The following is a 144,179-nucleotide window of genomic DNA, read 5'->3' as shown; positions in this document are numbered from 1 at the left end:
GCTGTCACTTAACTTCTCTGAGCCACTTTCCTATCTGTGAATATGAGGATAGCACCACCTACCCTGCTGGGGTTTGGTGAACCTTGTTCGGGATAAAGCATGTGTGGTGCTGAGCTCGGTGCCCGGCGCACCACCTCGGCCACTGGTAGTTCCTCCCTCTGGACCCAGACTCTTCAGCCAGAAAGAAGCATGCCCAGCAGGGGCCCATTCCACTCAGAGGCCACACAGCACTACGGGGCAGGAACAGAAGTCCCTCATTAGCCCCTGACCCCTGGTAGCCCTGTGCCCGAAGAAGCCCAGGTTCTGTGGGAACCTGCCACTGACCGGGAGGAGGCCCCCAACGTCCCTCCCTCGGTGACATCTTTCAGCATCTGTCAGTTTTTCCTGGCCCAGAATTACTCCTAACCTCTGACTCACTTCTCTCCAGCCAGAACTGAAACTTTTTCTCTTCCTGCCCTCCCACAGATTTAATCCTTCACCAAGCCTGTAGATTTCATCTCCTGAAAGCACAGGGTTCTGGAATGAGACAGAGGTGAATCCTGATCCTGCTGCTTATCACTGGGGTGACTTGGGACAAGTATTGTAATCGCTCAAAAACTGGCTCAGCCGTTTATGAATTGTGTTACCTTGAGCAGATTCCTTAATCTTTCTGAGCCTCAGTTTCCTCATCCATGCTAGTACTTATAATTTAGGATTGTTGTAAGGATTAAATGAGATAATACATGTAAAGTGGCTGGCACTTAGAAAGTGCTGTGGATTACCAGTGGTGTGATATGGGGCAAGTTTTTTTTTTTAAACCACTCAAAGGCTCAGTTTTCCTAACTGTACCCATCCCTCGGGGTTGTTATATGAAATGAGTTAATCCCTGTAAGGTTCCTAGCCATATGCCCAGTCCATAATAAGAATTCAATAATTATCAGCTGTGTGACTCTTATCCTCCTAGCCACCCCATTGCCTTGTCCCTTCTGGACAAGGCTAGCTTAGTGGTGGAAGAAAGCACTTTCCCTATCCAGAGGGGAAACCTACCCCTAACCCACCTACCCACCTACCCCCGACTATGCCTGCATGGTTATCTAATAGGTAGTTTGTCTCCTTTCCTCCCTAACTGCCTGGTGTAAAATGGTGGCCTGAGTTCCCTATTCTGCCCTGTCAGGAACCTGGTGTTGCCTACTGTGTTTTTGGCTTACTTCCTGCTGGCAAGTCTCAACCTCCATGCAAGCACACGAACCCAGGTACAAAAACCTTGCTCTTAGTTTTTCTCATGCATAAATGGGCATAATAACTATGCCTATCTCCCAGGATTATTGTGATTATAGTGCCATAGGAGATCTTGGGTGTAATAATACAAATAGCAAGTACCTGGCAAAGAGTGTGGTGACTACCACTTACTGAGTACTCACTCTTTCCCAGGGTTTTTCTTTTTTGTTAATGTTTATTTATTATTTTGAGAAGGAGACAGAGAGAGGGAGAGTGAACAGGGGAGGGTCAGAGAGAGAGAGAGAGAGAGAGAGAGAGAGAGAGAGAGAAAATTCCAAGCAGGCTCCACACAGCCAGTGCAGAGTCCAATATAGGGCTCAAACTCACAAACTGTGAGATCATGACCTGAGCCAAGACCAAGAATCTGATGCTTAACCAACAGAGCCACCCAGGCACCTGACCTCTTTGCCACGGTTTTGTACCTGGGTTTCTGTGCTTGCATGGAGGTTGCTACAAGCCTTCCCACCTGGGAGTGAACAAAAACACAGTAACAGACACCAGGCTCCTGACAGGCCAAAACAGGGAACTCAGCCACCTAACAACCTTGTTTGGGATTATGACTGGCAACAATTTTGAAACAAGGGCCTGAAGCAGAAAGGAGACAAACTGCCCACTATTGCCACACAGGTTCAATTGTGGGGGGAGGGGAGAGATGGGGGTTGGTAGTACCCACCCGGGTAGAGAAGAGGGCTTTCTTTGCCTAGAGACAGAGGAAAATAAGCAGAGAGCTGACAGCTGAGTTGACACATGAGTGGAGTGGGCCTATGGATACAGCCAGCATTTGGCAGATATGGGAACCTGAACACAGGTACACTGCCTCCAGATATGGGATTTGAACACAGGTACACCGGCCTCCAAAGCCCATGCCCTTAGTCATTATAATATTAATGTATGGCACAGAGTAGGTGCTCAATATTTATTTAATGAAGGAAGTCATAAAGCTGCCTCTTTCTGGAAAGTGTTCGTCCTCCTTGTTTACCTGGGCCCATCCTTCAAAGCCCAGCTCAGATGTAGCCTCACACTCAACTGACGTGCCCTCTCTCAGTTGCTCTTGAGTGGGGGAAATGGGAGGCATTAGTGCTGGAGTGAGGAGGTATAGGGCACTAGGATGGGCCAGCTGAGAGAGCTGGAGGAAAGACTCTGAGTTTTGCACAGAGAGCTGTCTCCTGAGTTTGTGTACCAGATTTGAAGTTGCCACAAGTACTGGATACACCCATGACAAAGTAATTCACACTGGGCTCTCATTAGTCATAACAGTGAATTCCAATCACTTAGCAACCATGTGTGGGGAGGGAGGTTGGGAGCTATTTCAGGGGCAGGGGACTGGGAGGAAAGGTAGATAAAATGTCTGCCACTGACAAATAGCACGTGTGCAGTAAAGAGGAGGAGGGGAGAAAAAGTGAGAGGAGCTCATTCTGAGTTAAGAATTAGTGCTCCAAGGGCTTTAGGGTCTTTAAGCCCCTGGGGATTTAGGGATTTGTAATTCTATGCTATATAATACCCTAAAACCAAGGATATTGGGATTCCAAGGATTTTAAATGCCTACAACCTATGGCACAAGGACTCAAGCAATTTTTGAGCTATGAAATGCTGGGAGCTTAGGACCCAAAACAAGGGTTTTAAATGGAACACTGGACATGTTAAAATACTAATCCGCCTTCGGCTTCAAATCAATCTTGTTTTAACCCTTGGGACACCAGTCTCCAAACCATCTTCCCAACAGTCTAGGGATTCCCGAAGGTGCCTCACAGAGGGGTGGAGAAAGTTAGTTTACTGGAGAGAGGACAGCAGGGTAGGAATTTTGCATCAGCCATTGTGCCTTCTACCAGGGCAACTCCCTCTTCATTTGGTTTGTATATTGGGCTTCTGCATTCCATTCAAAAGAAGGGTGTTCCTGCTAAAGCACAAAAAATAAGTTTTGAAACCTCTATCCTATGAAAAAGGGGCCAGGAACCTGTAGAGAGTGGCCCAGGAAGCCACATTTGACCTCTTTTTTAAAAAAAAAAATCACAAAGATTCTTCTGGTAAACCAAATGGTGCCAGAGAGATCACATGGATCAGGATAAATTATCCATTAGTTGAGTAAAGCAGTCATTAGCTGACTCTACAGATAAGCTCATGTCTGTTATAAAATTAATAGTAATCACTACTACAGCTATGATTGTGATGACTACCATCATTTACTGAGTGCTGTTACTATGTGCCAGGGCTGTGCTAAATACTTTACATCTATTGTCTCTTTGAATCCTCACAACAACCCCTAAGAGGAAGTATTACTTTCTCCATTTGACAGATGAGGATACTGAGGCTGTGAGTGGATAAGTCACTTGACCAAAGTCACACAGCTAGCACATGGTAGTTTCTGCTTTACTTATAAGTAAATGGACTAAATGAACTACTTTAGATGGACTAAAAGAACTACAGTGGTCAAAGGTCAACTGTCTGGTGGCCTTCATTAAGGAAATAGGTTAAATCTTGACCAATAGATGGCACCGATGTGTATTTGGTGGCCTGCTCAAAGTGTGTCCAAGGTCAGGCACTTCCCAGCTAGGGCTCAGAAATGAAGCAGCCTTTCTTAAGTGGAAGGAGGAGGAGATATGGCCAGCATTTTGTTCTGGAGTCAAATGACATTACCTTGCCCTGTTTGTAGCTAAACAAAGATATGGGAAGCTAGCAAGTGGAGGGACAGAGGCAGTTCTTTAAGAAGACCTGAGAATCTTTTTCCTTCAACATTTCCTGGGTATGTATGTCCTTTGTGCCAGGCAGCATGCTGTGTGATAAAGTCAAAAGGGGCTATCAAACACAACCCCATCTTACTGCGTAGGAAGAGAGGCAGATGCTATGGCAGAGGAGGTACTGAATATATGGGGACGTCCAACCTGGACTGGAAGGTGTAGGGAGGCTCCTCACAGGAACGTGTCTGAGCTAGTCCTATTGGATGAATGGGAGCTTACAGACATACAAAAGTGTTGAGGCATTCCAGACAGTGGCTTAAAGTCATAAACGGTGTTAGAAAGCATGACATGTTCAAGGACAGACAGCATAGGCTTCAACTGTCAAGAGATGAGTCTGAAGAGACAGGCAAGAACCAGGCTGTTGAACAGCCTAGAATATCAAATTAAGGACTTGGTTTGTGAATATATGAATAGAGAAGCCCTAGATTCTCAAGAGCGTCTGTGATCAAAATAAAAAAAAAAAGAAAGGATAAATCCAACTGTTGGGGAGTCAGGGAAGAGCCATGGTAAGGTTTTACACAGGGGCACAACATGGTGTGACCTGGTGGCCAGTGAGGAGGGTAAATTGCAAAGGGACCCGCCAGAGGCAAGAACATTAGTTGGTGTAATTGAGGCAGGAGAGGCATGAAGACCTGAGCTGTGGTAGATACAAAGGGAATCAAGGAGATAAAGTTGACAGGGGGTTACTAACCCTCTGATCCTCCCCCAAAACAGGCATATGCTTATCTCCAAATCTCAACTGAGGCTGTACCTCTCACTCTTCCCCTCAGCCATCCTCCCAACTTTCAAGCTGCTTTTTGGGGGACCTTTTTGCTACTTTCCTAAGCTGCCTTTGAAGTTTAATCAAGCCTAACTGATTTCACAAGTTGACAGAGAGAGCCTGGCCCCATGCTGGGTCCCTGGCCCTATATTCCCATGGAGTAAAATCTGTCAACTGACCTCAGGTAAGGCAATGAATTGGCCTTGAGCTGGTCTCTGACCCTCTGCCTGTGGCTTCACAACATGGGCATAGTTCAGTTAAGAAATCAGCACAGTTCCAGGAAAAGAACACACATAATCTAGTTTATTTTTCTCCTGATTCGTTTCATACCAACACACAGACCCCAATCGATAGCAGGCAAAATGGAGGGAGGCCCCCAAAAGCAAGCTGATTTTCTAGATGCCCCTTTCCTTTCCTACAAGGCCCATCAGAGAGGTGCCTCAACTTTACTTGTATCTGATGGTTGTATCCCTGGAGGTGAAGCCAGATGTCAGGCTTTCTGTGGGGAGACAGGACTCTGTGGCCAGCTAGAATGCTGGAGAGTCAAAGATTCCCCCCACCACCAACAAAGAGTAACTGTTCCTCTCCACATGGGCATGCGTTGTCTTGATCTGCTTCCAGGGGACTTCGGAAAGCAAGTCTTGCCCTAGAGTTCCTTGGACCTTCTCACTCAACACAACAGCAACACAGACAATGAGGTGCCCGAGGTCTAGGTTCATAGGCCAGTTGAATATAGCCAGAGTTACCTGGTGACTCAAGAGCCCAACTTTCAATACAGAGGGCTATATCCGGAGATTCCTGTCAAACTGATGCTCTAGAGGCTTGCCAAGCATACTAAACCCCAATCAGACTCTGACTGGTTCAGTTTGGGCACATCAAGAGTGGGAAAGGAGGATGAGCTGTGGCTATGTGTGGTGCCCTCACACACTCTTCCAGCCCCTTTTCATCTGCCTTCTCTTTTTTCTCCTCTTCTTTGTCCTTTTCCTCCTCCTCTTCCTCCTCCTCCTCCTCTTCCTCTTCCTCTTCCTCTTCCTCTTCCTCTTCCTCCTCCTCTTCACTGTTTGAGTCCTCATATAGATTGATGGTGGCCTGGACAGGGAAGTTCTGCAGCAGAATCTCCCCATCACTGTACAGGTAGTCAAAAGAGTGGGATTTAGGCCAGAAGAACCTGTGGACAGAGAAGAAATATGGTCCCTAACTTCCACAGGTCTCATATATACAGGCCAAGAAGGAATCCAACCCCTATACTCCTTCCCTTACCTGCATTAATGAGGTGAAAGGGAAAAGAAGAAAGCAAGCATTGTAACAGAACCTTCTAGATTGTTACAAATTGACCCCAAGCAGGAAGGTAATGTCTGGTGGGCCTATAGCTGTGGGGAGCCCCTGCCCCAGCACATGACAACTCTGACACAGATCCTACCCACACCCGCCACTTCAGAAGGTCTTCTAGCCAAGAATTACTTAGCCCTGTGTCCTCCATGTCCTACTAAGTCTTTCTTCACTGACGCTGTCCATAGGGGCTCATTCTTAGGGGTCATTGACGGTGCCTGCAGGGAAGGCAACTTTGGCCAATTCCCTTAACCACTCTGGGCTTCAGTTTCCTGGTCTATGAAAGAGATAGTGGCATTGCCTCCCCACTCCTGCTTCACAGGGATGTTGTGAGGATTTAAAGAGCTAATGGATCTACATCAAGTTCCGAGCTTGGCGCCAGAAGCTTACCTGACAGGGTGATGGAACTCGGAGTTAGCCTTGGTGACTTTGGCACCTGTTGCCCCACCAGTAGCCTGTCCAAAGCAAAAGCTAGCATGTGGGTCAAAGTACGTGGCCAGACAACTGCCTCCTCTGTATCAGAGGTCACAAACCTACAGGTAAGATAATCTAGAAGAAACCTTAGACATCCCTGGGAGCAGCCCTTTCCTGCCCCACAGCAAGAGTTGTGTCCTGGTGTTGGTTGTAAAACAAGGGCACAGAATCCTGGGGGTTGTTTGCTTTTCTGCCCCTATTCTAATACCTGTGTTGTTTGGAGACTGTCCAGGAGACAGAGTTCTAAGCAGCAAAGATTTGGAGATGGGTTTGGGGGAAGAGCACTAGGGTTAGGTGCCAGGAGACCAGGATTCTAGCACCAGCTCTACCACAGACTATCTGTGGGGTCTGCCCAAGTCCCTCCCCTCTCTGGGCACTGTCTCTTCATCTTTCAAACTGCCATGGAAACCTTGGGTCTGCCTTCCTCCCAGAGCCAGAATCAAATGTGCACAAGTCTGTGGAGATGCTATCCCACATCCACAGCCCTGGACCAAGGTCAAGGGCTCTCTGGAAAGGGATCTGGTCAATGTGAATACATGTGGCCGCATATGCATGTGACCGTGTGTAACGGGGGCTCAAACTCACTGAGTCTATAAGTTTCCTCACCTCCATTGGTGGGTCATTTGTAGAGGACAGCCAGGGCCTCCAAAGGCAAGCTCCTCTAGGACAAAGAAGGAGGAGCTCAATCAGTGGAGGAAGGAAACTGGAGCCTGGAAATCCCTGAGATAACAAAAGAGGCTTCCCGAAAACTTGGTTCAGATGCCATCTACTCCAGGAAACCTTTCCTGAGGACCTCAAGCCCAGGTCAGGGGGCCTCCTCCCTGCTTGAACAATGTGATCATTGCTTTTGTCATGTTGTTTTGTAATTATTTTTACTCACCTTTGAGCTTCTTAGGGGCAGATTTATGTTTGATGATGTCTGAATCCCCAACACCCAGTACAATGCCTGGTACACAGTAGGCATGTCACTAAATGTTTCTTGGAATGTTAAAAGTTTGGAGGAATGTGGAAAATATCTTGCCTCCACCTCCTGTTCCAAGAAGTAGAGCTCAGAGTCCTACCATCTTCCTGGGCTGGGGAAAGGGGTCTGAAATATTCTTGGGCCCACTGCTTCCCTACTGGACTTCCAGAGGTCAGAAAAAAAGCAAATGGAGATCTTATGGTGTGGTCGGAAGGAGACGGTCCCCCTGTCAAAGGCTTCTTGGGACTCTGGTCCTCTTTTACCCCCTCTTCAGCCTGGGTCAGATTAAACTCAGGCTTCATGGCAGTCTCCCCTGTGCTCATCAGTGGACTGAGGAACTTGGCCCATGAGGCCCTGGCTGCTTGGCTTTCAGCTTTGGCAATGTCCACTGTCCCCAAGTCCCTTCTTGCCACCAAGAGGGATGAGTGAGGTGGGAAGCCAGTTGAGGTATTTCAGCCTGGGATCTGGAAGGGGCAGTCTCTGAGGGCTGTGAGGCTTTGCCTTACTCCTCCATGGAGAGCAGGGGCATCCTGGACATTTCATTTTTTTCCTCCCCCATGACCCCATTAAACCTGAATTCAGGTTGCCAAAGGCCAAGTTCCACTTACCTTTCACTGCCACCTACATGCTGTCTGGAAGCAAGTGGTGATGGACTTAATAGGCCAGGGAGTGCCTCGGGGGCCTGCGGGAGGGCTGGAGCTAGGGCCAGGGCCAGGGCTGGGACAGGGGCAGCAGCAGGAACAGAAGAGTCCATCCTTAGGGGATTGGAAGCCAGGCAGGCTGTAGGGGCTCCTTTTTCTCAGAACCTCTTGCATTCTTCTGGCCTTTCCTTGGAGACCCTTTTATAAGGCCTTCTTGGACTCATAAATTATTCAGGGCAGTGCAGGGCTGGGGGACCTGGGAGGAGGGATGACGATTTAGAATGGGAGCTCAGGGAGGGGGAGCTGGGTCCCTGGGTGTGAAAGCTCTCCCAGTTGAATAAACAGAGAGTCAGTGGGGGGTGAGGGATTTTCTTTACCTCCAAGTCAGAAAGGAAAACACAAAAGGGGCAAATCACACACCATTTGTGCAAATTCCCCATGCAGTAGCAAGGCCAGAGGGGGGAAAGGAGGGAAGCTCATTAGCACCCCAAACCACAGAAAGTTGTCAGGCACAGAGGGCTGGATAGACAGGCCTTTGTCAAAGCCGGTTCCCAACAAGAAAGGCCAGCTGACCTGGCTAAGGAGAGTGAGGGACTCACACGTCACTTCGGCTCAAACCCCAAAGAGATTTGCCAAGTGGACCTGACATGGGGTGCCTGCCATTAAGCATACCACCTGGGTTAGGAAAAAAGGAGGTTCTGGATGAAGCAGGTCCAGTTGCCTGTGGAGTGAGCCTCAAATCTTCCTTCCATGCCCTTTGCTTTATGGGTCAGTTCATTTGCAAAAGTGCCTGAGTCTCCTCTCCAGCCTCAGCAGTAAGTGGTCCGGTAAAGGTGTGTGGGCATTTCAGGGCTTCCACGTCAGATTCCAAATTTCAGAACTCAGCACCAGGAGCCAGCATGCTAGAGGGAGGAGGGCTGGGAGGCAGGGTTCTGCCTGGCCATTAAGCTGCTGAAGAACCATCCCTGGCCCAGGGGCCTCAGTTCCCTCACGTGTGAGAGGAAGGTGCAGGGTGTGGGTCCAGTGGCCTCAAAGGGCCCTGCCAGCCTGAACACTCTGTGACAGGGCCTGGGTAAATGGGTACTGATCCAGAGGCAAGCTTGGCGGTTCCAGCACAGTCCTTGGCCTTAGCCAGTCTTCTGGGCCTTTGCCAGAAAGCTTCCAGTTACAACTACTGGCGGGCTCCTCGTGCTGTAGAAGTCCCGAAAATATTCCTCCAGAGCTCAGTGTCCAGCACCGGCATGGATTCAGCCTCTTGGATATTCGTCACAGTCAGGTTTGTAATCATCCAAAAACTTTGAAACAACCTCTATGTCCCATAACAGGAAACCAGTTAGATTAATTAGGGTAAGTCTTTGCAACCGAATACTAAGCAGGCACTCACAATCATGTTCTAGAAGTATAATTATCAACACGGAAAGTTGGGGGGAGAGAAATCAGATACCAAAATAGTATGAATAGTTTTATTCAAGGGCCCCTCTTTGCTCCCCTGCCTCCTACCCCCACCCCATTTCAAACCCCAGGGCCACTCTGTGCTTTGTAGCAAAGGAAAATTAGAAACAAATGCCTCACTTTAGAAAGCTGAGAGAAGTTTACTGGGGTTGCTTCTGCAAGTAAGACTATGGGGGATTTTTACTTCTTTCTTTATGCTTTCCTGAACTTCCTAAAAAGTTTCACAGGATCTGATGCTCTTTGGGTAGTAAAAAATCAAGACACATGAGAATAAAAAAGAAAGTAGTGCTTCTCTGCAGGAGAGAACACACTTGGGCAAATAACACTTGTTCTGTGTGACTTCAGAGGGCAAGGCTGAAGCTCATGGTTGAAGCTACAGGCAGACACATTTTGGCTCCATCAAAGGAAAAACATTCTAATAGCACAGCCACCACCTAACCCAAGGGCCTGGCACTGTCCCAGCCCTCAATAAACAGAGGTTTATTATAAGCTCTGTGTCCCCGAATTGTGTAAGTGCAAGCTGGATCCTGGATCCTGGAGAGGGGAAAAGGAGGGCTGCTGGGAGCCCAAGTTTCTATCAGTCTGTCACAGTTCTCGCTATATGTGCCTCTGGAAGATGAAAGTTTGCTTGGACTGCTTCGCTGGCTCAACTGAGGGGTGAAGTTAAGTGGAGGAGCCAGGTGGAAGAAAGGGCTGGAAGGACATGGCATGTGAAGGAGAAAGAAGCAGACCTGTTGTCACTCTTTGAAATCTTTTTGACCTCTAGGTGGCCATGGTCTGTGAAAATAGGCAGGAGGGAAGAGGTCAAGGGAGAAGAGGTGGACATTTCTCAGCCATGCCACCTATCATGCTACCTCTGACCTTGAACCTGTGTTTATTCCCTCACGGTCCTTCACCACTGGCTGTCTAGCCCCTTCACTCCTGTGAGCAGGCCTCAGGGTTCCCCTCATACCAACTCCCAGCATGCTCTCCTGGAGTCCTATTAGCCTTTAGGTGTGTCTGTGTGGCCTTTTGTTCTCCACACACAATGGTTGTCCTGCTACCTCCTAAGAATGGCCACCACCTACCCCATTCAGCTCATGGGAGATGAAGCCACTCGCCCCCTTGTTGGGCTCTCCCCAGCCTGAAGGATTTAAGACCTGCAAGTGTTGCTGGGCAAAAGTGGGAGCCTGGCTGTTTCCCTCTGTGGTCAGCACAGAACAGGAGTGAGATGGCCAGCAGGGTGGCAAGGAAAGGGGTGGGAACAACCAAAATGAATAACTTCTTGTCAGGGTGATTATGATCCTACCACTGTTTCCCTAACAGCCCTGTCATATTTCTGGGTTTTGTCAGTGACTGCTTTGCCAGGCTCTGCTGAGAGGGCTGGGTGCTTTCTCTGGGCTACATGGCACTGGGCATTGCCTGGCAAAGGAATGGTCTAGAAAGAGGAAAGTGCTGAGGAAACTGCCTCAAAGTGCTTACAGCTTAGGTAGGGAGACAAAGGCTGCACAGGGGAAGACGGACTCAACTAACCTCAGCTGGGCCCTGGTACTGCTCAGCCACCCTCCAGCATGGTCCCCTGTCAAGCCCCAGCTCCAGCCTCCACATTTCCCTGGGCTACATTCCAAACTTCCTTCAACTCCCAACCATGTTCCTGCCCCACCCCTCTCCTCCTACTTCCCTGAGAAAACAGAAGCCTTCAAGCATGAATTAACTCAGTGCCCTGCCCAACCCCCCCAAAATTGGCCTGCCTCTCCAACTTCCTTCCCCTCCAGCCCTCCCTTCTCGGGGGCAAGGTGCCCCTCTCGTTAAAGGCTAATCCCTTTACCTGGGCCTTGGCCTCATCCACCTTCCTTCTTTGGGCCCTTCCTCTACACGTTGTGCCCTTCTCTTCAGGAAAATTCAGCTTCTTTATACCAGCTCGTTCCCTTCTGATTACAAAATGGAGGTCTTTTTTATCCCCCCAAAATAAGGCCCCTCCCTCCCCAGACGTGTTCCCTTGTTTCTCTAACATGTTCTCTCTCTCTCTGTTTTTCTCTCCTGCCTCCCTCCCTCCTTCTCTCCTCTATTTCCATCACTGTCAAATGTGTTGAAAGGAGAGCCTGTAGACTGCCACTTTCCCCGACTTCTCATATGTACCTCAACCTACTGCAATTGGGCCCTCACCCCATCTTCCTAGTGAATGGGCACTACTAAAGGTCACCAATAACCTCCTAATTGTCAAATCCAGTGATCTTTTTGAACATTGGGTGGCAAAAGACATTGTTGGCCAAGTCCTCATTTCTTCAACCCTCCTTCCTCTGTTGGCCTCCATGATTACTGCCTTGTTTTCCGCCTACTTCTGGAACCACTCTTCTTGATCTCAGTTGCTGACCTCCTTTCCTCTGCCCATTCCCAAATCTGTGGTTGTCAGTTACAGTCCCCAAATTAGGGTGATACACAGTGATATTTCCAATGGGTCACAGCAAAATGGGAAAAACATCCAAAGTAGAGTTTTTCAATAATCTAAACATACTCAGTTATAAAAGACTTTATTCTGAGATTAGGCCTTTCCTATTCTTGGAGGGAGCAAAATATTTTTTTTTGAAATTATAACAATGGTGGATATTAGCTTTTTCTTTAATGTTCCAACGTGGCAAAATAAAATGTTAGTTTCTCTATGTCAGTCCCATTGTTTGTTGAATGAATCAAAACTTGAGAATGATATTTTCTCCCCCCAAAACCTCCTCTGTACCTACCTCAGTAACCAGCATCATATTGCCCACGTAATTGAAGCTAAAACCTCAGCCATTTTCTCACATCTGCCCCCCTTGTGCTCCCCACGCTCTTCATTGTTTCTTTGATTATGGCCTCATCCGTGCTTTCTCACCTGGATGCCTGGAACAGCTTCCAAGTTGGTTCCCCTGTCCTTGACTTGGCCCTTCCAATCCATCCTCCCCACAGCCACCCCAGTGATCTTTCTAAACCACAGACCTGAGTATACTCCTCTTGCCCTGGAAAACTTCTAGTTATTCCCAGCTACCTAAAGGAAATGTCCAGAACTCTTTGTGTGGCAGTTGAAGACCTTTGCTTCCTAAGCCCAGCCTGCTTCTCCAGGCTTCTTCCCCCAGTGCCTTCCATGCACCCTCCACTGTGGCTCCCCTTGACTTGACCTCCTCTCTGTAAACACGCCATAGTCCTTCCCTCCTAAGCTTTTCAGAGTTCAGGGCCTCTGAAGGTCTTAATCTGACCCTGTGTAGAGCTTATCATGGAGAACACTGTGGGTCACAACCAATGTCAGGACTTAAAATCAGTGTAGTGGGTTGCAAACAGCATTTAACCAAATGAATGAACAGCAAGTAGAAGAGTGGGTCACATGTAGTAAGGATGTATATTGTTCTGTAAAACTTTTTGCTTTAGCCATATATAGATGGAGATCAAGATTTAAAGATACACAAACGCAAGTACTATGCCATGCTGCAAAATGTATTTCTTGCTGTGGGTCATAGTCACAAAACTGGCACTGAAGGGACAACAGTTATTCTGTGATTCATTTAGTGCTGTTCATATCACAGTCCTTGCTCTCAGAATGGGTCTAGTCTCACTGGGGAGTAACAGAGGTCAGGAGAATGGGTAATGCCAGGGAGATCTCACAAAGGAGGGGGCAGGATTGAGCTGGGCTAGGCTTAAGTCGGCAGAGAGAGGGGGAAATGTAATCCTGGCAGGGAAAGCTGGCACAGAGCGGATAGTAAGATGAGAGAACATTTGTTAAACATTTATGTACCAGGCACTGTTCTAAGCATTTTGCATGGATTAATTTGTCCCACAAACAACCCTATGAGGAAGACACTCTTACAAGCCTCATTTTATAGATGAGATTAAGATACTTGCCCAAGGTCACAGAGCCAAAAGTGACAAGGCTGGGATTTGAACTCAGGTAGTCTCTGTGCTCTTGGTCACTGCTCTACACTGCACTGGGGAACAGTGAGAGCCTAGGCTGTCAGGAAACTGACGAAGAGGGCCTGGAAGGGCAGGTGGAAAGACCTGGAACAGGTTCTGCTCTCACCTGGGGAAAGAAAAGCTTACTCTTTCCCTCCAGCCTCTGCCTCTGGAGCCAGGGACCCTGATGTTAGGGGCAGGAAGCCTGAAAGGCCAGCATGGGGGCCAGGTGGAGGCAAGAAACGAGGCAAGGTCTGCTCTGAGAGAGGAGAAAAGAGGAAGGTTCTTTCCCCCACCCCAGCCTATCCCCAAAGCAAAAATAGCAAATGGTCCCTGGGACCTCTGCCCTCAAGTCCAAATGTCCCAAATGTGCCAAGTCCTGGACCCAGCCCCTTGGGTCCCTGGGACAGGGGGTCCCCTCTGGAGAACAGTTTGTTGCTGGGTCAGCCTTCCACCTGCACCCTCTGCCTCTTGGCCCGCCATTGGAGCCAGGCCGTGGCCCATGTGGTGCAGGGCTCTTTTGGCAGAGCCCCCTCGCAGCTCCCCATTTGCTCATTTGGACCATAGGGGCCTAGAAAAACAGAGCTCCAAGGAAGCAGGAGGGGTGGGAGGGAGGGTGCCCTGGAAAGTCCCTCCCAGCCAGGCTCCTTCCCTCTGCCATTCGATCCATCCAGCCCCATCCCTGGCTCCTTTGGCCAACCTGGCCAAACTCTCTCCTTTGGTACAGCCTCTTTCCCAGCTTGGCCCTAAGCCTCTGGAAGTCTCTGAATCCTTAGGAGTGCATTCTCTCTTTCCCTTTTGGTCCCAGAGTCCTGCTGATCCTGCCTAAGTAACAACAGATACTGGTAACTAGTGGCAGGTATCTTCCTGGGTGGTGGGTCCTGACAAGCTAATAAGAATAGCCACTGCCACAACAAAAATGGTAACATGTATTGAGTGCTTACCATGTGTTGGGGCATTGTGCTAAGCACTTTCTTTCTTCTATGATTTACTCCTTATGGAGATCCTATGAGGTAGGCACTATTATTGCTTCCATTTATTTTTTTTAAGACTTTTGAAATTATTTTTTATTTATTTTGCGAGAGAGTGCACTTGTGAGTGGGGGAGAGGCAGAGAGAGAGAGAGAGAGAGAGAGAGAGAGAGAATCCCAAGCAGGCTCCTCACTGTCAGTGTCAAGCCTGACCCAGAGCTCGATACCATGAACCATGAGATCATGACCTGAGGCGAAGTTGGATGCTTAACTGACGGAGCCGCCCAGGTGGCCCTATTACTGCTCCCATTTAAAAATGGGCAGGAAACAGGCACAGAGGGATGAAATGACTTACCAAATAGCTAGTGAGTGACAGATCTGAGATTGGGATGCAGATGTGTTTGGTTTCAACCCTCTATGAGATTTTAGAATACAGTTGTGTGGAGGGTTTGGTCCCTTTGGCAATTGCCCCAGGTGCCTCACTTAGGGGCCCCAGTGCTGCTGGGGAGTTAGGGTGATGGCAGAAGAGGCCAGTGGAAGTGGGTGACTGGTGTCACAACCTGAGCAACTCTCTACCATTACCAGTGTTCTGGGGCTGGGCCTCAGCCGTCAGTGGCCTCACCTCCCAACTACAAAATGGGTGCAGCTGAAAGTGCTGTCAATTCTTCCTTCATGACAGCTCTTTGCTCAGCCCTCACCAGCCATTGCTGCAGAGGGGCTTGGCTACCACTCCAGCTCAGGTCCCTATCTTCTAGTGTCTGTATTTCTGCAGTGGATCTTAAAGTGGAAAAGCTTGGGCTCTAGAGTCAGATACATTTGGGTGAGTCCCAGCTCCAGCACTTAGCTCTATGGCCTGGGGCAAATGACTTAACCTCTCATTTTCCAGTTTCCCCATAGGTAAAATGAGATAATAAGGGTCTCCTCCCCACAGGGTGGTAGTGAAGATTAAATTAAAGAGTATAAAGGTTGTTCAGGGATGCCTGGGTGGCTCAGTCGTTAGGCTTCTGACTTCAACTCGGGTCATGTTCTCACGGTTCCTAAGTTTGCTCTGCTGTCAGCTCAGAACCCACTTTGGATCCTCTGTCCAGGCCTCCCTCCTGCACCTCCCCTGCTTGCATTCTCTCTCAAAAATGAATAAACATTTTAAAAAAGAATGTATAGGTTGTTCAGTCTGACACATATTTAGCTTCAACACATGTTGCCTGTTATCATTATTATAATTAGTCCTCTTTCCCCCTCCATCACCATGGCTGTTCAGAGCTTAGGCTTTGGAAGCATGCTTGAGTTGGAATCCCTCCTCAGTAGTTTACTATCCAGGTAACCTTAGGTAAATTAACCAATCTCTCTGAGCCTCAATTTCCTGGGGATGGAAAGAGTAGTGTTTCCTGGGGATGGAAAGAGTAGTGCCCATATCACAGGGCTAGAGTTGAGGATGAAATGAAATACTGCAGGTAAATTGGTATTAGCTCTTTTTGTTCTGCATATTTTCAGGTGTTTTCTGCATACATGGCCAGATTTGGTTTCCTAAAACACAGCTTCCAACCTGCTCACACACCTACACCGGCAACCCATCACTGGCAGCATATGGCAGGCGGTCACGATTTTCCCTATATTTTCAGCCACACCTCCAACTCCACCCAGCATTCCCTCTGGCTTCCAGCAGGCCTTGCTGCTACACTGGCCCTGCACATGATCATCTGCAGCTTCCTGCCTGGGTCTAGAATGTCTCCTCTCTCCCCCACGACTCAAATTCTACCTCTCCCTTCCAGGTCCACTTTGAACGCACACTTACTCCAGGAAGACTCCGAGACATGCCAATATCCACAGCCATTTCATGTGAGCTCCCTTTTCAGATATGACGGGAACCTCCCTATCAACATGATCAGGGAAGGGGCTTTGTCGTCCCTCCTCCCTCCCATCAGCACCTGGCAGAGGACTGGGTACACAGCAGGTGCTCATTCCATAGGAATGTCATTTGATGGTAGGGAAGTCCGCGTAAGACTAATAGATTCAGTCTAGCAGAGCCTTGAGGCTCTAAGTTTGGGTAGCAAATAGCCATGACAGGTGTAGGGGCCAGGGTGGGATTCTCTGTATTTTGGCCTTGCAAGACGAAGCATCCAAAATCCCAGGATGGGGCCGGGGGGTGTTTAGAGGGTACCTTTTGCCTTGGCTGGGACAGCTCAGGAGCAAGGCCGGTCAGGAGTAGAAGGCGGAACAGCAGAGGTCCTTGGGGGAAGAAATCCAGAAATGCTTTCCTCCTTTTTATTCCCAGCTGCCTCCTCTGTTGACAGGACCTTTCTAAGCCTGACTAAAGTTTCATCTCCACCCTCCCTCTTACCTCACCTTCCAGCTTTGGTCTCAACCAGCAGCCCTAAAAGTGTGATCCAAAGCCACTGGGGGGCCCCTAATGTTCATTCAAGGGGTTCAGTTAAAACCACTTCCATGACAATACTAAGATGTTATTTGCCATTTCACTGCATTGACATTCACCCTGATGGAGCAAAAGCAATAGTGGGTAAAAATGTTGGCACCTTAGCATCGGCCAAGGCGGTAGCACCAAACTAATATTCATGTTATTCTTCATCAGTGTAGTCCTGGTGGAAGAAATGTCAGTTTCACTTAAGACTGTCTTGATGAAACAGGAAAGATTATTAATTTTTCTTCAATTTCAACCCTTTGAGTACATGTCTTTTCAAATTGTATGACAAAATAGAAAGGATGTATAAAACATTTCTACTGAAATATGATGAGTGTCATGAGGAAAAGCTCTTGTTCAGTTGAATTGCAAGCTAAACTAGCCAGTTTTTCATAGAACACTCTTTATTATTATCAATTTTTTTTTTACTTAAAAGAATGGTTGACCAACTATTCAGACTTGGGCCAGTGTTATGTTGAAAATGAATAGGGATTCTGTCATCTTAAGGAAAACAACTTCTAGTATTTTGTTGTCCATGATAACGTTTAAGCTTTCAAGTGAAAAACAGAATTTTGGAAAACTTGATCTGCCACCATGAGCTTGAGAGTTTCTCAATACCCTAAAGACATTTATGATAAGATTAGTAGTGATATTGATGAATGTAGTTTTTACTATTGTACAATAATAAAACGAGTCAATAATTGGAAGATCTGTATAACTGGGTAGGCCAATAGTTTCCAAATGACTAATACATAATGTTACAAAACCATGCATGGATAATAGACCCAAAGTGCAAGTCAGACCAATTAATTGTAATGTAGCAAAGTAAAAAAGTTTTTCTGATATGATTTCAGATTCAACATTGCAAATAAACATGAAGAAGCTACCACTCGTGAAGTTTAGGTGTGGTATCAAAGAAGAATAACCACAAGGTATTAGTTTCCTGTTGCTGCCATAACAAATTACCACAAACTTAATACAGCACCTACTTATTATTTCACAGTTCTGTAGCTCAGAAGTCCAGGTGGGTTCACCCAACTTCTCCACTTAGGGTCTCACAAGACCGAAGTCAAGTTGTCTTGTTGACTGTGCTGGGCCCTTATCTGGAGGCTCTGGGGAAAGAAAGTCTGTTTCCAAACTCAGAATGTTAGAAAAATCCAGTTCTTTCAGGATGTAAGTCTGAGGTTCCCATTGCCTTGCTGGCTATCATCCAAAGGCCACCCTGTGCTCCTAGAGGCTACCCACATTCCTTCTCATGTAGCGCCTTCCAGTTTTGAACCAGCAGTGGCAGGCACTTCTCCTACTACTGAATGTCTCTGACTTCCTTTTCTGCCACTAGCCAGAGAAAGCACTCTGCTTTGAAAGGACTCATGTGATTAGATTAGGCCCACCTGGATAATTTCTCTTTGCCAAATAACTAACATAATCATGGGAGTAATAACATTGTAAACACCCACTCTCAAAAAGGAGGAAATTTATACACAGGTGAGTGCCATTTGAGAGTCATTCTTAGAATTATGTCAAAAAATCTATTAACATCCCTCTCTACATACATATTTTTTGTGAGGTTGGATTTGCTTCATCTACCTTAACCAAAACAATGCATTGCAACAGATTGAATGCAAGTGCAGATATGAGAATCTGGCTGCCTGTTTATTGAGTCAGAAATGAAACAGATTTGTAAAAAATGTAATACAGTGCTACTTTTCTTGTTAATTTGCTTAGTTTGGAAAATACTTATTTTTTGTAAATATGTGTCACTTATTTTAATGTGCAATGGGTTTATTGTTTTAAGTTTTAAAAGAAATAGTTTTGGGGTTCCTGGCTGGCTCAGTTGGTAGAGCATGTGACTCATGATCCTGGGGTTGTAACTTTGAGCCTTACATCAGGTGTAGAGATTACTTAAAAATAAAATCTTTTAAAAAATTGAAAAATTAAAAATAGTTCAACACAAAGAAAACAAAAGCATGAATTCAAAAAAGATACATGCACACCTATGTTTGTTGCAGTATTATTTACAGTAGCCAAGATATGGAAACAACCTAAATGTCCATCCAGAGATGAACAGATAAAGATGTGTTGTATAAATGTGCAATGGAATATTAGCCACAAAAAGGATGAAACCTTGACATTTGTGACAGAAGGTTATTATGCTAAATGAAATAAGTCAGACAAAGAAAAACCAACATATGATTTCACTTACATGTGAAATCTAACAAAAGAAAAGAAAAGAAACAAAGGGGCACCTGGCTGGCTGTCGGTAGAGCATACCACTCTTGACCTCAGGGTTATAAGTTCAAGCCCCACGTTGAATGTAGAGATTACTTAAAAATAAAATCTTTTTTTAAAGAAGATATCCAGATAGCCAACAGGCACATGAAAAAATGCTCAACATCATTCCTCATCAGGGAAATACAAATCAAACCACACTGAGATATCACCTCACAGAGTGGCTAAAATGAACAAGTCAGGAGACTATGGATGCTGGAGAGGATGTGTAGAAACGGGGACACTCTTGCACTGTTGGTGGGAATGCAAACTTGTGCAGCCACTCTGGAAAACAGTGTGGAGGTTCCGAAAAAAAATAAAAATAGATCTACCCTATGACCCAGCAATAGCACTGCTAGGAATTTACCCAAGGGATACAGGAGTGCTGATGCACTTGTACCCCAATGTTTATAGCAGCATTTTCAACAATAGCCAAATTATGGAAAGAGCCTAAATGTCCATCAACTGATGAATGGATAAAGAAGTTGTGGTTTATATATACAATGGAATACTACTTGGCAATGAGAAAGAATGAAATCTGGCCTTTTGTAGCAACGTGAATGGAACTGGAGAGTGTTATGCTAAGTGAAATAAGTCAGGCAGAGAAAGAAAGATATCATATGTTTTCACTCTTATGTGGATCCTGAGAAACTTAACAGAAGACCATGGGGGAGGCCAAGGGAAAAAAAGTTACACAGAGGGAAGGAGGCAAACCATAAGAGACTCTTAAAAACTGAGAATAAACTGAGAATTGATGGGGGGTGGGAGGGAGGGGAAAGTGGGTGATGGGCATTGAGGAGGGGACCTGTTGGCATGATCACTGGGTATTGTATGGAAACCAATTTGCCAATAAATATCATATTTAAAAAAAACCAAATCAAACAAAAAAGCAGAAAAAGACCTATAAATGCAGAGAACAAACTGATGGTTGCCAGATGGAAGGGGGTGGGGGTTGGGCAAAATGGGTGAAGGGGAGCAGGAGGTACAGGCTTCCAGTTATGGAATAAGTCATGAGAATGAAAGGTACAGCATAGGGCATTTAGTTAGTGGTGCTGTAATAGCATTGTATGGTGACAGATGGCAACTCCCTGCTTCTGGTGAGCACAGTGTCATGTATAAAGAAGTTGAATCACTGTGTTGTTCACTGAAACTAATGTAACATTTTAGGTCAGCTATACTACAGTAAATAAATAGTTTTAAAATTGATCAGTTGTAATTTCTAATGTGTTAACTACCGATAGATATAACCCATAAAAAGGAAAGCCCTTGGAGTTTTCAAGAATTTTTTAAACTAATACCTTTTATTTATTTCTTTTTTAAACTAATACATTTTATTTATTTCTTTTTAAATATACATGCATTTTAATAATCTGTGTGACAGAATGTGGAAGGAAGGACACATAAAATTCGTGCTTTGGGGTGTGTGGTTCCATGAATTTTGACAAATGGGTAAAGTTATACAACAACCATTCTGTAATGCTTCCAACACTCAAAGGGATTCCCTGTAACACAGCATTGTGTTCAACCCCCTCCCCCACCCCTAACCTCTGGCAACCACTAATTTGGTTTTGTCATTTCAAAAATGTCATATAGTTTTGTCATTTCAAGAATGTCATATAGGGGTGCCTGGGTGGCTCAATCAGTTAATCATCTGGCTCTTGATTTCAGTTCAGGTCCTGGTTTTGCATTTTGTGGGATAGAGGCTCGTGTTGGCACAGAGCCTGCTTGGGATTCTCTTTCTCCCTCTCTCTCTCTGCCCCTGCCCCATTCTTTCTCACTCTCTCAAAATGAATAAATGAACAATTTAAAAAAGTCATATAAGTGGAATTATTCCATAAACAGCCTTTTGAATCTGGCTTCTTTCAGTCAGCACAATACATTTGAGCTTCATCCATGCAGTTGCTTATATCAATAGTACATTCCTTTTTATTGCTCAGTAGTAAACCATTGTACAGTTGTGCCACACTTTTTATCCACTCACTAGTTGAAGGACATTGGGTTTTTTCTTATATAATTTTAAGGGTGTAAATCATCCTGAAACCACAGATTTTGAGAGATGATTATAAGAAATGGTAACGGAGGTACCATTTTTACATGGGAAACCAGTACATGGATAAAAGAGCCATATAGTGGAAATAGAATTAAAAGGATTTACAGATCGGATGAGATGGGGTGTGAAGGGTCAGAGAAAAAAAGGAGTGAAATCAAGTCTAACTCTGAGGTTGCTGGCTTAAACAACTGGCCTTCCCAAATGGAGAAGACTTGATGGAGGATTGGTTTTAGTTCAAAGGGAATCAAGGATATAATTTTGGAGGCGTTGAGTTTGAGATGATTTTCAGTTATCCAAATGGAGATGTCAGTATATAGGGGTCTGGATTTCAGAGGAAAATGACAATTTGGGAGTCATCTAAGTACATGAGAGATAAATGGGCCCTCCAAGAGTGGGAATGCAGAGTGAGAAGGGAGGAAGAACTAGGTCAGGCTCCTGAGAAATACCTCTATCTCGGGATCTAGCAGAGGAGGAGGACTCAATAAGAAGTAGCCAGAGAGATAGGAGGAACATCATGAGAGAGTTGTATCACAGAGGCCAAGAGAAGAAAGGGCAAAGTTATCTGGGAGCATTGAATGTCTCGTAGAGGTCAAGGAAGTTAAGGACTGAAAAGGGCCCATTAAATTTGGTGACTTGGGGTGGGGGGGAAGGTGTGGTCATTCGTGACCTTGATGTGAATCTCTTGGTTTGGTGGAATGATAGGGATGGAATGTCTCTAATTTTCTCTCTGCCTGAGGTTCTAACTCCTTCTCCCATAGACTTTTCATCCCTGCCCCTTTTGCCCCGAGAATCTCTCTCATTTCTCCTTCTAGGCTCCTCTTTTCATAGCACCATGTCCTCCCTCTCCTTCAAGACCTTGCTTTATATAGGACTCTCTTAGGTTTTGTTCCTCAAAGACCCCTCTTCTACCTCTTCTTCTTCCACTTTCTTTCCTAACCCACCTCTTCCCAGATCCTCACTTTCTTCCCTTTATTATCTCACTGCTTACTCCTCTCAAGCAGATACTGCTTTTCTCAGACTGTTATTTTCCCCTCTCTTTTTTAGGTCCCTCTCCATCCGCCCCCCACCCAACCTATCTAAGCTCTCTGAATCTTAGCAGGGGTCTTAGCTGATTACTAAGGAGCCTCGCAGTCTCAACACTGAGGAGTCATAGTCTCTGGCATGAATCCACCAGGATGTGACAGTGCTGACCTGTAGGAAACACAGTGTTAAAACCTAGTCCTTGAATGATTGCCAATCTGGTAACCACATCCTGCCAACATGGCCTGCCCTCATCCGCCCTGGCACCTGCCACTGCGATTCTGCCTTTTCCTACCTTCAAATGCACAGAGTGACTATGAGCTGATAAGGTGCCCCTCTCCTACAAATTCTATCTTGCACGCAACTGACATTTTCTACTTGCCAGAATGCTTTCATATTCATGAGTCCAGCCTTGGAAAGTGAGCTGGGTGAAACCTGGAGAAAGAAGATGTGAAGACTTGCCCCAGGTCACACAGCCGGTTAGGGGATTAGCCTGCTATCCCTCCCACCCCCTCAGTCTTGCTTGCTTTCATTCCCCCAAACTCCATTTGGGGTTTTGTCTTCCCTTTTAGCCTGTTCCAGCCTGCCAAGGGGTAGCACCCTGGAGAGACCCTGCTCAGGAGCACTGCTGGCAGGGAGCGGGTAGTACCCCAGATGTACCTGCAATCCAGTTCCGGGCCACCTTGGGAAGGATGATGATTTCTGATTTGCTTCACTGAATTCACACTGGACAACAAATCTGTTTGCTTTGATATTACTTCAAAAATGGAGTACAGCATAATAATTAAGAGTCAAGTGCCAGAGCTGGCTGGATTTGGTGCCCAGGCCTGCCTCAGCTCTGCAGTAGCTCAGTGAGACAACATGTATGAAAACCCTCAGCAGAAGGCCTGACACTCAGAAAGTGTTCAATGAATAGTGACAACTAGCCTTATCATGTTTACATAGGAATCTTTGGGAGAGAGTCAGTGCAGTTTACTGAACAGACATCTAGGGACCTAGATTCCAGGTCTAATTATTACTGCTCAACTTGGGATGCTGGGTGATTCATTCATTCATTTCATCTCATTGGGCCTAGACTTTCTCATCTGCAAATAGTAATGGCTGCCCTGCTTTTGAAATATGTTGTATGAACCTTTAAAGCCTTCAGTAGCGTGTGCAAAGATGTTAGGTTATAGTAAAAACCTGGAAATAACCAAAATGTCACTAGAGAATGGTTACATAAATTGTATTTCCATATAGCAGAATAAGATGGGGCCATGATGAATGATGTAGGTCTGTTGTTTAACTGACATGGAAATAAGGCCAGGCCATATCATTACATTCATTAAAAATGATACAAGGTTACAGAATTGTAGGGTATGACGTGATTCAACTTTGTATGAATGTTTCTATTCATCTCTTCTACAGTACATCAAAATGTTAAAGTGATTAACAGTATGTCCTTTGCCGGTGGTATTATGAGGACCTCTATTTTCTTCTTTATACTTTATTTTCTGAATTATTTGCAATAACATCTAGTATGTTTCTTATTTATTATTATTATTTTTGAGTGAGAGAGAGAGAGACAGTGTGAGAAGGGGAGGGTCAGAGAGAGAGGAAGACACAGAATCTGAAGCAGCCTCGAGGATCTGAGCTGTCAGCACAGAGTCCGACACGGGGCTCGAACTCATAAACTGTGAGATCATGACCTGAGCTGAAGTCGGATGCTTAACTGACTTGAGCCACCCAGGTGCTGCACATCTAGTATGTTTCTAATCAGAAAAACAAAACAAAACAAAACAAAACAAAACATAAAAGCCTTTTTGTGAGTGTTTCATTTGGAGAGGAAACCCAATCACAGCACTTCACTCCACAGAACTTTTGACATACTCAAATGGTATGGAGTTTGGTACTGCTGTGTATAGTACAAAGCGGAGGCCCGTGGTAACTGCTTCGGTTCCACCTCGTGGGACACCACTCTTTTGAACCCACTAAAGCCTAAACCTACAGTCCATGTGTTTGTCTTTGCACACTGGGGTCAACCTCAGGGATGGGGCAGGGCTGGGAGTTTGCTAGAGAATAAAGCTGGGTGGAAGAGTCCACAAGGCTGGACGCAGTGCAGGGCTTCATGGGCACTAGCTCACCAGACCTGTGTTTATGACGCTTACTTCCTGCTGGGTCTCAGGGCCCATAGCCAGGGACAACTGATGGGCCTAGCAGAGCCCCCTCTTTTCCCCACCCCCAAAGCTGGAATGTTCCAAATTCCTCCTTAGGCCAAACCCCTCTCCCCGCAAGGCCTCTCCTGGGCTCACAAGAGGTCACCACACAAAAGCCCAGCTGGAGTTTTTGACAGGAAAAACACAAAACTCACTAAACTTTTTTTTAAGCACCTCAATCTTCCACAGACTGCAGGGGTTTAATTCTGATCTGTAATAAGTCTCTGACCCAAAGCTGAGATTTGCAGATTGATTTTGCAAAGCTGTGGCTAACAATTAGAAATCCTTTATCACCTCAGCCTGGGGCCCTTTGCACCTTGCTCCCCTCCATCAGGACCCTTTCCTCCCTCTCCAGGATCATTACAGCTCCTTCGAGGCTCTGCAAAAGAACTGCTTTGTAAGTGTCTCAATTCTGATTTATTTGCTGCCTTTTAAATTCACCCATGGGCTCTTGCTACCTAGTTGCTACCATCTTGGCCCATGGTATTGCCAGGCTGGGCCACCTTGGGTTTCCGAGGGAAGGGCACAGGAGGGATAAGTCAGGTGCACACCTGGGTTGGTAGTATTTATTTCCTCAAAGTTTCCAGTGTTTGAAATTACAGGGCCAGAGGAAGCACTCTCCAAATCAGATACTAATTTCTGAATGGAGTATTCAAGGGCACAAGGACTGAGATACCAATATGGGAGGAAAGGAGCTACAGCTTACCCTTGTGCCCAACCATAGAGGGCAGAGGAGGACTGGGAGGAGCACAGTCTCACATCCAGCTTCAGTGCCTTCTTCTGCCTGAAGCTTTGGGGAGTCAGCAGAAGGTGGATTTCTGAGTGAAGTCATAAAGTCTCCCCATCAGTCTCTTAAATAACTCTCCCCCACTGGTCTGTAAAGTCTGTCAGAAACTCCTTTGGAGGAAATCCTGCCATTTGTAACAAAATGGATGGGCCATGAGAGCAGGATGCTAAATGAGGTAAGTCAGAGACACCAAATACTGGATGAGCTCACCTATATGTGGAATCCGAAAAAACAAAACAAAACAAAACCCCGAGCTCATCGGTACAGAGAACAGACTGGTGGTTGTCAGAGGTGGGGTGGGCGAAATGGGTGAAGGGAGTCAAAAGGTGCAAACTTCCAGCTAGAAGATACAGAAATCCTGGGGATGTAATGCACAGTGCGGTGACAGTAGCCAACAATACTGTGTGGTATATTTGAAGGTTGCTAAGAGAGTGGATCCTAAAAGTTCTCACTGAAAGAAAATCAATTGGTAGCTATGTGTGGTGACGGATATTAACTAAACTTATTGTCGTGATCATTTTGCAATATATGCATATATATTAAATCATTATGTTGTACACATGAAATCAACACAATATTATATGCCTGTTTGATCTCAATAAAAAAAGAAATTTCTTCTTTGGACTTAGGCATTATTCTCTCTTCCTCTTTGAAAATGGAGGTGGAAACAAAACACTAACTGCGTTTATAGCTAGAGAGATTGTAGATGATGTCGGTTTTCTAAGTCCTGCCTTTCTGTGTTTTCTAGCACTGCAGAGTGAGAGTGTTTTCCTTTGGTGGTCAGGACAAAAATGAACTTCTTTTTAAAGCAATTAGAAAATCTCTCAATCCAGTTGTAGTTCCCTGAGCTGTCACCCAAAACTGATGCAGAAGGAAAGGTGAACTGCTCTGAGGACACACTTTGCAGAAAGAAGGCTTCAGAATAATGGCTTTGCCTCTTACTAGAGCCCTCAGCAGCTGGGGATGAGGTGCAGAGAGGAGAGCAAGGGTCTCAGATTCCTGAGAGGGGCTGTCAGATCAAGGGATGTAGAAAGGAGGCTGACTGGCCTAAGAGGGCTGTGGTGGCCTTCATCACCACCACCACCACCCCCAGGACACTACTTCAGCTTCTTCCTTGAGCCTGAGAACCCCACCTGTCTTATTTTGCTCAATCTTATGGGAGCCCAAAGAAGAGGTGCCATACACAAGGCTCTTGGGTCAAGGACTGTTGAAAGGCAGGGCAAGTACCCAGGCAAGAAGGGGTTAATTCAGGAGCTGCTGTCAGTCTTGACCCTCCTAATCCTCTCCAGCAGTTCCAATCCCTCCCTTAAGCAAGATTAGGTAACGATCCTAAATGAAGCTTTCTTTCCCAGCCTTTGGGCCATGGAGTGTGTTGGCCTCATGCCCAGAAGACAAATTCACCTGGCAAGGCCTAGAGTTTTCTGTTTCTCCAAAGCAGCCAGGGCTTGACTTCAAGGAGGATCCCTCAGAGAGAGGAGTTTCCTTTAAAGATGTCTGCTTCTAATAACAGCTGTTCAGTCTTCTATATTTGTCCAAGTGGTTTCCTGTCCCCATTACCTTAATTGGGACTCAAAACCTTGGAGATGAGCAAACTTGCGCCTGGAGAAGTTAGGGGACTTCTTCAACAGGTTCCAGGCAGAACTGAGACTAGAAGTTAGTCTTTTGATTCTCAGGTAAAGACTCTTCCTCTAAATCATCGACTGCTCATCACATAAACACAGGTGACTGGCGCACTATCCAACCACCTGCTGTTTTGTCCATCCCTGCTTTCCTGACCCTGACTGAAAGCTGACCTCCTTTGGGCCATTTCTCCCAATTGAATAAGCCCCAACCACTGGTTCTTCCTCTTGCCCAGCCATGCCAAATCAGACTCTAGAGATTCCAAACCTCAGGGGTGGCATTATTAAAAAATCTGTCTTCCCCCACCCCAATCTACTTCTACTTATGCTTACCAGGTCAGGACTGACTCTGGGGAGAAGCTCTCCTCTTGGGGACACTCCTGACTTTCATGGGAAACCAAAGCTTGTCTCCTCTGCCACCATCCCAGGAAAGCTAAAGCAGGAGAGCTTCCCAGAACAGCAGGGGGTCTGCTCCCTAAAAACCTAAAGGTAGCTCACCAACACTCACTGAAAACCCGCATATAGCTAGGAGATACAAAGGAAAAGTATTTAAGCTAGCTTGGGTTGGAAGAGGGAGTGCAAGGAAGGTTTCAAAGAGAGGATGAGTACTGAAACATGACCAGAGATTAGCCAAGCAAATGTTGGATGGTAGAATAGCATACTTCAGGGCTTAGAAACAGACAGAAAGGCAAATTCAGAGAAGTCACATGTTCAGGTATGGCTGGATTAGGTGTGTGTGTGTAAGCATAAAACATGAGGTTGGAGGTAACTGATGGGAAATGAGATTGAAAAAACCAGAAGCCAGACAATGGAGAGCTTTCCTGGTTTCCTGTGCTAGAGAGTTTGAACTTAATCTTCAAAGCAATTAAGAGGCCCTGAAGTTTTTAAAGCATGGCAAAGGGGTGGAGTGGCACTTAGGATTAGATTTCCATTTTAGAAAGATCGTTGGCTACTGGATGATAATTGATTGCAGAAGTGGAATTAGAGAAACCAGTCTGAGGTGCCTATGAGATTTCCAGATGGACAAGAGATAACAGCTGCATGGTTTGAACTAAAGTTTAGGTAGTGGAGATGGAGACAAGTGGATGCATTCAGAACATATTTTGAAGGTAAATCTTATAGGACTTTATAACTGATTACATGTCAAGAAGAGGGGAGGAATCAAGGATGACTGGCTTGTGTTGCTGGACGAGGGATGCTCCTAGTGAGATAGGGAACACTGTGTGAGGAATAGTTTGAAGGTGGAGGAAGAAGAGAGCAGATGATTTTAGATTTGCAAATGTTGAGTTTGAGGTGCCATTAAAACATTCAGATGGGGTCAATCAAAATGCAGTTGATTATACAAATCTTGAGTTCAGGAGAGAGATCTGTGCCAGAGGTATGGATTCAGGAGTCACTGGCATAGAGACGGAATGATGAGACCACCCTTAGAGAATGTGAAGAATAAGAAAGAGAAGTCTAGAAGTCCAGATGAAACCCTGGAGGGAATAGTCAGATTTATACAGTGGGAACAAGAAAAAAAAACTTATGAAGAAGACTTAGAAGAATCATTTTGAGGGGCAAGGAAAACTGGGAGGGGTATTACAGAAGACAAGGGAGAGGACAGTTCTATGAAGGAGAGGGACAAAGTGAGATGATGGAAAGATGACTGTTGGGTCTGGGAACAATATGATTGTTGGTAACCTTAGTTTCAGCAGGGGGCTAATGGCAGAAGCCAGGCTGCAGAGGGTTGGGCATTTGGTGGGATGGGGAAGAAGAGAGACATCAACATTAAATGGCTTGTTTAGGAATCTTGATGGCAAGAAAATGATGAGGATAGGGTAAGAGCTGCAGAGGGAGGAGGTCAGATAGGGAGCTCAAAGAAAGTGCTAAATATTTGAAGTAGTCACCAGGAGATGCTCAGCAGGGAGAAGTAAAAGGACTTCCAGAGAACACTGAAAGCCCCACTGAGATGCACAGTCATGATCAGGATAGGGTAGAGTTGTGCCAGCTTAGTAGTAACAACACCAATGCGTGGAAAGGACCTGTGCAGGTGGTAAGTGCCAGAGCTGAGATTCAAACTAGATTTCCCTCTCCATCCCATCAACTGTGTAGTGCCCCCTCCTCCACTCCACGCTGCTTTGCATCAACATTGGCCTTGTCATACTCATCACTGATGAAGAGTATTGACTGTCATCTCTGCACCCAATGCTGCAGAGGCACAACAGACTTTTAATATATGTTTAAAATATTCAATAATTAATAAGTATAATATATTTCCTCCCTCAGGTGGTTTAGAATTTGAAGAGACAAGATATTTGGCAAATGCATATACATAGAAAATGATGAAATTCTGTCTCTGTTTCTCTTTCTTTATCTGTCTCTCTCTCTGGCTCTCTTTCTCTATGTGTCTCTGTCTCTGTTTTTTTCTCTCTCTCCCTTTCTGGCTCTCTTCTGTGTTTCTCTCTCTGTCTCTCTGTCTCTCTGTCTCTCCATTTCCCTCCTTCCTCTGATTCCCTCTCTCAACCTTTTTTCCCAACAGCAGGCAGCTCTAGTCCCTTACACTGGCTCATTTAGAAAGTCCATATCTTATAGTCCCTCAAACCTCTTTATCACTTTCATCCACTCATTAAGAAGAGATTTGTTAACATCTGTTCTGAGTAATGTACTATGCAAGTCACCTGAGATACACAGATGAATAAGATACAGTTCTTGCCCTCAAGTAGCTCACATAATAGTGGGGAAGAACACAGATTTAAGAAGGAAACTGAAATACAGTGTAATAACTACTATTTGTAGCTGTTTTCTCATCTATACAATAGGATTATTAGCACCTACCACAAAAAGTTGTTGTGATGATTGAGTTAACTGTATAAAGTGCTTATAATGGTCACATCAGAAACACTATGTAAGTGTTGCTATCATTATTATTACTGTTACTACTACTACTACGTTGGAGGTAAGTAAACACAAAATGCTGCAAGAACATGGAGAAGTGGCACTTGTTCCAAGCTAGAGGAAGAGGTATATGAGTTGAACCCTAAACAGAGAGAAGTCACTACACAGAGAGAGAAGAATGCCAGGCATCCTGCATAGAAGGAACAGCCTGCAGTCAGGTTTGGAAGCAAAAGACAACATGACATGATGGAGGAACTGAAAGTAATTTAGTTCAGCAAGAATATGAGGAGGGAAATGACAAGAGATGAAACTTGAGAGGTCATAGAGTACAAACAAGTCTGGACTTTATCCTTTAGCCAATGGGGAGCCACTAGAACGCTTTATGTAGACACTTGATCAGATTAATGTGTTGAAAGATCACCTTAGCAACGTGGAAAGTGAATTGTATGAGACAAGATTAGAAATAAGACAAGTTAGGAAGTCATTGCTATATTCTGGGGGAGAGAGGATGATGAAGCACTGATTTGGGCAAGTAGCAGTAGCGATAGGGAGAAGGGTACCATGGATTTGAGGTATTGCAAGAGGTAGAGTTGGTGACACATTGACCATGGAAGGTGATGAATAAGCATGAAAGGCATCAAGAATAACTCCCAAGATTTTAGTCTGGTGCAAGGGGATGAATAGATGTATCATTCAGTGATCACGGGGACCCAGGGAAGAACTGTTTGGGGAAGAGTGAGATAGGAGAGGTGATGAGTTCTCTTTTGAACATGTCAAATTTGAGGTGCGTATAGCATTTCCAAATGGACATTAAAATTTTTTTTTAACATTTATTTATTTTTGAGACAGAGAGAGACAGAGCATGAATGGGGGAGGGTCAGAGAGAGAGGGAGGCACAGAATCCAAAACAGGCTCCAGGCTCTGAGCTGTCAGCACAGAGCCGGATACGGGGCTTGAACTCACGGACTGCGAGATCATGACCTGAGCTGAAGTTGGACGCTTAAGCGACTGAGCCACCCAGGCGCCCCCCAAGTGGATATTTAAATACGTGATTGCTCTGCCAGTCTTGAAGCCCAGGAGGAAGATCTATGATGGAAATTCAGATTTGGAAGTGCCAATTGCTAGGTTGGAGATCAAGTCATGGGGTGGATTAAGTCCATTTAAGATGAAGTCATGGGACACTTGCTCAGGGATGGAGTGCTGTTTGAGAAAGGAATGGACTTCTGAGGAATACTTGAATTTAAGAGATGATTAGGAAAAGAGAAATCTTGAAGAAGGTTAAAATGGAATAGCCAGATTAGGGGGGCTGAAAAGTGAGTGGGCTGGAAGGTCTTGTAGAGAATGGGGAAAAGGATGTGCCCTTGACCCTCAGGGTCTTGAACCTTGGCAAGAGTGTGGGGGCTTGCACCTTGAGCACTGAAAAATCCTAGACAGCTCTGAGATTCTAAAGGACTGGCTCAGATGCTTTCTTCCTTCAAAGCCCTCCATTGTAGAATAGTTCCCCTTTCCTCTGTTTATCCTAGTGCCCCTAGAAGATAGCCTAGGGAATTTTAGGGCTCCTCTTAGGCCTTGGCACAACCTTTGCTCCAGAATCTTTCCCCATTTTCTGAGAGGCCAGACCTGGTAAGGGGATCTATTAAGAGAGCATGTAGGAAATGTCTGAGTGTGTTATGCATGCAGGAGGCCTTACTTAGGCTGGCTTGCAGAGGGAATTTGGGCAGGGTTGGGAGGACCTAAACTCTCAGAGTGTGGACAGAAGTGTTTTTTGCTTACCCCAACCTGCCCTGGAGTAGATTTTCTCCTTGGGAAGGATGACTCAGGGTTAGACCACTGCCCTCTAGGCCCCTGGATATCTAAGAGGCCTCTAATAACCTGAAGTCCAAAGCTATATCTTAGGACCTGTTCCTCCTGTTCCAGTCTCCTGGAATTTGGCCTCAGTCTGCAACTGAGGGGCCCTGTGGCACTGTTGCTGGGCAATGCATTAAACAGCAGCTTTGGATACAGAACTGTGCCAGCGAACAGCCTGACCTGGAGCTAACGCGTCCAGCACAACCGCCACTTCCACCACTACCTTCTCAGAAAAGAGTCACCCGTCTGGCTCTTGGCTTTGTCTGGCTGCCAACCTAAGGCATGTGCCTACGCAGGAGGCGATGACATTTTGGCTCCACTTTCAAAGTTTTTTTTTTTTCTTTCTCATGTGTTATTTCTAAAGATAACAAAGGTCAAAAGGCACCCAGCATTTTCTGGTTTCTCATAAGCTTCTGGTCAATATTTAATCTGGTTTATGGATTTTTTTAGGTCTTCTAGATGCCTTCTTGAGCCTGCTTGTGGCCACCCACAGACACTTGTAAGGAGGAGAGAAATCAGCCTGGTAGAGACACTCTGAAATGAGGGATTAAAGGCCAAGATCCAAGGAGTGAGAGCTGCAGCCAGAAGGCAAGGGAGCAGGTACTGAAGACACTTCTGCTGAGAGGTCTGCCATGGCCTCTGTTGGTTTCCAGCTTGTAGGCTACATCCTGGGCCTCCTGGGGTTGCTGGGCACTCTGGTAGCCATGCTGCTTCCCAGCTGGCGAACCAGCTCCTACGTTGGCACCAGCATCGTGACGGCAGTCGGCTTCTCCAAGGGCCTCTGGATGGAGTGTGCCACACACAGCACAGGCATCACCCAGTGTGACATCTATAGCACGCTTCTAGGCTTGCCGGCTGACATCCAGGCTGCCCAGGCCATGATGGTAACATCCAGTGCAGTCTCTTCATTGGCCTGCATCGTCTCTGTGGTGGGCATGAGATGCACAGTCTTCTGCCAGGACTCCAGAGTCAAAGACAGATTGGCGGTGGTGGGCGGAGTCTTCTTCATCCTTGGAGGCCTCCTGGGCTTCATCCCTGTTGCCTGGAATCTTCACGGGATCCTGCGGGACTTCTACTCCCCACTGGTACCTGACAGCATGAAATTTGAGATCGGAGAGGCTCTTTACCTGGGCATTATTTCCTCCCTGTTCTCCTTGGTAGCTGGAATCATCCTCTGCTTTTCCTGCCCACTCCAGGGAAATCGCTCCAACTACTATGATGCCTATCAGGCCCAGCCCCTTGCAACTCGGGGCTCTCCAAGACCTGGTCAACCACCCAAGGTCAAGAGTGAGTTTAACTCCTACAGCCTGACAGGGTATGTGTGAAGAACCAGGGGCCAGAGCTGGGGATAGGGGTGGCTGGGTCTGTGAAAAACAGTGGACAGCACCCCCCCCCAAGGGCCATAAGTAAGGGACATTGCCACTGGACCATGTCAGAAGGTGCTGCTGAGGATAGACTGACTTTGGCCACTGGATCAGGCAAAGGCAGAAATGGGAACTGGTGTGACAGCATGCAGGTTGAATTGTCAAGATGCTTGCCAAGCCAGCCTTTCTGTTTTCTTCACCTTGCCCACCACCCACTCCCCACCTGGAGTCCTCAACCCTCAACTCCAAACTCCACCTTCTACCCTAGGCCATGCCACAGAAGCTCCCCTCTGCCCTTTGATTTACCTGGGAATCCATCCCCAAACCTACTAATTATATCCCACTGGCTAATCCTCTCTGTGATCAGAGACCCTCCCTCTGGCTGAGGTCGGCTGTTGGCTCTTAGCTCATTGCTGGGGGATGTGGGGGGAGGAAGAGTGGTGGCTTTTATGGGCATGGCTCTCACCAACTTTCCAAGCTTCTCTCCAAAGAAACTGACTGGCCAGTAATGGGGTCTGGAGCCTCCATCCCACTGTTGTTACGACTCCGCAGTGTTCAGACTGGTTTGTGCATTAACTGAAATAAAACCATCCCATTGTACCAAGGGAACAAAGAATGACTGGGTGCAGGATGAGAGGGAGGGAAGGCAGCCAAGGACCAAAAAAATCACTGCCCAGGACATTTCCTGGAATTCTCTCCTGTGGTGGGTTGGGGATCTGGCTCCCCCACTAGAGGAAAGCACAAAGAAAAAAGATATGGTGGAAAGCTCAAGGCAGCATCAGACTCTGACTCCACTTGAGGAACTGCCCCAGAAGCTGCAGCCCCAACTTTCACTGACGCCCCTGCCTCCCTCTGACCTGGCCTCCTGCTAAGAAACAAGGCTATAGGTCCTACACAGTGATCTCCTTAGGAAGGGGAAACTAGTTTTTCTGGAGATGGCTCTTGGCTGGGGGATGACAGCATGGGTGTCATGAGGGACTGAAGAGACCACTCCTTGATGCTGCCCAAGAAAGAATAAGAACTTTGGTCTCAGAAGCTGGGTGGGCACGTGTGGTGGCTCCAGTGGGTGTTTCTATCAGGCCAGAGAGAGGCACCTTCCCTAATGGACAATCAACCTGAAGTCTGCAATCAGTGCCCCGGGGTCTCCTCACAGAACAGTACAGAGCCTCTGAGTGACCACAGCATCAGGTGCCTGCCCCCCACCCGCCACCCTTCAGGCTGGCCCCACCATCCTTCACCAGACATCTCAGAGTTGCTAAAAGGTGTCTGAGGGCTTCTGCATGGAACAATAATGCTCAATGAGCTGTAGCCCTGATCTAAGCCATAGCTGAGCTGCCCCTTGGGATTTCAGTTGAGGCGGGACAGTAGAGGATGGTTCCCAGGCACACAGTTTCAGCTCGGAGGTGTGAGAATGTTCCATTTCCCCTGGGGAGGGAGTGGGGGACAGGAGTCACAGCTAGACCAAAGGCATTTTCCCTCACCAGCCAAAGCATGCTCACCCAGCTTTTGACAAACTCCAGTCCACCTCCCCAAACCTCAGTGCCAGCAGAAGGGGCTCACTCGTCTCTAACATGCCTTTCACCTTTCTACCTTCTTGCTTGTGATTAAGCACTTCTCCAAAGCTGGAAGGCCCTCTCTACTTAGCCACATCTTCCTCATTTCTGGAGAACTTGCTCAGCACCACCTCCTACACTGAGTCTCTTCTGACCACTCCGTCCCTCTCCTAACCTCTTTCCTCCAACCCTCAACATGTAAATATTGCTTCTTTGATGCTTATTATTCATATTTTTTGGATGGACAGTTATCTTTTCATATGTGTGTATCTGATTTCACGATTACATTGTAAACTCTTGGAGGGTAGGGGCCATATCTGAGACCTCTCTGTATCCTTCAGACTATCTGTAAAAGCGCTGGGCACATAGTAGGTGATCAATAAACACTGGTTGATTGAGTACTTTTGTTACTGTTTTATTAATTCAAAGAGGCCCAGACAGGGCAGATGTGACAGAGAGAACTGGGCCAAGGGGAGGAGGGATGGAAACTGGTTTTAGTCTTGAGGTGCCTAGCTGGCTCAGTGGGTTAAGCATCTGACTCTTGATTTCGGCTCAGATCATGTTCTCACAGTTAGTGGGATCAAGCCCCACATCAGGCTCTCCACTGTCAGTAGGGAGCCTGCTTGGGATTCTCTGTCTCCCTCTCTTTCTGCCCCTCCCTTGCTCATGCACTCTAAACAAACAAACAAACAAACAAACAAACAGAAAAGAAAAGAGAAGAGAGAAAAGAAAAGAAAAGAAAAAAAGAAAAGAAAAGAAAAGAAAAAAGAAAAGAAGAGAAAAGAGACTGGCTTTTCTCCTCACTGGGTGGATAAAAAATTCTAGACCTTAATAGAGACATTAAGAAAGCAAGACAGGTGTGCCTTGGTGGCTCAGTTGGTTCTGCATCCGACTTCGGCTCAGGTCATGATCTCACAGTTTGTGAGTTGGAGCCCTGCGTCGGGCTCTGTGCTGATAGCCTGGAGCCTGGAGCCTGCTTCAGATTCTGTGTCTCCTCTCTCTGCTCCTCACCTGGTCACACTCTGTCTCTCAAAAATAGATAAACATTAAAAAAAAAATAAAGACACCCCCCAACCTTCCCAGGGAACCTTAACCTTTTTGTCTTGCCCAGGGCTCATCCCTGTGTTTAACTGTTTCATTGAAGTTATTTAGTAAATGGCTATGTGTTTATTCCTTTCATCTTCTGAACCAGCATTGTGAAGAAGGCAAAACAGATCTGACAACCTCCATTCAGCAAATGGGGAAACAAAGGCCCACACGTAAAGAGATTTTCCCAGGGCCACATTGCTGGTGTTAGTGTCCCAGTCTCGAGACTCCCTAAATAGGACTCTGCTGATCCAATAATTGGAAGAGCCTGCCAGGGTCCCCAAGGTGCCAGAGGAAAACAACTTATGGCCAACAAAGTCACACTGGGGACACATACATTCTCCTGGTCTCCTGTGAGGCGGATGTAGGAGAGCAGGACCAATTCACTGAGTGGGCCACCTGGAATTGCCCTTCCTGTCAAGCTGGCTGGTTGTCATCTGGGGGGCAATGCCAAGCTTACCTTTGAGTAAGACACAACACCTCAGTTCTAATTTCCCTAACTCTGGAGGTGTAAGAGTTTTGGAGGCCAATGATTTGGCCTCACTGGGAGTTAACAAAGCCTAATTCATAAAGATGTTAACCATGGCAACAGTGACAATAATGGGGCCCTGCAAGATTCAAATTACCCAGCTCCTGGACCTAGTAGGCCTTAGCACACAGGAGTCTGTTATAACCAGTACTACCTTGCACTCCTGAAGTAGGCCTTCTTTGGTGCAGTGGCTTGGACCCCAGCACCCAAACCCATTTATTTCTAAAAAATTTTAACTGAAGTTTATTTATGTATTTTGAGAGAAACAGAGAGCATGAACAAGGGAGGGGGAGAGAGAGGGAGAGAGAGAGAGAGAGAGAGAGAGAGAGAATCCCAAGCAGGCTCTGCACTGAGCACGGAGCCTGATGCGGGGCTCTACCCCATGAACTGTGAGAACATAACCTGAGCGGAAACCAAGAGTTTCCCTTAACTGACTGTGTCACCCAGGTGCATCCCCCCCTACCCCAAGCCCATTTGGAGGGAATGGAGGCAGGCAGGAATAGTGTGGAGAGAAAGGGCTCTCTGAACAGAAGTTTAATAAGAGGTCATGTCTCTCGTCTGGCACCAGGAACCCCAGAGTGCTTTAGTGGCCACTAGGGGCTGGAAGATGGGGTTGCTTTGCTGACTGTGTTGTGCTGAGTGGGCAGCAGTCTGGTATGGGCTCTGATGACCCACCACCTGGCAGCCAAAGCACTTTCAGATCCACATCATTGCATTCTCCGAATACCCGGAACAAAGCAGGTCTTTTACAGGAGACAAAATGGAGGCCCAGAGAGGTGAGTAAATTCTCTAAAGTCACCGAGTGTCAGAGTCTGACTATAAGCTTGGAAATTCTTCCCACAGCAACATGGGTCTGGGATTCTGTCTTGGAAGGCTTAAGAGTGCCTTTTGCTCTTCAGATTCCTGCAGCCATCCTATCCCTGTCTGATGCTGGGATATAAGGACCTTCGAGGGAAACAGGGCACAGTGCTTCCCTTCATCTTAGGATGAGGCTGCCCTGGGACATCCTCCTTCCTTTTCACTAGGGAAGATTCTATGGAGGAAGTTAGCATTTCATCCTCAACTAGAAAAACCAGGGCAAACCCGATAAAGAGCAACTGTTCCCTTTGGCTGGTTGAACAAGAAAATCCTTGCTCTAAATAGTTTCCTGGAAATCTTCCTGTGTCTGAGTCCAAGTTGAACGGCTTTCAGCTCACCCCATTGCCTTCCATCATAAAGTAATTTAGATTAGCCACAACTGAGGGGATAGGGAAGGCCATTGTGTTTATGCCCCAAACTGATGGCTCTGACCCTTGCACAAGGAGAGATGTTTCTGCCCTCCCTCATTCCTCTGATAATAGTGTGACTCATGTTTTCTCCCCCTTGGGGCCCTAGTGACCTACTGCTATGGGATCATTAATGGAGGAGGGGGAGGCTGAAACTGGCTTCTTGGGGGGGAAAAGCAAGTTCCAACTTTCTGAGAGACCTTCCTCCAGCCTGTCAAACATCCACTCAACCAGCTCTCTAGCCAGCCAGCCTGCCCATACCACCTGCACTCTTAATCTGTGTCAGTGTGCTGAGGTCTTTGAGTGCAACAAGGGTGAACAAGGTAAAGTCTGTGCCTTGCAGGAGTTGACAGATGATCTAGCGGAGTTAAGACATGCACACCTGGGGCGCCTGCGTGGCTCAGTCGGTTAAGCATCTGATTCTTGGCTTCGGCTCAGGTCACGATCTCACAGTTCAGGAGTTCGAGTCCTGCATCGGGCTCTGCTCTGATGGTGTTCTCTCTCTTTCTCTCTCTCTTTCTCAAAAATAAATAAACTTAAAAAAATGAAAAAAAATAGTGTTTAAAAAAAAAAGACATGCACACTTAAGTGTGGTCAAGGCATGATACAGTCTGTCCTGTGAGAGGTGAGGGAAAAGTGCCATAAGATAGAGGTGTCAGGGGCTAGTTTAGAAAGGTTTGTAAGTCCCCTCAAATCTCAATCCATATGAAGTGGGGGGTCTGGCACCGCTTGAGCTTTCGGGGGAATGATGACCAAAGAAACTGCTTCCTGTGGTTGAAGGACCATGGGAAATAGAGAAAAAGGGTGAACAGTAATGCTAATGAGGAAACAGGGTTATACTGTGCAGCTAACCCAGAACCCCTCTGAGTTTGCCTCGCAGGGCTCCTAGGCGGCTACAATGGAAAGAGTGACCCTGGGGCTCAGCACCTTCGCTCTCATCTCCTTTCCTCTGGCAGGTAGCTGGAAATTGGTAGAGGCAGCAGAGGCAGTGTCCTGAGGCCTTTCGTCTCTGGACCAGAGGAGAAACACACAGACAGACGTGGAAGGATGTAGGAGAGGGGAGAAAGGAGGGAGAGGGGCACAGCGCTAAAGGAAGGCAAATGAGGCCTTGAAGGGTCAACTGTTCCCTCCCACTCAGCCCCAGGCCCATGGACAGGAGATTTTTTTGTGCCTGTAGCTGCCCACTCTGGGACATAGAGGCCCCAGGCTAGGAAATGCATGTGCCCCTCCTGAAGCCTGGCCTTTGCCCAGCTTGGTCTCCCTGCCCAAGCAAGCGGCTCCTAGCTTTGATGTGAAATTCTGTTATCTCAACGGGAGAGAAAACCTCAAACAGGAAGTCCAGCGGGTTATCTCTCACTCTTGCCCTAAGTGGTGGCTCCTCCATGCTGCGATGTGATCACTGATAAAATATTAACAGGTTGTTATTGGGCACAGCAATACAGAAGCTGTAATCTGACCACCCCCTCTGCCTCACACAAGCTACCACTTTCCTGAGAATTGCTGCTCAGGAATTCCCAGTTAACTCTTGCCTACAGGTCCCTGCTCTGGGCCTCATTTCTGCATGAGACAGGTGGCAGTTGTCTCAGGTCTTAACAGAGCAGGAATTCACTCTACACGGGGAGATTATCAGGTTCTGTTTCCCATCATTCCTCAGGTCCCATTGCTCCAGAATGGCACCCTTGTCACTTCACAAGTCACTTCCTTAGGAGGGCTCTGAAGAACTTTCTTTTTGCAAACATGACCTCGTGGAGATAACACAGAGAGAATACACCTGCTTGCAAAGAGACATGTATAATGTGATGCAAAATAAGATGTCAAATGAGTATAAGCAGTGTGGCAGGCAACCCAGGGTTCAGTGGTGGCTTCTTTTCTCCAACACCACTTTTGGAAGTCTGTGACATTTGACAAAGTTCTATGCTGGTTGTTTGGGAGAAAGGCCAGTCACACCAAAATTACAAGCAGCCTCTTCATTTGCACTTATTTTGGGGATTTTACCCAACGGGACGCAATGAGGTGGATCGGCATTCCCCCACCAAGGCTATCTGATCCCTTGATTTAAAGGCACTGAGTGTAGGGGCACCTGGGTGGCTTAGTCGGTTAAGCGTCCGACTTTGGCTCAGGTCATGATCTCACAGTTTGTGGGTTTGAGCCCCGCTCCCAGCTCTGTGCTGACAACTCAGAGCCTGGTGCCTGCTTCGGATTCTGTGTCTCCCTCTCTCTCTCTGCCTCTCCACCGCTCATGCTTGCTCGCTCGCTCTCTCTCTCAAGAACAAATATTGAAAAAAATTTTAAAGGCAATGAGTGCCTTGATGAAAAAGCACATCTGTTTTTCTAGGAAGAGAAGCCCAGTTCTAGATTAGCCCTTGACGTCAGTATTTGCACTAGTTTCTCAGTTTAGCGCTTTTTTAAAAAGAGGCAGAATAAGATGAGTCCAATGGGTTTAAAAAAATGGAACTTGAGGGAGCAGGGGACTTCTCTGAGGAACACATGCACTCTTCAACTCAGTGACTCAATGGCCTCCAACGGAGACAGAGTAGAAATCAAGAAAAGGCAGACAAGATGAGGTGCCATCTTTTTCTTGACAATTCCAGAGGTACCTCGTGTGGTTAATTTTACTTCTCTGTATGTAATAATAAACCAGTATGTTCTCAAGTGTCACTTTCTCACTCCCCAAGAAACTTGTCCACCTCAGCACTGTCTGGGGTGGGGGTGGGGTGCAGAGGAGCCAGTGAGAACACTCACAGGCAGAGGCCAACAAGTCCAAGACCTCCTGGAGTGTAAGAATACGATCTTGATGGCTGTTTTGATATCAGGAAAGCTGCCAAGTGACAGCCCTGAGTGAAAAACCCAGTCAAGAGGAAATGAATTTCCACATTGTTTGGAGGGATATTCGTTACATAAGTGAACGATTTCCTGATCATGAGGGCAGTTAAATATTGTGTAGGATTGTGGAACTTTCTTCCTTGGAAATTCCTAGTAGTGTGGGCTAGCTTTAGCATTTTCTTATCAAAAGGAAGAAGATGAGATTAGTTGTTTTCAAGACCCAAAGTATGGTGTAGTGGGAAAAGAGCCTGGGCTTTGGAGTCAGACAAACCTGGGTTTGGTTTGGCCACTGCATGCTCTAGCTGTGTGGCCTTGGGAGAGACTCTTCCAATACTTTACATGTTAGTTTCTTCATATGTAAAATGGAAATGGTACCTGCCTCTTACTATGGTCACAGTATAATATATAGTAGGTCCTCAGCAAGTAATTAACTGTATTCTAAGCATATCGGTGACACAAAGGGTAGTGTCAAAGTCACACCAAAACGTGTGTCTTTGGGGAGCAGGAACAGTTGACATGTGCAAAGGATATACTTTCCCAGGTCAAAATTTCTCGATATTCTCCAAAAGTCTGAACACCTTAAAGACCTTGAACAGACTTCTACTCAACAGATTCCATTAACAGAGGCCAGAGGAAAAGCAGACTTGAGAAGTTGGAGAAGAAAGGAGTGGTGATGGCTCTTAGACCTTCATCCAGATCTGTGAAAATCTGAGGTCAAGCAGAAGCATGACCAATCAGGTTCTACTCCTAGAGAAAATCTTAGTCCAAGGGAACTGCAAACTTAATGTCCCCAACTCTGGGACAACTGGAGAGGTACAACAACCACTTTCCCCAATTCATAGCCTACAAAGGCTCCATTCTTAAGCAGATTTAGCATAGCAGCACCCCCCCCCCACCCTTGCTGGTACTCCCAAGCCCTGGATGCATTCTGTTCCTTAGGCTCCAAGTTAAATAATTCAATATTTCTCAAACCCACTCGGGTGTTGCTTTATTCACACCTCTTCCCCCTACCTAGTCTTGTGACTTCACTTATACTCTTCCCTACAACCTAGAAAACTCCACACCTCTGCCTTTCCAATCTTTACAGGTTCCCATAGCCTTCTGGAATATCAGGTCTTTTGGCGACATCTGCCAGAGCCTCTGCCTAAAGTCATCTTACCTGCCCCTGAGGACTCAATGGTCAGATGTATGAAATGTGTTTGGCGTGCAGACGGCACGCAAAACATTTGAACTATTCTTATCTACAAGTGGGTTGGGGGTTTCGGAGGATTCACATCAAAACTTTGCACTTGGGGATGGAGGCAAGTAACAAAACACATTTCTTCTGCAGATGCTACTTTACATGAGAAAAATGAATGCTATGTATGTCTCAATGACTAAAGCTTTCATATACCCAAGACTAAGTTAGTTCTCTCAAACTGTCTAGTTTATTATCCAACCATGTGCCCTGACTTTGGATTCAGAAAGTATGTTCTCTGAATTTTCTAAGAGAAGTCCTAAGTTAGGGATGTCCATGTCATCAAGACTAAGTTATTCTTTTGGGGAAATTACACTTGACTTAGCCTGAGCTCACCCCTAGGTTTCCTGAACATACCCTCATGCTTCACTCCTAACACAGTACTACAGACAGAGGTTTTATTTTATTTTTTTAAGTTTAGAGACAGAGCAGAGAGAGAGGAGAGAGAATCTTAAGCTCTGTGCTGAGTGTAGAGCTTGAGCGGGGCTTGATTCCACGACCCTGGGATCATGACCTGAGCTGAAACCAAGAGTCAGATGCTTAACCGACTCATCCACCCAGGTGCTCCCCTGCCCCTCGTCCCCCAGAAAGAGCTTTTGACTCATAGTACAGAACTCTGAAACATGTTCTATCTGGGGATTGCCTTTGGGACTGAGCCTCTGCTTCAAAATGATTGCCCCAGATTATTTGCAATCACCGGACATGGACAAGCATATCTTTCTGCAAAATCTGACTTGGTCCCCTGCTAGGTGCCCATTTGTTCATCCAACAAGCATGTACTGACTTCCTAACATGGGCCAGGAACTTATTTCGTTGAGGCTTGCTCTGTCTGACCTTTAAGGATAGCTCCTCTTTCTTCTCTTGAAAGAAGCTATTGGTGCTCTTGGAAAAAGGGAACAGAAATGTTTTCTTACTCCCAAGATCTGGTCTCTATAGACTTCTCCTGATTGTATTCCGTAATCCTCCATATTTTAAAATTGCATGCTAGGGAGCTTCCTTTCAATAACATTCAGAGTCTGTGGGAAAGAACACCTGTATTTCCTTTCTCCTTTGTAGCCCTTTCAATTATCCAAATGAAAACTCAACCAAAGAGAAAACAGTAGTCTGCTCTGGCTCACACCGACTGACCCCTGCAACCTGTTGCACTTACCATTTGTTTTGCGTCTGCAGATTTTAAGGTTCAGGGCTGTGACCTACCTTGTTCATACCAATTTAGCCAACCCCTTCTTCTACAAATGAGGTACTGTTACAGGCTCTTGAGGTAGATGGAAATATCAAGTTCCCATGATTAACTCATTCATTAAGGATGAATTATTTACTGATTACCTACTATATACCAGGTACTATAATCAGCTCTGGGATAAAGTGATAGGCAAAAATGTGCAAGGCCCTTCCCCTCACAGAACTCATTAGGGAAAGAGGCAGACAGACATCATGTGTGTTGTGTTTACCACTGTGTATCACACGGCACATAGTAGGTAGCCAGTGAGTATTTGGTGAATGGGTGAAAGTCAACAGCCAAATATGTAACGGCACATTGTGAGAAGTGCCAGGAATCAAACAAAACAGGAAATAATAGAGTAGGGTAAAGAGAGGGGAAAAGAGGCTGCACAGAAGGCCTGAGAAAGTGGACACTTACACAGAGACCTGAAGGATGAGAAATGGGCAGCCATGCCCAAACTGGAGATGAGAGCATTCTAGAAGAGGGAACAGTATGGGGAAAGGCTTGGAGGGAAGTAAGAGCCTGACATTTTTCAGTGGGAAGACCAAAAGTGAGATCTGATGAAAAATAGCAGGAGACAAAGCAGATGAAGTAGGGGGTATGGGTTTTATTCTAAGTGCAATGGGAAGTCATAGAAGGGCTTTAAGCAGGGAGTTATATAATCTGATTTGTATTTTTTTTTTTAATCTGGCTGTTGTAATAAGACAATCGTGGGAACAAGAGTGGAAGCAAGGACATCAGTTATGAGTTGCAATGATCTGTGGGAGATGATGGTTGTTTGGACTAATGTAGCTGTGGTAAAAAGTCAAGTCAAAATACTTTGGCGATAGAAAGGACAGACTTTCTGACAGACTGAATGTAGGGGACTACAAAAGAAGAAAATTAAGGATGACTTCCAGGTTTCTACCTTATGTGACTGGGTTGGTGGAGGTGCCATCTTCTAAAACAAGGAAAACGGGGAGGGAATGGTCCCAGGGTGTGTGTGTCACTGTTTATTTTTAACACATTTTATTTGAAATGCCTGTGAGACATGTAAATGTGTCAAGTAGGTAGCTATATATTTGAATCTAGAGCTTTCTAAAAGCAAGACAGGACAAGGAAGTTTGTGGTAAGGGCCTTAAAAACGACCCAAAGCCTACATGTTCAAAGAAAATGTTATGCCTGGCTGGGTTAATCAGAGGAATTTGGGGGGGCAGGGAGTTGACATTTGAGCCAAAGGAAAGATGATGAGGGAGAACATTCCAGGCCAAGGGAATGGAAGAGCAAAGGTGGAGGAGAAATTCTCAAGGCAGGTTCAGACACTGAAAAACTAATTCAGCTTGGATGGAATGAGGGTTGTGTTTGGAATGTTAAAAAAGGACTCTAGAGCTCACAGTGACAGCGGAGAGGAATTTGTATTACAACTTGGTTGGCAACGGGGAACACTAGCAAGTCTTTGAGCAGAGGCATAACCTGATGAGGTCATTAAAAGGAATTTAGTGATCGTGAATAGAGTGGACGGAAGGAGTGAGAACAGGAGCAAAGGGGGGCCAGTTAAGAACCTATTCCACCTTTTAAGGCACGAAATAATAAGGACTTAAGTGTTGATTGGGGAAACGAAAAGCTAAAAGGTAAATTACGAAAGATATTTGAAAGGGCAATTATGATTGTTAACCTAACAGGACAGCCAGGAGGAGGCACCGACTTTTTTCTTCCAGATGTCTTTTGCCTCCACACTATATAAGCTCTGGTAAAGCTGTGTGACACTTTTTAATCTCTCCACAGTGGCATTGAACATTGGTTAAAGGGTCCTCGTGCTGGCCCAGTCTCACTGTAAATAGGTAACAAAGAGGTAGTTCTGGCATGGCAGTAAATGGACTCATACAGGTAACTGTCACCGGAAGAAGCAGTATGGGGTTGAGACCAGGAAATGGGCTGAGAGTAAGCACCAGTAGAGGAGTTAGAAGCTTTCCAACTTTTTTGTTTTAAAGCCCAATTGCCTGTACTCTTTCCTACTTTGCCCCCCACTCACCCAACACACACACATGCATGCACGCATGCATTCACTCTCCTACAGGCTGAAACTTCAATGCTCTGAATTTTTTCCCACACCACCTTCCAACCATATTGTCCGTATCTGTGCAAAGTCCCACCTTTTCACAGCTCCCGTCTGAAGAACCAGTATCACTGACAGGATATCTGAATACATTCCCCCTTTCTCAGGAATATTTACATTTAGACAACGGGGCCTTCAATATCACAGTCCATCTATCTGACACAGAGATTAACCACACGGCAGTCCACAGCTGCGGTGAGGGGAGCGCAGGGGGACCAGGGGTATCTTTCAGTTCTCATTCTGATGGTGAAGCCTGGCTCTGGCCTCCCCCCACTCCTGATGGTTTCACTAGAGTAACTATGATGGGCTTCCTCTCCAAGGAGATAAAATAAGCATGGGAGAGTCTTCCAAAGTAACCCTGCAGAGGAAAACAGAACAAATATCCAAAACGTTTCTCTGCACAGACTAATCCTATTGCAATTGCTTGAGCCCACCTGTCCCACCCCCTTCTTTTAAAATTTCTCCTTTACTTTTTCTTTTTCACGGCTGGCATATTTTTATGCGTCCATTCTTCAACGTTTTGTGAAGAGTACCTTGAACTCTTTGGAGCGTACATGCTATATAAATACAATAAAGTAATGAATAAACAAAATGTCTACTTTTACAAGAGTATAGGTTTTACTATTCTTGATAGTATGAGATCAACCCCTTACTCAGCACTAGACCAGGAGTAGGTAGATGGTGTATTCTGAGGGATATCAAATAGATCTCCCTGCTCTAAAATAGCTACCCCCACTACCTGAAATCTCGCAGTTTGGTGGTATATATATATTTTAAAATTTGTGCCCTGAAGATTTTTTTCAAGAACTCTTTATCAAAATGCAAATACCACGTGAAGGTGGGTAGATGGTCACGATTTGACCTTAGTTTCCTTTACATGAGCCCATCACTTCTGCCAAAAAAACCACATTTTTCACATTCTAGCATCTTCCATGCTTTTGTTCATGTTATTTTCCAGAGGTAATGCTAAATATAACATAAATTATAAATATAAAATTACCTTATATGTCAAACAGTCTCTCATCTGATATCTAAATCCAAACCTACTCATTCTTTTTTAAAACAATTTATTTTTTCCAATATAAGAGTAACAGGTTTATTATAGAAAATGTGAAAAAGGCAGGAAGATAGCAGGAAGAAAAAATACCAACCATGGTCCTACCACCTAAAGAATGACCACTGTTAACAATGTGATCATGCTAGTGCTTTAAACAAATCTTAGTTTAGGTCCCATATCTGATGTGATGCCTTCCTTCAACTTCCTCCCCTCGCCCCCAGAATGCTTCTGTCATGTTTGTACCACTCCCTTGTACAAGTTAGTTGACCTGGTGTGTGTCCTGTGCTTCCAACTAGGTTGTTAGATCCTTGAAGGCTGAAACCATGAGTTATATTTCTTAATTTATCCCCAAACACCTACTGCGTTGGACCCAATATTTGCTGGCTGATTTCACCTAAATGAATACAAACCATTTAGGAAAGGATATAAAACAGGCCAAGTATCTACATCATGAAAATTACAGCTTTCAGGTCATCTGGCTTGGTGACTATTGCTTTTCTGTCCTGGAAGTCCTGAAAGCCCATCAACTAGCCTCTTTCTCCACACCAAAACTGAGTAAGAAGCAGACTGAGTAAGAGCCAGGATTTACTCAAAGATACTCTACATAAGGCATAAAGGTGAGAGAGAGAGAGAGAGAGGGAGAGAGAGAGAGAGAGAGGGAGGGAGGAGGAATAGAGAGAGAGAGAGAGGAGGGATAGAGAGGAGAGAAGAAGACAAGAGAAAAGAGAGGAGAATAAAGTAGAGTAGGGTAAAGGAGGGTGTATAAAGTAGTAAGTCTGGTGCTCAATCCAGTATGTGATTTGCCTCCAGCACCGTATACAGGATCCCATCCACTTGTTCTGAGTCAAACCCGATCTCACGAAGCTCCAAGTGAGGGAGGACAGAAGTAAGGAGATAGCTGACGTGGATACGCAGCCGCGTAAGCTTTGCCAAAGCCCTGTATGATGGAGTGAGGGGGCAGAAGAGATGACATGAAGTCATTAGCCAACAACAAAATGAAGCTCCTTACAAACGGGCCTACATTTCTCAACAATTAGGTTTTCATTAGTTAGACAGAAAGAAGAAAGCACAGTGCCACTAAGCACGGGGAGACTGACTGCAGCTCTCTAAGTAATTCCTTGATCCTTGGTGGCCTATGCATTAATTAAGGCTTCCGCCCTTATCTATGGCCAGTGACTGGGGTTCCTCAGGGATGCTTCCCATTAGCACTCACAAGCTGATAACTAAACCCTAGTAATTAACCTTTCTAGGTCATCTCCCTCTGGGGTCCGGTAGGAGACCTGAGCCTTCTGCAGCACTTCTAGGTGTGTCTCTGTCTCCTTCAGTTTCTCTTTGAGCTCCTGCTTTTCCTCCTTGGTTCTCTCCAGCTCAGCCTTCAGAATCTGGAATTCGGCTTGGCGATAGCCCATGTGTTTCTTGCTCCAGTACAAGCCTTCTGTCTCCTGGGTAGTATAGGTCACCAATTCATTTTGGACTTTCTTGAATTCAGAATGCCAGTGATTTCTCTCCTGTTCCAGCTCCTCCACCTGCAGTCCAAGAAACAGAAATTCAATGACCCCCACATGCTATGAGTGCCCTGGATTGCCCCTGACAATTTCACTCTGTGATTTCTCTATCCATATTCTACTTATGGGCCTTCTCAATCCCCAAATACGGGAGGGAAGCCCATTTGGGCCCATTCAATCTGAGACCTAGCACAGAATGACTCAATGTCTTCTTGTGTTTAAAGGCCTCAGGACACGAAACCATCAGAGCTCCAACTGTCTGGTCCCTTGGTTAAAATGAGGTCTTATATCCTAGTGGTAAGGGGGTGCCCTAACCTTTTGCTGGAACAAATTCCTTTCGGCCAAAACACGTTCCAGTTTTTCTGTGGTTCTTTTCAGTTCTTCCAGCTCTCTTTGGTTCTTCGTCTTTGGCGTACTGCGCCCTCCACTCTCCTCATAACCTCGTCCCTTCTCCCCAGTGGCTGCGGCAGGGGTGTTGACAGAGGCCACAGAGGAATAAGGCACTGGGCTCCAGGATTCAACCACTTTTCTTCTCTCGGCAAGCTCCTCTCTGTTAAAAGGGATCAGCTGAATGGGAGCTCCTGAATCTCTAACACCTTTTGCGACACCCACGACAGCTACAAAAGGTCCCTTGTTCACTTCCTCCTTGTTTATGTTTGTGCTGCCTCTGTTAGACTCTTCTGCTATCAATCTTGGCATCTGATCTTCTAATTCTTCAGGGAGCAGGGACCCCTGGTGTTGGTCTTGGGCCCCTGAATACAGAACAGAGACCTCCCTACTCTGATTGGTACTCTTGCCAGCTTCTGGGTATTCTGGGGAAAGGTACGGTGGTGTGCTTCTCTCGGAACTGGATTTATCATGGCTGTTCTCCCCATCTGGGTATGTGACAGCTGCCTCAACCCTCCTGTAAGGGCCAGGCATGGAATAATCTAGAGGAGGTGTTGTCCTCTCACTATGGAGCCTTCTTCGTTTCTCTGCCGGCTCCTCTCCCAGGATCCATTTGTACTTACTGCAAGAAGAAGAGGAAATTAAATTTTAAGCTGTCACAATACAAGCTAAATATATTCTTAATCCTGTGGAGCCTCTCTCCAAATTTCCCACATTAAAACTGACTTGAGCTTTTATCCACAGAGCATTTCAAGTTAGGAATATAACTCAACCCCCAAACTCCAAACCCTTCAACTCATGTGACTTGCTGAGATAGCAGTCGGTCTGAAGGGACAGCTGAAATCAAAAGGTAGGAGAGTGAGCATCTGGATATAACAAGACCAGATTGACTTTGGTAAGAATTCTGAAAACAGGATTGAAACCAGACTGACTTAGGAGGTCCCAAAATGCAAGGAAAGGCAGAAAAAACAAACAAAAAATACACATGCAAAATCCCTTAACACAAGAATGGAAAAAAGGTCATAAAAAGCCCCGCAGAGTATGTGGAGGAAAACCAAGCCAGCTCGTTAATTTTAAAGTGTCACAAAAACCTTCCAGTATCAAAGACTTAGACATATTTTTTTTTATATTGCAAGAGAACACCATACAGTTCCTTTGCCAGCCAACTGGATTGTGGTTATTGCCCATTATTCACTTGTAAAAGTTAATTAAAACACAGGGTGCTAGTCAGGAACAAACAAATTGAATCGGCCAATTCAAGTCATTTCCCTCTTAGGGCAAAAGAACTCCCCTCTGTCACAGCAAACAGGCACTCCCTCATTTCTTCAGGAAAGTGCAGGACAGTAATCTTGAGTCACCTTCCATTTCTGGCTGCTATGTGCACTGACTGTTGAAGGAATTAACAAAACAAACTTGTACCATGAAATCTGTAGGCAATTTAAAATCATGCAGTAGGATGGGGACCCCCCCCCCAAATTTTTACCCATATCACTGTTCTGTCTTCCCTGCAGAAAACCAAAGAAGTTTCAAGGTAAAAAAATCAACTTTTGAATTTTCAATGAGAAAGAGTCAGGCACATTATGGGCCACCTCACAGTATTTTGAGGCCACTAGGTTTTCTCTGCAATTTTTGGCAACATCCGTAAGACATCTCAAACATTAGCTTCTTATAGCACCATGAATGTTCTTCAAAACTAGCGTTCACTCAGCAAGAAAACTGGTCTGCATCTTAATAGATCTTGCTGTGTCAACCTTTGGGGGAAAGCCAAAGTATTTGTGGGCAATGTGAGAACACATGGATCCATCTATATAACATGTGCAAGGGCCACTGCAGATGGCCCATTTAGCTGCAGCACTGAGGAAGATAGTAAAGCAGTCAATTCAGGGGCACCTGGGTGGCTCAGTTAAGCGTCCTACTTTGGCTCAGGTCATGATCTCATGGTCCAAGAGTTCGAGCCCTGCATTGGGCTCTGTGCAGACAGCTCAGGGCCTGGAGCCTGTTTCAGATTCTGTGTCTCCCGCTCTCTCTCTGCCCCTCCCCCGCTCATGCTCTGTCTCTGAGAAATGAATAAACCTTAAAAAAAATTTTTTAAAATAAAAAAAAAGCAGTCAGTTCAGAGGTCTTCATGAAGGAAGGTTATGGGATACTGGATAGCAACACCCAAAGTTTTATGAAAGGCAATGAAAGTCAAATGATCTGCCTTCTCTTCGTTTTCCCACCTCTAAGGGTTCTGTCCTTAATTCGCTTCTCTTCTCTCTTTTCTTTGGTAACTTCATACAACCTCTTGGCTATAACTTCTGGTCAGTAACTCTAAAGTCATTTCCCCAGCCCTGATTTCTAGTACTGAATTTCTAATTGCCCATCACTCATTCCTTCCTGGAGGTCCCACTTGTACCTCACGATGTATAAAACTGGCCTTTCCATTTTCATCTTTAAGCCTGTTCCCTCCCCTATGTTTCTGATATATGTTATGACACCAGCAAACTCTCAGTAATTTCATATAGTTCTACTACTATCAATACTCAAGTTCAAGCTCACATTACCTCTCCTGAACTACTGCAGTGGCTTCCTCCAGTCTCCCCTTCTCTCATCTCCAGATTACCTGCTGCCAAGTTAATCTTCCTAAGGTGTTACTCTGATTATGCTATACCATTAACTGAAATTTTTATGTACTGCTCCCCACAACAGAAAAGTTCAAATGCCTTAGCTTGGTATGCTTTAGCTTAGTCCATTTGGAGTGGACTCCAAAACACAAGAAACAATTATTCAGCACTTACTCTGTGCCAGACAGTGTGACAGGTGTTAATGTGTATGGTCTCATTTAATTTTTCCAATAACCCTGAAGTAGGTGTTGGTATTATCTGCATTTTTTGAAGAGGATGCGCAGACCTAGAGATGTTAACTTTCTCTAGTCAGTGACAGCACTGACTGCACTAACTGCAGCTAGTCAGTGACAGAGCTAGGACATAATTTGGCCCTAGCTGCTCTCTCATTACCTCCCTTCAAGAACACCAGCCAAAAGAAATGTCCCATAATTTCTCATGCTGCTTCTTTTGATTGGAATGCCCTTCTCCTACCCAACACTGCAAATCTGAGTCCAGCTCAAATGCTACTTCTGAATTCCCATAGCACCTTAGCGCTCTATTATAATGTATATCACTTTTTACAGCATGCCTATGTGTCTCTTGTAAATTCCCTACTAAAGTACCAAAGTAGAAACTCCTTAAATGAAGAGAGCTTAACTAACTATGCTAGATGGGAATGAAGGAACAAAACTTTGCATATAAGAGGAAATCAAAAAGAAACTATTATGTGAATGAGAGAAAAATAGGTGGATATTACTTATTGGTTCTATAAGTACTTAGCTCTGTAAATTAAGGTCTGGTTCTTCCCTTTAGGGATTGATTCTTATTCTAGACCTGGAGTCACTCATTTTAGTAAAGATTAATATAGGGTTTGAATAGCAGGAATTCTTCTCCAACTGCATAGTTTCTTCTCATTTTCTTTCTCCTTTTTGTCATATCCCTCAAAGGTCTGTCTGCAGAAGAAAAGCTGATATTTTGATAGGGATTGCATCGAATCTGTAGCTCAATTTGAGGAGTACTGACATCTTATCAACATTACATCTTCCGATCCATAAACACAAAATGTCTTTCCATTCATTTAGGCCTTCTTTAATCTCATTCAGCAATATTTTATGGTTTTCAGTTCCCAAGTCGTTCTTGCACTTCTGTTAAATTTATTCCTAAATACTTCATTTTTGAGACTACTGTAAATAGAATCATTTTACTGTTTTCTTAATTTTTGGTGGCTATTTATTTTAAGTATAATTAACATACAGTGTTATATTAGTTTGAGGTATACAATGTAACGATTCAACAATTCTATACATTACTCAGTGCTCATCAAGAAAAGCATACTCTTAATCCCTTTAATCTATCTCATCCATTCCATACCACACATCCCCTAGCAACCACCAGTTTATTCTCTATATTTAAGAGTCTGTTTTTTCCTTTGTCTTTTTTTGTCTCTTTTTTCTTTGCTTATTTTGTTTCTTAAATTCCACATATGCGTGAAACTATAGGATATTTATCTTTCTTTGACTTACTTCACTTAGCATTATACCCTCTAGTGTTGCACATGGCAAGCTACTGTAAATAATGCTGCAATAATCATAGGGCTGCATATTATTTATTCAAATTAGTGTTTTTATTTTCTTTTGCATTCTCACCAACAGTGCACGAAGGTTCCTTTTTCTCCACATCCTTGCCAACACTTATTATTTCTGCTCTTTTTGATTTTGACAGGTGTAGGGTGGTATCTCATTGTGGTTTTGATTTGCCTTTTCCTGATGATTAGTGATGTTGAGCATCATGTGTCTGTTGGCCATTTGTATGTCTTCTTTGGAAAAATGTCTATTCAGGTCCTTTGCCCATTTTTTAATCAAGTTATTTGTGGGTGTTTTTGGTGTTGCATAAGTTCTTCACATATTTTGGATATTAGCCCCCTTATAGGATAATTTGCAAACACCTTCTCCCATTCAGTACTGGTTGCTTTGGCGTTTTGTTAATGGTTTCCTTCACTATGCAAAAGCTTTTTATTTTGGTGTAGTCCCAATAGTTTAATTTTGCTTTTGTTTCCCTTGCCTGATGAGACATATTGAGAAAAATGTTTCTAGGGCCAATGTCAAAGCTTTCTTCTAGGAATTGTTTTAATTTGTTTTTTTTTTTTCTTCAAAGACCTGACTTTTGTTTCCACTGATTTTTCTGTATTGTATTTCTACTCTCTATTTCATTTCCATTCTGATCTGTGTTATTTCTTTCTTTCTGCTTGATGTGAGTTTAGCTGGCTCTTGTTTTTGTAGTTTCTTCAAGTGGAAGTTTAGGTTATTGACTTCAGGTCTTCCTTCAATTTTAAAATGAGCATTTACAAATATAATTTTCTCTTGGAGTGCATTAGCTTCATTCCATAAGTTTTGATATACTTTATTTTCATTTTAATCTCAAGATATTTTCTAATTTCCCTTGTGAGCTTTCCTTTTACTCATCTGTTATTCTGAAGTGTTCTTTAATAGCCACATATTTGTGAATTTCCCAAGTTTCCTTCTGTTGTTGATTTCTAATTTAATTCCAATGTGACTGAAGGACATCCTTTGTATGCTATCAATACTTTCAATTTGTCAAGCCTTTTTTTTCATGGTCTAACACATAGTCTGACCTGGAGAATATTCCATGTGCACTCGAGAAGAATATGCATCGTGCTTTTTTGGGGGTGAAGTGTTCTATATGTGTCCATCAGGTCCAGTTGGTTTATGGCATTCTTCAATTCCTCTACTTCCTTGTTGATCTTCTACCCATTATGGAAGGTGGGCCATTGAAGTCTCCAACCATTATTGGTTTATTTCTCCCTTCAATCCTGTCTGCTTTTCCTTCATGTATTTTGGGGGATCTGTTGTTAGGTCCATATTTAGGTATAATTATTACATCTTCTTGATGAACTTTATCATTATGAAGTGTCCCTTTATATCTAGTAACATTTTTTTTTTTGGTTAAAGTCTATTTTGTCTTGGGGTGCCTGGGTGACTCAAGTCAGTTAAGTGCTGCACTCTTGATTTCAGCTCGGGTCATGATCTCATGGTTTGTGAGATCAAGCCCCACAACGGGCTCTGTGCTGACAGTGCAGAGCCTGCTTGGTATTCTCTCTCCCTCTATCTCTGCCCCTCTCCTGCTCGTGCTTGCTCCCTCTCTCTCACTTTCTCTCTCAAAATAAATAAATGAAAACTTTTTAAAAAGTCAGGTCTATTTTGTCTGATGGTAGCATAACCACTGAAGCTCTCTTCTGGTTGCTGTTTGCATAGTATATCTGTTTCCATCCTTTTATTTTCAACCTATTTGTATTTCCAAATCCAAAGTGTGTCTCCTGTATATTTAGATATTTAAAAAATCTAATCTGATAATTTCTGTCTTTTGATTGGATAGTTTAAAGTTGTCATATTTAATATTATTGAAATGACAGAATTTATATCTGCTACTTAGCTTTCTGTTTTATTTATTTTTTTATTTTATTTTATTTTTTTTGCTATAATCTACCTATTATTTTATTTACTTTTTTTATTTTTTAATATATGAAATTTACTGTCAAATTGGTTTCCATACAACACCCAGTGCTCATCCCAAAAGGTGCCCTCCTCAATACCCATCACCCACCCTGCCCTCCCTCCCACCCTGCCCTCCCTCCCACCCCCCATCAACCCTCAGTTTGTTCTCAGTTTTTAACAGTCTCTTATGCTTTGGCTCTCTCCCACTCTAACCTCTTTTTTTTTTTTTTCCTTCCCCTCCCCCATGGGTTTCTGTTATGTTTCTCAGGATCCACAGAAGAGTGAAACCATATGGTATCTGTCTTTCTCTGTATGGCTTATTTCACTTAGCATCACACTCTCCAGTTCCATCCATGTTGCTACAAAAGGCCATATTTCATTTTTTCTCATTGCCACGTAGTATTCCATTGTGTATATAAACCACAATTTCTTTATCCATTCATCAGTTGATGGACATTTAGGCTCTTTCCATAATTTGGCTATCGTTGAGAGTGCCGCTATAAACATTGGGGTACAGGTGCCCCTATGCATCAGTACTCCTGTATCCCTTGGATAAATTCCTAGCAGTGCTATTGCTGGGTCATAGGGTAGGTCTATTTTTAATTTTCTGAGGAACCTCCACACTGCTTTCCAGAGCGGCTGCACCAATTTGCATTCCCACCAACAGTGCAAGAGGGTTCCTGTTTCTCCACATCCTCGCCAGCATCTATAGTCTCCTGATTTCTTCATTTTGGCCACTCTGACTGGCGTGAGGTGATATCTGAGTGTGGTTTTGATTTGTATTTCCCTGATAAGGAGCGTTGAACATCTTTTCATGTGCCTGTTGGCCATCCGGATGTCTTCTTTAGAGAAGTGTCTATTCATGTTTTCTGCCCATTTCTTCACTGGGTTATTTGTTTTTCGGGTGTGGAGTTTGATGAGCTCTTTATAGATTTTGGATACTAGCCCTTTGTCCGATGTGTCATTTGCAAATATCTTTTCCCATTCCGTTGGTTGCCTTTTAGTTTTGTTGGTTGTTTCCTTTGCTGTGCAGAAGCTTTTTATCTTCATAAGGTCCCAGTAATTCACTTTTGCTTTTAATTCCCTTGCCTTTGGGGATGTGCCGAGTAAGAGATTGCTACGGCTGAGGTCAGAGAGGTCTTTTCCTGCTTTCTCCTCTAGGGTTTTGATGGTTTCCTGTCTCACATTCACGTCCTTTATCCATTTTGAGTTTATTTTTGTGAATGGTGTGAGAAAGTGGTCTAGTTTCAACCTTCTGCATGTTGCTGTCCAGTTCTCCCAGCACCATTTGTTAAAGAGACTGTCTTTTTTCCATTGGATGTTCTTTCCTGCTTTGTCAAAGATGAGTTGGCCATACGTTTGTGGGTCTAGTTCTGGGGTTTCTATTCTATTCCATTGGTCTATGTGTCTGTTTTTATGCCAATACCATGCTGTCTTGATGATGACAGCTTTGTAGTAGAGGCTAAAGTCTGGGATTGTGATGCCTCCTGCTTTGGTCTTCTTCTTCAAAATTACTTTGGCTATTCGGGGCCTTTTGTGGTTCCATAGGAATTTTAGGATTGCTTGTTCTAGTTTCGAGAAGAATGCTGGTGCAATTTTGATTGGGATTGCATTGAATGTGTAGATAGCTTTGGGTAGTATTGACATTTTGACAATATTTATTCTTCCAATCCATGAGCAGGGAATGTCTTTCCATTTCTTTATATCTTCTTCAATTACCTGCATAAGCTTTCTATAGTTTTCAGCATACAGATCTTTTACATCTTTGGTTAGATTTATTCCTAGGTATTTTATGCTTCTTGGTGCAATTGTGAATGGGATCAGTTTCTTCATTTGTCTTTCTGTTGCTTCATTGTTAGTGTATAAGAATGCAACTGATTTCTGCACATTGATTTTGTATCCTGCAACTTTGCTGAATTCATGTATCAGTTCTAGCAGACTTTTGGTGGAGTCTATCGGATTTTCCATGTATAATATCATGTCATCTGCAAAAAGCGAAAGCTTGACTTCATCTTTGCCAATTTGGATGCCTTTGATTTCCTTTTGTTGTCTGATTGCTGATGCTAGAACTTCCAGCACTATATTAAACAACAGCGGTGACAGTGGGCATCCCTGTCGTGTTCCTGATCTCAGGGAAAAAGCTCTCAGTTTTTCCCCGTTGAGGATGATGTTAGCTGTGGGCTTTTCATAAATGGCCTTTATGATCTTTAAGTATGTTCCTTCTATCCCGACTTTCTCAAGGGTTTTTATTAAGAAAGGGTGCTGGATTTTGTCAAAGGCCTTTTCTGCATCGATTGACAGGATCATATGGTTCTTCTCTTTTTTTTTGTTAATGTGATGTATCACGTTGATCGATTTGCGAATGTTGAACCAGCCCTGCATCCCAGGAATGAATCCCACTTGATCATGGTGAATAATTCTTTTTATATGCTGTTGAATTCGATTTGCTAGTATCTTATTAAGAATTTTTGCATCCATATTCATCAGGGATATTGGCCTGTAGTTCTCTTTTTTTACTGGGTCTCTGTCTGGTTTAGGAATCAAAGTAATACTGGCTTCATAGAATGAGTCTGGAAGTTTTCCTTCCCTTTCTATTTCTTGGAATAGCTTGAGAAGGATAGGTATTATCTCTGCTTTAAATGTCTGGTAGAACTCCCCTGGGAAGCCATCTGGTCCTGGACTCTTATTTGTTGGGAGATTTTTGATAACCGATTCAATTTCTTCGCTGGTTATGGGTCTGTTCAAGCTTTCTATTTCCTCCTGATTGAGTTTTGGAAGAGTGTGGGTGTTTAGAAATTTGTCCATTTCTTCCAGGTTGTCCAATTTGCTGGCATATAATTTTTCATAGTATTCCCTGATAATTGTTTGTATCTCTGAGGGATTGGTTGTAATCATTCCATTTTCATTCATGATTTTATCTATTTGGGTCATCTCCCTTTTCTTTTTGAGAAGCCTGGCTAGAGGTTTGTCAATTTTGTTTATTTTTTCAAAAAGCCAACTCTTGGTTTCGTTGATCTGCTCTACAGTTTTTTTAGATTCTATATTGTTTATTTCTGCTCTGATCTTTATGATTTCTCTTCTTCTGCTGGGTTTAGGCTGCCTTTGCTGTTCTGCTTCTATTTCCTTTAGGTGTGCTGTTAGATTTTGTATTTGGGATTTTTCTTGTTTCTTGAGATAGGCCTGGATTGCAATGTATTTTCCTCTCAGGACTGCCTTCGCTGCATCCCAAAGCGTTTGGATTGTTGTATTTTCATTTTCGTTTGTTTCCATATATATTTTAATTTCTTCTCTAATTGCCTGGTTGACCCACTCATTCGTTAGTAGGGTGTTCTTTAACCTCCATGCTTTTGGAGGTTTTCCAGACTTTTTCCTGTGGTTGATTTCAAGCTTCATAGCATTGTGGTCTGAAAGTATGCATGGTATAATTTCAATTCTTGTAAACTTATGAAGGGCTGTTTTGTGACCCAGTATATGATCTATCTTGGAGAATGTTCCATGTGCACTCGAGAAGAAAGTATATTCTGTTGCTTTGGGATGCAGAGTTCTAAATACATCTGTCAAGTCCATCTGATCCAATGTATCATTCAGGGCCCTTGTTTCTTTATTGACTGTGTGTCTAGATGATCTATCCATTTCTGTAAGTGGGGTGTTAAAGTCCCCTGCAATGACCACATTCTTATCAATAAGGTTGCTTATGTTTATGAGTAATTGTTTTATATATCTGGGGGCTCGGGTATTTGGCGCATAGACATTTATAATAGTTAGCTCTTCCTGGTGGATAGACCCTGTGATTATTATATAATGCCCTTCTTCATCTCTTGTTACAGCCTTTAATTTAAAGTCTAGTTTGTCTGATATAAGTATGGCTACTCCAGCTTTCTTTTGGCTTCCAGGAGCATGATAAATAGTTCTCCATCCCCTCACTCTCAATCTAAAGGTGTCCTCAGATCTAAAATGAGTCTCTTGTAGACAGCAAATAGATGGGTCTTGTTTTTTTATCCATTCTGATACCCTATGTCTTTTAGTTGGCGCATTTAATCCATTTACATTCAGTGTTATTATAGAAAGATATGGGTTTAGAGTCATTGTGATGTCTGTATGTTTTATGCTTGTAGTGATGTCTCTGGTACTTTGTCTCACAGGATCCCCCTTAGGATCTCTTGTAGGGCTGGTTTCGTGGTGACAAATTCCTTCAGTTTTTGTTTGTTTGGGAAGACCTTTATCTCTCCTTCTATTCTAAATGACAGACTTGCTGGATAAAGGATTCTCGGCTGCATATTTTTTGTGTTTAGCACACTGAAGATCTCGTGCCAATCCTTTCTGGCCTGCCAAGTTTCAAAAGAGAGATCAGTCACGAGTCTTGTAGGTCTCCCTTTATAAGTTAAGGCACGTCTATCCCTTGCTGCTTTCAGAATTTTCTCTTTATCCTTGTATTTTGCCAGTTTCACTATGATATGTCGTGCAGAAGATCGATTCAAGTTACGTCTGAAGGGAGTTCTCTGTGCCTCTTGGATTTCAATGCCTTTTTCCTTTCCCAGTTCAGGGAAGTTCTCAGCTATAATTTGTTCAAGTACCCCTTCAGCACCTTTCCCTCTCTCTTCCTCCTCTGGGATACCAATTATGCGTATATTATTTTTTTTTAGTGTATCACTTAGTTCTCTAATTTTCCCCTCATACTTCTGGATTTTTTTATCTCTCTTTCTTTCAGCTTCCTCTTTCTCCATAACTTTATCTTCTAGTTCACCTATTCTCTCCTCTGCCTCTTCAAGCCGAGCCATCGTGGTTTCCATTTTGTTTTGCATTTCGTTTAAAGCGTTTTTCAGCTCCTCGTGACTGTTCCTTAGTCCCTCGATCTTTGTGGCAAGAGATTCTCTGCTGTCCTGTATACTGTTTTCAAGCCCAGCGATTAATTTTATGACTATTATTCTAAATTCACTTTCTGTTATATTATTTAAATCCTTTTTGATCAGTTCATTAGCTGTTGTTATTTCCTGGAGATTCTTCTGAGGGGAATTCTTCCGTTTGGGAATTTTGGAGAGTCCCTGGCGTGGTGAGGACCTGCAGGGCACTTCCCCTGTGCTGTGGTGTATAACTGGAGTTAGTGGGCGGGGCCGCAGTCCGACCCGATGTCTGCCCCCAGCCCACTGCTGGGGCCACAGTCAGACTGGTGTGTGCCTTCTCTTCCCCTCTCCTAGGGGCGGGATTCACTGTGGGGTGGCGTGTCCCATCTGGGCTACTTGCACACTGCCAGGCTTGTGTTGCTGGGGATCTGGCGTATTAGCTGGGGTGGGTAGGCAAGGTTCACGGGGGCTGGAGGGGCAGGCTTAGCTCGCTTCTCCTTAGGTGATCCACTTCAGGAGGAGCCCTGTGGCAGCGGGAGGGAGTCAGATCCGCTGCTGGAGGTTTGGCTCCGCAGAAGCACAGAGTTGGGTGTTTGCGCGGAGCGAGCAAGTTCCCTGGCAGGAACTGGTTCCCTTTGGGATTTTGGCTGGGGGATGGGCGGGGGAGATGGCGCTGGTGAGCGCCTTTGTTCCCTGCCAAGCTGAGCTCTGCCGTCAGGGGGCTCAGCAGCTCTCCCTCCCTTTGTCCTCCAGCCTTCCCGCTTTCCGAGCAGAGCTGTTAACTTATGACCTCCCAGACGCTAAGTCGCGCTTGCTGTCGGAACACAGTCTGTCCGGCCCCTCCGCTTTTGCCAGCCAGACTCGGGGGCTCTGCTTGGCGGGCGAGCCGCCCCTCCGCCCCGGCTCCCTCCCGCCAGTCCGTGGAGCGCGCACCGCCTCGCCGCCCTTCCTACCCTCTTCCGTGGGCCTCTAGTCTGCGCTTGACTCCGGAGACTCCCTTCTGCTAATCCTCTGGCGGTTTTCTGGGTTCTTTAGGCAGGTGTAGGTGGAATCTAAGTGATCGGCAGGACGCGCTGTGAGCCCCGCGTCCTCCTACGCCGCCATCTTCCGGAACCACTACCTAGCTTTCTGTTTTATACATGTGTCATGCATTCTTTGTTCCTTTCTTCCTCTACTGTTTCTCTTTTTATGTTATGTGGATATTTTCTCATTTAACATTTACAAATCTAACAATATATTATTGTTTTATGTAATGTTATGTCTTTTGAGGAAGCTGAGAGAAGAAAGCAGAACAATTGCATATTGATGTTTATAGAGTTTGCTAAATCAACCTTATTTTTCCATTTAAAATTTTCTTCATTTCTTACTATGGTGTTATTTCCTTACTCCAATACCACTTTGCTCCCACTCACCTCCTCTGTGCTATTATTGGCAAACATTTTACATCTGTAGATGAGCCCAACAATAAGGTTATATATGTACATAAAATTATATACAAATATATACATATTGTTTTGTGAAATTATTCTTTAATTAAAGATAGAAACAGGAAAAATGCTATTCTATTGTCTTTTATAATTAATTAGATACCACTGCCAGTGCTCTTTTATTTTTTCATGTGAATTTGAATTACTATTGGGTATCACTTGCTTTCAGCCTAAAGAACTCCCTTGAGTATTTCTTGAAAGGCAGTTTTGTAGAAACAAATTTCATCTGCTTTTGTTTATGTGAGGATGTATCTATTTCACCTTCATATTATAAAGATAGTTTTCCTGGATTTAAGATTCTGGCCTCACACTCTTTCTTCTTTTACTACCTTGAATATGTGATCCTACTGCCCTCTAGTTTCCACTGTTTTAATGAGAAGTCAGCTGTTAATCTTACTGGGATTCTCTTGTACATGATGAGTATTTTTCTCTTTCTGCTTTAGAGATTTTCTCTTTGCCCTTGGCTTTCAATATTTTCACTATGCTATGTCTGACTGAATCTCCTTGCATTTGTCCTATTTTGAATTTGCTAAGCTTCTTGGATGTGTAGATTAATGGTTTTCAGCCGTTATTTCTTTGAATATTTTTTCTACCCTTTTTCTTCTTGTAAATACAAGTAAATACATCTACTCTCAGATGTTAGTGTACTTAATGGTGTCCCACATTTCTTTTGAAGTGCTGTTCATTTTTCTTCATTCTTTTTTTCTCTTTGTTCTTCAGATGGCATAATCTATAATTGATATATCTTCAAGTCTGCTAATTATTTTGTGCCAACTGATATATCTTCAAGTCTGCTAATTATCTTGTGCCAACTCTAATGCACTTTTGAGTCTTTTTAGTGAAATTTTCATGTTAGTTACTATACTTTTCACGTCCAGAATTTCCATTTGGTTCTTTTATATATGTATTTACATATAAAATATATAGATATAGATACAGATATAGAAACAGATACAGATGTAGGTATAGATAACTTTCCCCTTTATTGATATTCTCTAGTTGATGAGATATGCTCTCCTTTTAGTTCTCTGAACATATTTACAATGGCTGCTTTGAAGTCTTTGCTAAATCAAACATCTGGATCTCTTTAAGAGCAGTTTCTATTATTTGCTTTTTTTCTTATGTACAGGTCACACTTTCCTGTTTCTTTGCATGTCTCATAAATTTTTGTTGACAATTGAATATTTTTTAAACTTTATTTATTTTGAGAGAGACAGACACAGTGCGAGCAGGGGAGGGGCAGAGATAGAGAGAGGGAGAATCCCAAGCAGGCTCTACACTGCCAACACAGAGCCCAATGCCAGAATTGAACTCATGAAACCACAAGATCATGACTTGAGCCGAAACCAAGGGTCCGACGCTTAACCCACTGAGCCACCCAGGCACCTGGATATTTTTTTTAAGGTTTCTTATTTTTAAGTAATTGCTATAGTCAATGTGGGGCTCAAACTTACAACCCTGAGGTCAACAGTCTCATGCTCCACCAACAAAGCCAGCCAGGCACCCCAACAATTGGATATTTCAGATAACACAGCATAACAACTCTAGATACTGAGCCCATCTCCCAGAGTAGTTGATCTGTTGTTGTTTGCTTGGTTGTTTATTTAGTGACTTGGCTGAACTGACTCCATGAAATCTATTTCCTCTGCGGTATGCAGCCTCTGATGTTCCTGTTCAGATTTCTTCTTGGTTTTTACCTTTTACCTGACAACCTAAGAGTCACCCTTGGGTCAACAGAGGCCCCTTAACTGGTCAAATATTATGCTTAAGCCCTCTTATCCAGTTATATTTTTAGCTTTTATATTTCATGTATGGTACCATTGGCTTGGAGGCTGCTATCACAGTTCAAGGAATCTGTTTCTACCCCACATTCAGCCAGATAGTAGCAGTTTGGATTTTCCCTTTCTAATCACCTTTGAGAGGACACAACTTTGAGCATGCACACAGTCTTCCAGTCTACCAGGAAAAGTGTGATTTATTTTTAAGCCTGGTTTCCTAGGAATTGCCCATGGGTCAGAAAAGCTTACTGTTCAGCCAGTGGTTATAGGTTGTGCTTAAGCCCTTAGTGCCAGTGAGAGCCCTGTCCTTTGTTGTTTGATCTGTGTGAGGCTTGAGGGCTGCTTTACAGTCCACCTTATGTCCTAGTTTGATTGCTCTAGAGTAAATGCAGCCTTATGCTTATACACAGCCTTCCTAATCCTAGGGCTGACTATGATCCCAGAAGAGGTCTTCTTGACTTTTTCCTTGGTTTTCTCTGTTATCAAACTTCTGACTGTTCAGTCACCTTTCTTGTTGTAACTTGTATCATGGAGCTATGAGTGTCCTCTTAATGCTCACCAAGATTTCCATTTTTTTTTAAATTTTAGAGAAAGAAAGACAGCATGAGTAGGACAGGGAAGGGGAGGGGGACAGAAGGGGAGAGAGATAATCTTAAAACAGGCTCCACATTTAGGGAGGAGCCTGACATGCGGCTCAATCCCACCACCCTGGGATGATGACCTGAACAGAAATCAAGAGTTGGACGCTCAACCGACTAAGCCGCCCAGGCACCCCTCCATTATTTTTGACAATGCTTTTATGAATGGAATTCTCCATGATCTGTTCCACATAAAGGCAGCTCCTTTGGGCAGAACTAAGGAATTCATCTTTAAGGCCTCTCCCTAAGCAGAGCCTCAGTGCCATTGTGCACAAGTAGCATAAAGAAAAGAAAATTTTCTTTATGAATGGGTGCTGGTGATGTTTTTTGGCTTGCTTCTTCAGGCATGAACCTCTGCCCTATAAGCAAGCTTGGGCTAGAGCAATAGGAGTCCAGTATTGTCAACATACTATCTCTACATGCTACGTGAGTGCTTCCCCTGAGTGGGGACTGCATAGGAGAAGAGAGACCTATTCCTTTTGAGTCTGCCTGGAATAGAGCTTCTGCATGACAGAACTGGGGGAGATGAGAAATATCAGAAGCCTATTCCTCCCAGGTGAAACCATAGCTCTAGACTGGGAGCTAGGGAAAGAACTTCTTGATCATACCCACCTGCATTAGAGCTCCCTGAGAAGTTTTTATAAAATATAGCTCATAAGGGGGTGAGTGAGAGCAAGCTAAATGTTGAAGACTATTGCTGTTGTATCTGAGATTTCATAGATTTTCTTGATTGAATATTTCTGTATGCCTCTAGGACCATTTCTAGGAACTCCAAATAATTGTTTTTGCTGTTTAATAATATTTTCCAGTTAAATTGTTATTTGTTCATGAAAGAGTCCATCACACTCCTCATTTCTCCAGTCTGGAAGTTGCTCTCAAAGATCATCTTTTAAAATATTAATACTAGCTGCTGAATCAACCTTACTCATTTATAAAACTGTTCTTCTAGTTCTACCTGTATTTGTTGTTTCAAATATTCCTTTAAACATATTAGAATGTCCTTCTTCCTCTCCTTCAGCTATCGCAGTGTCATTTGGATGGTATTTTTTGTTATCCTTTTAAAACATGAATTATAATTAGCCTTTGACACATAGTTTATTCAAAGGGTCTCTAAATAGCTAAATGAATTACAGCCGCTAATTTTCTCCTTTGTCCATATGCTAATGGATACTTTAGAACTTAAGTTTGTATCACACCTCATGAAAAGTAGCATATATTGGAGATCCTTACATATATAACTTTACCATAAGTTGCTTCATTTTTCATTCCATTACTGCCTTAGAACATTGCCTTTCAGGGGCGCCTGGGTGGCTCAGTCAGTTGAGTGTCTGCCTCTTGATCTTGGCTCAGGTCATAGTCTCACAGTTCATGAGATTGAGCCCTGCGTTGGGCTCTGTGTTGATAGTATGGAACCTGCTTGGGATTGTCTCTCTCTGTCCCTCTCTCTCTCTCTCTTTCTCTCTCAAAAATAGATAAATAAACCAAAAAAAGAACACCACCCTTCATTCAGCAAGCACTCAAATATATGCAGAATGAATAAAGAAAAAAGGACTATTTCCTTTAACAAAAATATGCTAAACGATTATGCCTGCTTACATACTGGCTGAACCCATTCTTTACTGCAAGTTCTCCCATCCCCTTGCTGGTTTGTGAAAACTCACAAAGTTATTTCCAATGACACCTTTGGAGCCCTGTACTCCACTAGAACTTTAAAAAACTCTGTAGGATACTGTGGGCTTTATTTTATCTAGAGTTGGAGAGCTGTACTGCACGACCCAAGGAGCCTTATTAGCTTTAGGTTTTGATAATAACAGGGACCTTTGTAACTCCTGAATAAACCTATTATTTCAAACACTGTTTTACCAAGAAAACCCTGTAAATTTTACTAAACTCTTGTGTACCTTCATTTTTCCCTATAAAAAGGCAGACTCTTTGCAATCAATCTGAATCCCTTTATACATGTAGCTTAAAATGACAAAATCATCTTACCGAGCTTACATAAAACATAACATTAGCAGCATCAATTATCACGTATCTCTTTCCCTTGAAAGAATATTATTGTCAAATTAAAATTACACATGATTGAAGTACTTTACCTATCCTCTATAGCCAAAACCCAAATCTAGATACAGCAGCTCCATAAACAACTCATACGGAAATCCCATTAAAGGATGATGAAGTATGCCACCCAATGGATGTACTGCCATACTGCACTCATAAAATACACGCATATATATATCAGCATTTGCAATCTCCTTCAGATTACCAGAAACCACTCTAGAGTAACAAAACAAACACTGAAGCAAAAGGAAAAGTTGTCACAGAAGGGAAAGAATAGCCTGCAAGGGCAATGAAACATTGATACGGCAGTGGCAATTTGGGTGCATGACCATCTCAAGGAAATCAAAGTAGAGAGATAACAATGTGCTTTGAAAACACATAACACTTTACTGTCTATCCCTCCCAATATACAATGGGAATTGGAAAACAATGGATAGGAACAGAGTCGAATTAGACTCAAGGCCCTGACACTGAATGGATTATATTTTGTGGCACAGTTCAATCTTAGAAATTGCTCCTTCAGCACTCCAGTGATACTCCAGTATCACTCAGATTTAACATTAGTTACTGAGTACCTATTATCTTCCAAGGCACTGTTCTAGATGATTTCATACAGATTCTCATTTAATTCCTTTAGCGTTGTGTTAGTTTTACTCCTAATAGCTTACTTCCTCTTGAGACTTTCTGCTCATGTTCGGGGGTGGGGGATTGAAGGGGGGTCATGCGATTCTTCCATTATCTATGGGGCTTAATTGTGAAGAATCACAGAATAGGGGACCTGCACACATGCAGAGATGTCTATCTAGATGAGAAGCTGAAGAGACCCACCTAAGAAGAAAACAACCCTTTATATAATCGTCACATTACTGATGACTGCAGAAGTTTCTACTTCTAGAGAGCAACTCTGTTATCTGCCTTATGGTTTGGCCCTGCCAGAAGTGAGAAGCATAGTAGAGAGGAGAAGGCAAGTCATAATTAGGAGCCCTGAGTTCCAGTCTTATGGTAGTAGAGGGGCAGTCATATCTTTCAGCACTTCAAACACTCCTGTTATTTAAGAAAAAGGAAAGGTATGCTTCTTCCTGTTATAAAGATGAACAAAATCGTACTGAGGAGGTGCTTGAAGATGGACATGGGAAGACCCTGACTAAACTCATACCAATACTGACACAAACTTCTAATGGTTATTATTTATATGTGACCGACATGTTAGGCCTATGGGGCCCTACAGGACTAAATGTAAGGAGAGAAGTAATGCTTATCTAGGTACCACTCCCTTATATCTGGATTGCATATTATGCTTTTGAAAGAGTTTTCACGCCCGTTATTTCACTCACATAGTTCCCAACATAATGTGAAGACATAATACATAAATGAGTATTTGTCAGATGACTAGCTCAAAAGAGACAGACAGACTTGACATAGCAGGTGTAATGTCAAAAAAATTGGAAATACATGCAACACACAAGTCTATCAGCTCCAAATGGTGTTTCTCCATCTGAGTTCTATGCTAGGCCTTAGGAGAAACATACACATAAACATGATAACCATACCTACTTTACAGGAAAATGGACCTGAGGCTTACTATTGAAGAGAGACTATGTTTTACCCACCTGGAAAATTGAAAAATACTGGAATCCAGAGGCTTAAGCTGAAGAGAAGGTGTCCTGCTTTCTTCTCCAACAGATGGAGGCCGGCTAGGACTATCAATTCCCTCATATCCGATTGTCTTATTGTTCAATTCATCCATATCTTGAATAGCAGGAATCCTCAGTGGATTAGTGAACACCTAACAAAGAGAGAAATGATTCATAAAAATCCTAATTTCAAATGAAATACCAAAGGATGAGTCAATCCTTCTGATGCTCGGAGAAAACACTTGGCCAAATAAAAAGAAACTGGTTTCTTACACAAAACAAACAGCACACGGTAATGTACACTAGAACACTGAACCCAGTTCAGTTATAACCTTATCAGCTGGACAGACCTCCCCAACTCACTTATTAGCTCCTACAGTCATCCCACCCACAACATAAAACCCAGGCCCCCTAATCACCACCTAATTCTCTCCTGTGACCCAGTTTTAAGGCTGGGTTTTCACTCCTCTGAAATCTGTGATGCTGGCAGGGGTGGAGGGAATAAGCATTGCAGCGAGTGTCAGTGCTGGTTTTGGAGAAATGCATGCTAGAGACTAATGCATATCCACAATGCAAACACACAGAGACATGCATCTAAGATCTTGTGGAAGAGCCAGCTTATGAAGACAGTACAGATGATGAAGGTGGAGGGATGTAATGGGAAGGCAAACTGAATGAGGACAGGGCGGTCCCAGGAAATCTCCCAATCTCCAGATCAGACTACTAAGCCAAGACATTAGGGTCTGAAACCTATGTATTCATATACCCGGGTCTCGGTAGGATGTCAGAAGAAGAATAAATTGCCTCTATCCTCACCAGTCTGACCTACCCTGGTTGAGTGGGTAGAAGGTGAATCTAACATGCGACTAGCAGATATCTCTGGGAAAGAGGGTCAAGAGGACAATCATGCAGAAAGGCAAGGTTGGGTGGGGAAAATACATGGGTGCTATGGTGGCTGTCAGGAAAGGAGTGTCCCTGAGAGGACGGCCAACCTTATTGCACCCTTCAGCGTCCGGAGCTGGGCAACCATGTCCGAGAGACAGTGCTCCTGAAAATTCAAAACAGCAGAGTCTTTATAAAGCCAGCCAGCCTGAAAGCGGGGAGAGGGGAGGGGCACAAAGAACCACCCCTTCTTCCCAAGAGGAAGGAGGAAGGAATCACCCCTGAATCCTGGAAGAAAGGAGATTGAGGAAAAAACAGACACTCAACAGGAGCAGCCTGTATGAGAATGGAATGCAACCCTGAATATTCTGTGACATTGAATGTGATACTCACACTGTCCAGAATCAGTATGGAATCCCAATCTGGGAAATATATGATTTGGCTCTTCTATTTTTGGCGATCTGAACATCAGTAACAGGAGATCAAAGCAAAATCAAAAGATTAAACAGAAAAAAAGACCACCAGGAGAAATGTTTCATGATTTTTATGCAGCTTTCAAGATTGTTGCTTCCTTCCACCTATGTCCTCTGTTGGGGAAAATTTCATGTGAGAAAAAAAAGATGATGGGCTGTCTCTCACCTGGTGGTTCTCACTGTCCACTGGCAGCTTCTTCTCAAGAGCTTGATCTCTAGGAGAAGATAAAAGTGCTATTTAGTTCATTCATGAAATTTCTCCATCTGAAATGGATTACCAATTGCAGATTTAGGTTATATACAATGTTCCTACCAATTTAAAAATAGTGTGGGCCTCACTGAATAACTGAGGGTGCCTTCCCAAACTCTGCTACTTAAGAGAGAGTTCAAATGCCCCATCAAACGAGAGACAGGGAGGGGAAGGTAAGAGACTAAAGACAATCACTAATTAGACACTCAGGTGATGATCAGCAGGAATAAAGAACTGGTAGAATAGAGAAGTGAGAGGGAAATAGTTAAAAATCAAAAAAGAAAAAAAAATCTCTCTTCTCAAAGGTCCCCTGTCCTATGAGAGTCAGGCTCCTCTACCTTATGATCTAGAACCTTAAGTATACTCAACTGTTTCTTGGCTTTGTTCAAGTACAGGTCTTCATCGATGAGTTCTTGCTCCTCTGGAACAGAGCATCTCCTGCAGTACAGAGAAGAAATCATCTTTTGGAAACAAAATGTGCTTTTCAGTTTTACCCTTTACTTTCCTTACAACTATGACAAGACAGGTCATTGAGGTTAACAACCCTCTAACCTCACAGAGTTCAGATTCCACCCACATTACAAAACCTGTATGCAGGTTAACATGTAGCAATTCTTATTTCAAGGCATCATCTAATTCTTTTGGTGCATATATCACCTTTCTCCCATGACATTCAAAGTATTTGACAGCTACAAAGTTCCTATTATGGTGGACAGCAAGAAGCATAATCTTTATTTTTACACAGTGAGTTTCAAGAGAGACCTGTTTGAGGTTCCATACAGAGATTATTGTTAAGAGTAGAACCTGGGTCTTTTGCCTCTTGTTTACTAAGAAAGTAATTCCCAAAGTGCAGTTTAGAAGCACGAGAATCCCTAAACTAGGTGATGATGCCTGAAGAAAATCAAAGGCTATGAGAGAGAGAAACAGTAAGGGATTAGGAGTTTACACTGCAAAAACCACACAACAGATTAGCAGAGGAGAGAAAGGAGGATTTTATAAATTGAAAGCCATCTGTTATATGTAAAGCACAAGGAAGAGAATTTTAGGAGTTAACACTAAAAGGAGTACTAGAAAGTATATTCAAAGATCAAAAGCAGTCCTAGGAACAAATAAACAAAAATTAATAATAGTTGGAAACCCTCTATTAAAACTATTTTATTTTTTTTAATATATATTTTTTAAATTTTTTTTATGTTTATTTATTTTTGAGAGAGAGACAGAGCATGAACGGGGGAGGGTCAAAGAGAGAGGGAGACACAGAATCTGAAACAGGCTCCAGGTTCTGAGCTGTCAGCACAGAGCCCGATGCGGGGCTCGAACTCACGGACTGCGAGATCATGACCTGAGCCGAAGTCAGTCGCCCAACGGACTGAGCCACCCAGGCGCCCCAAAACTATTTTATTTTAAAGTTTATTTATTTATCTTGAGAGAGAGAGAATTCCAAGAAGGTTCCACACTATCAGCACATAGCCCCGTGTGGGGTTTGATCCCATGGAACCATGAAATCATGACCTGAGCTGAAATCAAGAGTTAGACACTTAACCAACTGAGTCACTCAGGCGCCCATTACACCCATTTTATAAGGAGGCAGTGTCCTGGAAGGGTATGTTTCCCTGATTGAGTAGAAACTGACAGAAGATACAGGATTAAAAAATGAGACTCCTAAACACTCAGTCCCATATTCCAATCACACAATCCCAGTTATTCTCCAGGAAGAGGTGCTTAGGCACATCTGGAGACTATGGGGGAATGCTTACTCATTACAGACCTAGACCTCACTTACTGAATTTCCTCCATTTTAAACATTTTTTTCTAAAAAGCATACCCCGTTTTAGTGCCTTTTTTTCTACTGCTGTCTATTGTGCAGAAAAAATATTAAGAAAATCACAGCTAATTGAAGCAAACAGGATAATTATTTTGAGTCTCTCTGATTACTGAGTCAAATAAATATTTGTTAAATTGAAATAAATGCTCATGGGTATGCCAGGCACTATCTAGATGTTAGATGCTGCAAGGGACATGCAAACAAATGGCATTAAATGTACAATATGTACTATAATAGATTCAGGCATAGGAAGCATATGAGTGAAATTATCAACTAAACGTGAAATGTAAAGTCCTTGTTCTTGAATAGTTTACAATCTTTTGAAGAGCCAAACCATATACATATGAAAAGCATCTAAAAAAATACAAAACAGTATGCAAACAAATGTTAAGAATTAAATACCATGGGAAGCTAGCATAAAATCACTGTCAACTATTGTCAACAGGAGAAGTATCACACAAAATACTTAAGCTTCCCAGATGGATATGATTTGGATAGGCAGATGGAATGCAGAACGTCACTGTAAGCAAGCAGAATAACACTATCGAGTCATGGGGGAGGGAATAAGCATGGCATGTGTTGGAAATACTGAAGCCAGAAGCCTGGCTAAAGCATATGATTTGGGTTAAGTACAGTGAAAAATAAGGTTGGATAGATAGGGTGGGATCAGTTAGCAAGGGGCTTGGATGCCAGGCTGAAGAGTATAGACTTGAGATAAAAAGTGTTTTAGTGGGCAAAGTGAGTGAAAGGGAGTGGGAGTCCAGTTATGGAATGAGTAAGTCACGGGAAAAAGAGGTAGAGCATGGGCAATACAGTCAGTGGTAGTGTAATAGTGCCATACGGTGACAGATGGTAGCCACACTTGTGAGCACAGTGTAACATACAGAGTTACTGAGTCACTATGCTCATGCCATACATGTGAAACCAATGTAACATTATATGTCAACTGTACTCAAAAGAGCTTTTTGTAAGTGTTTTAGAACAGAGAGACAAGTCAGGCATTTTCTCTGGCATAATAACCTTACCTGTACTTTGGATGGGAATTATAGTAACAGAACCATCTTGCAGGTAATGTAGATGGATCAACCTTGCCAGGAAGCTTCCTCCATTTAAGACACTCATCACACTGTACCCATGTCTGGTCGGGAATCTTCCTGAATGAAGGAAAACAGAAGTATGACTGTGTATATCCTAGCTCTGTGCTCTTATGTTAGAAAGGCACACCCTAAAAGGTAAAGAATAAAATTTTATATATGAATTGTGTTAGAACTGTAATGCTATGGTCTAAGTGTTTAAAACACACATCTTGAACTTCACAAAGAAAATAATAATAGAATTATACCAAACATGGATAAGAAAAATAGTAACCGGTCTTTTTTTTTTTTTTAGAAATGTACCATTTTATTACAAAGACTCTCACAAAAATTAAAATAGTATCTCAAAAAGGAAACTAGACTACCAATCTCCACCTGCAGAACTGGGCGAGGATAGAGGGCAGGCAGTGTGAGTTTCTTGGCTCACAGGGGGCCAGTGGGAAGGTATGATAACAGAACCAATCTAAAAATGGCTGATATTACCTTAAGGAGCCTGACAGGGGGTCCCTCAAGATCTAGCCACTCCTAGAATGCCCAGTAAGGGCACCTTTCCAAAGCCACTAAGCAGGCACTTAACATTTCAGGATTTTGTCCTATGGCTTCTTAAGAATATGCTTTCCAGACCCAGCACCCTTTATGGTTCAAAATTAAGAAGTGGGAAAGGATGGGTGGCAAGACAGCCACTAGAAAAGCTCACTCCTAACACGTGCCCTGGGCTCAGGGCCCTGGTTCCTGTCTAGTCCCTGGGGATATTTATATTTAATATATTTTTATATAAATACACAGAGAGATAGAAAATATAAAATCTGAGGGGTTGTGGGAGAAAGGTGGGAAACTTGGCAGGAAGCCACAACTGGAGAGGTCTGCTCAGGCCAACTTGACCTCCTCCTTGACCCCTTTGGCTTCTTGCTTCTCCTCCTTGGTTTTCTCCTCTTCTGTGACTTCTTTCTTCTCTTCTGGATCTTTCTCTTTTTCATCCTCAGTTTTGACTCTCTTGGCTTTTTTGAAGTTGGAAGAGTTCTTGCGACCGCCTTCTCCCTCTTCATCAGAGTCCAAGAACTCTTCCTCACAGGCGATTCGTTTGTCAGAGGAACAGATCGAGATGCGCTTGTCAGGGTCTTCTTTGTCCTCGTTGCCACTCTCCTCTGGAATGGCATCCTCAGGAATCACCTGCATTTGGACCCCAGGTGCGTGGGGCAGCATTCGCAGGTTCTCAAACAGTCGCTGTTTGATCTTCTCCAGGTACTCCTTGGTGTTCTGGTTGGTCATACTGGAAGGACTGATGTGAAGTTTGAAATCTGGTCCAAAGTATTCGAAGTAGTTGTTGTATGGAAGCTCATTTGGGATCTCCGTGTCCAGAGCCACGGCTGTTTCATACGTCCAGCAGCGGGCCACGTTACGGATGGTATAACCACCTCCTCCCAGCATCAGCATAGGCAGGTTGAAGCTCTTCACAAACTCTACACACTTGGCGTGCCCTTTGATGGTCAGGTTGAAGCAACCTAGCCGATCCCCAGATAGGGAGTCAGAGCCACACTGTAAGACAACTGCACTGGGTTGGAACATCTCCATTACTTTGGACATGACCGGCTTGAAAATGGCCTCATAGGACTCGTCATCGATCCCATCTCGGAGCGGGTAGTTAACAGCGTAATACTTGCCTTTGCCAGCCCCAATATCCCGTAGGTCCCCAGTTCCTGGGAAGTACTCTCCGTATTTATGAAAGGACACAGTCATGACCCGGTCTGTGGTATAGAAGGCCTCTTCCATGCCATCGCCGTGGTGAATATCAATGTCAATATACAGCACCCTCTGGTGATACTTTAGCAGTTCCAGGATGGCCAAGACGATATCATTGACGTAACAGAAGCCAGATGCCTCAGACTTCTTTGCATGATGCAGGCCCCCAGCCCGATTCACAGCGATGTCCGTCTGCTGCTTATTAAGTTTCACAGCACTTGCCACAGAGCCACCAGTAGATAACTGACAGAACTCAAACAGGCCATCAAATACCGGACAGTCCTCACCAACGTTGAATCTCTGCATCTGTTTGCTGTACTCAGACATGTTATCTGGGCGGATGGAGCGCAAGAATTTAATGTAGTCGTCACTGTGGTACTTGGTCATCTCCTCAGCATTGGCCTTGTGAGGGCGATATATTTCCATTTTTCGATAGAGACCATAGTTAAGTAGCAAATTGTGAGTCATGCGGATTCGGTGAGGCTTCATTGGGTGGCCTTGTCCATAATAGTAATTTCCAACATCCCCGTCATAGTAGTAACAGACTTTCCTCCGGGTGCCCTGAGTCTGCGCCATTTTGCTCGGCTCCTGTCCCTCCCGTCAGTCGGTCCGTCTGGCCTCCCCAGTAACCAGTCTTAACATGGTAAGCTACCATTATTTATGGAACTAAATAATATTTTCCAGTATCTCTTGTTCTAAGCAAACAAGAGGATCATTTTAACTCTAAAATTAACAAGGAAGAATATATATTACAATATTACCAAGAAATAAAACCCATATAATCATTGTATTTGCTTCTATCCAACTGTGTATCAAGTTTAAAATGTATTTGTGGGGGTCACGGAAGCATCATCATCAAAAACTCTTCCCCATTTCCCCGCAGACTCCCTAGTCCTCTCTTTTTGTCCATTTAAAAGTCTTTGGTTATACTTCAACCAAAATTTTATTAGGTTGGTATCCTCAACATTAATCTTAAAAACTCCTATAAATGTGATTAAATCTCGTAACTAGAAAGGGTGGCTTCAGTCTAACAACTGAGTGAAATTAAGGCAAAATCCTTCTAGAGGTCTATGCTTAAGATACAAAGCCACTCAAATCCCTGCCAGGAAGCATAACCCAGTCACCTACACCTTAAAGCAAATGTGTTTCTCTATGAAAGGAGGTGGTCCATATAGAACAGAAGTAGTCAGCAACTAAGGTGTGAAAAGCAGACTGGAGGGAGAAGGCTGGAGAAAAGAAACAGAAAGAGGGCACAGGGGTACCAAGGGTCAGTCTGAGAAACATGTAATTTAGCTTAGAGCATGATGTGCATATGTCACATTTATACTGCTCTTACCAGTAGCCATTTTCAATAGTGACAGAGTTCTTTTATGTCTTAGTTTGTATCTTTTTCTTTAGTCTTTATTTTGTTTAAATAATGCTTTTTTTCTAGTTATAGGAGTCATATAAGCTCATTACAGAAAAACTGGAAAACACAGGAAGATATGAAAAAGAAAATAAAAGGCATGCATATTTCTACCAAACAGTGTCTTCTTGTTTAAAAGTCTGTTTTAACATGGAAAATTCGTACATGTTTTTGGATATATGGCTTCCTTATCTCCTAGCTCCAGGCTGCTCTAGCCTTGAAACTTCCAAGCTCTAAGCTCAGGCCTGACCTCTGGTGTCTATTTATTTCCATACAGCTACTGCTTAATTTAGAGCCAGAGACAGCAAAGGGCAGTTTCAGCAGCAGTGGGAGGGAAGAGGAAAGGTCGTGTTGGCTTTGGTTTGGCATGCGGATGCACAGAAGAGTTGCATGCAGAAGCATGCCAATGTGACTGCCTTGGAGAGAAGCATTAGAGACAGCAAATCCTTGCCTTAGGCTACATCAGCCTATGGAGGATCCTTCCAACCAGGCAGACAGGAGAGGCATTTAGCTGTGATTGCAATAAATAGGTAGTTGAAGGGGCTGTACCATCCATACTCCCCTACTGCATCCTTCCAGAAGAGTGTCATGGCTAAGCACTTGGGCTTGGGGGTCTGACTGCCTATATTTGAACTTCGTATCTACCACTTTCTACTTGTTTCATCTTGAGCAAGTTACTTAAGCTCTCAGTATATCAGTGTCAGTAAAAAGGTAATAATACCATCTGTCTATCCCACAGGGTTGTTGTAACGATTCAATAAATCTAAATACATGTAAAAAACTTAGACCAGTTGACTGGCATGTAAGTACTCAATAAAGAATAATAATTATTACAATTCTGCCTCCAGAAAGGTTGAATAACATATACACACACTCTCTAGCAATATATGAACATCTGTTTAATGGCATTAATCACTACTTATTTGAAAGGCAAAAAAATGGCATCTTGTCCTAGCTGGAATTTCTTTGAAAACCACAGAGGTTATACATGAGCAGAGATCTTTAGAGTGTTATTCACACAACAGTCAGTCATGTTGCACCAAAACAAAATTTTGTATCATATATTTGCCTGATAACTTCCATTAAAAAAAAAGTGCATGGGTGTCAACCCCAAAATCTTTTAACACTCTAATCCTTGTCATGATAGGGGTGTAACTGATTATATATGTGTTGGTATGTATTCTATCTTCTGTTTTACCCTTTCCTGGTTACTGAGGCATGTCATCCTGATCCACACTTCTGTATGTAATTTGCCATCCTAGACTCAATAAATTCTACCTTTTTCCTGATATGCTGGGTTCTCTACTTCTACCCTCAAATGCCTTGGTACAGGTCCAACAATGTTCACTAAGAATAAAGAGAAGGGAAGTTTGCTAACATTTCTGAACACCTACTATATGCCAGGCACTATGCTACAAATGTTATGCTCATTTCATATTCTTACAGAGGTGTAGTAACTTACTTACCCAAGCTCACCCAAACTATTAAGCAGATCCAGAGTTTCAACCCAGGAGTGTCTCATTTAAATGGTCATCATCTTCCACTATATCACACTGCCTGTAGGATAAACTGACAGTACTAAACTCTGCATATTTATGACCCAAGCCACACAAGTGTTAAACCAGAATGAAGAGGTCTAGAGAATGATGAAACCAGTACCTGTGATTTCCTATTTTTAGTTAATTAAACTTCCTATGTGAAAGCACCATCTTACCCTTGTTCCTTCCATTTGCTCTATGGACATTAACCCCTGACACTTCTATATTCTACATTTACTACTCACGGTGTTGGCCTGGCTATGGCTGAGGTCTCAAAATTCTCTTGGGAGGTCTTTTCCTTCCAATAAGCATTGAGCTTCTGGGCAAGGGCATTTATTGTCAACCTGAAAGAAGAAGGAAGAAGAAGCATATCAATGCTGAGGATCTGTTGAACAATTTTATGATCTCTAAGGTGCTCCCATTTAATAGAGGCCACCAATGTAGAATATTCAGCCTAAGTTTGAACATCTACACTTTCAGAAACCAGGATGGGAATCTACTGCCTTTGCAAATTACATGTCAAAATGACGAAGTCATACTGTTTACTAGTCGCTTTGGTTGAAAAGGTAAAATGGTCACAAGTCCTAAGAAATACTGTGTTCTTCAAATTTTCAGGTCTTTTAGAATCACGAAGTGGGAGGGATGACATTCTAGACAATGACAGAAGACTAAATTGCAGAGCTAGGACAGAACCAAATACTGGTAAGATTAAGGGGGAGCTGCTCAGACTGTCAGATGACTACAGGTAAACAATTCAGGACCAAATTAAAAGTCAGGGATCAAATGCTGTACCCTATGTATTAGAAATAAATCAAATACTAACATAAAAATGTCTACGCAGTTCTTCATTCAAATGTTGATCACAGAAGTTACAGCACCAATGGACAACAAAGTCCCCTACAACCTTCCACTACATATCCATTAGTGGAGGCTGGACCCCAGCTCTGGCTCTTTCTCAGTCTCCTTTATTTCTCTTTCCAAATGAACAACAGTAAGCGTAGGGTCAAACAATGTAAGGTGTAGAAGACAAAACCTGAATTTTACTTTTTTTTAAACTTCACTTTTAAAAACTGTCAATTCGAGTGACGAATTCCTATTTAATTCTAGAACCTAGGATTATAATTTTTTAAATAAAAAAACTTAATGTTTATTTATTTTTGAGAGAGAGAGAGAGAGAGAGAGAGAGAGAGCGCGCGCTCACAAGCAGGGGAGGGGCAGAGAGAGGAGACACAGAATCCAAAGCAGGATCCAGACTCTGAGCTGTCAGCATAGAGCCCGATGCAGAGCTTGAACCCATGAACCAAGAGATCACGACCTGAGCCAAAGTTGGATGCTTAACCGACTGAGCCACTCAGGCGCCCCTTGAACCTAGGATCACAAAATAATGTCGAGTTGTACACACCTGGTATACTACAAATTTATGATTAAAAAAAAAAAAATCTTTGGACTTCTTGGATCATTGCCCAAGGGTTTTGTAGGCCTCATCTCTCCTTAAAAGGAATTCTTCCTTACCTCCACCTTACTAATATTAAATTAGATTCTGACTACACAGAAAAGAATAAAGTCATTATATGTGAGCCCTCCCACAAACACTTACTCTACTCCAACCTACTAACGTTCATACTTTTATGATTATATCTTTCCTTCAAGTCACGGATGAAGAACGGTTTCTTGTCTTCTCTTTAAATTCTATTTTAAAAATATTTTTAAATTTTTTAAAGTTTATTTATTATTGAGAGACAGAGAGAAAGAGAGCATGAGCAAGGGAGGGGCAGAGAGAGGGGGAGACACAGACTCTGAAGGAAGCTCCAGGCTCTCAGCTGTCAGCACAGAGTCCGACACGGGGCTCAAACTCGCAAACCGCGAGATCATGACCTGAGCTGAAGTCGGATGCTTAACCGACTGAGCCACCCAGGAGCCCTCTATTTTAAAACTATTTTTAAAAGAAGTAGATTAGATGGGATTCTGGAGAAGGCTTGAGTGGTAAACTGACACATTTCAGCTCTTAGAAAGGCAGCAACTACCCATCTCCCATCCACGCACAGCCCCCATGGCAGGCAGCTGTGCACATACTTTAAGAGCAGCTTATAGGGGCCAGTGTGGGCAAAATAAACCTGCCTCCAAATACAAGCTATCTGTACTCTGACTGCTGTTTGCTGCTCCTGATCACAGGATCATGTCATCCCATGGTAGCCACAAAGAAAACAGCTAGAGAATATACACAAAAAGAAATTAGGAATAGATCTTTCACTATAAAAAATCAACTGAACACAAAAGAAGACAGTAATAGAGGAAATGAGGGGCAAAAAAAATCTTAGAAGCCATACAGAAAACGGAGCAAAATGACAGAAGTCCCTCCTTATCAGTAAGTGCTTTAAATGTAAACGGTTTAAACTCTCCAGTCAAAAAACAGATTGGTGTAATGGGTAAAAACAAAACAAAACAAAACCACATGATTTAAATATATACTGCCTACAGGAAATGAACTTTAGATAAAAAAAAGACACAAATAGGGGGCGCCTGGGTGGCTCAGTCAGATAAGTGTCAGACTTCAGCTCAGGTCATGATCTCATGGTTTGTGGGTTTGAGCCCAGCATTGGGCTCCATGTTGACAGTGCGGAGCTTACTTGGGATTCTCTCTGTCCCTCCTGCACTCTCTTTCTCTCTCAAAATAAATAAATAAAAACTTGAAAAAAAGACACAAATAGTTTGAAAGTGAAAGGACAGGAAAGGCTATTGGTAAATAGTAACTAAAAGAGATAAATGATGTCTATACTAATATCCGACCAAATAAACTATGAATCACAAAAGCTAGAACGTGGAAGCAGCCCAAGTGTCTGTTGATGGACCAATGGATAAGCGAGATGTACTGTGCGTGCGTGTGTGTGTGTGTGTGTGTGTGTGATTATTATTCTGCCTTAAAGAAGGAAGGAAATTTTTTTTTAAACTTTTTTTTTAACGTTTATTTATTTTTGAGACAGAGAGAGACAGAGCATGAGCAGGGGAGGGGCAGAGAGAGGGAGACACAGAATCCGAAACAGGCTCCAGGCTCTGAGCTGTCAGCACAGAGCCTGACGCGGGGCTCAAACTCACGGACCGCAAGATCATGACCTGAGCTGAAGTCGGCCGCTTAACCGACTGAGCCACCCAGGCGCCCCAAGAAGGAAGGAAATTTTGACACAGGCTACAACATGGATGAAGCCCAAAGACATTATGCTAAGTGAAAATAAGCCAGTCACAAAAAGACAAATTACTATACGATTTCACTTACATGAGGTACTTCAAGTAGTCAAAATCGTAGAGACAGAAAGTAGAATGGTGGCTGCCAAGGGCTGGGGAAGTGGGAATGGGGAATTATGGTTTAATAGGTATAGAATTTCAGTTCTGCAAGATGAAAAGAGTTCTGGGGATGAATGGTGGCAATGGTTGCATAACAGTATGAATATACTTAATGCCACTTAACTATACACTTAATGGCTAGGATGGTAAATTTTATTTTACCACAATAAAAAGAAAATTGGGAAAAAAGGGAAGTAGATTGTGTGGTTCCCAGGGGTTGGAGAAGGGGAAGTGTGGAGTGGCTGCTAGTGGACAAGTGGTTGCTTTTTGGGGTGGTGGAAAAGTTTTGGAGTTAGGTAGAGGTGATAGTTGAACGATTTGTGAATATACTAAAACCCTCTGTAGTGTACACTTAAAAACAGTGACATTAATGGTATGTGCATTGTATCTTCACTAAAAAGAAAACTAAAGCTCTGTTCTCATGTATTCAGGTAAAATTTACACAGAGTGAAATGCATCTTTTTAAGTGTGTTGTTCTATCAGTTTTAACAAAGGTATACAGTCATGTAACCACCACCTTAACCAAGATACTGTTATTATGGATTCTCAAATTCCAGTTCTTCTCAAAAAACCCTGGCTTGACTTCACTGTTCTATTAATCTCCTTCCACTTCCCCAATCCTGGTGTATGTAACTAGACACTATCTCCTCTTCATTCTCTTGTCTTAATCCCCTATAGGCTAGTTTCTACCATCACCACTCCATGAAACTATTCCTTTTCCCAACGTCATTAATTCTATCAATGATCCTGCCAATATCCCAGTGTACTACATTTGAGACTTTGCAGTGATCTTTGATTCTTCCCTCTCCTTTATATGCCTTATCTGTCACCAAAATCTTTTGAACTTTTCTTCACAGTGTCTGTTGTACCCTTCCTTTTTCACAGCTATTCTTATTTCAGACGTTCACCTCACACCTAGGTTACTCCAATAGCCTTTAAAGTTTATTTATTTTGAAAGAGAACACATGCATGTGTGCGCATATGCATGTGTGAGCAGGAGAGGGGTAGACAGAGAGGGAGAGAGAATCCCAAGCAGGCTCCTTGTTGTCAGCGCAGAGCCTGACACGGGGCTCAATCTCACAAACTGTGAGTTCATGACTTGAACCGAAATCAAGAGTCAGACACTCAACCGCCACCCAGGTGTCCCTCCAATAAAGGGCCTTTAATCCTTCCTGTACCCTGTTTCCAGATTTGTCAGCTGACCTGATTCATGTAAAGGATCTTATAAACCACAAAGCAGTACACAGTTATAACAAACTATATTCTTTAGAATTGTTTCAAGTCACTCCCCTATTCAAGAATACACATTGAAGTGTCACCATCTGAGGCGTCAACTACTCTATCCAACATCCCTCTAAGACAGAAGTTCTCAGACTTTCTTGGTTCATGGCACCCTGAAGTCTCAAGTTTTTCATGGCATCTTTGGGTCAAAAGTGGTATGTACCAGTTCTAGTTATTAAACAGTTAGGTCCAAACAATTTATGTTTGGTATTTATGTTCTAAAATGTAGCATTTATATTTGGTATTTATGTTCTAAAATGTAGCATTTATTTGAGAAATCAATGCACATGAATTGAAAATAAATTATTTCATTCTTAAAATAGTCTCAATTACTAATGGGAAGTGTGTGCATGCCTGTTGGGTACTGAACCCCTACTCGAACCTTGGAATGAAAGTGGACACAGTTTCCCTCACTTCTTATTCAACACTGACTTTCATGTATTACTTTTTATCACAGCAACCACCAAAAACCCAGATTCACAAAGATATGGTGTACTCAAAAGGAATGCAACAGATTTTGGTACCTGGAAATGGGGTACTGCTGTGACAAATACCCATAAATGCAGAAGCAGCTTTAGAGTTGAGCAGTGGGCAGAGGCTGAACGAATTTAAGGAGAATGACACAAATTGCCGAGATTGTAATCTAGGTTCTAGATTGAACAGACTGTGGGTAGAAATACGGATACTAAACAGCTCTGTGGTGAGGGCTCAGATGGAAGTGAGGAGCGTGATAGAGAAAACAAAAATGTCCTCAGAGACTATCTGAATCACTGTGAACAGATGGCTAGGAGAATTAGGGATGTTAATGGTGCTGCTGGTGAAGGCTCAGAAGGAAATGAAGAACATGCTGATGGAAAATGTGAGGGAAGGTGGTCCTTGTTACACAGTGGCAGCAAGCTTAGCAGAATTGGGTCCTATAGTTCTGTGGAAAAGCAGAACTTGTAAATGATGTAACTAGACATTTAGCTGAGGAGATTTCCAAGTAAAGTGGTGAAAGCGTGGCTGGGTGTCTTCCTGCTGCTGACATAAAATGTGGGAGGAAACACAGAGATCAGGAAAGAACTATGTCAAAAAGGAACCACGGCTTAAATGATTTTGGACATCTTCAGCCTATGCAGATTGCAAAAGATGCTAAAATGAAGACATTCACTGTCAGGAAAGCATGCTCTGGAGAAAAAGTCAAGGCTGTAGCTACAAAACCTTTTGCTAACATCTCAGATCAAAAGGTCAGAGCATTCGGTCACACAAAAATCTCTTTCAAAAGATTAAACACGTGACTCAGATCACCACAGCCATCTCAGCAGAAGCCAAGAATAGAAATAGGATTATCTAGGAAAGACCTGTCAAGAGCTTCTTGCCTGACCGAATGAATACCCATGACATACATGTGGAGACCCACAAGGTTCTTGAATATGGGGTGCTAGCACAAAAACTGCCAGACTGGACTGAAGGGATGGAGAGAGTATGAAATTGAAAGAAGGCTGGTGGACCTCCAAAACTCTAAGGCCAGGAAACAGGCTGATACAACAACTCAGATGCAAATACATGCTACCTTTCCTGAGAAAGGTAAGATGACTCTGAGGGTGCAGCCATGAGCCCACAGGGCAGGGCCTTCAGTTTACAGGAGGAAGCCACAAGCCCCAGAAGATTCTTCCCAGGTCTTGAAATTTAATGGAATTTGTTGGACTGGATTTTGAAATTGCTTGAGACCTGTGACTCCATTTTCCTTCAATTTTCTTTTCCGTCTGAAGTGGAATATCTATAACTGGTATCCTATGCTTGTCTTGCCATCATATCTTGAGAGCAAAATACAAAAAAAGGGACACAACTGCAGATGGAGTGGAATTTTATGCCAGGATGCATCAGACCCACACCTGATTCAGATGATGAGATTTGGGGATTCTGAGCTGCTGATGGTTAGATGAGAGTTTAAAGTTGCTGTAATAGTTGAGAGTTTGGGGATGTTGGGATGGGATAAATGTATTTTGCATGTGAGACATAAGTGGATCTCCGAAGGCCAGGAGGCAGGCTGTGGTAGGCGGGATAATGGTCCTCGGTCCTCTCCAAAGAGGTCATGTCCTGATGACTGATCCCTGAAACCTGTGACTATATCAGGATTCTATGGCAAGGGGGAATTAAGGTTGCAGATGGAATTAAGGTTACTTACCAGCTGACCTTAAGAGAGGGAGATTATCCTGAATTATCCAATTGTAATCACAAGGGTCCTTTAAAGTAGAAGAGTGAGGGCAGAAGAGGCAGAATCGGAGTTGATGCAGCAATGATGACAGAAGCAAGGTCACTGGAGGCATGTGATGCGAGAAGGACTCAACCCACCACTGATGGTTCTGAAGATGGAGGAAGAGGGCCACGGGCCAAAGAATGCCAGCAGCCTCTAGAAGTTGCAAACGGCAAGGACGTGGATCCCCCCTGTAGCCCCCAGAAAGGAGTGTGGCCCTACTAATACCTTAATTTTAGCCTAGTGAGAGATCTGTGCTGGGCTTCTAACCTACAGAACTCGAAGAGAACAAATTAGTGTTGTCTTCAGCCACTAAGTTCGCAGTAATTTGTTCCAACAGGAGTAGAAAACTATTTCTATTATTTATAGGCAGAAGTCAAGCATCACTGTATTCCCTCAAAAATCTAAAATATCCTGTGGCTCCCCCATGAGTTCATTATGTGCAGCTGGGCACATAGTTTGGGAACTGTGGCTCCAGGACAGGGATTGGCAAACTACAGCCTGGGGGCTAAATTCAGGCCACTGCCTGCTTTTGTGTGTGTGTGTGTATGTGTGTGTGTGTGTGTATTAATTACTGGACACAGACACAGACATGCTCGTTCCTTTACTTATTGACTGGCTGCTTTCATACTACAGCAGAACTGAGTAGTTGTGACAGAGACCATATGGCCCACAAAACCTAAAACATTTCCTTTCCGGCCCTTCACAGGATAAGTCTGTCAACTCCTGCTCTAGGATATGGCCCTGTTTCTAAATCCCCCTGTTTCTAAATCCCATATTCTGTAAGACAAATCTCAAGCCCTATCTGTCTTATCAGGGCATTTTTCCTATACCATATCATTTGGTTTTGATTGATCACACAGTCATTTTATTGCTCTCTAAATTGTTTCACATCTGTGACAATTCATTATTACAAACAGACCGTAAGCTCCTCAAAGACAGCAACCATGTCTTGAATTTCTCTGGAAAATTCCATAAAGCCCAGGCATGGTGCCATGCACCAGTGAGGTGCTCAGTGGGTATGTGTTCATTATATTTCTTCAGCTGAAACTCACTCTAAAAATGTTGTAAGTTTGAGCCCTGATAGGTCCAGCTGAAATCTGATATCCACAACTATTAACAGTGATATTGCAGATGATTTATTTGTAGACATTCCAGCAGTATGATGGCTGGTATCTCTTTTAGCATTTGCAGTTTTGATTATCTACAATACTCTTAGGATGGGTTTCTGATAGCAGACAGCTTTCTCTAATCCTCTTCTCAAAGTCCCCTATTTTTTTTTTTAACTAAACACCTTTTCATTTTATATAAAATAGAGTAAAAAAGGAAAATGATGCCAGAACTGGGATAAGAGTAGTGAAAATTTATTATCCTCAAAAGACTGTATGTAGGACAGTACATATAGTTTCCTGTTTTTAATAAAATGTGTAGCAGATATGAAGCCACTTAAGGCAGAAATCCTAGATGTTTAAATAAACCTACTGTCTATGGAATCTATTTGAATCTCCTGCAATCACCTCAAACACATCATGCTGAAAGATCACAAGCCAAGGTCTAATACCTCTAACATTTAAAAAGGATATGGGGAGGCAGTGACAAAGATGATATAAGAAAGACATTAAATAGTTTTTAATATCTAATATTTGAATTTCACAAATCTTAACTACCTGGCTAATCACCAGAAATTCACGTTCCTTTCACTCAAAAAAACAACCAAATAAACAAAAAACAAAAACAGAAAAACTTGGCTCACAGACAGTGTCAAACTGATGTCACTTCTAAGCTTTCACTCTTAGGAGTCAAGTCTTAGTCAAAGATCTCCATTATAAAAGGAGGATCTCACATTTATAAAAGGCCATTTTCCTTACACTGGGGGCAGGTAGTTACCATACCCACTGAGCAGCCCTAGTGATCAAGAACCAATTGCCCTGAAATTAAGTTGGGGCTGCCATCCAAACAGCTGTCTCTTTTTCAAGCACTAAACCTAAAATTCCCATGGTTGCCAATAAATTAAAGTGTAACACTTAACTAATTCTATTACATTTTTTGTGTACAAATGAAAAAAGATTTGGGGAAATACTTTTCCCCCACTCTAAAATCTGCTACTGAGGCTTCAAGGAAAATGGCACCAAATGTCCTGATGTCTTCTTCCTCCATACTCCCAGGACACCCCTTGCCCTTTCATGTCTTTGCATATACTTCCCTCTGCTTAGAACGTCCCTGCCCTATTTGTCCACCTAACAAACCCAATTTCTCCTTCAGGTTTAAGCTCAGGTATAATCTGCTTTGTGAAGCCTTGCTTGACTCCTTTAGGCATATTTAAAGGCTCTTCCCATTTTGCATGTATCTCCCACTGAAGCAATTATTTTATAGGTATTTATGTTTCTTATCTGCATATATCTCATCCCATTTGTTCATAGGCATCAAGGATTTTTATCTTTCATTCCTATGTTCTAGTATCTGGCACCTAGGAAATACCTCATACTTGGTGAAGGAAAGAATGAACGATCCATCCCTCCCCAAAAGTTTTACAACAAACTATTAAATCCTGGCTTTATCAACTCCTTTTTTGTCTCCTAAAAATATCCTTGCTGCTTCATCCTCAATGTCAAATTCCTTTTCGATTCATTTTTAGTCTTACCCATGAAGATGCTTCCATGAAAACACACATGTCCTTCCTGCTGCTTTCCTCTCAATCTGTTCGTTGGCTTCAAGAAAATCTTTTGGGGGCACCTGGAGGTCACGATCTCACGGTCATGAGATGGAGCCCTGCATGGGGCTCTGCACTGACAGGGTGGAGCCTGCTTGGTATTCTCTCTCTGCCCCTCCCCTGCACACTCTCTCTCACTCTCTCTCTCAAAATAAATAAATAAACAAACAAACAAATATTTTATCTCTAATCTTGGGAAAGTGACTGGAAAGAATTCTCAAGTTAACTTATCTGCCTGGTTTTCAGAGATGATTTTAGAGGTTTCAGAGAATAGAATCATACCTGAATAAACTATCAGAAACACCTCAGGTCGGGAGTGACTCACCGGTACTCCTTGGTGTACTCAAAGTCTTGTTTGTTGTAGGAAGGTTTTAAGAAATTGCACTCAATGACTCCAATCACTCCCACACCTTCTCCATGAGTTGGCTTAGAAGAAAAATATTAATTTCAACATTTACATTATTGTTGACTGTATGAGGCATTTCCTTTTGATTTTAAACAGCAATAGAAAGGTTACATAACATTCAAAGGCAAGGAAAGTACATCATCTAGAGAAATACTCAAAATGCACTTCAATAGACTGCAAAAAATTAAATCGAATTGGAACCTCTGATAAATTCTAAGGCAGGGATTTTCACATGATCCATAGATTCTCTGGGATTTTCCAGGGATTAATGGCCATCTCTGCTTCACCCACATTACTTCCATTTCCATCTGTTTTATATTATGGGATTGCCATAGGATTTCCTTTGAACAAAGAATGACAATGCTACAAAAAATCAAGGCTATATACTACGGCTCTAGAGAATGGAAACGAAACTTCATCTGAAAAAATGATTTTAAGGAGGCTATGTAAATACCACACTCTAGTCATATAAATAATTTATACATTAGGTAGGCTACCAAACAATTACTAAAGGGAGTCAGACTTGCAATGGTTATTAACTACAAGCTGATACAAGAGATTTTTGGATTTAAAAAGTCAGGGTGTAATTAGACTGGCATATAAATATGAGTTGTGCATATAAATATGAGTTGTACATATAAAGATGATATAATAATAAAAAGCAGCTTAGCTGTTAAGTAGCTACCCTGGATCTTACAGAACTTTGTCCTACTGCAGAATACAAAGTGGCTTCTCATTCTTTGTGGTTTAATAATCCTATCTGTACAATAGGAACAAATGGGATACTTATGGATATTACTACTTTAAATTGCCATTAAAACATTAAAGACAATGGTAATATTTGTATAGTTCAGTTCATAAAGTATTTTCACATGCTTTATCCCATTTATGTCTCTCAAGCCTTTAAGCTGTGGAGCAGGCAGAGCAGGTAAAATTATTTATTGTTGTTTCTATTTTACAGGGAAGGAAAATGAGCCTCAGAGAAATTAAACAATTTAGTGAAGCGTTTACAGCTATACAGCTTTTAAGTGGAAAAGCCAGAACTCAAATCCTGGTCCTCAAACACTAAATTTTATGCACCTTCTACTAGGCCTTGTTGTCTCCCCAAGAAAAAAGACAGAGCTACCTTAAAGCATTAATAAGCTGATACACATGCCAAAGTCACTGGTGTTCTAATTCTCTCTCTTCTCAACAGCTACCTAGAAAATGCATTCAGTAAAGTTCCTGGATTGATTAACATCTGTGAAGAATGAGAAGTAGAAGGGGCTTTTTAACACAAGACGGCACACCAGCTCACTGGTAACAGAGTTCCGGGATCAGATTTAACAGCCATTGTAAGATGGGAGTAAAAGCCTATAGTGAGTCTATGCCCTTTGCAAATTTTAATCCTTGTTCTCCTTGTTTTAGACTTCTATGACAAAGAAACATTAACCACTTACCTTCACCTGGCATCCCACCTTCTCAAAAGACTTTATGAGGCGGTTGTTATGATACATCATTACTCCAAACTGGTTATCACTCTTGCAAGAGAACCCAAAAGTTATTTTCACCTGCTTATTCTGAGAGGAAAATCATTAAGGAGACAAACACCAGGGGATCTGGCAGACAACTTTTTGCACTGTGTTACAGCAAAAAACAAACAAACAAACAAACAAACAAACAAACAAAAAATCAAATACCATTGGATATAAATTGGTATAACATTTCCAGAGGACATTTAAAAAAAAATCTGTACCAACAGCTTTAAAAATACTCTTAATCTTTGACCAAGTCATTCTCTTTCCAAAAATTTACCCTAGAGAGACAGTCAGGAAAGCCCATAAAGGTTATGAGATTTATCAACTAGTTATGACAGAAAAACATAAATAATTTAAATGTTTGACACTAAGGAAATAACTAAATAAATGTTGGTATAGTCACATGGTCTATTATGCACCTCTTAAAATTATGTCCTTGAAAAATATTTGGTAACATTAGGAAATGTTAGAATATAATAATAAGCATTATCTAAAAACATGTATATATAAATATATGCATAGAAAAGAGTGTAAGAAAATACACCAAAATACCATCAGTGGTTTAAAAATTCATAAATAATCACAAAACATGTCTTAACCCTTGCTAGTTGCTCAGTTGGCTGCTAGGTAAGATAAGAGTTGTAGCTAGTACAACACAAATCCACACAATCATAGTTGATGCTTGAACAACACAGGTTTGAAACTGCACTGGTCCACTTACGCATGGATTTTTTTCAATAAATATATTGGAAATATTTCTGGAGGTTTGTGATGATTTTTAAAAACTCAGACAAAAAATGAGAAGTACCAAGACACAAAAAAGAAAAAGTTAGGTACTACTGTAAGAATGCAATATATAGTATCATACAAAATATGTAAACTGTGTATGTTATTGGTAAGGCCTCCCATCAACAGAAGGCCACTGGTGATTAGGTTTTGGGGGAGTCAAAAGTTATACTCAGACTTTCAACTGTGAAGGGGGTAAGTGTCCCTAACCCCCACACTGTTTAAGAGTCAACTGTATAAGCAATAAAGTAAGTCCTGATAATCACACAAAATACAATGAAAGCAAAAGCATGAAGAACAAAATCACTTTTAAAGGTAAAGGGCAACGAATAGTCCTGTTGTAACATATTTCATGTGAAGAAGTGAAAAAGCTTGGATAGATGAAATAAAGTGGACTAAATATGACACATAAAAAATGAACAATGATGTGTTTTTAGCAATTCTATTTGATTTAAAAAACCAAGATAAGAGAGTGAGAAAGACAAAGGGGAGACAGAGAAACTGAAATTTTCCTAAAAACAAATACTGAGAAATCTTCATGTCAAAATGAGTTAACTTAAAATTTACTTTTGTTACCAATTCAAAAAATGATCTCTAGGGGTGCCTGGGTGGCTCAGTTGGTTAAGTATCTGACTTGGTTTTGGCTCAGGTCATGATCTCACAGTTCATGAGTTGGAGCCCCATGCAAGACTGTGTTCTGTCATCTCAGAGCCTGGAGCCTGCTTCCAATTCTGTGTCTCCCTTTTTCTCTCTGCCCCTCTCCCACTCCCACTCTGCCTCTCCCTCTCTCTCTCAAAAATAAATATGAAAGGGGCGCCTGGGTGGCGCAGTCGGTTAAGCGTCCGACTTCAGCCAGGTCACGATCTCACGGTCCGTGAGTTCGAGCCCCGCGTCGGGCTCTGGGCTGATGGCTCAGAGCCTGGAGCCTGTTTCCGATTCTGTGTCTCCCTCTCTCTCTGTCCCTCCCCCGTTCATGCTCTGTCTCTCTCTGTCCCAAAAATAAATAAACGTTGAAAAAAAAAAAATAAATAAATAAATATGAAAAAAATTAAATAAGTATTTCTTATGAAAAAAGAGATTTCCAGAATCTCCAAAATCTCAGGATGCTATATGATTTTAATAATTCCCAGGTGGTCTCTGATAAAACTGGTACATAGATTGGCATTTAAGAAATACCTTCTAAAAATAAAAAAGATCACCTTCTTAAAGAATATACCGTAAAAGGATTAGTATTATAACACACATTTTTTTAATTAGAAAAGGAAAGGCTTTTATTCTTCTATGCCAACTTGGGAATCTAATCCTGAAATGAAGAGGTCAACTTCATGCAGCTGTAAGGATACTGTGAAAGTAGGTTTATACAAATCATATCCTACATTGGCCAGGCTCTTGGCAATCATCTGGGTAGTCACCTTCTTTTGACGCAGAAAAATTTTCATTCGTGGCTTCATATACAGAATACCACAAAATGCCTATGGAACAGTGAAGGGAAAATTATTATGACATTGCCAATTCTACTGACACCCTCATAAAACACTGCTAGTAACTGAGGTCTATTCTGGGTAAAGAGTTGGCTTAGTTTCTATATCTTGTTTATGTCAACCACCACACTAAAGTGCTATTGACTCTATTAGCTAAATTCAGTGGAGACAGGGATAAAGGAATCCTAGCACAGGGCTAAGAGACAGTCATCTTAACTAAAGTGAGGGCTTGTCCTATAATGTTTTCATGGTTACAAGAAATCTTACCTCTCATTGTTGAAGAAAAACCACCCTCACTCACCCGTAAAGAATACTCTGTTTCTGGCAGCTCACAGGTAACACCACCAGTCTCTTTTTCATCTGTGCCAAAGTCTGATACCAGGATGTCATACTGATCTGTATCAAAGTCCAACTCAGACTTTCCATCTTTATTTCTGGGTAAAAGAGACAAGTACCAATCTAACAAATACTGGCTCCAAAGGACAAAAATGCACTAGGAACCCAAGAGAAAAGAAACAATATGAGCCAAAACTCAGATACCTATTTCTTTCCCTGGCTACCAGTGCAAGGGAACTACAAATTACTTGGTTTGAAGATCACACAATTTTGAGACATATTCCCAGTTTAAACAAATTCACTATATTTCATAGAAGTGGTGATGCCAAGTACAGAAGAAAAGAAAAAAAAAAGGGAAGGTGGGAATGTCTGTGATCTGATAAATCAACTGGATGTCAGCTACCCTCACGGTGGGATCTTAAAATAGATCACAACTTTCTGGGTATTGCTGGGTAGGTCATTCAACGGCATCTTCCCCAACCGTGTTAATAGATGAATGAATCAAAACCCGCTTCTTCTAATTTCAGCAATAGTATAAGGAATAATGAAATACCAAGATTTCCCAGATCTAATCCTATTTCTTAGAGGAGGAAAAAGGTTGCTATAGCAACAGCATGTATTTGCTAGTCCTCTAGAATATCATTTATGGAATTATCACTTAAATATAACAGTATTCATATTCCTTTCATAAAGATCTTTCTTCTTCTCATAATCCTTTTTGGGCTACTTAACTTTGATCCATTCCAAGACCCTGGACTGTACCACTAATAACTAGCAGGATAAAAAGGCAAGACCCATTTTTGTTCCTGGAAAAAACTCAAAACATATGATGGGTTATAGAGAAAACATCTTTATCAGAACAATAGTTCCCAAAGTTTGTTCAGTGGAACAGTAGTTCCCCCAAATACTCTTAAATAAGAAATAAAGTAGTAAGGGTTATATGACTGAATAAAATTGAGGAACAACTCCTGGTTCTCAGAGCCACCTCAGGCTCTAGCGATACCTCCCCCTCATACTTCAGGCTCCACAAGCTCAGAGCCGATGTGCTAAAACTGTAGCTCCTTCTTCAGGGCTGTACCAGAGCCATTATGGTATGTACTAAAGCCCACCTCACTGTAATAGTATATTCTGGATTTTCCAAGGATATTCCTGATCCTTGCTACCTCACCCCACTATAACACATACTCTGAGGAAGTTCCCTGTCCTCCCTGCCTCTCACCATTCATGGAAAAGAAGTCTGGGGGCGCCTGGGTGGCTCAGTTGGTTAAGTGTCCCACTTTGGCTCAGGTCATGATCTCATACTTTGTGAGTTCAGGCCCCACGTCGGGCTCTGTGCTGAATGGCTCAGAGCCTGGAGGCTGCTTCAGATTCTGTCTCTCCCTCTTTCTCTACTTCTCCCCCACTCACCCCCGTCTCTCTCTCAAAAATAAACATTAGAAAATTTTTTTTTAAAAAAAGGAAGAGGTCTGGAGAAACTTTTTTTTTTAATTGGGAAATACCACATACTATATTGCTCTCTTAAACATTTTCAATGCAGACTGAAATAACATTAGCATATTAAAGCCTCTGAGAAGTCGATCAATAAAGCAACATGGTAAACTTTGTGTAAGCCAGTTTTCCCCACAGTTACTTGACCATAGAATCTTTTATTCACATAACACCTAATACCATATAACTGAGAAACAATGTACAAAGAAACAAGTCTCCTTAATATGTTTAAATCATTAAAACACCTCAGGAAAATGATCCTTTATAATATAAATGTCATTACTAAAGGTTTTTCCAGTAGGATGCAGAAGATCTAAATTACCAATCTTTTTTCTTTTTAATTGAAAGCAGTCTATATAAACCATGATAGTTTTTATACAGTTTTACCCAGCTAAGAAATGAGGCAAAAGACTTGACCTAAGGAGAAAAATAAGAATGAATACATCTGATAGCCTGTTCTATTAGATACCAGTATCATATCCATTTTATATAAAAGGCTTCTAGATTTTTGTGGACACTTAAATGTATTACACTTGACATGACCAGATTAAACAGATGGTGACGTATCCTAGAGCATTTCTAGATGGTTTTATTAGCTCTGAACACATGACCTAAAGCTAAATTGACATTATAGGTCCAATTTACCTGCTTCAAAGATTTTCATACTTCTAATCCAGCTACTCTGAAAGCACAAATAAGAGGTCATCATTTTTAAAGATCATGTTGTGCTTTTCTAACTTTTCGTTCTCATACTTAATTTCAATTGTCAAATATGTAAAGTAACTATCATTATCCTATCTCAAAACAATGCCCATGAATATAAAACAATTATAATGGATCCTCCAGATCTTGGAATAATGCTGAACTGTCTTGATTATTTGTGGCAATAGCCTCAAGATATGCAGGTCTCCACTTTACCAAGCTCCACATTTTACCAGTAAAAACCACTATTACAAATGTCCAAGGAAGCAAATGCAAAATATGCAATGACATGCAAATGTATGTCAAAATTTATCTACTCTGCTTCTCTAAAGAAGACTTCTTAAAACGTGCTTCATCATACTACCTGTGCTTATTTGAATCTATCATCCTAGAAATACTATACCTGCGGATGTTCCAAATGAGAACACGAGTGCCTTTTTTGCCTGGGATGGCATCAAACTGGGACAGCAGGTCATTTTCACTGTTGAAAATGGAATAGTTCAAGATGGCTTCTAGGCTAGGCAAGGAATCCTCGGTGATAATCATTTTTTGTAAAACCAAATATAGTCAAAGAAAAATTAATATCTTAAAAATATCTTTTTTTTAAAATTGGGAAATACCACATACTCTATTAGCTCTGTCAAACATTTTCAATGCAGATTGAAATAACATTAGCGTATTAAAGCCTCTTTATAATAGAAATGTCATTAGAGGTTATCAGTTCGGGAGATCTGCCTTTGGGGTTGCATGTTTAGACAAAACATGGACATACAGAGGGAAAGCATGAAAAGCACAGGCATTACTGCTACAGAAGGAAGGAAAGGGGGAACATGGAGAAAGGTTGTAGAGACAAACACCCAATCAGTTACCCCTGCAGACTGCACCTTCAAAGGTACAATGTAAACAAAGACTATTTAAGAAACATGAAAGGCTGAATTTTTAGACTCTCTGGGAATAAGAAATTCAAACTTCACTGCTATACTGCTTGGATCAAAACAAACTGTTGTCTAATAAAAAAAAAAAAACAGCTTATCTAGATGTAGGGAAATGAGCCATTCTGCAATCAGATAAGCTAATAGTTTCTAGGAGTATGATGCAAATATAGCTACCCTTAGGGGAAACAGAGAAGGCCCTGGGAACTTTACCAAGAGAGTGGTGGGGTGGGGGTGGGGGTGAGAGATTATTTAAATCAAATCTCAAAACAATGGAAATTTTAATACAATAAAAACATTTCTAACATTCTATCAACAGTACAATTATTTTAAAAGTACTTAATAGGGTGAAATTCCAGTTAAATTTAAGATACTTGAATATCTCTTTAAATATGAAAACTCTTGTGGGTGCCTGGGTGGCTCAGTCAGTTGAGCCTCCAAGCTTCCTACTCTCCTACTATTGATTTCAGCTTGGGTCATGATCTCATGGTTCCTCTGGCCAGGGTGACAGTGCAGAGCCTGCTTGGGATTCTCTCTCTGTCCCTCCCGCGCGCATGTGTGTATGAGTGCGCGCGCACGCTCTCTAAATAAATAAATAAATAAATAACCATTAAAAAAAGAAATATGAAAAGTTTTGATAGCTGAAGAAAAGAGGTTTCTATCATTAACAGTCAGATCAGACTCGTTTTTAACTGACATTCTCCATTTCCAGAAAGGATATTGTTTTGATTGAATGGAACAATTGGTACAATAACTGCCTGTGCCTGGACACATTCCAGATAGGTCTGTGATAGGAGTCCAACAGTGAGAGTACCCCCATTCTTGGTGAAGACAAGAGCGTCCTTTCCTAGTCGCATGGAGCCTGACTTGAAACCATTACCAAAGATCCCGATGGGACACTGGCTCTTCTTTATTACTTTATCTGTAAAGCCAAAGCTGTAATTACACAAGAAAACAGAAATCAGAAAAAAAAAGAATTCAGAAAAGTAAAAAAACATCCTAAGATAGGTAACAGAATGGCTTGCAAGTTCAAAATACTTAGAAAAGTTCACTCCTGCTTTCTTCCTTTTGGTACTTGTGGGCAAAACTATTAAGTGGAAAACCTACGAAATTACTGTAAGTTAATAGCACTGATTCTCCTGTGTGGTTTGTGTGTACACAGACACCTCCACCACAGCGGAGTCACACTTTACAAATGTAAAGGTAACAGAGAGAACTGGAGAAGGCCATGGGCAGCTGCCTTTCTTGCCTAGATAAAGTGGTTCTGATTGCTAATAGTAAAGTTAAGGTAAGATCGAAAGGGGGTTATCTCAGAGTACCCCCTAGAGAGGGTAACAAAAGTAACAGATGGTGGCACTGGTCAGAAGTACTAGACTAGGCATCCCCTAACCTGGTTATATCACCCGCTAGAGATCTGTAAGTCAGAGGTTACATATCTTAACAATTTCAACTCTCCACCCAAAGGATAACTCTTCCAATTCTTACCCTCTGCTCCATCTGCTGGGACAGGTCATTGGAATGTGGCCAAGGGATAAAAATAGGTAGTTCTGCCGCTGAATATCAGCAAACAGCTGCGGTATAAAGTCTCTCTTGTTTTATTAAGGCCTTTCACTGAGTCACCTCAACAATCTCTGAAGCCAGATTCTTTCCCTTTCTTATATTCTCCACTCAAAATACATGACAAAGTAACAGAAACAAAAAATTATTAAAGACATGAAACCCAGAAAATGACTATTGGCTTCTTCATATGCCTTCTCTCACCACAAATAAAACTAATTTTAAGGATTGCTCCTCTCCAGATACAATGTTGTACGCTACCATTCATTCAGCAAATATTTACTGAGTACCTACTACTATGTGCTGGGCATTGTACTGAGCACTGGAGACACAACTGTTAATTAAAAAGAAAGACATGACTCTTGCCTTCATGGTTTGCATTGTAAGGAAGGATTTCATATATTACAGATTAGATGTTTCTCCAACATCAATGGACACTCTATCTGCCATGGGTGAGCAGGCTGGCCTTGGCTCTTACTCTTTTGAGCAGGGTTGAGGTGCCTAGTTTCCACTTCCTGAAGGCTGTGGTTTGTGCTTACTCCTTAAGAAAGGGGACTACCTTTTAATTTTCTCTTTCAAAGTGTTAAACAATAATACCAACATGTCCTCCTAGCTTCATAAGAGGTTTATATATCCTACAAATAAATCTAACCACAGAAAAAGGTAAATTCTAGGGCAGCAGTTCCTTTGAAGACACCAAAAGATCATTGAGTTTCTGTAGTCATGGGCCTTAGTGTGCCAGGAAATAAAACGTATAGAAGCTGGTAAAATTCAGGCATTCCTAATCCTCTTGGCTAAGAATGGCCTAGAAAAGATGGCATCATCAGGAGGATTAAATTACACATTGTCTGTGCAATGTATTTTAAGTTATAAAGTAGGGTTCAAACCTTAACTTTAACTCTAGAAGTCTTTCTGAGAACCGTCCCGTGCTATCCTCTACCTCAACTTCAGATCGAATGTCGTACCTAAAACTCAGGGCTCTGCATAAACAGTAATCTTACCTACCACATGGAGTGAATCTATATGGTTATCTGGACTTAAACCTCTAATGGACTTAACCTCTATCTGGACTTAAATATCTAATGCCACAAAAGCTTCAAATCGGTGGTTAAGAGAAAGTGGTGAAAACAGAGACTATATTAATCCCCTTAATTTCCCAGCCGTTCCTGTGTCTTTTGCCATCTATCATCTCATTTTCCCTTTGTAAAGTATAAATCCTCCTCATGTTACTTAGTTTGGAGAGACCAAATGACTACCTAAGGTGAGAAGATAAGTAATAGCCCAAGGCTAGAACCAGACACGGAAAAGGATAAGAAAAATGAGAAACTCAGGATTTTGTTGTTGCCGTTGCTGTTTTGTTCCACTTAACCCATCCTATGTGTTCCATTATTCTATTTATATTCCCATGTTAGGTATTCGATTTAACTGAAAATTGCAGAATGACTGCCAGATACCAATCAAATAACTACCGAGTAGAAAAGCCCTCACAATGAAGAAAAGAACTGTAGGGCTGAATTTTATATCGTTTGGTGTAGCACACTGATTTTCCAGGTATCTCTTGGCTTAGGTGGCTTCCTTAAGTAAGTCCTGTTCTACCTTTTCGTGTGAGAGACAGCAGTGTTTACACACCAAGGGGGCTTGGATACCAGCTTTTTGAGTGGAATCCAGGAAGACAGCAGCTTGCTCCCGAGTTCCTTAAAATGTCAAGACTCTACAATCTGAAGAGAGAAATTCCAATTGAGACTCTGACCAATGAAACAAACCTCAGCAAATCCGTGGACATACAAAGGCAGGCACTGCTGTTTCCTAGACATACTGGTGATGTAGAATAGGTAAGAGAAAAGAATGGAAGGCTGCTAATAAGCTCATTATTATTCTTTGGCTGTTGTTTTAGAACAGACCTGCTAGGAAATGCACTTCTGAGCAGAGGTAGCAAATACCTTTAATCCATGGATCTGTGGCTGTTTTTAATCCTTGACCTTTGAAAGAGGTTTTCTACCTTGCTGAAAAAGGTAGCTGAACATACAGACTAGCTGGTTCACACTATCCCCAGAAGCTAAAGAGAATTCACTGTGGACTTTAAAGGAATTTAATGATAGACTGTTCCTTCTTAATTTGATTTTCACTGGGATTCTGTATTTATGGGAGAAACTGTTGCTGCAGTTACAGAACTATTTTACTAGACTGGAAACAGGAAGGGTGACATGAAGAATTGAAAAACGTGAATAGGATTATTAAAAATGTCATACAGAGACCGAAGATGGCAGCTTAGGAGGACGCTGGGCTCACCGCGCATCCTGCTGATCACTTACATTCCACCTACACCTGCCTAACTAACCCAGAAAACCACCAGAAGACTAGCAGAACGTAGTCTCCGGAGCCAAGCACAGACGAGAGGCCCATGGAAGAGGGTAGGAAGGGTGGAGAGGCGGTGCACGCTCCATGGACTGGCGGGAGGGAGCCGGGGCGGAGGGGCGGCCCGCCGGCCAAGCAGAGACCCCGAGTCTGGCTCACAAAAGCGGAGGGGCCAGACGGAGTGTGTTCCGACAGCAAGCGGGATTTAGCATCTGGGAGGTCATAAGTTAACAGCTCTGCTCAGAAAGTGGGAAGGCTGGAGGACAAAGGGAGGGAGAGTTGCTGAGCCCCGGGACAACAGAGCTCAGTTTGGCGGGGAACAAAGGTGCTCCCCAGCACCATCTCCCTCGCCCATCCCCCAGCCAAAATCCCAAAGGGAACCAGTTCCTGCCAGGGAACTTGCTTGCTCCGCGCAAACACCCAACGCTGTGCTTCTGCGGAGCCAACCCTCTGGCAGCGGGTCTGACTCCCTCCCGCTCCCACAGGGCCCCTCCTGAAGTGGATCACCTAAGGAGAAGCGAGCTAAGCCTGCCACTCCTGCCCCCATGCACCTTGCCTACCCACCCCAGCTAATGCGCCAGATCCCCAGCTCCACAAGCCTGGCAGTGTGCAAGTAGCCCAGACAGCCACGCCACCCCACAGTGAATCCCGCCCCTAGGAGAGGGGAAGAGAAGGCACACACCAGTCTGACTGTGGCCCCAGTGGTGGGCCAGGGGCAGACGTCAGGTCTGACTGCGACTCCACCCACCAGCTCCAGTTATACACCACAGCACAGGGGAAGGGCCCTGCAGGTCTGCACCACTCCAGGGACTATCCAAAATGACCAAACGGAAGAATTCCCCTCAGAAGAATCTCCAGGAAATAACAACAGCCAATGAACTGATCAAAAAGGATTTAAATAATATAACAGAAAGTGAATTTACAATAATAGTCATAAAATTAATTGCTGGGCTTGAAAACAGTATAGAGGACAGCAGAGAAACTCTTGCTACAGAGATCAACGGACTAAGGAACAGTCAGGAGGAGCTGAAAAACGCTTTAAACAAAATGCAAAACAAAATGGAAATGACGACGGCTCAGATTGAAGAGGCAGAGGAGAGAATAGGTGAACTAGAAGATAAAGTTATGGAAAAAGAGGAAGCTGAGAGAAAGAGAGATAAAAAAATCCAGGAGTATGAGGGGAAAGTTAGAGAACTAAGTGACACACTAAAAAGAAATAATATACGCATAATTGGTATCCCAGAGGAGGAAGAGAGAGGGAAAGGTGCTGAAGGGGTACTTGAACAAATTATAGCTGAGAACTTCCCTGAACTGGGGAAGGAAAAAGGCATTGAAATCCAAGAGGCACAGAGAACTCCCTTCAGACGTAACTTGAATCGATCTGCACAACATATCATAGTCAAACTGGCAAAATACAAGGATAAAGAGAAAATTCTGAAAGCAGCAAGGGATAAACGTGCCTTAACTTATAAAGGGAGACCTACAAGACTCGTGACTGATCTCTCTTTTGAAACTTGGCAGGCCAGAAAGGATTGGCACGAGATCTTCAGTGTGCTAAACACAAAAAATATGCAGCCGAGAATCCTTTATCCAGCAAGTCTGTCATTTAGAATAGAAGGAGAGATAAAGGTCTTCCCAAACAAAAACTGAAGGAATTTGTCACCACGAAACCAGCCCTACAAGAGATCCTAAGGGGGATCCTGTGAGACAAAGTACCAGAGACATCGCTACAAGCATAAAACATACAGACATCACAATGACTCTAAACCCGTATCTTTCTGTAATAACACTGAATGTAAATGGATTAAATGCGACAACCAAAAGACATAGGGTATCAGAATGGATAAAAAAACAAGACCCATCTATTTGCTGTCTACAAGAGACTCATTTTAGATCTGAGGACACCTTTAGATTGAGAGTGAGGGGATGGAGAACTATTTATCATGCTCCTGGAAGCCAAAAGAAAGCTGGAGGAGCCATACTTATATCAGACAAACTAGACTTTAAATTAAAGGCTGTAACAAGAGATGAAGAAGGGCATTATATAATAATTACAGGGTCTATCCATCAGGAAGAGCTAACAATTATAAATGTCTATGCGCCGAATACCGGAGCCCCCAAATATATAAAACAATTACTCACAAACATAAGAACCTTATTGATAAGAATGTGGTAATTGCAGGGGACTTTAACACTCCACTTACAGAAATGGATAGATCATCTAGACACACGGTCAATAAAGAAACAAGGGCCCTGAATGACACATTGGATCAGATGGACTTGACAGATATATTTAGAACTCTGCATCCCAAAGCAACAGAATATACTTTCATCTCGAGTGCACATGGAACATTCTCCGAGATAGATCATATACTGGGTCACAAAACAGCCCTTCATAAGTTTACAAGAATTGAAATTATACCATGCATACTTTCATACTACAATGCCATGAAGCTTGAAATCAACCACAGGAAAAAGTCTGGAAAACCTCCAAAAGCATGGAGGTTAAAGAACACCCTACTAAAGAATGAGTGGGTCAACCAGGAAATTAGAGAAGAAATTAAAAAATATATGGAAACAAACAAAAATGAAAATACAACAATCCAAACGCTTTGGGATGCAGCGAAGGCAGTCCTGAGAGGAAAATACATTGCAATCCAGGCCTATCTCAAGAAACAAGAAAAATCCCAAATACAAAATCTAACAGCACACCTAAAGGAAATAGAAGCAGAACAGCAAAGCAGCCTAAACCCAGCAGAAGAAGAGAAATAATAAAGATCAGAGCAGAAATAAACAATATAGAATCTAAAAAAACTGTAGAGCAGATCAACAAAACCAAAAGTTGGTTTTTTGAAAAAATAAACAAAATTGACAAACCTGTAGCCAGGCTTCTCAAAAAGAAAACGGAGATGACCCAAATAGATAAAATCATGAATGAAAATGGAATTATTACAACCAATCCTTCAGAAATATAAGCAATTATCAGGGAATACTATGAAAAATTATATGCCAACAAACTGGACAACCTGGAAGAAATGGACAAATTCCTAAACAACCACACTCTTCCAAAACTCAATCAGGAGGAAATAGAAAGCTTGAACAGACCCATAACCAGCGAAGAAATTGAATCGGTTATCAAAAATCTCCCAACAAATAAGAGTCCAGGACCAGATGGCTTCCCAGGGGAGTTCTACCAGACGTTTAAAGCAGAGATAATACCTATCCTTCTCAAGCTATTCCAAGAAATAGAAAGGGAAGGAAAACTTCCAGACTCATTCTATGAAGCCAGTATTACTTTGATTCCTAAACCAGACAGAGACCCAGTAAAAAAAGAGAACGACAGGCCAATATCCCTGATGAATATGGATGCAAAAATTCTCAATAAGATACTAGCAAATCGAATTCAACAGCATATAAAAAGAATTATTCACCATGATCAAGTGGGATTCATTCCTGGGATGCAGGGCTGGTTCAACATTCGCAAATCAATCAACGTGATACATCACATTAATAAAAGAAAAGATAAGAACCATATGATCCTGTCAATCGATGCAGAAAAGGCCTTTGACAAAATCCAGCACCCTTTCTTAATAAAAACCCTTGAGAAAGTCGGGATAGAAGGAACATACTTAAAGATCATAAAAGCCATTTATGAAAAGCCCACAGCTAACATCATCCTCAATGGGGAAAAACTGAGAGCTTTTTCCCTGAGATCAGGAACATGACAGGGATGCCCACTCTCACCGCTGTTGTTTAACATAGTGCTGGAAGTTCTAGCATCAGCAATCAGACAAGAAAAGGAAATCAAAGGCATCCAAATTGGCAAAGATGAAGTCAAGCTTTCGCTTTTTACAGATGACATGATATTATACATGGAAAATCCGACAGACTCCACCAAACGTCTGCTAGAACTGATACATGAATTCAGCAAAGTTGCAGGATACAAAATCAATGTACAGAAATCAGTTGCATTCTTATACGCTAACAATGAAGCAACAGAAAGACAAATAAAGAAACTGATCCCATTCACAATTGCACCAAGAAGCATAAAATACCTAGGAATAAATCTAACCAAAGATGTAAAAGATCTGTATGCTGAAAACTATAGAAAGCTTATGCAGGTAATTGAAGAAGATATAAAGAAATGGAAAGACATTCCCTGCTCATGGATTGGAAGAATAAATATTGTCAAAATGTCAATACTACCCAAAGCTATCTACACATTCAATGCAATCCCAATCAAAATTGCACCAGCATTCTTCTCGAAGCTAGAACAAGCAATTCTAAAATTCATATGGAACCACAAAAGGCCCCGAATAGCCAAAGTAATTTTGAAGAAGACCAAAGCAGGAGGCATCACAATCCCAGACTTTAGCCTCTACTACAAAGCTGTCATCATCAAGACAGCATGGTATTGGCACAAAAACAGACACAGAGACCAATGGAATAGAATAGAAACCCCAGAACTAGACCCACAAACGTATGGCCAACTCATCTTTGACAAAGCAGGAAAGAACATCCAATGGAAAAAAGACAGTCTCTTTAACAAATGGTGCTGGGAGAACTGGACAGCAACATGCAGAAGGTTGAAACTAGACCACTTTCTCACACCATTCACAAAAATAAACTCAAAATGGATAAAGGACCTGAATGTGAGACAGGAAACCATCAAAACCCTAGAGGAGAAAGCAGGAAAAGACCTCTCTGACCTCAGCTGTAGCAATCTCTTACTCGACACATCCCCAAAGGCAAGGGAATTAAAAGCAAAAATGAACTACTGGGACCTTATGAAGATAAAAAGCTTCTGCACAGCAAAGGAAACAACCAACAAAACTAAAAGGCAACCAATGGAATGGGAAAAGATATTTGCAAATGACATATCGGACAAAGGGCTAGTATCCAAAATCTATGAAGAGCTCACCAAACTCCACACCCGAAAAACAAATAACCCAGTGAAGAAATGGGCAGAAAACATGAATAGACACTTCTCTAAAGAAGACATCCAGATGGCCAACAGGCACATGAAAAGATGCTCAACGTCGCTCCTCATCAGGGAAATACAAATCAAAACCACACTCAGATACCACCTCACACCAGTCAGAGTGGCCAAAATGAACAAATCAGGAGACTATAGATGCTGGAGAGGATGTGGAGAAACGGGAACCCTCTTGCACTGTTGGTGGTAATGCAAACTGGTGCAGCCACTCTGGAAAACAGTGTGGAGGTTCCTCAGAAAATTAAAAATAGACCTACCCTATGACCCAGCAATAGCACTGCTAGGAATTTACCCAAGGGATACAGGAGTACTGATGCATAGGGGTGCTTGTACCCCAATGTTTATAGCAGCACTCTCAACAATAGCCAAATTGTGGAAAGAGCCTAAATGTCCCATCAACTGATGAATGGATAAAGAAATTGTGGTTTATATACACAATGGAGTACTACATGGCAATGGAAAGAACGAAATATGGCCCTTTGTAGCAACGTGGATGGAACTGGAGAGTGTGATGCGAAGTGAAATAAGCCATACAGAGAAAGACAGATACCATATGTTTTCACTCTTAGGTGGATCCTGAGAAACTTAACAGAAACCCATGGGGGAGGGGAAGGAAAAAAAAAAAAGAGGTTAGAGTGGGAGAGAGCCAAAGCATAAGAGACTCTTAAAAACTGAGAACATGGGGCGCCTGGGTGGCTTAGTCGGTTGAGCCTCCGACTTCAGCTCAGGTCACGATCTCACGGTCTGTGAGTTTGAGCCCAGCGTCGGGCTCTGGACTGATGGCTCAGAGCCTGGAGCCTGCTTCCGATTCTGTGTCTCCCTCTCTCTCTGCCCCTCCCCCGTTCATGCTCTGTCTCTGTCTCAAAAATAAATAAACGTTAAAAAAAAATTAAAAAAAAAAACAAAAACTGAGAACAAACTGAGGGTTGTTCGGGGGGGTGGGAGGGAGGGGAGGGTGGGTGATGGGTATTGAGGAGGGCACCTTTTGGGATGAGCACTGGGTGTTGTATGGAAACCAATGACAATAAATTTCATGTATTGAAAATAAAATAAAATAAAATAAAATAAAGGTTTAGTAGAATTCACCTGTGGAAAAAAAAATAAAAAAATAAAAATGTTATACAGGTCAAATAGAATTTCAGTGGGCTTAATCATTTTTGTAAAATTACTTCTATGATTATGCAAAAGTAATATGTCCCTAACCAAATCCAGAAAAATGAACATTCTTGAATAATTTCCAAAGCTACCTCTAAAGTTCAATTATTTATAATCAAATTGTGGTAAGTGGAATCCATGGCTAGGAGTTAGGATCAGACTACAAGAACTTGTAAATAAATGGGACCTCCTAGCTCATTCAAGTTTGTTTTAAGATATAATCACAAATAAAATCTGGTACATATACTATGCATTAATCCAGGACTCATTAAAATCCCCTAACATTAATTTTTTAAGTATGAAGAACAATTTCCCAGTTCAGATTAGTGGGAAACATATTTGGTGTGATAATGCCAAAAATTCTATCGTTAAGTAAGTTTCTGCCTGTTTTGCTGTTTTGTTCCTTGGGGAGGGAACAGTATCATGAATGGATGATACTCATCCTTCATATTTCAACTCAAATGCCATGTCTTCAGGATAGCCTTTTTTAATTCCCTAGACTAGGTTAGATCCCTCCATTATATATTCTCATAGAAACTGTATTCTTCCTTCACAGCACTTACCACTAGGTGAGATAACCTATTTAGTTGTATCACTAGTCAATTCTTTTCTAGCGTTCTCACTAGACTGTCAGTCAGCCCCTTGACAAGAGCAAGGATCACGTCTAGAGTCTGGTTCACCACTTTATCTCCAGTGACTTTCACATAGGTGCTCAGTAAAAATTGGTTGAATGAATCTGGAACAAAAATTGTTGCAATTGCTTTGAAACCATCCTCTTCCCTTCTCTTGCCTTGTAACTATAAGCACCAACTTTCATAGATGTGGCTCCATAGACAAAATGGAAGGTGGTTAAGATTTGCTGGGTCCACTCTTCGACACCCATGTCACTAGGATAAAGTGTGGTGGGAAGGAGTTATTAAAAAAAATATGTGGGGGCACTTGGGTGGCTCAGTCAGTTAAGTGTCCAACTTTGGCTCAGGTCACAACCTCTCAGTTTATGAGTTTGAGCCCCGGGTGGAGCTCTGTGCTGACAGAGCCTGGAACCTGTTTCAGATTCTTTGTCTCCCTCTCTCTCTACCCCTCTCCCACTCACGTTCTGTCTCTCTTTCTCTCTCAAAAATAAACATAAAAATTTTTTTTAATTTTAAAAATGAAAAATTTTAAATAATTTAAAAAAAGAAAAAATGTGATTTTATGGGGCACCTGGGTGGCTTAGTCAGTTAAACATTTGACTATTGGTTTTGGCTCAGGTCATGATCTCATGGTTCATGGGTTTGAGCCCTGCATCAGGCTGCACAGCTGGCAGTGCAGAGCCTGCTTGGGATTCTCTTTCTTTTCCTCTCTCTCTGCCCCTCCCCCGCTCACACTGTTTCTGTCTCTCTCAAAATAAATAAATAAGCTTAAAAAAAGAAAATATGTGATTTTAGAAAAAAAGCAAATACATACATAATTAGAAATGTTTTGGTTCCATCCCATCTAACACTGTATTTTTCTTAATATAAAATATTAATTTTAGGAGATAAAAGTAATGCTAAAAATTAAAAGAGTGGGCCAACTCCACACCTTCACCAACATACTGGCCACATCTTTATCTCACTTCTAGCTTTCCTTGAATATTCTTCTAATTATAAGGGTCTGAGACACAAGGTACACAGACTGCTGAATGGTAAAACATAACATATTAACTGGTTAGTGCCCAAATTTCATTTTTTTTCTGGGATTTTTTTCTGGGATTATACCCAGGCACGTTCATGGTTCGAATCTGCAAATCATCCCAACTCTAATACTTCTGATCTAAGAGTGAGTTCAGGTTAAAATAAGTTGGAGGAGGTCTCAGACCAGTGAAGGCCTTTTAGGTCTTTATTATTTGCTGTTCTCTGCCTGAACTCTCCTCCTTTACCCCCTGCTCCTTGACCTTGTTAATCTCTACTATTCTCCATAAACTGTAAGTTCTGTGACGGCAAGAATAGTGTCTACTTCATCACCAGTGCCCTGGCACATAACATATGCTCAATAAATATTTGTTGAATGAATAAAGGGAAACTAAAATACTTTAAAAAATTATTAAGCCTCAAATAGAGTTCATAAACTCAAGACAAGAGAAAAAGAATGAGGACATGTTTACCTGAGCATTCGGTGTAGTTTATGAGGTGTCATCCCACATCCATCATCAGTAAAGGTCAAACAAGATTTGTTCTTGACCTCCTCGACATCTATAAAGACCGTCCTGGCACATACATCTGGATCTACAGCATTATCTGCAAAAGGTAGAAATCTGTGATATTAGATCCCTTTTTCTAGTACTTCATCAAAATCTCTACTTCAGTGCCCCAAGACAAAGAAACTATCCTTTATTCCCCTCATGTGGATATCCCCAAAGGTGGGCAGGGAGCTTTAATGATAGTGTGCTTACTAAGTTACAGGGAATGAGAGACGTGGCTGCAGATGGGGTTATGAAGCTGATTTCTAGATTTCATATAATGATTGAGCTACAATCTGCCTTTCTCCTTTCACATTTCTGGGTCTGTGGGAAAAACAACTCCTATACACAAAGCATTTTGCTTCATTTCATATTACTACTTCTTTCTTTTAGCCACTTTACTGCTCATGAACACGTAAAGGGTGGCTATGGAGAACAGCTGAGTGTGCAATGTATACAAATAGATGCACGCTCTACACAGTACAGTGCATTTGTGAATGTTTTATTTTCTACTTTTTGACATCACGTCCTCTGTTAAAGAACACAGATATTAACACCATCCCTGTTTACCACCTAAGGAGCACTGAAAGAGAAGTTCAAATCGAAACATTTAATTGCTGGACTAGATTCCAGTGAGGGTAACAAGCATGCTTAGAGAAGAGTGATTCTGCTTTAGCACTCTGTAATAGTCTTAAAGGTGAAGCTGACCAACCCTCATCAAATAGAGAACACAGAAGTTAAGCAGAAAAAAAATTATATGGAAAGTTTTGCGATTCCTCCCCAGTTAGGTCTTCATAATGGGCTAATCATTTAAGACTCAGGAGACAGCAGATATAGCTATATTCTAACATATGTACCATGTCTAAAACCGCAGGGGGTATCAATGTCTAGAGGCCACTTCTTTCTATTTTCAAATTTTGTAATGTTTATTTACTTAGAGAGAGAGAGAGCACGCAAGCGCAGGGGGAGAGGAAGAGAGGGGGGAGGAGAGAGAGAGAGGGAGAGAGAGAGGGAGGGAGAGAGAGAGGGAGAGAGAGAGAGAGGGAGAGAGAGAGAGAGAGAGAGAGAGAGAGAGAGAGAGAGAGAGAATTCCAAGCAGGATCCACGCTGCCAGTGCAGAGCCTGATACAGGGCTTGAACTCACGAACCCTGAGATGATGACCTGAGCCAAAATCAAGAGTCAGATACTTAAATGACTGAGCCACCCAGGTGCCCATAGAAACCACTTCTTTCTGCCACAGGCACCAGTTCACATAACTGGTGGTCACTGACACATGTACTGTAGAACTAGTCTCATTAGGGCTCACTGGCCCGAGAGGGAGGGCAGTGTGTACAATCTGTTGGATGGGCTCCCTAAGCACTCCTGTCCCTACTAGCTCTTTAATCAAGACAGAGACTAACCCTTCCAGCCCCCTTCCCTCTCCCTGGCATCCTTACTGATACCACATGGCTAGGCTGAGAGAGCCAGGTGGGGTCCTGGCTGTATACCTGTCCCACTACCACCGTTCAAATCATGGCATTTCTCCACTGGGAACATCTAAGCAAGAGAAGTATTACTCATATTCAAAATATCAATTTTTATAATATAATTAACAGTTTAAGCTACAAACACTTAGATGTGTGTCATGGCCATCAAATAAAACAAGACACAGATTAATTTCAAGGGTCATAATGGCGCTGCCTGTGCCATTGATAGAAGTCATTAACTGTAACCAGCAAAAGTCTTAACAGCTGTAAGCCATCACCAATAGCCCCAGAAGGGAGTTATGAGGTCTGATAGTCAATCTTTAAGGAATAGGTAGGGCCAAAGCCTTGTGTCATGTGGTAAATCAAGTGGGCCAACTTTTGGCAGAATTGGAAGTTTGATGTGCAATAGAGGCTTTATCATAAATACAGTCTTTGTGTAAGAGGCAACAGTTTTTTCTTTAAATGACAAAAGGATTCAGCATTGTGAAGCTGCTCACATTGTTTCAAGAAACTACTTGGCAAGCAGGCCCTGAATTGTTCTGGGACTTATCAGTTACTCTTGCTGGCAGGAAGCCAGGATCACTGAGATGGATACCTTTACCTTGTCAACCAACTGGGCATCATTTCTATTTTGCAAACTTTGAACACAGGAGGAAGTTTTCCTAACACTTTATGAACATTCACAGTTCAAACTGGTCACACGTATCAATTCCAAGTTTATATAACAGCACATTCAATGAATCAACACGGGCTTCTCACAAAATCACTTTGACTTCTTTGCTGTTTCCTGCGCATTTTGCCCAAACTTTATTAGATGCCTTTTTTTTTTTTTTTTTTTTACAGGGACATACCAAAGAGTTTTAACACAGGCACTTCAGGGGTTACAAGGTAGCTGCCAGGAGCAGCTAGATATCTTATCTCCTTGGCTAGAGGCTGCTGGAGTCCGGGGAGGAAGGGGCACACAGGAGGCCAGGGTCAGCTCCAGCAGCAGGGAACAAGACAACAGCAGGCAGCAGTTAGCACAGCTTACCCTTATTTTCAATTTGAAGTGGCCTTTCCCTTGGTCTCAACAAATGACATTATAATAGTGAGCCTCAGCAAATGACTTTATAAGAATATGGCACCAATCTGGTGGCTGGTTTCAATCCAACCTCTTGCTGTCTCACCTTCCAAAAATTTATCAACACGTTGCACAGGCTATCCCAGCCCACCCGGCCAACGCACAGGTAGGACAGTGAGAGAACCCCTGCTCCCCTCCCCCTGCCTACCACTCAGGCAAGAGAGGCAGTACCAGACCCTGGGATGTCTTAACCCCCAACATGGCCCAGACAAGCTTGCGTGCTACCAGATCCCAAGGAGTCTTGTCTCTCCTCACCTGGCCCCATGCTACCCTGAGTGGGAGGGAAACCCTTTCTCTACCTCTCCTTGCCCCCACTGAGGCAAGAGCATGAGAAACCAGATCCCAGGGAAATCTATCTTATCCCTTAACCTGGTCCACGCAACCCCTGGTCTTCTAAAAGAAAGCATTCTATCTAAATGAAGCCTCGTACCTCATCAGAGCCTGGGAGGCAATGGGAAACTGTCCCATGATAATCTCTCTGGGACAGATAAAATGGAAAGTGGGAGGGGACTTTAGGGCTGCACTTCACAAGCCTCCCATCCTCTCCTGTTCCAGGAGGACAACCTATGTGGATTCTTGCAAAGTCGCCAGGGCCAAGCTGCTGCCCTACAGACATCCTGCATGTATCTAAAAGCATTCTTGTCTAAAATTAAGGTCATTACCTACCAACACAAGCCTATTCTTCCTCTGTTCCATATACAATAAAACCCTGGATTGCAAGTAACTTGTTCTGCAAGAGTTCACAAGACAAGCAAACATTTCTAATCAATTTTAACTTGATAAATGAGCGATGTCTTGCAATACGAGTAGTACGTGCAGCCAATCGTCACATGATCACAACCGAACCAATGGTTCTTGAAATTCACTTTGATATATGAGTGCTTTGGATTATGAGCATGTTCCGGGAATGAATTATGCTCACAAACCAAGGTTTATATATATATATACACACACACACACACACACACACACACACACATATATAACGCCAGCATCCAAAAGACCTCAAGTGTGAAATTCAAAAATCCTGGTTTGTCTCTCACTCTTTTACCCCATGCATCTCTAAGCTCTCCCCCATCTTCCTATTTATGGTCCCACTGTCAGTTTCTTAGTTTACAGAGTGTATTCCCTCTCATCTGGATTATCACATTAACCTCCTAGCTAGTCTCTCAAGGCCATGACTCTCTTCTCCAATCCATCTTTCACCTGGTTGTAAGATTAACTTTCTTGCAGCACAGCTCTGCTCATGACTTCCCCCTGCTCAGAAAACTTCAGACTAAAAGGCCCAATACCTGAGCCTCCCAGTCACATCCTGGTCCTAGTCTGCCTTTTCTAACCTTATTATCTACTTGGTACTTGGAGCAAAAAGACCTGGGCTTGAGTCCTGGATCTGCCACTTACTAGACCTACAACCTTGGAAAAGTCCATTAAATTCTGAGCCTCTGTATCTTTATCTGCAGGATGAGGATAATAAGGATGGTAATGACAGTACTAATATTAATTGTAATAAGGCCGTTGACTTCAGAGAGTAAAGTTACAAATGTATTTGTGAAGGCTCTTTATCAGCTCTCTAACGACAGACAGTTTTGACTACTTGTAAACTCCCTGCTCTAATTAAACTCAACTACTCAATATTCTTCATGCCTTTGTTCACACAGTTGTTCCTTTTGCCTGGAATGCCCTCCCCTCCCCACATCCATATGCACATGTCCCAATCCTTCAAATCTCAGCTCAAATGTCACCTCCTCTACAAAGCCTTTCCTAACCCTCCTCTTCCTGGTGAGCTGGAAGCCATCCCTCCTTCCTCTGAACTCCCACAGCATTCGAGATGTGGATCTTTGCTGATGCACCCCTTTCTGTTTTGCTGTTATACAAAGCATAAACCTCCTGGACATGTTTTATCTCCCCCTACTAGAAAAGGGAGTCTGTGCTGTGCTCATTTTTGTGCCTACCACAGTGGCCTTGCCCACAGTGTGTGCTCAATAAATATTCACCGGATGAATGATTCACTAGAAAATTAATACATAAGTGGAGAAGAAAACCCTATTGAAGGAACACCTAAAATGAAAGCTTTGGGCTACCAGTTAACATTTTGCTCTCCTCTTTTTCCTATTAGTAATATTACCACAAAGAGTTGTGATTTGGTGTTTAAAATCTGGGTTTTCAGGGCACCTGGGTGGCTAAGTTGGTTGAGCATCTGACTTCAGCTCAGGTCATGATCTCACGGTCTGTGAGTTCGAGCTCTGCATGGGGCTCTGTGCCAACAGCTCAGAGCCTGGAGCCTGCTTCAGATTCTGTGTCTCCCTTGCTCTATGCCCTTCCCCCACTCGCAGTCTCTCTCTCTCTCTCTCTCTCTCTCTCTCTCTCTCAAAAATAAATTTAAAAAAATTAAAATAAATAAAATAAAATCTGGGTTTCTATATGCATGTGTGCAGGCATGTGTCTGTGTACAGAATGCACATACACATTTGCACTCATAGGAGACATCTTAGGCCAGGCTCAGGTTAATTGAATGTTTAGGAGAAAAATAATATGGCATATTCAAAATTACAAACAGAACCCACTCCTTAAGTCACCTGTAAAGTTCGGGACACAGTACAGCATAGGCATGTATGGTTTTGCACAGTTCCACTGTGAGAGAATAACACATCTCTGTCTCCCATTTTCCCCTAAGTAAATTGCTCCTTTTCCCTCTTTTTTTTGTACGTTACATGCACAGAGATCTCATTCCACTGTACAGACCTTCGCTCAAAGCATGGTACAAAACCTTAAAGATACCTGTTCTCTAGGATTCAGAATGTGTCAATGTCACTTTTTTCCCCCTGTACCTTCAAAAGAACAGTCATACATAATGTAAGCATTCTTGTTATGGCCAAACTAATCCTCACAGTTCTCTGTCACCTTTCCAAATAACTCTCCTGACCCTCCTGCTGCCCGCTGACTTCTTGGCTCAAGACAATTCACACTGCATGGTCATAGCAATTGCTTTAAGTAGGGGCTGGGGTTCATCTAGCAAGCTTTGAAACCACTTTCAAGATTTTGTACCGTGCTACCTTGTCCCATAAACGTCTCTCCCTTCTTTCAATTTCTGAAGTATTTACAATGTGCTCTGTGTGCTGCATTTGGTCTGGGAATGCCTTTCTTCTTTGCTTTCCACACAGTATTTAGCACACTACTGCAAAAGCTGATGTACTTGGCTTCAAGGGATCAACTGAAAACGCTTTAAAAGCAAACATCGGTGGAGCGAGAGGTTAAGTGCTCAGTATTCATTCCAGCGGTGTGAGGGCGCTCGTGGACCACGGACCCAGCCCTCCGCAGTCGCAGGGAGCCAAATGCACTCGTGTCATCTCTTAAGGGATGTCCCATCATTCCCAGATTCCCTGGTCCCAAAAGTTGAAGAACTCCGTCTTCCAGACCTTTCCTCAGGACCCTATCGGGTCCTCCGCAATGCCCCTCTGCTAACTTGACGCCCTCCGTCTGTCGCCAGTGCCTGCGGAGCCCAGCTGCCTCAGGGCCCTGTATTTTTATGCATCACGTTTTGATTATTAACTAAGCTATCCTAAAGTGCCCGGAACATCACGAACCAGAAAGAAAACGCACAAGGGAGTCCTAACTCTTCCGGCACACCTTGTTTCCTGAGCTTTATTCGCTGGACCTCGCCCCCTACCCCCACGCCTGGCGAGATAGCCGTCCCCCTCGGCCTGCGGGGTCGGGGCCGGTCCCGACGCCCCCACGCCAGCCCCGGCCCGCCCCGCGCGGCTCCGCGCATTCCTCTCGCGACCGCGGCACCACGTTGGCACCGCTGCTTCGGGCTATCGCGGCCAGGCCCGCCCTCGCCACTCACCTAGCAGCTCCGCGATGGCACTGAAGGGTCGCGTGTGGCTGCTGGAGTTGCTCTGTAGGTAGCGGGGGCTCATCTGGGGGCGAGAGAAGGTCCCGTCCCGCGTGAGGCCTCGGCCCGCCGGGCCCTCCCCGCGCGCCCCCCGCAGCCCCTCGGGCCCCCGACCTACCGTGCTCAGGCGGATCCCAAAGGCCTGCGGGCCGCCGCCCGGCCGGGCAAGCGCGCTGCCCGGCGCGCCAGGGCCCGCGGGGGCCCCTCGGTACAGGAGCATTTTTTTGGCCGCCACGATACTCGCTTGCTGCCGCCGGACTCCTCGCCCGGCAGTCCCGGACTGGCCCTCACTCACTCTCCCTCGCAACTGGCGGCGGCCGTCTGGGGCTGGCCCTCCCTCGCTCCCACCCGCAGCTGGCGGGGGCGGGGCGCGCTCCAGCCACCTGTCCCGGGCGGGAGGGGTGAGGCCGGCGGAGCAGAGCGGCGGCCCCGCCCTGTCAGCACCTCTCCCGACCCACAGACTGCCCGCCGGGGCGGCCTCAGGGCCGTACAGAAATATGGCGACCTCCTGACAGCCTCTCCTTGATCCCCGCCCCTAATTAATTCTTGGCGTTTGCCATAGGCCAGGCCGCCGAGCGGGAAAGCGCGGGGGTGGAGGGGTGCGCGGGGAGGGGCGGGAATGAGGCAAGGGAAGGGAGAGGATGTAGGGATTTCTGGAACAGAGTCCCAGTTAGGCTGCATGACTAACGGGCAGGATAAGACAAGTCTTTCAAGTTCTAAAGACTGCAGTTTTGCTATCTGGGAAGATAGCAGGCTCGCGTGGTGGGAAAGCATTCTGACTCCTCTGGCTCCAGTGCCTCCAGAAGCACCCAGAAATTTCTGGAACGCAATTGGAAAATCATCTTCAAAGCTTTTCAAGTGTGTGTGTGTGGGGGGGGGGGGGGGGCGGCTGTTTATAAAAGAAAAAAAAAATGGGATGCACTTAAATGCTCCAAAATACGGTATTGGTTAATTTATGGGGTGCCCATGAAATGGAATACTATGCAGACCTTAAAGGCCATGTTTGTAGATGAATATTTATAGATGTGCAAAATATTCATGAAGGAATTAAAGAAACAAGAAGTTACAACATATTGTGTAATGTGATATCTTTTTATTGGAAAAACAAGGATGTATATGCATATATATATATTCATACATACATAATACATATGCATGCATATACACACACAGTGAATAACACTTGAAATGATGTATTCCACGATATCTCCAGGTCTGGAACTCTAAATTTGTTTCTTATTTTTCTTATTTGTATTTTCTAATTTTTGTGCTACCACACATACACTATTTGATAATAGAAAAAAAATTTAATATTTATTTTTGAGAGACAGAGCATGAACGGGAGAGGGTGTGTGACACAGAATCCAAAGCAGGCTCCAGGCTCTGAGCTGTCAGCACAGAGCCCTTGTAGATCTCGAACCCACAAACTGTGAGATCATGACCTGAACTGAAGTTGGATGCTTAACTGCCTGAGCCACCCAGGCACCCCAAGATATTTTTAATTAAAAAAAAAACTATAACATTCCCTGGTATGGATGAACTATAATTTATTTGACCATTCCTCTATGAAAACTCTGGTTGTTTTCAATTTTTTTTTGACTACACAAAAAATGCTGCCTCAGACATCCTCATGTATAGATCATTAATTTCTGGTACTGTAATTTCTATAAGATATTGCTGTCTAATAGCATGTGCGTGGTTAACTTTAATAAATACTCTTAGGTAGAGGCAATTTGCCCTCCTAGCAAGTCAGCTATTTTGCTGTGCTCATAGCACTACATATCAGATCCTGCTTTTTTAACTCCTTCCAATCTTTTGAATAAAAAATAGCATCTCTTTATTGTTTTAATTTGCATTTCCCCAACTACGGGTGATGCTGAATCTCTTCTCAAATATTTATTGTACATTTGAATCTTCTTTTATATAAATGCCTGTTTCTATCCATTGAGCATCATTTTCCTCCCACTGGGTTCTTTGCATTCATCCTTTTTTTTTTTTTTTTGGTATCTTAAAAATTGTGTTTCAAATACACAAAAGTACAGAGAATGATATAACAAATCCCCATATACTTATTATCCAGATTCAAAAATTATCAAGACTTTGCCATACCTGCTTTATACGTTCTTTTTTTTTCATTTCTGTAACCATTTTAGAGCAAATTTGACATCATTTTACCCTATATACTTCAGTGTCCTCTAAAAATATGGACACTTTTCTAAAAAAACAAACTGTGATGCCACTTTCACACTAAACAAAATTCATTAACAATTCTCTGATGTCCTCTAGTGCCAGTCCATATCCTGATTTCCTCAATTATCTCAAAAATATGCCTTTTTACATTTGGTTTGTTTAAATCTAGATCCAAACAAGATGTACACATTGCACACGGGATTTGTCTTAAACCTACTTTAAACAGTCTCCCCTCTTCTACTTCACGCTATTGACTTGCTGAAAAAAACGAAGTCACTTTTACTGTTGAATGCCATACATTCTTCTCAGGTGTCTGTTTGCTCCCTCATGTTGTCACTTAGCCTGATCCTCTTGTTAGAATAAGTGGAACTTAGCTATAAATCATGAGTTGGTTCTAAAGGCTTGGTTCTAAAACCTTCATTAGATTCCAGGACAAAGATTTTTCTGAAAAAAGGAATGCTTGTAGATGGTGCTGTATACTTCCTGTTACATCACATCAGGAGGTACATACTATCTAAGACTTAGTGGTATTCAGTTTGATCAGTGGGTTCAGGTGGAGGCAGCTTGAATGTTCCACCATACAGTTCCCCATCAGCCTTTTCCTTTATGGTTTCATCCATCCATGTTCATCATCTAAAACAAAATTGTATTGGGGTTGCAAAACAATGATTGTCTAATCCCAGAATTTCTTGTAATGTATTAACTGGATCCTTCTGTATAGAGCTTACCTTCATCAACCATGGCTCTTTGGTTACTCTGAAATACAATTCGTATAGGAAGGACAGGATAAGTACTCAATTCTTTACTTTTAATTGATAATTTTTAGGGTCAAGAGATGATGCCTGTGGTGGCTACTGTGATACGCCAGCCCATCTTCCATTTATTTTTTGTTTTAATTTTTTTAAAGTCTATTTATTTTTGAGAGGCAGAGACAGCATGAGCGGGGGAGGGGCAGAGAGAGAAGGAGACACAGAATCTGAAGCAGGCTTCAGGCTCTGAGCTATCAGCACAGAGCCAGATGTGGGGCTCCAGCTCACAAGTTGTGAGATCATGACCTGAGCTGAAGTTGGATGCTTAACCGACTGAGCTACCCAGGTGCCCCTCCCATTTCAATAAAGGACTTTTGGGCCCAGCTGCTCAGAGCACTGTAGGCAAGCTGACTTCAGCTCTTACCCCCCTTCAGGGATTGCCCCAGATACAGAGAATGGCTTCCCTTAGGATCACAAAGTTTTCTGAGGCAGTCTACAGTATCTCACCAAAGAAGAGGTATAAAGGCTTGACCATCTCAGCCCAACTCGGGACAATTCTGAAGGATCATTCTAACTCCAGATCTCTCTGTGGAGTTGGCTGAGGCTGTTGTTGGGCCTGTAGTGCAGGTCTATCTCCCCTCTGCCATTGCCAGCTTCCTTCCATTGACACTAATCCAAAAGACACCTCTTAGTAAGCATTCTGCATGCTATGTTCTATCTTGGAGTTTGCTTCCTGGGGAACTCAAGTGATGATCCTTGAAACTAAGACTTATCCAAGAAATTGGCACTTAGATGGGATTGGGGAGCTAGGTCATTCACTGCCCAGTTGGAAATTAGGACAACATTAGAGATAGCCCCCTGCCACAAGGTGGCAGTCCTATTATTGTTAAGATCTTCACTAGGTGGTGAACCGGGATGGTATACTGGTAGAAGGTAACATAGGATCTGGTATGAAATATCAAGTGTTTGAGAAATATGGGGGAAATAGTAGCCCTAAGACCAATAGAACTCAGTAGTTACTGAGCGCCAAAGAAGATTAAACTTCCAATGGAGACAGGTTTGCTATGCCCAAATCAGAATGCTTCCTGGGAAAGAATAGGACAATGACACATGGTTTGTGGATATCTAGATTGATGCCACCAAAACCTTGAATCTCCAGATTTCCCTACAGAATTGGGCCAACTTCCCTACTGGTAATCTCCTCACCTCCCGCTTGGAGATGTTGTAGAATTTCTCCACAAAACAATGTGTACACTCCCTTTCCCTCCTGGCCGCTAGGCCTATAACAAAGGGTTAAGGCACAGCATGAACATGCTATACCTGATAAGGGAGGAAAGTGTCTATGCCCCCAGGAAGCTGTAAAGTCTAGCCAGCATGGATTGGCAGGAGCTGGAAGAGTTTGCATGGAATTGGATTCTGAGTGTGCTTGATCAAGGGAGCTAGACTCTAACGTTGGATAAAAGTGAGTTTATCAATCTGGGAACACTCTCCTGGAATATAGGATTTAACACCTGGCATTGCCCACAAGAAATGGTGCAAACTCACTACTGGGATGGCTCCTAGAATACAGAAAAAGTGATGATCCATGCTACGTGAGCTTAAAATGCCAGCATTGCTGTGGCAATAGTGGAAGAAGGAATAAAAAGATTCAGAACTGAGCATACTGGAGTGGATGTACTAAACAAGACTGGAAAACTAAACAGAAAGGCACAGGATACACCATTTACTGAAGAAGAGGAATGAGCTGGTGAGAGGGGCACTAGCACCACTAAGAAATTCAGTGGTGGATGATCGTCTCAGTGGCTCAGTTGGTTAAGCTTTGGACTCTTGCTTTCAGCTCGGGCCATCATCTCATGGTAGTGAGATTAAGCCCCGTGTCCGGCTCTATGCTGGGCATGGAGCCTGCTTAATATTCTTTCTCTCTCTGCCCCTTTGCCCCTCCCCTGATCTCTCTCTCTTTCTCAAAAAAAAAAAAAGAAAAGAAAAGAACAGAAAAGAAAAGAAAAGAAAAGAAAAGAAAAGAAAAGAAAAAGAAAAAAATTCATTGGTGGATCTCTTCTGCAGGTTAGGCCTGACAATAAAGTGGTAGCAGTCAATACAGACCTAGGATCACTATAGCAGTGGGGATTGTAAAGCTCTGAAACAATAGAAAGCCTATGGCTGAGGGTAACTATCAGAAGTCAGGTGGGTACAATTACCAAAATGAGTGACAAGGTTGGAGGAGGAGCCAGAGAGCCTGAAGCAGTTATGGAAATAGAATATAGCATCTCTGGGGGAAGAATACATGCACAGAGACAATAAATGTCCATTCTAATCAGAACCCTTATATCTGGAAGGAGCATTCCTAATTTTCCTTGCAGAGTGATCCACTGCCATTTCTTCCTTGCAGCAACATATGGTATTTTAAAAGCCCTGTTTGGCCCTCACTTTTATTTGACTCAAGATTTGGAACTTCCAACAATGTCCGTTTACTGCTTTCTTCTAAGGTATGTGGTCTATGTCTCTCATTTGCTTTGGGCACTGGGGATGCTGCACTAAGTATTGGTGTGCTTACTACTTGGGGGATTTGGTGTTTAAACAAAAGCTTTACTCCTCCCAAGGTTTTGGCCTCCTGATTGGCATCTGGGGTCAGAGACTGCCTCTCAGCCCCTCTCCAGCTCCCCAAGATACAGGGACGATCCTGAGGGGCCAAGGGAGCTGCTGGAAGTTTAGGGTTTGGCCTCCTCCGGGCCTTGCTGCCATTGCACAGCAATAAACAAAAGCAGCAAATGAATCCATACAAATCCCATCACCGTGGCTCCACGGAGCAGTAAAAAGGCCATAACACAAGGTTCCACATACTTCACCACCAAACAGGCCTGCAGCAGCAGCTGGTATCTTGCAAGGGAAGATTCCAGTGACCAGATCCTGTCAGTGGGCAGAGTATGGGTGGCAGTTGTGAAACCCTGGGTCTTGCTTCAAAACAAAGATCAGGGAAGTGCTTGAGCGGGGTGTGGTGGGGCCCTCTGAAAATCCCCAGCCTGCCTGTCTCCGTCTTGGGGCAGAGCTTTAGATGTCAAGGCCAGCCTCACCCTGATCCAGGGCCTTGGGTCTAAAGCCCTGAGCCATCTTTTTGATCTTTTTTATTTGTGCCTAGTCCAGGCCGGGTTCTCCCAGCCGTTGTTCCAGGCAAGGGAAGGAGCCCTGGGAGAACAGAGAGGCATCTTGCATTTGCTCCTGGCTGATTCGCCTGGAACAAGTAGCTCCATTTGTATGACACACACATGTACTTGTTACCATGCAGGGTGCTCCTGGGGAAGGAGGCGTTTCTCCTAGCATCTTTTGACTCAGTCTCTAGGGTCACTTGTCCCAACTTCCCAGATGGATGTGCAGAGAAGGAGCCTAAGAGGAATCAGTATGGGAGGTCAGCAAGATGGAGTGAAGGGTCGAGAGTCAGAAGGCACGGGCTCCTGTCCTGACTCTACTGAATTGGCCTGTGACCTTGGGGAAGTGTCACCTAGGGAAACAGTGTGACACAGAGCTTTGCGGGCAGGAGGTTTCTTGGGGAGCATTCTCAGGATCAACACCTACAGGGAATGAAGAAAACAGGACTGACAGAGGAGGAGGCTGAACTGCAATGTGGCCACACCAAAGGCCTCAGCTGATCCCACAGAGAGCTCTGGAGCCAGCGTGGCCCCTCAGACATGTCCTAAACTGTGGTAAACAGGCTGGCGCTTCATGCTCCTGCACTGACCAGTGACCTGGGATGGGTATATGACTTTGGGCATGGCGGGTCTTCTCAGACAAGGGCCACTGCTGGTGAGGCCTTCAGCTGTGCACTGATGACCACCGACACTCCCTACAGCTGGGGAAATGAGACTTTGACACTAAAGGGTCGGGGCGGAGCTGGGAAGTGCTCCCACGGCTTCCCATCAGCCAGTCAGGGAGTCATTTCCCCTCTCCGGGGCCCCACTTTTCTCATCTGTCAGATGTGTGCTGAGGATGAGTTCTAGGATCGCTTCCAGCTCCAGGGCTCTCTGATTCCACCAGCTCACCCCTCTGCTCTTAGCACCACCTCCCAATCTCTTAAGCCACACCCTGTTTAACGTCCCAACCCTTCTTAAATGTTTGCAGGGATTCCTCATCCACTATGGCAAAGTACAAATTCCTTAGGTGACGTCAAGGCCCTCCACGATCTAGCCCCAACCCGTTCCCTCTGTCTCCTTTCTCATTACTCCATGGGGAGCATTTTGTTTCTATCATGTTTTTCCAGAAAACACTCTCCCCTCCTTTTCTCAGCTCTTTCTGTAAAGGATGTGTCCTTTATGCATTCATGAGCAAAGCGACTGCAAGGGCTGTGCAGCCAGAGCTGGGACCCAGGTCCAATTCTTATCAGTTGTGAGACCTTAGACAGGCCACTTAAGCTCTCTGAGGCTCAGTTTCCTTATCTAAAAAAATGGAATGTCTTTTTTTTTATTGATGTCTTTTCATATGGTTGTGGCAAGAAGCAAATGACGTAACATATGTACAGGGCTTAGTGCAAAGCTTAACAGAGCTCATAAATGTTAGTTCTCTTCCCTCTCTCCCTTGTTGAAATAGCTGAACCTAAACAACATCATCCAATGATTGGTTTCAAAAATATTTAGAATGTACAAATGCTGTATATAATTTGGTTATTTTTCTTGCTAATTCTTAACTCAAGAAAAATCAAGTCACTTCGAATTTTTAGTTTGATGCCCAAATAAATCCCAAGGCCTGTTCAGGCTGCTCCTTGGTCTGCATCTCTCTCAGGGGCCAAGGCCCCTCTGCCTCAGGCACAAGAACACAGGAAGCCTTTTTATTTCCTTGACCAAGAGGTGTCAGTCAAAGCCACCTGGGAACTTGTTGGAAATGCACATTCTCAGCCACCACCATCCCAGACCTACTGATCAGAATCCCTGTGGCTGTTGCCCAGCAATCTGGGTTTTAGCAAGCACTCCCCTCTCCCAGTGACTGTGATGCATGTTCAGTTGGGGAGTCACCCTGCGCTACAGCAAAGGGCTCATAATGGGCCACGTGTTCTAGGGTTTATTGGTGCCTCAGTTCCCTCCACCACACACAGGAAGAGGGAGGCATGGCAGCAGGGGTTAGATGACTCCAATAGAGACTAGACCTTTGACAGGATGTTCTGCATATAACTTAATGCTCTTTAGTCACTGTAGGTGTCCCAGGCGTGGGTTGCTGAGCTCTGCCCAAGGCCTGACTGCATTGACCCAGAACCTCCTCCAGGTTACATGGTGCAGTCCCTGCCTCTGGACAAGTTCTCCCAGGACCAGAGATTCCTGACCTTCAAGCCTACTCAGCACAGCACCTACAGCAGTGGTTCTCAAAGTGTGGTCTCCATTACTACTGAGCTCAGAGAAATAGAAAGGATTCTAAGGAATACTATGAACAATTGTATGCCAGTAAATTAGATAACTTAGATGAAATGGACAAATTTGTAGAAAAACACAAACTACTGCAACTGATTCAAGAAGGAAGAAATAATCTGAATAGTGAAGAGATTTAAGAGATTGCATTAGTCATTCAAATCCCCCCCCCCCCATAAAGGAAAGCCTAGTAAAAGATGGTTTCACTGGTGAATTCTATTCAATATTTACTGGAGAGTTAACACTAATTCTTCACAAACTCTTCCAAAAATAGAAGAGGAGAGAGCACCACCCAGCTCCATCTATGAGGCCAGCATTACCCTGATACCAAAATCAGACAGATAACACCAGAAAACTACAGACCAATATCTATTATGAATATGGACGCAGAAATATGTAAGAAAATACTAGCAAAGTGAATCCAGTGAAATGTAAAAAGAATTAGATACTATGACCAAGTGGGATTTACCCTAGGAATGTAAGATTACTTTAATATCTGATAATCAATCAATGTAATAAACTATATCAATACAAATAAAAAAAACAAAAACCAAATGATCATTTCAATGGACAAAGAAAAAGCATTTGAAAAAATCCAACATCTTTTCATGATAAAAACACTCAACAAACTAGGAAGAGAGAATCTTCTTCAACCCAGTTAAGAGCATCTAAAAATCACCCACAGCTAACACCATGTTTAGTGGTAAAAGACTGATGTTTTCCCCCTAAGGTCAGGAACAAGACAAGGATGTCCACTCTTATCATGACTATTCAACATTGTACTGGAGGTTCTGGCCAAGGTAATTAGGCAAGAAACAGAGACAAAATACATTCAGATTGGAAAGGAAGTGGTAAAAACGACCTCTATTTGTAAATGACATGATCTTATAGACAGAAAACTCTAAAGAATACACACACACACACACACACACACACACACACACACCACTATTATAATTAATCAATGAATCCATAAAAGTTGCAAGATACAAGGTCAATATATACAAATCAATTTCTGAACACTTACACAAACAATCTGAAAATGAAATTAAGAAAATTCATTTGCAATAACATTAAAAAATAAGATGCTTAGGAATAAATTTAAATAAATTTAATAAAAGAAGTGCAAAACTTATTCTCTCAACATTATAGGACATTGTTGAAAGATATATGAAAAGCTCTAAATCAATCAATCAATCAATCAAATAACAAGTGTTGGTGAGGATGTGGAGAAAAAGGAACCTTTGCACACTGTTGGTGGGAATGCAAACTGTGTGTGTAGCCACTGTGGAAAACAATGTGGAGCGTCCTCAAAAAGTTAAAAAATAGAAGTACTATATGATCCAATAATTCTACTATGGTATTTATCCATAGAAAGGGAAAACACTAATTTGAGAAGATACATGTGGCCCTATGTTTAGTGCAGCATTTTTTACAGAAGCTAAGCTATGGAAGCAACATAGCACCCATTGATAGATGAATGGATAAGAAAGATGTGGTATATACACAATGGAGGGTTACTCAGCCATAAAAAGGATGCCATTTACAACAACATGGATGGACCCAGAGAGTATTATGCTAAGTGAAACAAGTCAAACTGAGAAAGACAAATACCGTATGATTTCACTCTTACGTGGAATTTAAAAAGACAGATGAATAAACAAAACAAAAAGCAGAATGATACCTATAAATACAGAAAACAAACTGATAGCTGCCAGGGGGTGGGTGGTTGGAGGAGTTAGGCAAAATAGGTGGAAGCCAGTGGGAGGCACAGGCTTCTAGATATTGGATACATAAGTCACGAGAATAAAAGGTACAGCACAGGGGTGCCCGGGTGGCTCAGTCAGTTGAGCATCCGGACTTCAACTCAGGTCATGATCCCACGGCTTGTGGGTTTGAGCCCCACATCAGGCTCTGTGCTGACAGCTCGGAGCCTGGAGCCTGCTTCGGATTCTGTGTCTCCCTCTCTCTCTGCCCCTCCCCCACTTGCACTGTCTCTCTCTTTCTCTCTCTCAAAAATAAACATTAAAAAAAGCACAGCACAGAGAATATAGTCAATGATATTGTAATAGTGTTGTATGGTGACAGATGGTAGCTACACTTGGGGTGAGCACAGCATAATGTATAGAGAAGTTGAATCCCTACGCTGTATACCCGAAACAAATTTAACATTGTGAGTCAACTACACTCAAATGAAAAAAAGCTTATAAAGCTTGAAATAAACAGCAAAACATCCCGTGATCATGGATTGGAAGACTTAATGTTAAGATGGCAAGGCTCCCCAAATTGATCCATAGATTCAAGATAACCCCTGTCAGAATCCCAGCTGACTTTGTAGAAATTGGCAAGTTGATTTTAAAATTCACATGGAATCACAAGGGATCCAGAATGGCTGAAACCATTTTTTTTTTTATTTTTTAATATATGAAATTTACTGTCAAATTGGTTTCCATACAACACCCAGTGCTCATCCCAAAAGGTGCCCTCCTCAATACCCATCACCCACCCTGCCCTCCCTCCCACCCCCCATCAACCCTCAGTTTGTTCTCAGTTTTTAACAGTCTCTTATGCTTTGGCTCTCTCCCACTCTAACCTCTTTTTTTTTTTTTTTCCTTCCCCTCCCCCATGGGTTTCTGTTATGTTTCTCAGGATCCACATAAGAGTGAAACCATATGGTATCTGTCTTTCTCTGTATGGCTTATTTCACTTAGCATCACACTCTCCAGTTCCATCCATGTTGCTACAAAAGGCCATATTTCATTTTTTCTCATTGCCACGTAGTATTCCATTGTGTATATAAACCACAATTTCTTTATCCATTCATCAGTTGATGGACATTTAGGCTCTTTCCATAATTTGGCTATCGTTGAGAGTGCCGCTATAAACATTGGGGTACAGGTGCCCCTATGCATCAGTACTCCTGTATCCCTTGGATAAATTCCTAGCAGTGCTATTGCTGGGTCATAGGGTAGGTCTATTTTTAATTTTCTGAGGAACCTCCACACTGCTTTCCAGAGCGGCTGCACCAATTTGCATTCCCACCAACAGTGCAAGAGGGTTCCTGTTTCTCCACATCCTCGCCAGCATCTATAGTCTCCTGATTTCTTCATTTTGGCCACTCTGACTGGCGTGAGGTGGTATCTGAGTGTGGTTTTGATTTGTATTTCCCTGATAAGGAGCGACGTTGAACATCTTTTCATGTGCCTGTTGGCCATCCGGATGTCTTCTTTAGAGAAGTGTCTATTCATGTTTTCTGCCCATTTCTTCACTGGGTTATTTGTTTTTCGGGTGTGGAGTTTGATGAGCTCTTTATAGATTTTGGATACTAGCCCTTTGTCCGATGTGTCATTTGCAAATATCTTTTCCCATTCCGTTGGTTGCCTTTTAGTTTTGTTGGTTGTTTCCTTTGCTGTGCAGAAGCTTTTTATCTTCATAAGGTCCCAGGAATTCACTTTTGCTTTTAATTCCCTTGCCTTTGGGGATGTGCCGAGTAAGAGATTGCTACGGCTGAGGTCAGAGAGGTCTTTTCCTGCTTTCTCCTCGAAGGTTTTGATGGTTTCCTGTCTCACATTCAGGTCCTTTATCCATTTTGAGTTTATTTTTGTGAATGGTGTGAGAAAGTGGTCTAGTTTCAACCTTCTGCATGTTGCTGTCCAGTTCTCCCAGCACCATTTGTTAAAGAGACTGTCTTTTTTCCATTGGATGTTCTTTCCTGCTTTGTCAAAGATGAGTTGGCCATACGTTTGTGGGTCTAGTTCTGGGGTTTCTATTCTATTCCATTGGTCTATGTGTCTGTTTTTATGCCAATACCATGCTGTCTTGATGATGACAGCTTTGTAGTAGAGGCTAAAGTCTGGGATTGTGATGCCTCCTGCTTTGGTCTTCTTCTTCAAAATTACTTTGGCTATTCGGGGCCTTTTGTGGTTCCATAGGAATTTTAGGATTGCTTGTTCTAGCTTCGAGAAGAATGCTGGTGCAATTTTGATTGGGATTGCATTGAATGTGTAGATAGCTTTGGGTAGTATTGACATTTTGACAATATTTATTCTTCCAATCCATGAGCAGGGAATGTCTTTCCATTTCTTTATATCTTCTTCAATTACCTGCATAAGCTTTCTATAGTTTTCAGCATACAGATCTTTTACATCTTTGGTTAGATTTATTCCTAGGTATTTTATGCTTCTTGGTGCAATTGTGAATGGGATCAGTTTCTTCATTTGTCTTTCTGTTGCTTCATTGTTAGTGTATAAGAATGCAACTGATTTCTGCACATTGATTTTGTATCCTGCAACTTTGCTGAATTCATGTATCAGTTCTAGCAGACTTTTGGTGGAGTCTATCGGATTTTCCATGTATAATATCATGTCATCTGCAAAAAGCGAAAGCTTGACTTCATCTTTGCCAATTTGGATGCCTTTGATTTCCTTTTGTTGTCTGATTGCTGATGCTAGAACTTCCAGCACTATATTAAACAGCAGCGGTGACAGTGGGCATCCCTGTCGTGTTCCTGATCTCAGGGAAAAAGCTCTCAGTTTTTCCCCGTTGAGGATGATGTTAGCTGTGGGCTTTTCATAAATGGCCTTTATGATCTTTAAGTATGTTCCTTCTATCCCGACTTTCTCAAGGGTTTTTATTAAGAAAGGGTGCTGGATTTTGTCAAAGGCCTTTTCTGCATCGATTGACAGGATCATATGGTTCTTCTCTTTTTTTTTGTTAATGTGATGTATCACGTTGATCGATTTGCGAATGTTGAACCAGCCCTGCATCCCAGGAATGAATCCCACTTGATCATGGTGAATAATTCTTTTTATATGCTGTTGAATTCGATTTGCTAGTATCTTATTAAGAATTTTTGCATCCATATTCATCAGGGATATTGGCCTGTAGTTCTCTTTTTTTACTGGGTCTCTGTCTGGTTTAGGAATCAAAGTAATACTGGCTTCATAGAATGAGTCTGGAAGTTTTCCTTCCCTTTCTATTTCTTGGAATAGCTTGAGAAGGATAGGTATTATCTCTGCTTTAAATGTCTGGTAGAACTCCCCTGGGAAGCCATCTGGTCCTGGACTCTTATTTGTTGGGAGATTTTTGATAACCGATTCAATTTCTTCGCTGGTTATGGGTCTGTTCAAGCTTTCTATTTCCTCCTGATTGAGTTTTGGAAGAGTGTGGGTGTTTAGAAATTTGTCCATTTCTTCCAGGTTGTCCAATTTGCTGGCATATAATTTTTCATAGTATTCCCTGATAATTGTTTGTATCTCTGAGGGATTGGTTGTAATCATTCCATTTTCATTCATGATTTTATCTATTTGGGTCATCTCCCTTTTCTTTTTGAGAAGCCTGGCTAGAGGTTTGTCAATTTTGTTTATTTTTTCAAAAAACCAACTCTTGGTTTCGTTGATCTGCTCTACAGTTTTTTTAGATTCTATATTGTTTATTTCTGCTCTGATCTTTATGATTTCTCTTCTTCTGCTGGGTTTAGGCTGCCTTTGCTGTTCTGCTTCTATTTCCTTTAGGTGTGCTGTTAGATTTTGTATTTGGGATTTTTCTTGTTTCTTGAGATAGGCCTGGATTGCAATGTATTTTCCTCTCAGGACTGCCTTCGCTGCATCCCAAAGCGTTTGGATTGTTGTATTTTCATTTTCGTTTGTTTCCATATATGTTTTAATTTCTTCTCTAATTGCCTGGTTGACCCACTCATTCGTTAGTAGGGTGTTCTTTAACCTCCATGCTTTTGGAGGTTTTCCAGACTTTTTCCCGTGGTTGATTTCAAGCTTCATAGCATTGTGGTCTGAAAGTATGCATGGTATAATTTCAATTCTTGTAAACTTATGAAGGGCTGTTTTGTGACCCAGTATATGATCTATCTTGGAGAATGTTCCATGTGCACTCGAGAAGAAAGTATATTCTGTTGCTTTGGGATGCAGAGTTCTAAATATATCTGTCAAGTCCATCTGATCCAATGTATCATTCAGGGCCCTTGTTTCTTTATTGACTGTGTGTCTAGATGATCTATCCATTTCTGTAAGTGGGGTGTTAAAGTCCCCTGCAATGACCACATTCTTATCAATAAGGTTGCTTATGTTTATGAGTAATTGTTTTATATATCTGGGGGCTCGGGTATTTGGCGCATAGACATTTATAATAGTTAGCTCTTCCTGGTGGATAGACCCTGTGATTATTATATAATGCCCTTCTTCATCTCTTGTTACAGCCTTTAATTTAAAGTCTAGTTTGTCTGATATAAGTATGGCTACTCCAGCTTTCTTTTGGCTTCCAGGAGCATGATAAATAGTTCTCCATCCCCTCACTCTCAATCTAAAGGTGTCCTCAGATCTAAAATGAGTCTCTTGTAGACAGCAAATAGATGGGTCTTGTTTTTTTATCCATTCTGATACCCTATGTCTTTTAGTTGGCGCATTTAATCCATTTACATTCAGTGTTATTATAGAAAGATATGGGTTTAGAGTCATTGTGATGTCTGTATGTTTTATGCTTGTAGTGATGTCTCTGGTACTTTGTCTCACAGGATCCCCCTTAGGATCTCTTGTAGGGCTGGTTTCGTGGTGACAAATTCCTTCAGTTTTTGTTTGTTTGGGAAGACCTTTCTCTCTCCTTCTATTCTAAATGACAGACTTGCTGGATAAAGGATTCTCAGCTGCATATTTTTTCTGTTTAGCACACTGTAGATATCGTGCCAAGCCTTTCTGGCCTGCCAAGTTTCAAAGGAGAGATCAGTCACGAGTCTTATAGGTCTCCCTTTATATGTGAGGGCACGTTTATCCCTTGCTGCTTTCAGAATTTTCTCTTTATCCTTGTATTTTGCCAGTTTCACTATGATATGTCGTGCAGAAGATCGATTCAAGTGACGTCTGAAGGGAGTTCTCTGTGCCTCTTGGATTTCAATGCCTTTTTCCTTCCCCAGTTCAGGGAAGTTCTCAGCTATAATTTGTTCAAGTACCCCTTCAGCACCCTTCCCTCTCTCTTCCTCCTCTGGGATACCAATTATGCGTATATTATTTTTTTTTAGTGTATCACTCAGTTCTCTAATTTTCCCCTCATACTCCTGGATTTTTTTATCTCTCTTTCTTTCAGCTTCCTCTTTCTCCATAACTTTATCTTCTAGTTCACCTATTCTCTCCTCTGCCTCTTCAAGCCGAGCCATCGTGGATTCCATTTTGTTTTGCAATTCGTTTAAAGCGTTTTTCAACTCCTCGTGACTGTTCCTTAGTCCCTCGATCTTTGTGGCAAGAGATTCTCTGCTGTCCTGTATACTGTTTTCAAGCCCAGCGATTAATTTTATGACTATTATTCTAAATTCACTTTCTGTTATATTATTTAAATCCTTTTTGATCAGTTCATTAGCTGTTGTTATTTCCTGGAGATTCTTCTGAGGGGAATTCTTCCGTTTGGTCATTTTGGAGAGTCCCTGGCGTGGTGAGGACCTGCAGTGCACTTCCCCTGTGCTGTGGTGTATAACTGGAGTTAGTGGGCGGGGCCGCAGTCCGACCCGATGTCTGCCCCCAGCCCACTGCTGGGGCCACAGTCCGACTGGTGTGTGCCTTCTCTTCCCCTCTCCTAGGGGCGGGATTCACTGTGGGGTGGCGTGTCCCGTCTGGGCTACTTGCACACTGCCAGGCTTGTGTTGCTGGGGATCTGGCGTATTAGCTGGGGTGGGTAGGCAAGGTGCACGGGGGCTGGAGGGGCAGGCTTAGCTCGCTTCTCCTTAGGTGATCCACTTCAGGAGGAGCCCTGTGGCAGCGGGAGGGAGTCAGATCCGCTGCCGGAGGTTTGGCTCCGCAGAAGCACAGAGTTGGGTGTTTGCGCGGAGCGAGCAAGTTCTCTGGCAGGAACTGGTTCCCTTTGGGATTTTGGCTGGGGGATGGGCGGGGGAGATGGCGCTGGTGAGCGCCTTTGTTCCCCACCAAGCTGAGCTCTGCCGTCCGGGGGCTCAGCAGCTCTCCCTCCCTTTGTCCTCCAGCCTTCCCGCTTTCCGAGCAGAGCTGTTAACTTCTGACCTCCCAGACGCTAAGTCGCGCTTGCTGTCGGAACACAGTCCTTCCGGCCCCTCCGCTTTTGCCAGCCAGACTCGGGGGCTCTGCTTGGCCGGCGAGCCGCCCCTCCGCCCCGGCTCCCTCCCGCCAGTCCGTGGAGCGCGCACCGCCTCGCCGCCCTTCCTACCCTCTTCCGTGGGCCTCTGGTCTGCGCTTGACTCCGGAGACTCCCTTCTGCTAATCCTCTGGCAGTTTTCTGGGTTCTTTAGGCAGGTGTAGGTGGAATCTAAGTGATCGGCAGGACGCGCTGTGAGCCCCGCGTCCTCCTAAGCCGCCATCTTCCGGAACCCCCCTGAAACCATTTTGAAAAGGAAAACAAAATAGGAGGACTGCCACTTCCTGATTTCCAAGTGTAGTCATCAGACCAACAGCATCAGTGACACAGGGAGCATGTTAGAAACACAAATTCTTAGGCCCACACCAGACCCACAAATTCTCAGGACAGGTGATTCGATACAGGCTCAAGTTTGAGACTCACCACTGGCATAGACTGCAAACTAGGTTAACTCTGTAAGATGAAATTAATTTGTTTTTTTCAACCTCCCCCTTCTCTGGATACCTCTTTCTTTTGTACTACACAGAAGACAAACAGAAAGATAAAACCATATTGATGAAGAGAACATATGAAGCCCTATTTCCTAATTAGAAGGAACCTTTCCACTTTGCTCTTTGAATCTCTTTTCTGACCAGTCAACCGAATGGGACCTGCGGCGGGTCTAACTTGATTTGCACTTGCTACTTATTTCTCCAGTGGCTACTGGTAAAAGCTTCGGTAAACAAAACAGAGCATTTGGAATACAACATGAACAAGCATTTTGAACAGAGATTTGGTTTCATTACAGCCACTGGCATGGTGTGTTCTATAGCTCTGATCTCAGTTCCAGTTGTGAAGACTCAGGGAAGGCAAACAGATTTCAGAAAATAAATAAAGAAAATAAAGGGCAGGGGGAGGGAGAAGATATACTCCCCACGTGGCAGATCAAGGCCAGAGAACTAAATTAGCCAGGAAGTTTTATAGCAAGGGGAAATAAGCTGTGGAGCCCTCACCAGGGAAGGAGGGGGCTGGAGAACAGCAGGGCTGGCTGGGGGCCTGGACAGGAGAGACCAGGGACCAGAGGGAGTTCTGTGGGAGAATCCCAGAGGGCGAATCAGGGCCAGGGGCTCAGGCCTAAGGGTCAGTGGTAGGGACTACCAAAGGAGTTCCCTCTGCAGCCAGGGTGATGGCTCCATAACAGACTGAGAGAGGAGTCAGCACTCGCCCTGCGTACCTGCCAGTGTGAGAGAGATGACAGGAACAAAGTGTGAAGTGAGCCCCCAGGCCTCCCCTGCCCCCCACCGGGCCTTCATACAACTCAGTCCCTCTCCCCAGTTAGCAGGACAAGACTGCTTTCCTCCTGCTCATGCCAGGCGTAAGGCCTTCCACAGAAAGCCACTCTCCCTTCTGGGCCTTGTTGGCTTTCTCCTTCTTTCTCTTCCTGGGGTCTAACCAGGAGCCTGAGCAGACCTGCCCTGGGACTGGCGCCCTGGTCAGCACAGAGCATGTGTGCTCGGTGACTTCAGGAAGGTTTTCCCTTCCTGACGTGGGCTGCCCGCCTCCTGGCTCCTACCTGGCAAGAATCCCAGAGAATCTCAGGGGAAAGGAGAGGGAAGCCTCAGCTACCAGGAGAAGTGGGATGGGGGAAACCCCTGGGGGGGGGGTGCACTCCAGATGAGGCAGGAGTGTGCTGTTCGCTCACCCAAAGCTTACTCTCCCTGGGAGTGCTCTTGATGCTGGCTGGCCACAGTGCCAGTCTTCAGCTGTGAGTCAAGGAGATGCGTTCCCTGGGTATGCGGGGCTCAGAAGAAGGCACCTGTGTAACTTATGCACAAAGGACTAGCTGAATAGCTTGTTAGCTCACCCAGGTGGGGCTGGTCCCAGGTGGGGGTGTGTTTTGGGGACAGTAGGTACTTAAATGGTATGATACATGGGTTATATGCATTTGTCAAGTCATCAAGTGGTGCACTTAAGATTTGTGCATTTCATTATAAGAAAATGTTATCTAAAATAAGAACTGTAAACAAACGTCAATATACATGCTCAAATATTTCAAGGAAAGTGTTCTGATGTCTGCAACTTACTTTGAAATGCATATAAAAAAATTACATAGGTTGTGGGGCACCTGGGTGGCTCAGTTGGTTGAGCATCCAATTTTGGCTCAAGTCATCATCTTGTGATTTGTGAGTTTGAGCCCCACATTGGGCTCTGTGCTGACAGCTCAGAGCCTGGATCCTGCTTTGGATTCTGTGTGCGTGTGTCTCTCTCTCTGCCCCTCCCCTGCTCACACTCTGTCTCTCTCTCTCTCTCTCTCTCTCTCAAAAATAAATAAACATTAAAAAATTTAAAAAAAATAAAAATTAGGGGCGCCTGGTTAGCTCAGTCGGTTGAACATCCTACTTCGGCTCAGGTCATGATCTCACAGTCCCTGAGTTCGAGCCCCGCGTCGGGCTCTGTGCTGACAGCTCAGAGCCTGGAGCCTGCTTCTGATTCTCTGTCTCCCTCTCTCTCTGCCCCTCCCCTGCTCATGCTCTCTCAAAAGCAAATAAATGTAAAAAAATAAAAATGAGATAGGTTGACAGATGGATGAAAAATGTAGATAAATAGGGGATAAAGCAAATATAAAATGTAAAATTTAGAATCTAGTTGGTGTCTACATGGGTGTTAACTGTATAGTAGTTCCAACCTTTTGGAAGTTTAAAATTCTTCCATAATGGAAAATTGGGGAAAATACTATTGCATTTAATAGGTAGGTATGGAAATCAGTACCATTTGTAAAGATCTAAGCATGCAAGGGTGTTAGGCCCTGTCACATCTATATTTAATTCACTAATGTAACCCCTGGGGAAAAAATGGACAGATCTTAGAAAATGACAGAACATTCTAAACTCAAGTCACATCCTAACTTCTGCCACTGTGCTAGATGTGGTATATTTGCATGTAAACATGGCTTCATGTACATGGTATGTTGCTGTTGATTTGGTGAATGTCTTCTTTTCTATACTATTCAGAAAAGAGGATCTGAAAAGGTTCAAATTCATATGGAACAAACAACAACGTACATGTGTAATTTTGTCATAGTTCTGTGTTCACGCTCTTGCCCTCTGCCATAATATAGTCTGAAGAGATATGGATACACTACAGAACATCACATTGATCCATTCCATGAAAGAAAGTGCACTAATCAGCCTGGAGGAGCAAAAAGTGGCTTGCATATTGGTCATGATGATAGAGAATCACTCACAACATGGGAGATGAACCCTATGAAGCTTCAGGGGCTTGGCGTATCAATCAATTTCCTCAGTGTCCATTGGTTATGGGCACATGAGTAATCCTATCTGAGGTAAAGAACGTGTTATTGCACCTTGCGCCTCTCATCATAAGGAAGGAAAGAACAACATCTGGCAGGCCTCTTTTGGCTATGGAGGCAGTATATTGATCACTTGGGAATACTGCTCTGACCCATATACTAGATTATGGGAAGACTGACAGCTTCAAGTGGAACTCGCAGAAGGAGGAGCTCTGCAACAGGTCTACACTACAGTGCAAGTGACACTGCTGCTTGGGCCATATGACCAGAGTACCCTATAGTATTAAAGGTAATAGTGGTGGGAAAAGATGCTATGTGGAGTTCACAACAAATCCCGTGGGATAATCACAATGTAGACCCCAGGAGTTTTAGAACAGAGCCATGACATCTTCAGAGAATTCTATGCTTTTGAAAAAACTCCCAGCACACTACTAGGCACTGGAAGAAATGGAACAAGCTGGTCATAGGATACCAAGTGAGTATGTGGTCACAGCTGCTCATCATGAGCTGCGCTCTGTTAGACCCACCAAATCCTAAGGTCAGCTGGGCCTAAGAGTAAGCTTTCATAAGGAAGTGATAAATCCAGCACAAGTAGGACCAGAGGACGCAAGTAGCTATATGAGTGGGTGGCCCAGACCTCCATGGCATCCACCGTTAGTTTACTGGCATCTCTTCCTGTGCTCACACTTATAATGTATGGAAGCATCCCTTATGACCAGCTGACAACAGAGGGAAAAGCCTGAACTTGGGTCATGGATGGATTACCATGGTGCATAGGTATAAGCTGAAACTGAGTGATAGCCACGCTACAGCCAGGCTCATGACAGCCTTGGAAGAAAAGTGATGAGGGGTAACTCTGAAGAATTGAGACTGTCTTTGAGCCTGCATCACAGCTCTACTTCTCCCTCTGCCCACTCATGCTTCCTTCCTCTCCCTTCCACAGCTGTTGATCCAAAGGTTACTTCTTTTTTTTAAGTCTTAATTTCTTTTTTTTAATTTTGAGACAGAGTGAGCAGGAGAGGGGTAGAGGGAGAGAGAGAGAGAGAGAGAGAGAGAGAGAGAGAGAGAGAGAGAGAGAGAGAGAATCCCAAGCAGGCTCCATGCTCAGCACACAACCCAACATGGGCTTGATCGCATGACTCTAGGATTATGACTTGAGGTGAAACCAAGAGTCAGATGCTCAACCAACTGAATCATCCGTGTGCCTCCAAAGGTTACTTCTTAATTAACATCCTGCTTACCAACATCATCTCAGAGTCTGCTTCCTACCACAACAGTGCCCTTTAAAAAAAAATCTTTTGGGGCACCTGTGTGTCAGTTAAGCATCTGACTTGGGCTTAGGTCATGATCTCACAGTTCATGGGTTTGAGCTCCGCATCGGGCTCTGTGCTGACAGCTCAGAGCCTGGAGCCTGCTTCCGATTCTGCGTCTCCCTCACTCTATGCCCCTTCCCCACTCATGCTCTGTCTTTCTCTCTCAAAAATAAATAAACATTAAAAAAATTTTTAAAAATCTACTCCCTCTCTAAAAAAAAAATCTACTCCCTGTTACATGCGTTGCAGATTTTTTTCCTAATCTTTTATCGTTTAACTTTGCCTACATTGTTTTTTGCAAAACAAATAATTCGATTTTTTTTTGTAATCAAATCTGTTAATCTTTCCTTACATCTACCAAAAGGTAGTGACTTCAATATATAGGCATTAACCTGAAAGGATAACCGTGTTGTATTGTATTGTCGTATTGCTAGGAGATAAAAACAAGTTGTAGAATAATATAGACAGCATTTATCACACTCTTCTGATTATAGAACTCACTAAACTAATTTGCATAGGGTGCGGCCCAGGAATCTGTATTTTTATTATTTATTTATTTTTAAAATACATTTAAAAAATATTTATTTTTGAGAGAGAGACAGACCAAGTGTGAGTGGGGGAGGGGCAGAGAGAGAGGGAGACACAGAATCCGAAGCAGGCTCCAGGCTCTGAGCGGTCAGCACAGAGCCTGACACTGGGCACAAACTCACGAATCCGTGAGATCATGACCTGAGCAGAAGTAGGATGCTTAACCAATTGGGCCACCCAGGCACCCCAGGAATCTGTATTTTTAAAACAAATACTCAAGGCAATTCTATGATCAGACTCCTTTGCATGTAAAGTAACACTCCAGTTTTGTAAAGAAAATGAAGGGAGAAGGAGCTATCTATTGGGGTGTGTATGTGGGTATGTGTGCGTACGTAGTATAGAGCATAGAGAAAAGTGTGTAAGGATACACACCAGATTAATATTAATTTTTCCAAGTGGATGGAATCAGAAAAAATTAGAATATGTCTTTAAATACTTTTGTTATTCTTATTACAATGGGCATGAATTACTTATGACATTTTAAGAAATCTAGTACATTTTGAAGGCCATTTTCAAATTGCCTTTTGTCCTTTTAAGAGAATACAGTAGAGGAAAAAGAAGCATTCAGAAGAGTCATCTTAATTCTTGGCTAAGCCTTCCCTGCAAGCTCCACCAAAGTATCAGGAATTTCCCCTCTGTTAGGGCAGCTAAACCTGGCCAGTGGTGGATGAGGTTTATACCTATGTGACCATGAAATGGTTAATAGTTTCTATGTTGTTAAAATTTTGGTTCACACCAAAAATAGTTTATACAGGTTGTGTAACAGCTGCTGTTGCAATTATGTCTAATGGAAGGTTTTGATTCACACCAAAAACACATGTGTTTTCAGTGGCTAAAACTTCTGGTTTCCTAGGAACTAACCACACAAGTCTCCCCTGGGGACTCTGAAATCATCCTTCTTACTTTTGCCTGGTTCACTGCCTTGGAAACTTTCAAAACAGATTGCTGGTCTGCTTCTAGGCACTGAGCGTTTGAGACTTGCTTGTCCCTTTTATTTAGAAAAAAATGTTTTTCTGATTATACAAGTGATTACATGCTCACTGTAGAAAATTTCAAAAAGAAAAGTATGAAAAGAAACAGAAGAAAATTCACTCATAACTCTGCAATTCAGAGGCAAACACTGCTAACCTTTTAGCATATTACCTTCCAATTTTGTTTCCATGTACTTTTTACATAGGTGAGCTCATCCTATGAGCTTTTATATACTGCTTTTTATCATGTAATGTGATAAAATAAGCAATTTTATATACTGCTTTTTATCATGTAACGTGATAAAATAAGCAATTTCCAACCGTGCTTTTTTAAGATTCCATTTGTATGGATGCACTCTATTTCCCTTTTATTCAACAGCTGTTTCTATTGCTTTGTTATTTTAAGTAACAATGAAGCTTGTATCTTTAACAATAAAATCTGTTTGAATTTGAAATCATCGTCCATTTGTAATGCTGATGATGGGAGAGCCTGACAGTTGTACTCCATTAAGGTGCTTACAACTTTTCACCTTGTAATCATCACAGTGAATTGCAGGATCTCTTAAGCTCATGAACTAGAGGCAGCTCTCCCAAAAATAGGAGACAAGGAAATAAATGAAATCATAGTTCCAATGACAGAAAGGACAAATGTTATCTTAAAGCACAAGTCTCCCGAAATTCCCAAACAGCAGCAACAATGGCATCCTCTATATCCAGCCCAAACTCCTATGTATCTATGTCTGAGCTGTGCTTTGTTCTTATCTGAAGTGTTCAAAGAACTTTTCCATTCTGTTTTTTCTGGCAGAACGCTTCTAAAGGGAGAAGGGCCAAAAGACACCTTGTCCAGTTGAGCTGTGTGTTGCTAGCTGAGCTAATGCCATAAAAGAGATTTCACTAAAGCTGGAATCATTTTTAAAAAATTATGCTGGCAATTTAATTAGGGCTAAAGACCCAGGAGGCTTGGAAGGACATATATTTTCTCATTCTAATTTCACACCCCTTCAAACGTTTCTCAAAAATAAGACTGTAGTTGCTTTAAAATGCTCCAGGAAAAAAAAAGTATGGTTGTATGAAGAAAATAGATTAAACAGGATTAGTAAAGTGTTGATAATTGTTGAAACTAGATGATGGGTATGGGTTATATGATTCTTCTACTTTTAGGTATGTTTGCAAATTTCCATGAGAGAGGGAGAGAGAGAGAGAGAAACACTAAAAGGCATCCAATAATCAAAAGTAAAACCAAACACTGTAAGAAGTCCATGCAAAAGGTAACATTTGATCTTATTTAGGCTAGAATATTCTAGTGAGCCTGTAGCTCACTTTCTAAAATAGCTAGGAGCTACATAAACAGTTTTAAGGGGCACATTTGATTATGTAGTTTCTCACCTATAATAATTTAGCTATTTGTGACAAACAGTAATCCTATCAGTAGCTATATGTTTGATGAAGTGATATTGCATTGGCTTAGAAAATGTACTTCAATTAATTACTACTGCCTTTCATACCTTGCAGAAGGAAAAGTTAGATGAATGAGATGGACTACAAGTTTTCAGAGACCAACCAGCCTTGCTATGATTTACTGCACACACAAAGCAAATAGATGTTGCAGCAGCATGGACAAAGCATGCACGGCCTTTGAGTTGTCTGTCACACGTGGCTTCCTTTTAATGGTGGCTCCCACAGCACAACCAGTTATTCCACCCAGTTTGTCCAAGTCTCTAGTCCAGCATCCGGTATGTGATATTATGATATACCTCTCTATTGGTCTTTCTTCCTCTCTAGAATGCCAGCTACTTCAAAGTCAAGACTGTGTCTTAATCAGTGTTTGTTTTCATTGTGCCTGGTACAGTCTCTTGAAATGTAGGGAGCATTAATGTATGATAAATGAACAAAGGAATAGACAAAATTACTGGAACCAGAGTATGTGGACAGAGGGTTAAGATCTGGCTTATATTTATTGGTTTTTACAGTCTTAAGAAAGTTCCTTAACCTAGGTGAGTCTCAGTTGCAAAATGGAATGACAATGCCAAGCTTTCCTAACTTCACAGTGTTATTTATTGCAAGACTTAAGATCAATTTAAAGTGGTGCATATGAAAGGATTTAGGAAACCAAAAGGAGGGAGGGCCACCTGTGTTGTGTTAAGGAGGGAGAGCATACAGCATGGTGTTTATGGCTCCTATCACTGGGTTACTGTGAGATTAAAATGAGGTGATATATGTAAACTGCTTGGCAAAGTACCTGGGACAAATAACCTTTCCAGAAATGGAAACAGCGAAGATTATTCTCTTGCATGTGAAAAGGTTCATGCAGCTGAGAGGGTGGTGGGAATATAAGGGAGCTGACAAAATGGACCAGATGTCCTTTAAAATGACCACTTGACCTTTTGGATGCTATGGAAAGCAATTCAGAATCCTCCATCCTGTTTAAGTAATAACAGACCCACATACAGTCTCTATGGCTGGCTGGTGCCCTCACTGGGCCTGAGAATGGCTCCCTCACATATGCATGTATACATAAGTGTGTGTATATGTTTATCTGTGTATCTGTGCATACATGTGTATGTTTGTAAGAATGTATGTGTGCTGGGCCCAAGATTGCCCCAAATAAAGGGCATGTGTCTCTATTTTTATGTATTTGTTATATGTCTATATGTGTATATATTTGTTATATCTATATGTATATGTGTATACACATGTTATGCATGTGTGTTAGTATTTGTGTATATGTGTATATGGTGTGTATTTGTATCTGTCCATGTGTATGTATGTATATGTATGTGTACCTTGACCAGGGTTGTTCACCTTGGCCAACCTGAATGGAAGGGTGAGGAGAAGCTGCAGTCCCTGCCAGGTCCCAGGCTGGATTAGACTGTAGCCTTGTCAGCAGGGCTGTGAGGTTGGTAGGAAGGTATCAGTTTGGAGGCTATGTGAGCATTCTCAGCATGGCAGGTGGGCCTAGCTCTAGCAGTGCTGAATGTGAGGGAAAGCACAAGGAACAGAAGGCGCCTGGGTGGCTCAGTCGGTTAAGCATCCAACGTCAACTCAGGTCATGATCTCACAGTTTGTGAGTTTGAGCCCCGCATGGGGCTCTGTGCTGACAGCCTGCTTCCAGTTCTGTGTCTCCCTCTCTCTCTGCCCCTCCCCCGCTCACACTCTGTCTCTCTCTCAAAAATAAATAAACATTAAAAAATTTTTTAAAAAGGACAAGCAACAGGACTTTTGGAGGTCAGGAGCTGCAATAGAAGTTTCAGGCTGGTGAGGGCCTCGTGTGCAGGAATAGGTCTTTCCCTGGGGCTTTCAACTGATGAACTTGGGTAGAAGGGAGAAACAGTATAATGCCAAGAGTCTACAGGGGTCAAAAGCTACATCTGCAGCACTCCCCAATTTCCACAGAGCTCCCTCATAGAATAGCACCTTGGGGATTGGAACCTAATGCTGATGAAACTGCATCTGACACTTGGAAGGCTCGAATCACATTTCACTTCAGTGGGATGCTGTGCAGAGGTGCAAAGTCACCTTCTCTGGGAAACAAAGTCAGCCTGAGGAAAATTATAGCCCTGAGAACTACACATTTGGACAGCCCAATTGGCCTTTCCCCTAAATTCATATACAGATAATTTCACTGTGTTCCTTTTATTTCTGAGCCCTGAAAGCCTTATTTAAAAGCTGAAAACCTTATTGAACCTTCAAGTCAGAGATTTCTGCATGCCTTGTTTTAGATTGTACATGACACCCAAGACACAAAGTGGCAAAGAACTCAAGGAAGAGTAAGTTACCTGAGCAATCTTACATTTGGATTTTTGTATTATGTAAATTTGGTTGGAAGGTAAGAAAAGTTGTTGGTGGTAAGAAGCCCTTTTAAAAAACAGATTTTGATGGGGTGCCTGGGTGGCTCATTTGGTTAAGCATCTGACTTCAGCTCAGGTCATGATCTCACGGTTTGTGAGTTTGAGCCCCTTGTCGGGCTCTGTGCCGACAGCTCAGAGCCTAGAGCCTGCTTCGGATTCTGTGTCTGCCTCTCTGTGCCACCCCCACCATGCTCTGTCTCTATGTCTCTCTCTCTCAAAAATAAATAAAACATTAAAAAAATTAAACAAAATAAATAAAAATTAAAAAAAGGTTTGGAAAAAAAGATTTTGGAAAAATGTCTGTAATCTCATCTCCCAGATAATGTGTATTGGAAAAAAGAGTAATTTACACTCAAGGCTAAAAAGTTCAGAGAAGGTAGGTTATAAGTGGCAGCCTTCCTTTGCCCCTCCACCAGAACCTCTTCCTGAAAATAACAACTCTTTATCAGTTTCTCATAGTTCTTCCCAGAAAAAAGTACTTATTTTACTCAACTTATTAGCATCATTTGACATATAGTTGCTCACTCCCTCCCCTCTAAAACACTTATTGGGGTGCCTGGGTGGCTTACTTGGTTAAGTGTCCGACTTCAGCTCAGGTCATGATCTCATGGTTCACAGGTTCGAGCACCAGGTCGGGCTCTGTGCTGATAGCTCGGATCCTGGAGCCTGCTTCATGGATTCTGTATCCCTCTCTCTCTGCCCCTCCCCTGTTCATACTCTGTCTGTCTCTCTCAAAAATAAATAAAACATTAAAAAAAATAAAAAAAAAACACTTATTCACTTAGCTTTCATGCTCCCAAGCCCCTTTGGTTCTCTTCCTCTCTCCTGGGAGGCATCTTCTCAGTTTCTTTTGTTGGTTCTTTCATCTTCCCCACACATCCTTGTTCAAAACAAACTGATGATATTCTGTTTCCTCATCACCTGGGGCTAGCAAGTGGAAATATAGTCATATCCAGCTTTAACAAAGATAGTTGGGTTTTGGGTCCAATGGCTCACAATCTATCTATGGTACATTGTTTCCAAAGATGACTATGACAGTCCCTCCAATCCTGCAGGCCCACTTGCAATGTGTCTTTTTGGTTCCTCCCGTCAAGAAAAAGTCTATTTTCCTTGTCCTTGAATCTATACTGGCCCTGTGGCTGGCTTTGACAAAGGGAATGCAGCAGAAGTGATGTGGTACAATTTCTGAGACTAGGCTTGAAGAGGCCTTAGAAGCTTCCATTTTTGCCCTTTGGAGAGCTACCATACTGGAAAGAGAAGCTACATGGAAGAGAACCGAGACACACCACCCAAGAATGAGGACCAAGATCCTAGACATGTGAGTGGGGCCGCCCTGGGTCCTCCAGCCTCAGTTGATCTGCCTCAGTTGACACCATGTAGAATATAGGCAGCTTCCTGAGACCTGCCTGAATTTCTGAGCTTCAGCATAGTGAGCAAATAAATGGTTATTTTGTCATTCATTTGGGGTTGTTATATAGCATTTGATAACAGACACAATAGTGCAAAGAATCCACATTCAACCAACTGAACATTACACTGATTCCTACAAACTATGGCCCACATGCACAAGTCTGCCCATTTTACCACAGTTAGCCAGATAAGCCCTGACAAAAGGAGGAATCATTACTTCCATTTGTGCTGACATCAGCTAAACAGAATGATTTTTCATTCAATCTCTGCTTTTGAAAGTAATCAAAGACAAGTTCGTAAAAATTAACGATTTCAGACAGGTTCCGGAAGATGGCGGCGTAGGAGGACGCGGGGCTCACAGCGCGTCCTGCCGATCACTTAGATTCCAACTACACCTGCCTAAAGAACCCAGAAAACCGCCAGAGGATTAGCAGAAGGGAGTCTCCGGAGTCAAGCGCAGACTAGAGGCCCACGGAAGAGGGTAGGAAGGGCGGTGAGGCGGTGTGCGCTCCACGGACTGGCGGGAGGGAGCCGGGGCGGAGGGGCGGCTCGCCGGCCAAGCAGAGCCCCCGAGTCTGGCTGGCAAAAGCGGAGGGGCCGGAAGGACTGTGTTCCGACAGCAAGCGCGACTTAGCGTCTGGGAGGTCAGAAGTTAACAGCTCTGCTCGGAAAGCGGGAAGGCTGGAGGACAAAGGGAGGGAGAGCTGCTGAGCCCCCGGACGGCAGAGCTCAGCTTGGCGGGGAACAAAGGCGCCAGCGCCATCTCCCCCGCCCATCCCCCAGCCAAAATCCCAAAGGGAACCAGTTCCTGCCAGAGAACTTGCTCGCTCCGCGCAAACACCCAACTCTGTGCTTCTGCGGAGCCAAACCTCCGGCAGCGGATCTGACTCCCTCCCGCTGCCACAGGGCTCCTCCTGAAGTGGATCACCTAAGGAGAAGCGAGCTAAGCCTGCCCCTCCAGCCCCCGTGCACCTTGCCTACCCACCCCAGCTAATACGCCAGATCCCCAGCAACACAAGCCTGGCAGTGTGCAAGTAGCCCAGACGGGACACGCCACCCCACAGTGAATCCCGCCCCTAGGAGAGGGGAAGAGAAGGCACACACCAGTCTGACTGTGGCCCCAGCAGTGGGCTGGGGGCAGACATCGGGTCGGACTGCGGCCCCGCCCACTAACTCCAGTTATACACCACAGCACAGGGGAAGTGCACTGCAGGTCCTCACCACGCCAGGGACTCTCCAAAATGACCAAACGGAAGAATTCCCCTCAGAAGAATCTCCAGGAAATAACAACAGCTAATGAACTGATCAAAAAGGATTTAAATAATATAACAGAAAGTGAATTTAGAATAATAGTCATAAAATTAATCGCTGGGCTTGAAAACAGTATACAGGACAGCAGAGAATCTCTTGCCACAAAGATCGAGGGACTAAGGAACAGTCACGAGGAGTTGAAAAACGCTTTAAACGAATTGCAAAACAAAATGGAATCCACGATGGCTCGGCTTGAAGAGGCAGAGGAGAGAATAGGTGAACTAGAAGATAAAGTTATGGAGAAAGAGGAAGCTGAAAGAAAGAGAGATAAAAAAATCCAGGAGTATGAGGGGAAAATTAGAGAACTGAGTGATACACTAAAAAAAAATAATATACGCATAATTGGTATCCCAGAGGAGGAAGAGAGAGGGAAGGGTGCTGAAGGGGTACTTGAACAAATTATAGCTGAGAACTTCCCTGAACTGGGGAAGGAAAAAGGCATTGAAATCCAAGAGGCACAGAGAACTCCCTTCAGACGTCACTTGAATCGATCTTCTGCACGACATATCATAGTGAAACTGGCAAAATACAAGGATAAAGAGAAAATTCTGAAAGCAGCAAGGGATAAACGTGCCCTCACATATAAAGGGAGACCTATAAGACTCGTGACTGATCTCTCCTTTGAAACTTGGCAGGCCAGAAAGGCTTGGCACGATATCTACAGTGTGCTAAACAGAAAAAATATGCAGCCGAGAATCCTTTATCCAGCAAGTCTGTCATTTAGAATAGAAGGAGAGAGAAAGGTCTTCCCAAACAAACAAAAACTGAAGGAATTTGTCACCACGAAACCAGCCCTACAAGAGATCCTAAGGGGGATCCTGTGAGACAAAGTACCAGAGACATCACTACAAGCATAAAACATACAGACATCACAATGACTCTAAACCCATATCTTTCTATAATAACACTGAATGTAAATGGATTAAATGCGCCAACCAAAAGACATAGGGTATCAGAATGGATAAAAAAACAAGACCCATCTATTTGCTGTCTACAAGAGACTCATTTTAGATCTGAGGACACCTTTAGATTGAGAGTGAGGGGATGGAGAACTATTTATCATGCTCCTGGAAGCCAAAAGAAAGCTGGAGTAGCCATACTTATATCAGACAAACTAGACTTTAAATTAAAGGCTGTAACAAGAGATGAAGAAGGGCATTATATAATAATCACAGGGTCTATCCACCAGGAAGAGCTAACTATTATAAATGTCTATGCGCCAAATACCCGAGCCCCCAGATATATAAAACAATTACTCATAAACATAAGCAACCTTATTGATAAGAATGTGGTCATTGCAGGGGACTTTAACACCCCACTTACAGAAATGGATAGATCATCTAGACACACAGTCAATAAAGAAACAAGGGCCCTGAATGATACATTGGATCAGATGGACTTGACAGATATATTTAGAACTCTGCATCCCAAAGCAACAGAATATACTTTCTTCTCGAGTGCACATGGAACATTCTCCAAGATAGATCATATACTGGGTCACAAAACAGCCCTTCATAAGTTTACAAGAATTGAAATTATACCATGCATACTTTCAGACCACAATGCTATGAAGCTTGAAATCAACCACAGGAAAAAGTCTGGAAAACCTCCAAAAGCATGGAGGTTAAAGAACACCCTACTAACGAATGAGTGGGTCAACCAGGCAATTAGAGAAGAAATTAAAACATATATGGAAACAAACGAAAATGAAAATACAACAATCCAAACGCTTTGGGATGCAGCGAAGGCAGTCCTGAGAGGAAAATACATTGCAATCCAGGCCTATCTCAAGAAACAAGAAAAATCCCAAATACAAAATCTAACAGCACACCTAAAGGAAATAGAAGCAGAACAGCAAAGGCAGCCTAAACCCAGCAGAAGAAGAGAAATCATAAAGATCAGAGCAGAAATAAACAATATAGAATCTAAAAAAACTGTAGAGCAGATCAACGAAACCAAGAGTTGGCTTTTTGAAAAAATAAACAAAATTGACAAACCTCTAGCCAGGCTTCTCAAAAAGAAAAGGGAGATGACCCAAATAGATAAAATCATGAATGAAAATGGAATGATTACAACCAATCCCTCAGAGATACAAACAATTATCAGGGAATACTATGAAAAATTATATGCCAGCAAATTGGACAACCTGGAAGAAATGGACAAATTTCTAAACACCCACACTCTTCCAAAACTCAATCAGGAGGAAATAGAAAGCTTGAACAGACCCATAACCAGCGAAGAAATTGAATCGGTTATCAAAAATCTCCCAACAAATAAGAGTCCAGGACCAGATGGCTTCCCAGGGGAGTTCTACCAGACATTTAAAGCAGAGATAATACCTATCCTTCTCAAGCTATTCCAAGAAATAGAAAGGGAAGGAAAACTTCCAGACTCATTCTATGAAGCCAGTATTACTTTGATTCCTAAACCAGACAGAGACCCAGTAAAAAAAGAGAACTACAGGCCAATATCCCTGATGAATATGGATGCAAAAATTCTTAATAAGATACTAGCAAATCGAATTCAACAGCATATAAAAAGAATTATTCACCATGATCAAGTGGGATTCATTCCTGGGATGCAGGGCTGGTTCAACATTCGCAAATCGATCAACGTGATACATCACATTAACAAAAAAAAAGAGAAGAACCATATGATCCTGTCAATCGATGCAGAAAAGGCCTTTGACAAAATCCAGCACCCTTTCTTAATAAAAACCCTTGAGAAAGTCGGGATAGAAGGAACATACTTAAAGATCATAAAGGCCATTTATGAAAAGCCCACAGCTAACATCATCCTCAACGGGGAAAAACTGAGAGCTTTTTCCCTGAGATCAGGAACACGACAGGGATGCCCACTGTCACCGCTGTTGTTTAATATAGTGCTGGAAGTTCTAGCATCAGCAATCAGACAACAAAAGGAAATCAAAGGCATCCAAATTGGCAAAGATGAAGTCAAGCTTTCGCTTTTTGCAGATGACATGATATTATACATGGAAAATCCGATAGACTCCACCAAAAGTCTGCTAGAACTGATACATGAATTCAGCAAAGTTGCAGGATACAAAATCAATGTGCAGAAATCAGTTGCATTCTTATACACTAACAATGAAGCAACAGAAAGACAAATGAAGAAACTGATCCCATTCACAATTGCACCAAGAAGCATAAAATACCTAGGAATAAATCTAACCAAAGATGTAAAAGATCTGTATGCTGAAAACTATAGAAAGCTTATGCAGGTAATTGAAGAAGATATAAAGAAATGGAAAGACATTCCCTGCTCATGGATTGGAAGAATAAATATTGTCAAAATGTCAATACTACCCAAAGCTATCTACACATTCAATGCAATCCCAATCAAAATTGCACCAGCATTCTTCTCGAAACTAGAACAAGCAATCCTAAAATTCCTATGGAACCACAAAAGGCCCCGAATAGCCAAAGTAATTTTGAAGAAGAAGACCAAAGCAGGAGGCATCACAATCCCAGACTTTAGCCTCTACTACAAAGCTGTCATCATCAAGACAGCATGGTATTGGCATAAAAACAGACACATAGACCAATGGAATAGAATAGAAACCCCAGAACTAGACCCACAAACGTATGGCCAACTCATCTTTGACAAAGCAGGAAAGAA

General features: G+C 42.9%; 4 protein-coding genes across 7 annotated transcripts; 1 reads left to right on the top strand and 3 right to left on the bottom strand.

Annotated features, from left to right (window-relative positions):
- Positions 1-4,793: 4,793 nt before the first annotated feature.
- Positions 4,794-8,371, bottom strand: RIPPLY1 (ripply transcriptional repressor 1). The gene is made up of 4 exons (XM_019435656.2): positions 8,125-8,371; positions 7,141-7,216; positions 6,472-6,536; positions 4,794-5,920 (listed from the first exon to the last, which is right to left on the bottom strand). The coding sequence occupies exons 1-4, from the start codon at positions 8,268-8,270 to the stop codon at positions 5,614-5,616; spliced, it is 594 nt and encodes a 197-aa protein (XP_019291201.2). The 5' UTR covers positions 8,271-8,371; the 3' UTR covers positions 4,794-5,613.
- A 16,342-nt stretch (positions 8,372-24,713) lies between these two features.
- CLDN2 (claudin 2) lies at positions 24,714-34,874 on the top strand. The gene is made up of 2 exons (XM_019435700.2): positions 24,714-24,822; positions 32,007-34,874. Exon 2 carries the CDS (start codon positions 32,189-32,191, stop codon positions 32,879-32,881), a length of 693 nt encoding a protein of 230 aa, XP_019291245.1. The 5' UTR covers positions 24,714-24,822; positions 32,007-32,188; the 3' UTR covers positions 32,882-34,874.
- A 10,906-nt stretch (positions 34,875-45,780) lies between these two features.
- MORC4 (MORC family CW-type zinc finger 4) lies at positions 45,781-111,888 on the bottom strand. Of its 3 annotated transcripts, none has more exons than XM_019435681.2 (17): positions 111,497-111,888; positions 111,331-111,403; positions 104,825-104,957; positions 93,358-93,572; positions 92,108-92,255; positions 89,480-89,612; positions 89,041-89,169; positions 86,834-86,953; positions 85,314-85,414; positions 75,668-75,766; positions 70,671-70,799; positions 68,190-68,258; positions 67,737-67,785; positions 66,192-66,367; positions 47,608-48,301; positions 47,030-47,313; positions 45,781-46,724 (listed from the first exon to the last, which is right to left on the bottom strand). In XM_019435681.2, exons 1-17 carry the CDS (start codon positions 111,596-111,598, stop codon positions 46,571-46,573), a joined length of 2,808 nt encoding a protein of 935 aa, XP_019291226.1. In that variant the 5' UTR covers positions 111,599-111,888; the 3' UTR covers positions 45,781-46,570. The 3 variants fall into 3 exon arrangements, with proteins under 3 accessions (XP_019291226.1, XP_019291227.1, XP_053747276.1); XM_019435682.2 differs by having other exon boundaries at positions 47,068-47,313; XM_053891301.1 differs by lacking the exon at positions 111,331-111,403 and having other exon boundaries at positions 111,497-111,887.
- On the bottom strand, positions 71,071-73,112 carry LOC109258675 (histone deacetylase 1-like). Of its 2 annotated transcripts, XM_053891303.1 has the most exons (2): positions 71,682-73,112; positions 71,071-71,635 (listed from the first exon to the last, which is right to left on the bottom strand). In XM_053891303.1, the coding sequence occupies exons 1-2, from the start codon at positions 73,053-73,055 to the stop codon at positions 71,510-71,512; spliced, it is 1,500 nt and encodes a 499-aa protein (XP_053747278.1). In that variant the 5' UTR covers positions 73,056-73,112; the 3' UTR covers positions 71,071-71,509. The 2 variants fall into 2 exon arrangements, with proteins under 2 accessions (XP_053747278.1, XP_053747277.1); XM_053891302.1 differs by having other exon boundaries at positions 71,071-73,111.
- Positions 111,889-144,179: the final 32,291 nt, after the last annotated feature.

The sequence above is a fragment of the Panthera pardus genome, unplaced genomic scaffold (assembly GCF_024362965.1).
Source record: "Panthera pardus isolate Hobbes unplaced genomic scaffold, ASM2436296v1 HiC_scaffold_27, whole genome shotgun sequence".
Taxonomy (NCBI): domain Eukaryota; kingdom Metazoa; phylum Chordata; class Mammalia; order Carnivora; family Felidae; genus Panthera; species Panthera pardus.
The sequence above is the reverse complement of the archived record's forward strand: the minus strand, read 5'-3'. Positions and strand labels throughout refer to the sequence as shown.

Coding starts and splice junctions, on each gene's coding strand:
- RIPPLY1 (XM_019435656.2), bottom strand. CDS start 8,270: ATGGACTCTTCTGTTCCTGCTGCTGCCCCTGTCCCAGCCCTGGCCCTG. Junction 6,537..7,140: donor TGAGGAAACTTATAGACTCA/GTGAGTTTGAGC, acceptor TGCTTTGGACAG/GCTACTGGTGGGGCAACAGG. Junction 5,921..6,471: donor GAGTTCCATCACCCTGTCAG/GTAAGCTTCTGG, acceptor CTCTGTCCACAG/GTTCTTCTGGCCTAAATCCC.
- CLDN2 (XM_019435700.2), top strand. CDS start 32,189: ATGGCCTCTGTTGGTTTCCAGCTTGTAGGCTACATCCTGGGCCTCCTG.
- LOC109258675 (XM_053891303.1), bottom strand. CDS start 73,055: ATGGCGCAGACTCAGGGCACCCGGAGGAAAGTCTGTTACTACTATGAC. Junction 71,636..71,681: donor ATCCAGAAGAGAAGAAAGAA/GTCACAGAAGAG, acceptor AAGAAGCCAAAG/GGGTCAAGGAGGAGGTCAAG.
- MORC4 (XM_019435681.2), bottom strand. CDS start 111,598: ATGCTCCTGTACCGAGGGGCCCCCGCGGGCCCTGGCGCGCCGGGCAGC. Junction 86,954..89,040: donor TGTATAAACCTACTTTCACA/GTATCCTTACAG, acceptor TTTTCCTCTCAG/AATAAGCAGGTGAAAATAAC. Junction 70,800..75,667: donor GCCATAGCCAGGCCAACACC/GTGAGTAGTAAA, acceptor TCCTTCATTCAG/GAAGATTCCCGACCAGACAT.